Source organism: Triplophysa dalaica, chromosome 23 (assembly GCF_015846415.1).
Source record: "Triplophysa dalaica isolate WHDGS20190420 chromosome 23, ASM1584641v1, whole genome shotgun sequence".
Taxonomy (NCBI): Eukaryota; Metazoa; Chordata; class Actinopteri; order Cypriniformes; family Nemacheilidae; genus Triplophysa; species Triplophysa dalaica.
Window position 1 is genome coordinate 19,593,040 of NC_079564.1, and position 124,713 is coordinate 19,717,752.

Genomic DNA, 124,713 nt, shown 5'->3' on the forward strand with positions numbered 1-124,713 from the left:
AAGAGCAGAACATGGTCTGAGCAGATGAATATGTACACGGCCTGTTTTCTGATTAAACCTCAACCCTGCAGGAGTCATCGAGACGGGATTAAATTTCACTAAATCCAGATGATCTTTAAGCACAAGCAAAATTTGACTGAAGATTGGTGATCTCGCTGGACCATCTGCACAGAGAACAGAAGGTTATCAAAGCCTAATAAAAGCATTTATACCCATCTGACGGGAGAAATTAATCTTTATCACAAAATGTATTTATATCATAAAGCCGGATGTCAGATATCAGATCTCTCGAAGAACAAAGAGGGGAAGGCATATGAACTTCAACACCAGCTCAGTGTATCCCAAATTGAAAAATACTTCTGCATTACAATATAAGATGAAGTCAGCTGTGTACGCTTCAAACTAAACTTTTATATTTTTAAAGCAAATGTGAGTGTTAACAGCTCGTACAAAAAATCTTTGCCATGATGCTAAGGTGGTTTGAGTTGCCAGGGTGGTTGCTAGGCTGTTATGAGAGGTTGCTAAGTGGTCCAATTCCACCCTATAATCTCTATGTTCTGGTCTCTGCATGTGGCTCATTGTAGGTCTTTTTAGATAAAGTGAAAATTAAAAATTGGATCACTAATAAAGGTAACAATCACTCCTCCTGAAGAATTATGATATAAAGAGATAGTTCAGCCAAAAATCTAAATGAAGTAATGATTTATTCTCCCTCATGTATTTGTAAATCTGTACGTGAGTCTTTCTTCTGCGGAACACAAAAGAAGATATTTTGATAAATGGTTTTGTGTTCATATAATGGAAGTCAATGGAGTTCAGTGGTTTTTGATTATTAACAATCTTCAAAATATCTTCTTTTGTGTTCTGAAGAAGAAAGTAACTCACACAGATATGACATGAGGATGAAGAAATGATGAACTTGCTCAATGAAGAGAATAAAAAAAAACCTTAGTATTGCAAAAGATTCTGTAAATCTGCTATGTACATTATGAAAAGCCCAATATACATACTTTGACATGTCAAAGATAGAGATTATAGGCGTGATGTTTTGCAGCGTAGCGTGTCTCAGTATAATTAAAGTTCTCTTCAGGCTAAAGGTTTGCCATCAGAACACATCCAGTCAGGAGAAAGACCACAGACCTGCGTCTCATCATGACATCATTCAAAGGGAATGGGCAGCGCTCACCGGCTCTTGTAATTAGCCGTCGGTCGGCTGGGCCTTGTTGGCAACGAGAGGATGAAGTGTGACACGGCGAGATGTGAAGTGACAGTGAGCCAGAGGAGAGACGGTTGGGTCACATGACTCACATCCCTACAGGCCACGGTTCAAACACATCCACTTGTGAAACAGACACGGACAGACCGTCAACAGGTACTCAGATGAGAATTAAACTAGAACATGAGCTGCTCTTTCCTCTGCTTTCTCAATCCACAAATGTTTGATTGTTGAAATGTTGGGTTAAATACTTCAATTCAGAGGAGCCCAATGAGTAACAACTGGAGCTGCATCAGTGATACTGAACACGGCTCTTTTCTGTCTGTTGGTAGCGTGTATATGAAGGTTGATAATGTTCTCTCTTCAGGCATCTCAAGGATTTCTGATATACAGTGTGTGTGTGTGTGTGTGACTTGATTCTGTCTATATTTTTCTAACAAAGAACAGACGTGTTCTGATCGGGCTCACGTTACCCATGAGCACTCCCCCAACATTCACCCTTCACATTGATTTCTATAAATGGAGTTCTGATTGTGAGTAAAGTTCAGCCAAAACTCCTCCCTGAAAAAAATCTCTTGTAGTGAAACGCACAGCCATGAATTTACAAACACTACGTCTCTCTCTTTATATGTGTGTGTGTGTGTGTGTGTGTCTGTGTGTGTGTTTTCTTGCTCGCTCTCATAAAATATTCAGCTCAAACTCCTCATCCAATTTTATAAGATATATTCATTTATATACATATAAAACATTAAATAACAATCAAACATGTATATAATGGAATATTGATTTTTTTTATTGTGAGTCCTGCGTCCAAACCGTCCAATCAGCAACGAAACGCAGGATCTGATTTTCATCACTTCAGATTAAAGGTAACATTAACTATGACCAGCAGTGCTAGAGAAAGAGAAACGCTTGCTGAAACACAGTGTCTGCATTTACACAATAATCTGACAGTCAGAAGAGAAAAGAAAAGAAGAGAGTCTTTCATCTGTTTCTCTGTGATCCCTCAGTGTTGAAGGGCACGGGATTCTCTGTTCGGCCCACTCTTCCCCCTGTGGTATTAGTTAAGGGGGGAAGAGAATCACCACAAACAAACACTAATTGGAAGCTAATTTTGTTAGCTCTCGCTTGGCCGATTCATTGCCTGCGGGGCTGCTATGAATAATTAACACGCGTGGCACACGGCTCGAGGCCACTGGATTTGTTATGACATAACGCCGGCTATCGTCTGGCCAGTGGGTAGATGACAAGAATAAAATGAGTAAAGATTATTATTATTTTCGGAAGAAAATTTGAGGTGTGAAACTCACTGACTCAATACTAAGCTGGTTGCAGGCTGGTGGTAGTCAAAATAACCCATCCTGAGTCTCGCTCGATGCTCAAACCCCAAAGCACGGAGTTAAATTTGAAAAAAAAGGATGATGTACGGCCGGCCTGTATGAAGCAGGAATGCTTGTGTAGACCGAGGAGATCTCAGAGGGCCGCTTGACATTTGGCTGGTGTGTGTCTGGAGGAGCGGACCGCCTGAAGTCTCTGAATGTCAGATGCTCAGTGTTCACCGCGAGGCCGGACCGAGACTCTGTCCAACAGATCTTCTCCATTTCTACTTGAAGCAACATGAAAGATGACAACACGGGTCAGAAAACCCAAAGCATCACGGTCGTCATGCTGACGTGCCCAACCGAGCCCTTCATGACCATTGAAGTTAGTTTGACATGCTACATATTTCATGAGGACAAATTTGCAAAACAGAACGTTTGTACAAGACCTTTGAATATTTCATGAGCTCTCACACTGCGCTCTCATGATTATGGATTCTATAGGCCAATTATAAGAGCAGAAATAAAGAGCTACAACTGCGTCTTGACTTTTCACAAACACCCGTCAACAGCAGGCGAATACAAATCATTTACTGCCATGAAATTGAACTTTGCATGATTTTTCTTAAAAATTAGTTTTTTACCGCTATGACAACAGAATGATTTAAAGGTAAAGTTGCAGGATAAACCAAACTCGTGTGGCGTGTTCATGTTCATGTTGTTCAGGCGTGGACGGGCGACTGGACCGCATGGTGGACAGATAAAGTGAACGCTTATAGAAATGTAAGCCGTTAAAGGTACAGTGTGTAGCATTTTGAAGGATTTATTTACCAAAATGTAATATATAAAACAAAATTATGTTGTGAGTTGTGAAGAAATACCTTACAAAATGAAGCGAAATATTTATATTACCTTACAATGAGCCATTTTATGTATATATACCGCGGGCACACCCTTACATGTAATTTATCAAATTGCACGGCCATGTTTCTATTGTAGCACTGCACGGACAAACTGAGCGCGTTTCGTAAAACGAAGGATGCACGGGACTATGTTCTTCTTCTTCGGCTGTGTTTTGAGGCAGCTTGCCACGCCACTACATAGAAGGATTAGCAAAAGAAGAGGAAGAACAATAACAAAATTTACTTGTCGTGTTTTTTATTAGAAATAGAAACGGTTATTTGTTGCAGAAAGAAGTGAAATTTGCGCTAATGGCAGACCGCGGTCCACACAAACTCTGCACACGAGCCGACAGAGTGTAAATCTGTGTCGTCAAAAAATAGAAAATACGATGCAGACAAAAATGGCAGAAAACCCGAATAAACATCGCTGTGGTTCTTTTAAAAAAGGAGGGCACTGAAGCAGGAAACAGGTTTGCTAAGCGACGCCGAAGTTGCCAGCTTTCTGCTGGACCGGTAAGTTTTTCTAATTTCCACAATATAAGTGAACTGTTTGTTTGATAGCTTTAGCTAATAGATGAGCTGATCATCAAGTGAAGTAGCATTTTTCCTTGTAAATTTTTAGCATTTTATAATTGTATCATAAGTCCTTGTTGCATGGCCATGTGGAAATCAAGTTAGAAATCATGTTTACAATCATAATTTGCATAAATCGAGTGTAAGTTATATTATGATACTGCTTAGCTTCCACATCCTCTCTTGTGCGGTCCTCCCGGGTAACGTTAGCTCCTCTGCCTCTCCTCGCCCTGCCTGCATCTCCATTACCCCTATCGCTCTGCCCTCTTCCTCTCCCTCTTACTACCAGTGTTTAGTCCTCTGATTGACTCTGTGATGATGAGAAAAACGTCTGCTAAGACTTTCGCAGTTAGATTACACGCCCTTAGCATTAGCAAGCCATTTAAATATGCTGTAAATTACGAACCAAGTTACGTAACTTCAGTCTGTTGTTCGTCTGTGAGACGTAGATTGCAATTATCAACACCACCGATAATGGCCGCTATCATTTACGGAACCATTTTGTCCAGTGACGGCAACCGTAGCTTCTCTAATGGGAGGGAGAGGGGGGTAGAGGAGCTTTAGGTTGCAATTTCCTACATCGCCAATAGTGGCCTCTGAAACTTACACACAGAACCTTTAAATGGCAGCGGGTGCCTAGCGTTGGTGTGCGGACCCTCTGTCTCCTCTGATCTGTCATGGACATGAAGACACAGCACCTCGAGAGACGTCCTGCCACAGCCCAGGGGTAACCTTTACACTGTTTTACCCCCCCTCTCTCACATACCCCGGGGCAATGGAGCTTGTGTCCAGACGGGCTGTCAGAATGGCGGCGGTGTTTCTCTGAGACGCAGTAAAGATCCTGCTGGCAAACTTCAGCGATAACAGACACACAAAAAACCATCACACTCATAATCACCTCCCGGGGCCCTGTTACCATAAACAAGCCGCTTCTGCCTTTAAACACATTCCTTCTGCTTCTCTGATTATTCTGACACATCTTCCATATTTCATGTCGTGGGGCTGGTGATAACAGACGTCATATTGCGTTTAAAAGTCAGATATCTCTGTTGAATCTTACTGATATGTTGGCGGTCATCCTTAAAGCAAACAATTGAAAGTGACATACTTCCTTAGTTAAAAACACAGACGCTTCAACTGTGAATACACCTTATAAAACAAACGGTTATCATCAATAGCGTATAAATAACAATATTGTGTAATACATATGCTAAAGTTTAATGTCCATATGAAACGTCAATGTTTGCGTACACCTCGGTGGAGAACCGCAATTTTCAAACGTACATGAAGAGGAAACACTGAAACACAGAAAAATACTGTTTGGTTTATGGTTTGGGGACAGGTTAATAGGACAGTGCCGTTTAATATGCACACACAGTAAAATTGGCGTATCATATGCACACAAAATTGAACTTTGGTGTTCGTATTACACGATATTGCACTAACTAGGTTTTGATGTAAACACACACGTCATATTTCACTGCAAAACCAGAACAACAAAGTGAAGAAATTAAGTTTTCTTTCGAAGGACAATTTAGTAAATTTCATATTTTTAATGTATTACTGTAGTACTTTAATAAATATGCTTTATGCTTTAATGAAAACAATTCCATTCCCATTCCATTTTCTACCGCTTATCCGAACTACCTCGGGTCACGGGGAGCCTGCGCCTATCTCAGGAGTCATCGGGCATCAAGGCAGGATAATGAAAACAATATTCATGGAAAATCTACAGTTTTAAAAGAGGCTTCTTTTTTCAAAGTCAAAAAAAAAAGATTTTGTGTTGAAATATGACATGGACCTGTAAATCTCCTCCTGACCTCATGCGTCACGCACTGGACCTGATGCCAATCATCCGTCGAGTAAGACATATCATCAACAGAAAGATGGAGATGAAGAGTTCATGTTTAAGAGGATAAGAGTCTTTGTGTTAATCTCAGACCCGGAGAAAGCGTCCCTATAAAAATACTTATAATAAACTTCAATCTGTGCTTTAGTGAATGATATTAATGGAGAGTTTCTTGAAATTGCTTTCTGTCGTGAGATAATACATACAAGCATCCAAACTCAATCTAAGAGCGTCTAATCCTGACCTGCTTTCAATGGGGCTTTTCTTCAGCAGCCGGAGGACGGCAAAATAGCGTCTCATGAATAGCAGATGATTATTAAAAGAGAGAATTTCCATATCATTTCCACTCGGCGTGTACTCTAAACTGGGTAAATTACCATACAAACTCACAAGAGCTTTTAGCGGTGGCACACAAACAACACGGCTTCATGCTTGAATGTGCACTAAAGATCACTGAATTCTGTTGTCTCAATCACATCCCACGCGTTTGAAACAACTGCACTTCTCTAAAGAAAACGAGTGCTGTGCTTTCCAGCGCAAACGCTAAAGCTACTGTGTTGTGGGTGGTTGCCGGGGTGTTGCTATGTCGCTTACACGGCACACGAGTGATGTCTGCGATTTAATGATTTGTTTGGTTATCAACGTTCTTCAACAAATCTTCTTTTGTGTTCTGCAGTAGAAAGAAATGACACGAGGGTGAATAAATGATGAAAACATTCTCATCTCGATTGGAGATATTTTCAAAACGGAAGACAGAAAAAGCAACAACGCTTTCTTAACACCTACACTGAGGGAGAATGTTGTATCATACCTTCATAGAAATGTATGTGGGCAGAAATGTTTCAGTGGTCCAGTTCTGCTGACTTGAGCTTTTCCTCGCTGAGCTTTATTAAAAAGGGATGTGGAGTTAAAGCCAACGTCCCAATGGAGAACGGCCAGCTTGCTCCAAAACACACAGACCCGAAGTCATTCTTCCCAGGAGAAGAAGAGGATATGATGAAATTCTTCAGGCCCGTTGGCTCGTGAGGCCACACAGACGCAGCCGAGGTGAGAGATGTCTGATCAATACGGTGACAAATGAACCTGCACAATTGACTTCAGCTTGTTCATTCATTATTAAAAGCTCCGGCTAAATGACGTTCAATTAACCCAGCAGCCATTTGACAGCCTTAAGCTTCTCATTTAACACTTAACAACCCATCTGAAGCTGAGAAGAACTGAAACACGAAATCTGCACCATTCAGGGCACGAAGAGAAAGAGGACACTGTTTTCCACATCAAAATTGTGAGAAATAATCCAAAAACTGAATTCCAACCGTGATCTCGGACTTGCTGACGTATTTGTGAAATGATAACCGCACATCACACAGTTAAACCAACACAATTAGAAACATACTACTGTTTAACCACATGAATCAGTATGCAACATGACACTAAACAACAGTTCTATACACAGTGTGCTGTATGTTATGGGAAACATTAATGAACAGAACTGTGATGGAAACAGACATAAGTTTCGAGGTGATTCTGAGTGTCTGAATGTTCACGTCGGGACCTTCGGCACCCGAGGATGAGCTCACAGCATGATGGGATCCACTCAGATATTTGTCTACTCTGCCGTCTCTTCGGTCTGTGTCTCCGCACCACCCGGAGAGAGAGGGCTTTATCCCTGCCACTTCCTGTCAAACTGGAAACTCAGAGCAAGAAAGACAGGAAAGAAAGGGAGGGGGCGCAGGAAAAGAGAGAGGTGGCATGCGTCACTCTGAGGCCGTGATGATAAAGCCAGAGCCTCACATATTCATGCGACAGGCCGGGAACCTTAAGCGTCCGTCAGCGAGGGGGGTGAAAACCTTCACAGTTGACGGATCTGAAGGCCTGCAACTGAAAAAGATCAGAAGCCAGGCGGGTGGGGGGGATTCTGAGGGGTCTTGACCCAGAGAAACACACACACCAGGTGGTTTGAAAGCGTGTCACTAACACACACACACCGAGCCAAATGTCTGTGAAAGGTCACAGCTGACACCACCGTCTCCCCTGATGGAGACACAATCCAGTGGAGTGACGGTTCTGCCGGGTTCTGTTGGTGGAGAGATATTCCCACCACACTCATGCTGAGAGAAGGTCACGTCCAGCCCGCAGCACACACACACACAAGTCCTGCGTCTGCTTACCGTCACTCTCAAAGGTCTCATCTCATGTGAATCTGTATCGCTGGCTCGCCTCAAACTATGTTGTCACTGATAAACACACATTCCTGGCTGTGAACAGACTCAACGCTTTTTAAATCTGAGAGTGAGCGATGTAAGAGAAACACATACAAACGTCTTTAAAGAGTCAATTTATCTAAAACACAAAATTCGAATTAACTGTCATAGTGATCATATTTAATCTGTTGTTCATGCGGAAATAATAAGACAAACCTCAATTATTGGACTACATGTTCTCTTATAATAAAGTATCAGTTGTGTGATCATTTCACTGAAGCATCTTCATTTATCTTGAGAAACTCAAGATGTGACAAAACAAATGTTCAAACGAGAGCGGTCAAAAAGTAATCATGATTAAACACATTAATAAAAGTTTGTGTTTACGTAATTTATGTTTGTGTATGGTGCATAATAACTTTGTTTTTATAAACACTTAAACATACTCATACATGTATACATATTTGGAAAATATTTATATTTGTTATTTTAAATTTGTATAAATTTAATTTTTACTTAAAAAAAATCTTAAATATACAGTAAGCATATACAAGTTTTTTTATAAATATAAAATTAATATGAACAGTACACAGACAAATATTATGTAAACACAAACTTCTCTTCTGGATGCCATAGATATGGGATAATGTACAAGCAGCCGGTTGTTATGGCAGAAATAATCCCCGACAGTGTGATCAGGACATGAAGCGAAAGGGTCTTAATCACACTGAAGGGGCTTATTTGGTGTTAACAGCCGGCTGCTTGTACATTATCCCGCATATTACACGTCGGCTACTTGCCACATGAGAATGGACATTAAATGTGAATTTGAAATATTTGATAAAGTCATTTTTACGGAATGCAGACCTTCAGCGAGGAAAAGCCGTTCAGTTTCGGTTTTATGGTAAGAAACGACGTTCAAATGTCACAAACAGGCAATTTAGTTAAATCATTTGTAAATATAAAATCATACATGTTATTTAAAGATATGTTTAGATTTAATTTGTCAAAAAAACCTGTCAAAATGATTTGCTGGATCCGGGTTACAGTGTGTTATTGGTTTTTTCTGAGGTTGTTATCTGGGAATAATCAACTGCAAATGTCGAAACTGGCCAATCAGAATCAAGCATTCCAACGAGATTAATCGTTTGAGCCCTGGTTCAAAGATTTGTCATCTTTTTCTACTCTATTTCACCTGTGACACTAGAAAGAAACACTTTTAATTCTGTCCCAGATTGGGGTTGAACGACCTCCGATTTTTTGAATCACGCATCAATGTGTGTAGAAGCACAGCGCACTGAAATCTATGTAACGTTGGGCTTTACCTGCAAGCTTTTGCGGCTTCAGATCAAATCGTGAATGTTGCGGACGAAAACAGGTCACATTTTGAATGATGAGTGCGGAAGCAGGACCAGAGAACATATTATTGCCGTGAGTTTGCCAGAATCCCGCTGAAGCGGGTGAGAATGACATCCATCCCGCGCGCTGCTCTCTTGGAACAACCTGTTTTTAAAGGTTCAGTGTCAAAATCACATGACATGCGACTAGTCGACATCAAGTTTAAAAGGTTGTATCAGAGCATTAATGTCAACTAGCTCGTTCAACTTCCAGACCTGAAAATCTCCATGTAAAAGTGCTGAGGAGGGGTTTCACCAGCACAAACAGCTGTGTGTGTTCAGGAATCTGTGTCATATGGCCAAACACACACACATATAGAGTCAGCAAAACTACACAGAGAGAGAGAAGCTGTAAATGTCCCACTGTCTTTATAATCACAGTCCTGTCAGCGATATACAGATGGGAAATGAACTCTTGCTCCGCAATGATGAGGGTTCGTCCCTGAACTGTGACATTTTCAACACTAACCGTTGAATTGTGCGTCTGTCAAGGCCGACCCTTTGCAATTTAAGTGTCAGAAGGATGGTGTGTGTGTGAAAACGGATTCCTGCATGACGTTTGTTCCGGCCTCCTCTTTAAATACGGATCGAGCCACAGGAGGAGAACCGGTCCGCTCAACCTGCAGGTCTGGAGAACGGTTGGGTCTCACACTGATGCCAAACTCATGACAGGCCACGCCAAACCCCGTCTACACACACACACACACACGACAGCTTACAGCAATTAGCCGTGTCACAGTTTCATTAAAGCTTCAGCTTAACCCTGTTCTTTGCAGCACACATAATAAGACATCTATCCATTCGCTTACACAACACAACCACTGACATGTTGATCTAATAGACATGAAGAACCAAAGATAAAGGTATTTATCAAGACATCGAGGGGGTGTCTAGATATTTCTAAGAGTCATACTTAATATAGGAGTTTAGAAGGTCTATAAATCTGGATGGTACATTTCAGAACACAATCTTTAAAGGTGATGGGTGTAAATTCTAAAAGAAAAATGGCAGCTCATGGATTAGTATTTGGATTCAGAAGCTCAAATGGGGCGAGTCTGGGACTGGGTCACATGTTTATATGAGCAATAAAAGAACCCTTCCCACAATCCATCTACACACACCCGTAAAAATAACACAAGAAACACCTCCTTCAATTCAGCAAAGACAGATAAATATGTAAACCTGAGATCTAAATGTGTTAAAAATAAATGTAAAAAACTGATAATCTCCTTAACTCAAGAGAACAATATACCACCATCTCAAATGTCCTCACAAGACAACCTGAAGTAAAACTACAATAGAAATTGATATTTAACTTGTTTCCCTCAGTCCATACACTGGGAAGTGTTGTGTGTGGGGTGTAGAGGCATATTAACCCCTGACTAAAGGGTCAATGAGCGCTGAACGTCTGCCGTGTCCAAGCAATCCGGGGCAATTACTGAACTTTTCATTTTGTGTTCATCTCTGTGTGCATGTGTGTTGTGTTAGTTTGTATGCACATGGCTTTGTTCTCTCTCTTTCTCTCTCTCTCTCTTTCTCACAGACGGCGATGTAACTACCCGCTGTTTGCCATTACCGCCCCTCCAGTGACTAAACAGAGGCGGAGGAACAGCCCGTGGCTGGACTCGATTAGCTATAAGAGAGACCTCGCTTTTCAGTTCCACCGAGTAAACCCTCCGCAGGGGCCCGGGGACGCCTCACGCTTGAAAGCAACACTTAAGAATCTGACAACCAACCAAACTGCTTCGATTTAATCCATCTCCCTGGGTGAGAGGAGTTAGAGGTAAACATATGCCCTCATTATTTGCACTGTTGCATCTGTTGAAGTCGGGCTGTGGATATATGCAGACACACGACTGACATCATCAACAGAAGACAGAGCATACAAAAACTGCCATCAGAGTCCTAATTCACTATTGCAATGTCTTTGAGAACATAAATGTTTTATTTATATCAAAACCCCAACTGACTGCGGGGTTATGTTTACCAATAGCCAAATATTTTATCAATATGAAAAAAGTTCTAATACGAGAGATTGTGAATGCCGTTAACGCATGAAGACAAACAGATAGTTCAAGAATTTGGAATATCTGAGCGAGACTGTAATTATCGAGCAAAAGCCAATGACCTAGTTTACTTCTTCATTGATTTGAAGGCAAGTCTTACAAATTAGCCACCCCTCTCAAGAGATGACAGCAAATTAACCATGCTGGGACAAAAGCCCCGGAACACAACACTGTATGAAGAGCAACAACACAATGACTGAATCCAAGAGTTGTCCCACTTATTGCTGAACAAGTAATTGCATTTGCCATTAAATTGCGATGTGGTGAAACGTTATTTTCTGCTCATAGCTGACCAGTACCATCTCAAAAGCTTTTTTTAAAATGCATGGAAAAATGAGCGCCATTTTCCCCAAAGTGCTCGTACAGAAGCTTGCTCTCTCGTGGTGACTTTCTGCGAGTGAAGAGACCGCGTTTCACCTCATTGGCATCGCGGCTGCTTCACTCTCTATTTCAGCTTGCTTGACGTGCGTCTGTATTTAAAGTCATGAATTTGTACGTTGATCTGTGGCATAATGGCCTTAAGCTCGACAGGACATGACACTGTGGAAACTTAAGTGTAAAAGAGCAACAGCATAGTTGTGTGGGACAATTTCGTCCGTGTTGTGTGGATGATGCTGCTCAGTGTCAGGTATTGTGTGTGCTAACGTTACCTCAAGGGGCAAGACTACTAACATCATGCAGCATTTAGACTATTATAAAAGACAATATATAAGATAAAACATATATTAATAGTTCATATTTTAACTTATTTATTTAAAGATTGTGTAGTAAATGCAATCCACATGTTTATCATATGCTTATTACAGCGACTCTTCATTATCAAATCACTGAGTGTGTAAAGCCACGGTTTTGTTTTATATTTATGTAATCTGCACTTTAGTTTCTTTGATTAATGACTTTCATGTTACACCAAGCTTATTTGTCAGTGCTTTATGTCATGATAATTATTATTACATGATTACATGGCTAGAAATGTAACTTATCATCCAATATATTAGTAACATTGGGGTAGTTCCCAAAAAAATCAATTCATGCATCAACTAATGTCATCTTAAGTCTGGCCTATAGTTTATGGTAAATCTGTCTAATATTGCGTTGGTTACCATGTTTTATTGATTTTCTTATTAAATAATACTGATGAAAAGGTGCTTGAAAAATAATAGCATAATAAATCGCAATCGCAATATTGATAAAAATTTGATGATTTTCTAAATCGTTCAGGCCTAGTCCCACTCCAGGAGAATTTATAACCAGAAACTGATGAGAACGTCTCACTTCAGGTTCTCCTGAGAGCTTCTCTACCAGTTCAGAGGCTACTGTGTGAAAATCAGTTTTGAGCTTTAAAACACGTAAGCTTTTCAGTGTTCCAGTGACATAATAAGAGCAGAAGATGTCACAGATCTGGGACTTTATCAGAGAATGATGGGAAAAGGAAGGTTTGTCAACTCGTTGTCTTCATGAAGAGAAAACAAAATGTGTACAAAGTAAACATTCACAACATCAATATCAGTTAGCGTCCACAGGCTGCTGATTAAAACACTGTGGTGGAGTTCAGCTCATAAATATGATCATTCTGACAGAACAGATCGAGAGAGAGAGTGTGTGTGTGTGTGTGTGTGTGTAGCGCTGTGAGGAAGCTTTGGGTCTGTCCCTGTTAATGCAGCGCCTCTGGACTGGCCTACGGCTCTCTGCTCATCCACCGGCCGCTGTGGCTCACATCTTATCTTCCTGCCTGTCCAAATGACCATCCACCAGCCCTCACTAGCTGTCAGCTTTATCTCCTCCTCCACCATCTCGTCTCCTGTCGGTGTTGTCACCGAGCTAAAAAGAGTTTTTCACCTGACAACAATCCAAACCCAACTCTCTTACAAACGCACGCTTACTTCTGAGCTCCTGAAGGGACATTGCAGCTTCCGCCGTGTCTGTGCCACTTCTGTGTCACATCTGCTTGTGTCGAGCAGATGAACAAACAAACGCTTGCTCGCTGTCGTCTGGATCGTGTGAGATATGCTTGGGTTTGGTCTCAGCTCTGAGATGTGGGGTATTAGGGGGAGAAGTTGGAGTAGAAAAGTTGGAAGCAAGGCTTTTCTAGATCGGCCAAGTGATGCCACACAAAATCACTTCTCTTTTCTTCAATGACCTAAACAGGGATTTGCCTAATTTGGCGACGGTTAGATTTGCCTGGTTTATCAACATGGAGAGGTTTATTTCATGGTGGCGAGGTTTTAGAAGCGCTTGGGTCCTGCCATCGGATGTCAGTTGAACGGGATGTGCTAGACTGGTCCTGCGATTCCATTGAGAAAAGTACTACAGTTCATTCCACGGTGCACCGGGACACCAAAACTATCTCGGTTCTGTGCAAATCCAACAAAACCCATACTTCATCCAAAACAACAGCAACACCGGTAATATTGTCAATTCTTCATATGAGAGACAGCAAACAAAATAACATTCCATTCTGTATATTCAATGATCGGATCATATGACGGCTGGTAAATGCGGCTGCACGTCATAAAATGAAGACTTATGTTTGTGAAACACGTGATTCAGTTGTTTGCCGTGCACATTATTTCAATATGCTGTGATAAGGGACACAGGTCAAAAACACACTTGATTTTAGAGGCTGGCGAGTTTAGCGTCCACATCTGATATTTCTCCTCTCGGTGGTTTATTTCACAGCAGAACCTAAAGTCTCAATTTCAGTTTTCTGATAAGCACCGGATGTACAGACCTCTGCAGGTGACCTCCTGTTTCCCTCTGTCACAGCGTTTATATACAGATATCATCTTCTAGCAGAAAACAGGCCCTTCTGCTTCTCCACCGAGGGCTCTTGCCTTCTGCTAACAAGTTTAGCCTGTAAAATGCTCAGCTGTTCTAATTCTGAAGAGTTCTTAACCTCACTTAACTTTACCCACGCCACATGAGACTCCCACTCCACTTCCTTGAAAATGTCCCACCTCGTCGCTCTCGTATAAATGGATGACATACATACAGGGTTTCATCCATCACCAGCAGATGAAATATGAGGTGTTGAGGAGCAGACCATGTCCTGGGGCGCTTCATAAATCCATATATCCTTCCTGCTCCGAGAACAGCCACAGTGACCCAAAAACAGGTACACGGTACAAGTGCCACATGAAAAACATGCTGGAAAATTGAATCTTCCAACTGACAGCAAACTGAAATGTTGCATTTTGTTTTGGGACAGTAAACTATTGCTCTGTTAGTCCAGATATTTATCTGAATATTACACTTGATAAAAGGTTCTTTGTCAACTCAACTTTACACAAACAAATTTTTATCATGCAGTCTGATTCTTCCCCCAAAAAATGTCAAATGAGCCATGAAATATTTACACACATTTGCCTTGGAGCTTTTTTTATATAAAATTCTCTTCCTCTTTGAGCCACCGAGTCAACGACTCTACCCAGCCGAAGAGTAAAGAGACGCTGTGAGCGTTAGTCTGAAGAAACCCTAATGCTGCAGTTTTATTTCGGTTCAATATTAATTTTCCAAATCACACACATATTTTGCATAATGTTTATTAATTATCCGGCTCCCTTTAGCGAGCACCTTTCCAGAGGTTTGGCCCACAGCGAACGCTTGCATCAGCACCACTGCAGATGCCAAACGCTTTAAGAGTCCATGTGCTTCTGAACGTAACTGCAAAGCTCTGCTGCTTCCTTATTTCAAATCTTTGAAAGGAAGATAAGTGATCACAGCCACTTACAATAACACAGAATTACACAAGGCTCTGGAGACGGACTAATATTTAGTATGGAGATCTGATGAGCTCCGGGAGTCAATGTTTTGAGCCGTGTCTCGACATAAACACACAATTCTGTCTGCAAAAAACTGGTGATGTATTTATTTTACACCAGAAATGTAAGAAACAACCATCTGTGATCAGACCACACCAAAGAAGCTGATGTTAAATCACAACACAACCTCTAATGTTCAGACACACACACTGGGGCATCTACACTACACAACATCCAAACATTTTTTCTACCTCACAGCCATGTATCAGGATTTACTTTATCGTCAGAGAGCTGGGGGTATTTACAAGATCTGCACATAAAATCAGTTGTGTTTTTCTAACCTGTTTAGAACACACTAGAATACAGATGGCCTCTGTGCAAATGACTAAAAGCCATATCGCAGTCACTTTAATACAGGCATGCATCATAAAAACTAAATCCCAGCATTTACCGTCTAGATTGCCCCTTTGATTCATGCATTCATCTGAAGATCTTGTGGAAATGAAATTAGAGAGACATCGGAGACAAGACAGGGAGCCGCGCGTCCTCGTGTGCCTCGCTCAGATGTTATTCATTCAAAACAGCGTGCCATTATTCAAATGGAAAAGGCCTCCATTTTGTCTGGTGTTGTTGGTTAAGCGCTGGTATTTTCTGTGTTGTGTTGGAGCGAGAGAGAGGCCGGCGCTCTGAGGGCATGTTCAATGTCAACACTCAATGATTGGATTATTAATGCAATTAAACCTGCACTCTTAGTCTGGACTCAAGCGCTGCGGATGTTCACAGGAGAAAATTACTGTCACGTGTGTGTGTGTGTGTACAAATAATATGAATAAAAATACAGATGACTGTGTTTAACTTGAAGTGCATTCAGTGAATCAGACATCATGAAAACGAAAATCACAAACTTTACACATTACAGCTATTATAGATATAGTTCTTCAGTGCAGGTCATTCTAAGGTCTAAAGATGCTAGTCATTAAAAAAAAAGCTAAAGACAATTTGTGTTAAAAGGCCTCTTCTTAAAAGGCTGATTTTTGGTTCCACAAAGAACCATTCAGTCAAAGGTTCTTTAAAGAACCATCTCTTTCTTACCTTTATATAATCCAAGGAACCTTTTGACAGCTTCTGCGGATGCATTTAAGAAAGAAAGGTTCTGCCATGTCATTGTGAACTACATATGGATAAGGATGCACGATAATTTATCAGCCATATCGATAATTAAATGTTTAGCTTTAAATCATAAATCATTTCCTCAGGTGAAACTGAACCGCACGCGGCTCACAGTTAAAATACAGTACAGTACTGTCTTTCTGTTGTGATCAGTCACTGCTATTAGCAAATCATTGTTGATGTAGGTACAGTATGTAGAGTATTTATGAATGTGTAAATAATAGGAACAAAAGCATATTGTTTAAGCCGTCTGCTGTCTGAATGATTTCTGTCTTGAGACCTGTGAGACATGTGAAATTTAAACTGTGACCCTGATCTGATGACATGATTAACAACATTTGAGATCCATTCAGTTCCCATCCTACAACTATCAAATACATCAAATTAGGAAAATGGTTTGCCGTTTCTGTTTCACGTTGAATGTAAGGGTTTGAATAATTTCCTGCTGACACAGAAACACAAAGGAGCAAATAATCAGACAAAAATAACAAGCTGGTGCTAATGGAGGAGAAACTCTGAAGTCTTCAGCGAACATAAAACACGAACGATTTTAGAGCTCAACCTGAACCATTAACAAATGCTGAAAAACATCTATTCTGAAAGCTCCCTTATGCTCCGCGTGCACAATAAATACCAGCCGAGTGTGCGAAAAATGTGCGAGACACAATTAGAGCATCATTAAAAAAACAATTTGGCACTACATGGTCCTTGCGTACAGCTCAAATATTTACGCCTCCTCTATTTAGCGCCGACATAAATAAATGTGCGGGATTAACGCCGGGCGTCGATGCTTGGCATTAGCAACACTTAAAGATGTCATCGAACGTACGAGACGAACACGCGGCAGCTGGGTTCAGCAGAGCTTCTCAGATAGCCGTGAACGAAGCGTACGGAGGAAACTTCTGCTCTCCCGTGAGGCTTTCGTCTCATGCCTCAGGCAGCCACACATTGCTGAAGTAGGCCAATTTCCTGTCAAAAAACCTGGGAATGTGAAATGCGACTGCTGGGACCGCTTCTACCCTTCAAGAAACAATAACCCCCATCATAATCGGGTCAGGAAAACATTGAAAAGTGCTGCAGTCAAGTTAAACTGGGCCCGGCCAATTGCTAATGACTCAAAAGAGGGCCATTAAAAGTGTGCAGACGAAGGTTGACAGTAATGGAGATATTTGCCTGTGGTCAAACACATGCGTTCACCTGCTCGCACAAACACAACAGAGACTATCAAAAAAGCCTGGATACTAAAAAAGCCTTTGAAATTGGGACAGCGTGGGCCCATTGTGGATTAATTAGCTCCGTTTTCAGCTCGCTCGGGCCGACAGTCATCTTGCTAAACAGAGCCCGTCATTTTATTAGAGTTTAATCACCCGGCGTTCGCTGGTTTACACTCTTTTATGATGCGTGATGGTGGGTTACGTTCTGCCGGCAAGACCTCCTGTCCCCCTCACGCTACCCAGCGGGTCTCTGCTGGCCAAAGCAACTGATTCATTAGCTTTTATGCTTGTTTGTAGCCCACGGAGGAGATGGCAGCGTTCATTTCAACAGCACTGTTTACTCAGCAACTAACCAGGAATCCTGAACACCAGCCCAGACCTGTGACAGCTGCGGGTGAACATGCTATCAGCAGCGCATGTGTGCTGCCTGCACACTTCTTAACGTGTATTTATGTATGCAGGGCTCCAGAATAACATAAAAAATGTGACCATATGGTAAAAAAGGCAATGTTGAAAAAAGGGACATGTCAACATGATACTGGGTTCACAATAATAAATAAAAAATTATAAATAAAAAACAAAACAGAATTTAAATAACAGATTCATTGTCAAAACATGAACAGGTTAATTGAACCTTTAATATGTAAATAATAGAAATTGAATAGGTCTGCAATGAAAAATAAAAATGATTTTAACAAAGAAAAAATGAAGAACGATGATAGAAAACATCTTAAACCAGTGAAAGCACAAAATGACAAAACATTAAAACATAATATATGTTAAAGCAGGTTACATGTTGGCAGCTCAACTAATAGGATTAAACAGACATAATTTCAAGATCACTTATCACGATACATTATTATACCCTGCTAAATAAATATTCCCTGCTGCAGGGACACACAGCATCACAGTAAATGATGTCTGATTCACAAACAATGAACTAAAAGACAATTGCTTCTTTTTAAACGTCCTGATTAGTGTATAGGTGTGTGTGTGTGTGTGTGTGTGTGTGTGTTTGTGTCTGTGTCTGTTAGCGGGGGCACGGGAAGTCTGTTTGCAGAAAAAACAGCCACAACAAATACTAAAAGGCTCTTCTGGAATTCTGCAGAAGGGCACAAAAAATTCTTTAGGCAGACACTGGTGGTAAACTAGCAAGATCTCTCAAAGTACGGCATCTCCAACCTTTCACAAGCGCAGCGAGCCGACCCTCGGAATACAATTCAAACGAGCACGATGGTTTAGATTTTATAATTGGTCTTCCTGATGTAAAATGGAGATCTAGTTTCAAACTCCCACGAGACTTGGAAACACTCGAGGAATATGATTTGTACTAATGAAAGGAAAGTGAAGAACAGAGCCATAAGCCGTGGCACACAGGAGGATGATCAAGCGAAGAACAAATGCAGGTGAAGCCCATCACGATAAATGCATGTCAACAACAAAGTCAAACAAGAACAATATGAATCAAACACAATGCGTCTGGAATAACAAACACTGCACTGAATCCACGGAAGAGGCTGTTAAAGGTTGTGTGGCTCAGGATATCCTCTGCGTCACCATTCGTCCATAATGCCCTGCACCGGTCAACAGGCACAATACTGACCACCACCACAACAACCCCCCCACAAACACACATTTTTAAAAGTCTTTCTTTTTCCAATACGTGCTCAGTAGCTTAAACAACATTTGACTGCAGTTTCTCTCTAAATAGGCATATTTGGTCAATCTACCTTCAAACTCACTTAAGGGGAAAAAATGCAAACATATGTTAATATTATAAACCACTAAATTAACATGCCCTGGTTTGTATACATTAAGTAAAACAGGCCATTATACAGCACAAAAACAGCATCTAGGTCGTTTCAGCTTGTGTGTGAGCTGCTGCCCCCATCAGGACACAAAACATCGTCATGTCTAAACTACAGAATCAACATCTGAAAGAAAAGAGCCTTCAGTTTACTGAGAAACAAATGACAAATATATCAGGCTTATCTTAATCTACTAAAGTCTACAATAAATGACACACGCAGCAGTTTTGACTTATTCTAAGCGTAAAAACGGCATAAATTTAAACATTAAAATAAAACTAATTAAAATGAATAACGAACATTTTAAGAGGATTTTTTTACAACAACGACAAGCCGTTTAGAAAAGCACCTCAAACACACCCACAGTGTCTCCATTAAACACACAGATGCCAAATATAAGATGTGTTCACGATCAAAGAGGAGAAAAGTTACAAAGAAAGAATATACACTGAACAATTCTATTACATCTCTATAATAACCCAACACAACAGAAGACATTCAATAAGAACATAACACATATCAGCAGTGAGTACGTTAACATAAAGATGTTTGACTGTTTTGCATGAAATATTTGGCTGTGTTTTACATACAAATTATAAAAAGCATGGAGATAAATTTAGCTCAGAAATAATGTCTCTCTCCTTCTCTCTCTCTCTCTCTCTCTCTCTCTTTATTTGAGCCTGTTCTCTAATTTAAACACACGGGTTACTGATATCAGACAGACCGATCACTACACAAACTCACGGCTCAGATATTATCTAGGGAAAAGATATATTCTATTCTGATTTTCACTGGTTACCACCGTCATGTACAACAGTATTTACACTGTATTCACTTGGAAAAATGCTACGAATTAATCACATGTCCAAAAAAACATGGTATTATTACCATAGTATCATAAAACATTACAGTAGCAGCGTTTAGTGCGTGACGTCTGAAAGTTGAGCAGCTGTATGAGGAGAATATAATGAACAGCTCAAATCTGGCTGAAGACCAAAGACAAGAAACATTCACACACAAGCTCCATTTAAATTGACTGATCGTTTGTATATTGTAGTTATATTTAATATGAACTGGAGCAATCGATGTTATTATAACTGTTATTTGTTCGGAGCTCTGAAGGAACGGGGATCTGAGGAAAAGTTTGGGGCTGTGGCTCGCCATGCAGAAGAACACTAACATCAACTGGAGGTTCGCCGCGGTAAAATACCGTCATTTAAGTAACTTTGTAAAGTTTGTGTACTGCGTTACAGACGCTGGAGTCAGTGTGGAGGAAATCTGGCGAGGTTCACCGAACCTGAGACGCGTAAAAAGAGACGAACTTTGCCTCAGCTGTAACCAAAACAGACTTACCTTGAAATTCTTGCACCGCCGCTGCCGAGATCAATAAACTAACGGCGGACAAGAGAAAAGCCGTCAAAAGTCTTCGATCCATGGCAGGAGTCTCACGAACGCCGCCGCGCTCCTCTCGCGCTCCGCGCCAAAGCCAAGTTATTCCCGTTTGTTTGAGCGGTGACGCGCCCGGAGCCGTTAAACGCCACTGTGTCTGTACTACTTTAACTGAGTCTGTCCGTCTTCATAAACTGACTTCAGGACCGCCGCCGGAGGACGTGACGTCACTGAGCTCGAGGGGCGTTCGGTACAGTCTCGTGCGGAGGGTCTCCGGTGAAGTTTCAGCCCGTGGTTTCACTGGGTTCGGTGAGAGACATTGAAGCGGAGCAGTGGCGCTGCGGTTTGGCTGAGGAGGAGCGAGCGGAGCGGAACGGAACCGAAGTTTAGATCGTTCGGAAACGCGTGCGCGTCCCTCTGAAAGCTCGTAGAACTGAGTGTCCAACTCAGAGCGCGTCCGGACATCAGCTCGAACGCAGTGTTTGACATACGGACTGTGTGCGCGTGTACAGGTATGCGCGCGAGGGGAAATGTCCATATAATAAAAACACGGGTGGGTAAAAAAACTCAACAGACTGTGGGCAGTAAACACTCATAAATCATTCACATCATGTGTTGCGTTGATTTGAATAATGCCAACAGGTTTGTGAGATATCACTAACAGAACCTGAACACACTCCGTGGATGACTTTACTGATGCTCTGTGCGCGCGCGCGCGTTTGTGTGAGAGAGAGAGAGCTAGATAAAGAGTTAAAATTGAGAGAGAGAGAGAGAGAGAGAGCGCGCATACTATCGCTGGTTAACTTTCAATTGTATAAAATTGAACACAAAACAAGATGAACACAAATAGTGTTTTTACTTTTATGAAATACAGAAATAATATGTGAAGTGGCATATACATATTTTAAATTTAAAGGTTACGTTTTAGCTGTGTGCTTTTAACTTGTAGGCTATATAATAATGATTGATGTTATTTGTTTTACCTGGAGACCGTGGCTATAGTTTACATTTTTTTACGCCAGTGAATATTTTCTCAAGTTTTTTCACTATATGCACAAATCTTTAGAAAATACTGTTGCAAATAAACATGTCATTTGATTTGTGTCACGTGCAGTGATCTAGACCGGCCTGTCCGTCGACTGTTGTTATGTTATGAAAGACTATTTCATATTTTCAGTTAGCAGTTAAAGATTGAAGTGGTGTAGTGTTCAACAGGTTTCGTCATGTAACTCATCTGCTTCTCTTTGTTCTAGCACACAAGTCAGTTCTCAGAGTCACTGCACTGGTCAGGATCCGCTCCATGCTGACACCTACAGGATCATAACTTCAGCAGACCATCTGCACACATGTCCTGTCCTGAGCACGCACGACCCGTCGCACACAGGTGACACAGGCAGCTGCTTAGGACGCAAAATGACAAGAGGGGCGCCGGACGAGAGATGTGAATAGCTTCCTGCATCATGACGCGATTATGATGAGCTATGATTGATAATCTTATCGCATTAATTATGCATGTGTAACGGAGACCAGCAGTGTGGTCTTTAAAGGCAAACTTGAAGCTTCACTCGGCGAGTTGAAGAAATGTCCACATTACTTACGTTAGATTGTGGTAATGTGACCTTGTGGTAAATGCGCATGCTACACATTTAAAGTTCGAATCCCTTGTTTGTGTCCCTAGCATTTGTGCAGAGCTTTACAATTTGTTAAAAAATATTTTCTCCTAGACCTTTATCTTAATAATAATAATCAAATATTCGTTTTATGAGCTACAGTATTATTGAGAAAGTTTTATTTTCAACATTATTTTCAAACAATGAGTACGTAATTAGAAAATGTTTTATTACAAATATTTATTGTTTTATTATTTACTTTCTATTTATGTTGATCACAATTCATGTTAAAATAAATATGAATTTTGCTTTTAAAGAAGTTAATTTTCTGATCTTTTTATTTATGTACTTATTTATTTTGTGTAGTAGGGGGCAACCTAAATGTTCCCTAGGGCACCAACAGAGGCTGGGCCGGCCCTGGTCCTGAGTGACCCAACACATCATGTGCTCACAGACAAAGTCTGAATCCAGACAGACATTTAACTCTATAGATTATTTGTGTTAACATTGCATAAATATAATCTTAAATTGACATCAGGAGGTATTAGTAAAGGCTGCTGTAGTGTGTATTTGTTTAAGTTGCTGAGTTGCATGTTTGCCATCTGTTGACCACAAGCGTCTCATATGTGAATCTTAATCTGTTTTGTTAATAACTCAGAGTAAGAATCTGTCTGTGAAACAGCTTACATGTGAAGTGTTCAGTCTGTCAGAAACACTTCTGCTATTCATTACATTTACAAGATTTCATTCAACGTGACTCACAATGTGATTCATCTACACATTGTGTTAAGTTTGTATGTCCTATAGGGCATCACACCCTTCCTAACAACACTCGACCACTTCAACTACTAGTTGTGACAATCATTTACAGGTGATCTGTTGTATTAGAAAAGTAACACTGGTCAGCGTTTGGTTATTCACACAGACTGACAAACACGTCGCTGGTCTTCGTCTCAGATATTTAGTTCTGTGTGGCTGATGTCATCAAGTTCATTTCCAGCCTCTCCCCTCCTGTCATTGATAGAATGAAGTACAATGTTTATTCTATTGTCTCTGAAGAGTGATTCTTATTAAATCATTGCAGTGAAGCAGTGTCGCAGTATTGAGCATGTCATGTTTTATGAGTGTCCAACAGTCTGATGTGGTTCTTCTCAACTGAGTGAAACACATAAATGTCTCTATGTTTAGTTTTACGCTGAGAATGGAACATTCTGTCGCTGTTAAGTGCCAGCGCTCCTGTACACATGCAATGCAACAAACATCTGCTTTAACACATAATCATTTAGGCCCAAGACCTTGAGGTGAACCAAACAAACAAGACATAAAAATATGGTCTGAAAAGCCATCAACAGTTTGCTGACGGCACAGGTCTCTGAGCACAATTTGGAAAAGTTTTCTGGAAAACAAGCTTATTCAATTGAAGGCTGACATGCTGGCAGGGAGGACTGCACCGCAGTAATTGAATTTCATCTTTATTCTTCATGTCAAGACCCCAGCGATGTTACCGTGGTAGAAATGTAACCTCAGTCCATTCCTCTAACACATCTGTTTGTTGCCATTAGTGAGGATGTTTCGAGCAGAGACGTTTTAAAAACTGCCGTCTGAAAGGCAGTGGTGTATTAAATCAACACACGGAGGTGATGATGTAACAGAGACAGACCGCTGCCTTTCATTTACCTTATAACATCTTTATTTAACAGGGTCAAAAGAGTCAGCGAACTTCACAATGTCAGCGGCAGTGACCTGCAGATGATGTGTTTGTCCACTTGTGTCATTAGAAGTTGTGTAACTCTTTCCTCTGCTCACAGTAGGAATCTACAGATGAATGTATATACTGGATCTATACGTCTAGAGATGTTGAGCAATCAAACTGCTCAAATGTTTTTCTGTGGATCCATATGAATTCCTGTGAGATCACAAAAGAACACATTAACAAAAGTGTGCAAATCTCCCTGATTTGAGTAAAGACTGTTAAGAACCGTGAATGTTTTTAAAACAGACACATATTTCAGCAGTGGTCTAAACTGTGATGTCTGACTCTTTGTTTTATATTCAAATATATTATGCGTTTTGTGTCATTGTGGCAGCTTTAATAGAATTGGTTGGTTAGATGGTTCTTAAACATCCTTTGACTGAATGATTCTTTGTTGGACCAAAAAAGGTTTTCTATGGCATCGCTGTGAACAACCTTTAAAGCATCTTTCTTCTGAAGAGTGTGTAGAGAGGATCTACAAACATCAATAATTGATCAAATTGAACACAGCTGTTTTTCGTTTCGGAAGGCTGTGTCCTCCAGAGGTCTCATTTGAAGGCTGCTACATCATCGAGGCTGTCTCGTTTCTCTGTATGCACCCTTCTTATGCCACCTACTTTCACCAGAATTCGGAGGAAACATGAGCTGTATCCTTCATTGCTAGAGATAACCCACAATTCTTTGCGTCGGCCAACGTCTGTTATTTGAATAAACGCCAACAGCTGCACATTCAATCAAATATGTGTAGTTTAAATGTGAACAGTTTACAATTTTATGTCACGTTTTTTAATCTTAGCAGGCATATATTTTAAATATAGGTTTACAGGTGTAAAGTGATTTTTAAACGTTTTAAAACAGTGTGGCAAAACATTGTACATTGTTAAGAGTAGAAAGTAAGCAGCTTAAATCATGTAGAAATCATTGTTATTAATTTGAGAGGTGTGCGAGTGCAATGTGTTGTCATAGCAATGTGCTACTTCCTGTTTCCTTTTCTGCCAGTATGTCCTACGAAGGACGTCTTGTTTAATTCTAAGTTGAGAACCCTCCATATACTGCATCCTTAGAGGATGAAACCTCTGGAGGAGACAAGGACGCAACCTTGTGAAACGAGACACAGCTAGTGTTTCATTTATTTTGAGATTTTTTTGTATAAGAATGAAACCTGTGAAAACAGTAAAAGATGATTTTTAAATACTGGGTCATAACCTTTGTAAAAGAAAGAAATGCACCTGTGTGTGTCTGTGACATTTTCTAGTGTAGTTCTTCACTGCGGGGGAGACACGTGGACCCTCTCCATGTTCCAGATCAACTCTGACATGATACCTGCAGGAAACATGAGAGAGAAGGTCACTGGACACACATCACAAACATCTGTGGTCACATCACCATCATCATGTTTTATCAGAGCGTTCTTCAGTTTGCTGGATGTTATTGATTAAAATGGTCTTTCACAACACTTGAAACTCCTCAAGGCTGTAGAGCACATCACAACATCTGGAAATGGAATAGTCACATCAAGCCTGCTGTAAAAGCACAAAAAAATAAAAGACATTGATTTATTTCAATAATCGCCCGTGTTATGTCATTCATCTTTTAACATTATAGATGTTTTTTGAATAGATATTCAATGAACAGCCAAATCTTTTCACCTCATCAGTTGGATATATTTTATTGATTTTAATGTCATGTCAATCAAAAGAACAAACAGAGAAGAGGCTCTCAGAGAAATAATGTCTGTCATTTATAAAGCTTTGCTCATATTCACTGGTGGAACAGAACATGGTCACAGTTTTCAACACAAACAGGGATCGGATGTGCTTATGAACCCCTCGACATCTACATCTACACTGCGTAGTTCTTTAAGAAAGCCTTTCTTCAGACCAAAAGTACATGTTTCAATATGTTATAACTCAACTACAATTTCCATTGTTACAAAGCAGCTGTACATGTGACATGTTGACTATAAGCAAAATAATTAAAGTTATATACCTGTAAAAACAAGGAAAAGGTGAAAACACAGAAGACAGACATACCCACATACAAACACTCCACACACACACAATATGCACATGTAGTAACACACAGACAAAAATGCACACACAGACATGCACGCGCGAACACACACAGACAAGCACTCACACACACAGACAAGCACTCACACACACACACAGACACGCACTCACACACACAAACACACGAAAAAACACATTTAAGATAAAGGTTAGAGAAAAACAGGTGAAATATTAAACATACTATAAATTCCTATATGCAATATTAATTATGTAAAACTTTAAAATTCTATACAGTATACAGTGTTTGATATACATTTCTAGATGAATTGAGATGAAGTAATGCCTTAAACCTCACTTACAAAACAATTAATCCATTTATTTAACAGCTTAAGCTTTAAAAGAAGTATACTATAGCACATTAGTATACTTACAAATACGTACATAGAGTATACTTCAAAGTGTATTTTCTAGTATCATACACAAAATAATTTGCTACAAGTATTAAACTAGTGAACTACCAGTGCAAGTATAGTTGCAGTTCAAACAAAATAAACAATTTTTGTCCTTAAGTTCTAATGAAAGCACACTTAAAAGTACACCTTATAAACTAAAAGATCCAGCACTAGAGGGCAGCAGCATCGACAGCATCACACTTTCATCATGATGTCCGATAGTTCACGTGTGTTAGCTTCAAAGCAATCTACCATACCTACTTCTAAAAGCTGACAGAATAACCATCCATCACAATAATCACGGGATGTTTGATAGGGATATGATACAACCCGCACCAAAAAATACAAAAAAGATAAGGTAAAAGAACTGAAAATTTGTTGTGCTTAGAGATACACTTCTACTGAAAATAGAGCTTTTGACGCTCCTTAACAAAATCTTATGACCAGGGGAAACATTACAAGTATTGGCATTTCTCGCTGGTGGATCGTAACCAGGTTGTAAGTTCTGCTTCAAAATGCTAAAACAAGAAACAGGAGCAGAAGAGAAAAAACAGAGAGTATGCAAATTATTGAAAACTTCATTTAAACTGAAACAGTCTGTTCACCAGCGGATCCAAAGTTTAAGACCATAGCCCAAAAAACCCACAACAGACCTAGAAGTGTCAAAAATGTACTCAGTAGTGTGTAGCCCCACCGTTCTTCTTGATCACTTCAAACAGCGGTTTGCTTGATGCGACGCTTTCCAGGAGGCTGCTGTAACATTGCTCCATGTGGTGAAGATGGCTTCCTGAATGTCCTCCACGTTCTGGAACTGACGTCCATTTTAGTAAACATCCCTTACTATCCATGCCCAAACGTTCCCATGAAGAAACTTTTTTGCATTGAAGGAAAAAGCCCCCCAGATCATGATGGAACACTGTGCCGCGTAGAAAACATCTCCAGTGTGATCTCCTCGTCATGCCAATAATGTTGGAAGCTATCGGAACTGTCCAGGTTACATTTTTTATCATTATAGAATAAAACTTTTTCCGCCTGTCAATGTCTCATGTTTGGTGTCACTTGCAAATTCCAATCAGGCAAGTTTGTGGCATGTAAGGATACGTGGCTTTTGAAGCAGTTATTTGTTTTTAAAGCCCTTCCCTCACAGATGGCATCTTATGGTTATTGGGCTGCAGTCAGCATCATTAAGGGCCTTCATTTGGGGTTGAGGATCGGCCTGTGTCTTCATGGACATCCGTTGGATCCTTCGGCTCAGTTCAGGTGACATTTTTTGGGTCTACCACTTGACTTTTTTGTCCTATTACTCTCAGGATATTTTAAGAAATTTCCAATGACTGTCTTACTGCGTCCAAGCTCGGCAGCGATGGTACATTGCGAGAGCCTTTGCTTTTGCAGCTCAACAATCCTGCCCGTTCAAAGACAGAAAGCCTTTTTGCCTTTTCCATCAGGAGATCATTACAGTGTGTCATAATTTTGTGGAGATTTGAAGTTTTTAAGGCAACGGTCTTACATTTTTGATCAGTTGATGAACAGCCTGTTTGAGTTTAAATGAAATTTTCAATAAAATGCCTACTCTCAGTTTTTTGTCTCGTTCTCATGTTTCTTGTTTTGGCATTTTGGAGCAATACTTACAATCTGGTTACGATCCACCAGCAAGAAATGCAAATACTTGTTTCTTCTGGTCGTAAGATTTTGTTCATGACTGTATCTAGAGGGTCCTTCAGATGTTGTCATGGACTATGGGCTTGAGACCCATAACAGCTCCATCCTCTAAACACATGCATCCCTTTCTCATACTGACACGACAACTAAACAAACAAATATGAATACGAGCATTAGAACAAGAGTCACTTGATAGTGTCTGTTTGTTAATTTGAGACGTTTAAATCATACAACCTTAGAGGTAAAGGGATGATGGTTGAACATGTTTACATGTAGTTTGACTCTCTGAAGAGTGTTAACTCTGTCAATGCTTCTAAACTCTTCGCGGGTCACAGCTGAACCTGTTTGAAGACACTCATCATTATTTCTGCCTTACATTAGACGGCACAGAAAAGACATGCTTGACTTTAACATGTATGGAGCTGCTGCAGAGAGGGACAAAGGCAAGCAGATCCCACCGCATCCAACATCCAGAATGAGGCTGACAAAGACAAAGTAGTTTAATCAGCATCCAGGATGAAAGAGAAAAGCAAAATGAAATTGGAGCGAGCCAAAAGCATCTCGTTCTTTCAGATAACTGCCCCATCTGGAGGCAATAACCCAAGAGAAGGTCACTGATTCACATAAACAACCAGCTGAAAGGCACAGGTCCAGAATCTTTCTCTAAGAGCGGTCCATTATAGGGCAGCTGAAGGTAACTGTTATCTACACAAACACACATTCAGTTCTGTGCACGTGTCATTTGTTAAACTGTCACTGCCCGAGCAGATTTCACTGTTTTCCATACACTCACACAGTGTTAGAACACATTCATAGGTAAAAAGTGTAATGAATGCAACAAGCAGCATATCGGTTACCGCGGTTACACAGCAGTTTGATGGACAGCGCTCCTCTGCGGCGGAATGCGCTTTCATGCAAACACAATATCTCCACAGTTTGTCCTGCTCACCTTGAGCGGGTGGACCCGATAAGAGAAGGACACGGAGCGCTGCGGCAGAATGTGTCCAGGCTTGAAGCTTTTGTTTACACGTGAGGTTTGAGCTTGTGATGTGTTTGATTCTCACCGGTGGGCCTGAATTCCCCTGACACGCCGGACGGGTTTGAGCAAGCCTGCTGTGTGAGGTGAATTCATGAGCTGGACCGTCCCAAAACATCAGTCTGCTCCTGACCGAAGACTGGAGCAGAATAAAGAGTCATTTGTGTCAATAGATATGTATAGTACAGTTGTATTAAAATGAGAATGCTTACATTTGAAACATCCAACAAAGACCACGGACATCTCAAACCTTTGATCAGATTTTGGTATCTTGGCAGATCTGAGCACAGATGACTGTGGTCTTGTTTCAGGAGAAACACCTGTGAAACATGTCACATGACATGATTTAAAGGATGTATTTGCTATTTACAGTAAGTGTCAATCGCATTTGTATTTTAAAACAGATGATAGTCTTTGAATATGTGTGAATCAGGTGGCCCAGTATTATTGAGGAAGGCTTTGAGTGACGAGCGAGATGTTTTTAGAGCTTCAGGCTATGACTGAAACATTTGTTTCACAGCACTGTTTTCGTCACTTCATCATACATTACTGTCATGCCTTATCACACATCCACACATCCAAAGAAATAAATCAATATGATGCTAATGATGTCATTTATTCCACAAGGTTTCATTGACTGGATTTTGGAGCTTCATGTGAATGGTTTTTGGAAAGGCAGATCAGTCACACCAGCAAAAGTTCAACGTGTTCAAAATAAATGTCCCGTCAGAGTCCGCCTTATTAGCATTTATATTTGATTTCTCTTTTCAGGACATTTAATAATGATCTTTAAGTGTTCTTAATGAGATTCTCAGAAGTGATATTTATCCTGAGGGGATGTGAGAACATTGACCTTTAAAATAAACAAACCAACACAATCAGCGATCATTAAGACACATGTCTGTCTGTTTCAGAGAAACCATCAAGATACGTTTAAAAACAACTTATGCAGAGAAGTCAACTCAAAAACTTTCACTTGATCTTTCAGATCTCATTTTGCCATTATTTGCCATCATCTGATTCTCAGAGACACCGAAGTAAAAAGTTTTAAGATAAATTGTTTCGTTGATTTCCTCAATTTTGTTGCTTTGGTAAAAGTGTCTCCTAAATGTCAACCTTATAAAGTACAGAAACCTATCAACATCAAAGCACAACAAATAACCAAGACTAAATTAACAAAACAAAATAAATACAAATAAATAAATAGGGCTTCAGCAGTAAAACAACACAATCATTAAAACAAGTCATTTATTCATGCCGCTATACATGTTGAGATATAAATTGCAACACAATATAAACCGATATAGATGCTTCATATAAATACATGTCCATTTAAAGGGTAGATTGTGAGTAATTGGCATTTTAGCATATGGGCATGTGATGACAAACTTCATCTGCTGGACATAATCTAAATCTTGTTTTACAGTGAGGATTTACACAGCAGAAGCTTAATTCCCTCTTGAGAAAGCTGACAGAGCACTTTACACCCTACAAACAGGATTTTGTGCTTAACGTCACACAACAGACAAGAGGAATAAAAAACACACACATTTTCTGAACTACATGCATGTTTCATTTCTTCTTGCATTGGCTAAGAACATTTTCATTTTGTTATTTTAAGGAAAACAAGACAAAGACAAAATATGATTTAAATAAATAAGGTGTGGGTGACCATGACCATGAGTTATAGACTCTATGGTGCTGGCCAGGATTTCAGGTGCGTCCTCCTGAGGTTCTCACATTTCAGTTAAAAAACATTATAAAATTTAACGATTTCTCTTAAGACTTATAATCATTGTAGTTTCATTTTTACATTGAACTATAACGTTTGCTTTTCTGAAATAAACCCTGAAATCATAAACCTTGATGAGGAAAGATATGCGTCGGACTTATGAGACCTCTGGAGGATACATCAGATATCCTGGCCAGGACATGTCCGGGAAAAATGGCAGGTATGGTCACCCTTTCAATTCCAAACATGTACTTTCAGGTGTGTGGTGACAGGGGGCGCTAGAGTAACAAAACTACACATCTCACACAGTCATTGATATGAGAAAGATCTTATTGCTGTAAAACAACAGTGCAACACTAAACAGCAACATAAAGATTAAAAGACATCTCATCATGAAACAATCATCAACATCAGTTCTTCTTCAGACTGTGATTATTTTTACATCTCTGTCCAAAACCAAATCCTTCTCCCTGTTTTACTGTTGTACTAACTATAGTTAATGTGAGGAATGTAGTATTAAACATATAAATAAAAATGTTTTTATAAAAAAATATGCTGTTGACACATGGATGTCATTAACGTTCAAACAACACAACTGTTGAAGTTGTATAAATGATGTCTTTTGAAGTGTTCAAGTAAAGAAATGAGAGTGGTTCCATTTCAAGACTGAACATTGACCTTTATCTCTCTCTCTCTCTCTCTCTCTCTCTCTCCTCTCTGTGTGTGTAATGCTGTGTGTTGGGTTAAAGTGTTTTCTCAAAGGAGTTTTTGAATATGACGTTTTGTTAATGTGTTAAGTGCTAAACACACTCTCAAATCTTAAAGTGAAGACTTTCATATGTGTGACCTCTGACCCTCTCAACACATTCACTGTCTGACACTCCAGGTTTAAAGTCACGTCTCGTCTTCATTTCTAAAGACACAACTCTACAATAGCACTTCACTCACAACCACTGAAGAGCTTCATCCTTAAACAAATTTTTTCAAGTTTCTACTTGTGGTTATGCAAAGTAAACGATAAAAAACTCTACAGGATTACAGGATGATGGTCCAAAACAACAAACTTATAAACTTCTGCTGTCTTAAGTCAGAGATCTCAAACATTTCTCATCTGATCAAATCAAGATGTATTTTTTCAGTTATTTTTGACAACAATTTTACAGTTTTCACTTTACCACTCTTTTGGATGAGTATATATTTAAAATGGGAAAGAAGCCCCATCATAAATAAATGACTTGTATTTTCTCTAAACAAGTGTATAGGGACACTGTAGGTGTCTTCCACTTAAATAGAAAGAAAAAATGACAGACTATTAAGGCCAAAGTAGGGAATGAAAAAAACTTATATTTAACAGTTCAGACGCATTTTAACAAAGAAACTGAATAATGTAGAAACGAAACACTGCTTCTTCACTGTATGAATTAAATAAAACAAAGAAACAGAACTTCTTTAATCAAGAGCGGTTCATGATTTCGTATCAAACATTGATGACAAAAACAGCAGCAGGTTTTGAGTCTATAGGCCTACATAAGGGATAATGAACTTGCTTGTAGCCTTGAGCTGTATGAGAACTAGCGTCTGCATGTGTGCGCACTTCGAGTGAGAAATCCATAGAAGTTTAAATGGGCAAGCGTTTTAAAACGCCTAAAAATAAGAATCTTTTGTGATGACAAACATGCCAAAGACTGTAAAAGAGATTTTGGGGGCATGCATCGCATCGCATGTGAGGACGTGCTTTCGAAACACTCTTGCAGTGGTTTGACGTTGTGTGTTGAAGTTGGAGGCACATCACACCCCAGACAACTGCCTGCGCTGCACCGGCCCTGTCCATGTCAACTGTTGACTTGTTTGTGTCTCAAGCAATTTTACATCTGTGAAAAAGTTGACATTTAATTGATCCTTTCTTGAACTGGCTTAAACTTTGTAACTCTGTACAACACTTATTTACTTTCCTCCATATGATGAATCACTTCATTGTTTTTCTCACAACATTTGCTAAATACCTAAATGTAAAATCATCTTCATCGAGTCCTGTTGGTTATATTTTGTTAGTATTCATGTTCTAATGGCTTTATATGACATGCTATCAAATGTTCTGTCAACCCACAGATTCTACAGACACATGAACTGTGGTTGGTAGAAATAAATAAATACCATTCCTTTACTGTGTTTACGTGAGGTTCAGAATCAAAAACGCATCTCTCAGAGACAGCTGGTAAACAATCCCTCAAGGTTCTTTCAAGATGTGCAAAGTATCACGGAGCCTTCAGATAGTTGTAGAGTTCCTGCAGACCTCCTTCCAGAACATCTTTAATGGGCTTGAGGAGAGGATTGTGCATGATGTGAAGACCTTTATCCAACGGGTGGCATGCCAACCTCTCCAGACCTCTGAGCCTGTGCATCTCTGCAGGAACGTTCTGAATATCATTAAAATCCACATTCAACAGCTCCAGCTTGGTCAGACAGCAGATCATCTTGGGAAGCGAGTGTATGCAGTTTCCCTCCACGATGAGGATTTTTAAATCAACGAGAGCCTGGATCTGATCTGCGATGTTTTCCAGTTTGTTGCAGGCCAGCTGCAGAAACACCAGGTTCTTCATGGTGTAGACACACCCCGGGATGTGTGTTATATGATTGTGACTCAGGTTGAGTTTCTTCAGTCCGCTGAGGGCCGACAGAGATGCCGGGAGTCCTGTCAGCTGGTTGTTGGCCAAACTCAACACCTCCAGTTTGGTGCAGCAGCCCAGTTCTTCAGGAACGTCGCTCAGACGGTTGCGGTACGCAAACAGAACCTTCAAGTTCCTGAGGCGGCCAATTTCAGGAGGCAAGCTGGTCAACTGATTCCCCCATAGATTCAACACCACCAGATTCTGCAGCACAGCCAGAGACGACGGGATGGAGCGCAGGAGGTTGAGCGACAGGTTGAGCTTCTGCAGTTCTGTCAGCTCCCATAATTCCTCCGGAAGTTCCAGCATGCCGTGGCGAGCCAAGATGAGCACCCTGAAGCCGAAGTGTGTGACCGTGTGTTTTCTGATCCGTTCGACCGTCGGAAGATTTTCATCCTGAGCTGCGCTCTTTCTTCCCGATGTCATCGCCTCCTCGTCTGTCACATTCTTTGACTGCGTTCCTCCCATTTCTGCTCTCTTTCCCAGATTCTTCTTCTCATCAAGATCAAGTTTTCTTTACATCCACTTGACTTCTGCTGATGTCTTCAACGGGCAAAGAATCATGGAGTGATCTGCCTGGAAGAGATCTAAAAACACAACACAAGCATGCTGACAGTGGAAGTTCTGAGAGACGATTGGAAACATATCCCATGTCAAACAACATTACTGTAGCAACACTTAACAACCAACCCTGCAGTTGCTCCTGTCATTTAAGTGTGATAAGTGCCCCGAGTGGAGGACGAGGTGAAATATGATGGTGCTGTAACCCCCCCTTCACTGTTCACTCAAAATAAAGTAGAATATGATCAACATGTTTTAACAGAATGAACGTTATCAAGCCCAACAGTGTAAACATTCACATTCTGACTCAACTCCTCATCTATTAATAGATCAAGTGCATTGACTGTTATTGACATGTTGACATTTATATTTCTGCATTTGGCTGATACTTTTATCCAAAGCGACTAACATTGCATTGTGGGATCGAACCCATGACCTTGGCGTTGCTAGCATCAGGCTGTGACCACTGACCCACAGGAAAGCTATAAGGTCTAGGTTTCTGAAAGGAATACAAGAAAACAAACTATAAACAAACTCATTAAATCAATCTTTAAATGTCAATTAGACCTTCAGTTGTACGCTTTCACTTTCTCGCCGTATTAAATAACCAGAGATGTGGAATAAAAGGTTATAAGGCTGGTGTTTGCAAGAGGTTCAATATCAAGTGGCATTTGTGGGCCATCTGGTTCTTGGCCGTGAATTGCGTGTCTCGTTGCCAAATCATCTGAAATCTGTGATATTCCACCCCGAACAGAAACACTCAAGAGAATATATGCTTCACAGTAATGTATGTATGTCGATTATTTTCAAGCCAACTCTCAACACCTGAACTCTATTATTAAACATTAATACCGGTTTAGTTGGTTGTTAAATTTCAGCTGGCATCAGTATAAAATGTGTAAAGCTACAGACAGTCTAAAGTCAAATGAATCATTTAGTCTTCATCAGGCTAAACAGAGATTTTTTGTACCAATATCCTAAAGTGGACTGCCCTTAATTCTTACATTAATACATAATTCTATTAAACTATATCTTTTTTCCACAGCCCTTTCAACAACAGCTCCAAACAAGACAAAGATGAAAACACGTTTTCTAAAAGTATACTGTCAATCTAACAGGGAACATTAAAGAACACAACAAAAGATCACGGCTGAATCCATTAACCAGACAACTACCTAAAAATAAACCAGTGAAGAATCTGACCTGCTCTTTTAAGACCCTCTTGAGTATTCAGAATATACCCATCAATGTTTGACCTCTGACCTTGAAAATGGGAAAGAGAGAGAGAGAAGCCAGGTTTCCATTACTGATTGCGCAAAATTTAAGCGATGTTTTCTAAATGTCACGGAATGACTGCTCTTCCGTTAAATGTTGTAATGCGATTAAAGTGTATTTTGATTCTTCTGGCGATAACTCATTCTGGCCGTACTTCTTCTTCCAGGTTTTATGGCAGGTTGCAAACAAACTTTAGTGCATAGTGCCACCTAGCCTTATAAAAGAGTGAAGAAAAATGTCAATATTTCCTTATATACTTTCATTTTACCACACTGTTCCTAATAAATCTCCATACTGCACTCACTCGTTTTCCTGCATTAGAGTCATCATATAAGATATTACTTCATGTGTATTACTTAGATCCTATCTTTCCAAATATTCTGCCAAAACAGACTTTTTTATACGCCACATGACTTGTAAATACGACTAAAAGTGTTTCCATGGATGTTTTGTGAAATGCGTTTATCGCATTGCCTGAGCTTGAGAACTTTTTTGCGATACATGAGAGTTTTTGCAAAATTGACGTGTTTCCATTGGGCGTATTTTCAATGCACTAATTCAATTTGCGCATTTTGAATGGTGATGGAAACCTGGCTAGTGTAAAGAAGTCAGAATGCATAACATAGCATATACCTCCACTTTAACAGTGTAACGCTGGAGTTGCTAGCATCATTCTACAGCCACTGAGCTGAACAGGAAAGTAATAGTAAACTCTGAGCACAGTTACTGTGTTTCCGATCTCTTGAAAATCATACACTGGATTAATGTATTCCATCACAATTTGACCTTTGAACCCACAGACGTCATTCAGCTGTAAACCCGAGCCAACAAACATAAATAAACTCTGAATATTTAAAGCTGACAGACATACATTCAAACATGATTACAGACACAAAGGCACGTTATGTTGACCTCAAGGGTCATGAAGTAAGCACCCTCATGTGACAACATCTCTTTTGAGTCACGTGCTGTTCCTGTCATCCACCCTGTTAAACTCTTGTTGTAGTTATCTATCCCCCAGGTGAGCTTGGACATTTCTTGGAGGAGTTGGATATGCTTCTATCATCGTTCCCTGTGGATTGTACTCCTCCGGTGGTACTTGGAGACTTTAACATCCACCTTGAAAAACCACAGGCTGCCAACTTCAACAACCTGACTGTATCGTTTGACCTCAAGTGAGTTCCCACTTCAGCAACCCATAAATCTGGTAATCAACTAGATCTTATCTACACACGCTACTGCTCCACTCATCAATCTCAGGTCGCCCGCTGCGTATGTCTGATCATTTCCTCATCACTCTTGATCTTGACCCAACTTCTCCAGACACTACACATGCTTCCCCACTGGATACATTCCGGTGCACCCTACAAACACTCTCTCCCGCCCACTTATCCTCTGCTGTCTCCGACATGCTCCCTCCCTCTGAACAGATCTCTCTCAGTTGAATACTAACAGCATCACAGACACTTTTTGCTCCACACTAACATCCTGCTTAGACAGCTTATGTCCACTTACATCTAGGCCAGCCACATCCCCTTCCGCCCCCTGGTTATCTGATGTTCTCCAGGATCATCGTGCCACGCTCAGGTCTGCTGAGAGAATGTGGCACAAATCCAAAGATCCTACTGACCTCAATCTCTACCAGTCTCTCCTCCCTTCTTTCTCTGCTGATGTCTCCTCTGTGAAAACTCACTACTACCACGTTAAAATCAACAACCCTCGTGACCCTAGTACTCTCTTTGCCCGCCTGCCCCCTCACCTCAATCTGACTTTACAGCTGATGATATTGCATCTTTCTCCGTAAAGAAAACGACCACAATCAGCCGTCAGTTCTCTGCGCTGCCCCCTCTTAAACATGCCCAAATCCCTTACACAAGCTCACTCCTCTCTTCCTCTCTCTTATCTGAAGATGATGTTTACAAGGTAATTTCTTCTAACCATCCGACTACCTGCCCGCTAGATCTCTTCCCCACCCATCTCCTCCAGGCCATCTCTCCAGCTATTGCTCCTGCTCTGACCCACATTATCCACTCGTCTCTCAACATGGGTACATTTCCCACAGTCATCAAAGAGGCCCCTATAACCCCCCTACTGAAGAAACCCACTCTTAATCCTGCACAGTTAGATAATTACAGACCAGAATCTCTCCTCCCCTTCAATGCCAAAACTCTAGAACGTGTTGTATTTAACCAGCTCTCCTTCTTTCTCACACAGAACAACCTCCTGGACAGCACCCAGTCTGGTTTCAAGAGCGGTCATTCCACTGAGACTGCGCTGCTCTCAGTCATTGAAGCCCTGAGACTGGAAAGAGCTTCCTCTAACTCATCTGTACTCATCCTACTGGATCTATCTTCCGCCTTTGACACAGTTAATCACCACATCCTCCTGTCCACCCTCAAGACTATGGGTGTCTCTGGAGTGGTGCTACAATGGTTTAGGTCTTACCTCTCAGGCAGGTCATTTAGAGTATCCTGGTGAGGTCTCTGAGTCCCAACATCTCAATACAGGGGTGCCTCAGGGCTCAGTGCTTTGACCGTTGCTCTTTTCCATGTACTTGACGTCCCTAGGTTCTGTCATTCGGAAACATGTCTTCTCATATCACTGCTTTGTGGATTATACACAGCTTCACCTGCAGCTGATCCCTGCAAAAACAGAACTGCTTGTGATCCCGGCCGACCCAAAGTTCATCACAACTTCTCCATTTAACTAGACTCATCAACCCTCACATCTTCCAGAACGGCCTGAAACCTGGGAGTGGTGATCGATGATCAGCTAAACTTCACGGATAATGTTGCCAGCACCACCCGGTCCTGTAGATGCATCCTCTACAACAGGGTTCCTCAAATCTTACCCTGGAGTGCCGGAGCACTGCAGAGTTTAGCTCCAACCCTGATCAAACTTGCATACCTGTGATTTTCTAGTGATACTGAACAACTTGATTAGCTTGCTCAGGTGTGTTTGATCAGGGCTGGAGCTAAACTCTGCTGTGCTCCGGCCCTCCATGGTAAGATTTGAGGAACCCTGCTCTACAACATTAAGAAAATTAGACCTTTCCTATCCGAGCATACTATGCAAGTCCTAGTCCAGGCTCTTGTTCTGTCCAGACTGGACTACTGTAATCTGCTACTGGCTGGACTTCCAGCATGCACGACCAAACCTCTACAGATGATCCAGAATGCAGCAGCAAGAGTTGTCTTTAATGAACCGAAGAGAGCACACGTCACTCCTCTATTCATTAAGTTACATTGGCTCCCTATAGTCTCTCGCATCAAACTCAAGACTCTGCTCCTGGCCTACAAGACCACCACTGGTTTGCCACCCCCTTATATTCACTCGCTAATACAGACCAGTTTTACTGTGCTTATGCTTTATGTTGTCCTTATGTAGTTCCAATTGCTTCTCTTATTTACCTCATTTGTAAGTCGCTTTGAATAAAAGTGTCTGCTAAATGACTAAATGTAAATGTAAATAACATAAAGCCAAAATGATACAGTTTGATCAAGTTCATGTGAAAGGGTAAAAATTAGTGGTGGGCCGCAGTGAGACTATTATCGCGCGTTAAAAAAAATGTCGCCGTTAATCTATTCTCAAAGTTGGGTTGGCAGCTGGGTCTATACTACGCAAGCTATGATGACTTTCACCTTGATATTTTAGCGCGGATGTATACCAGCTTAACTGCACTGTACGGGGCGAGAACGAGATTTTTCAACTCGCGTGATTCGCGTCATTCGCGGAAGCAGAAGCCGCCTCATCATCTCATAACCAGGGCTTCATTCGCGCGATTCGCGCAGCAAGTAGGTCTATTGGCTCTTTGCATTAACACATAAATCACTCGCGCTTGACACGCCATTCGCGTTTGGTCTGAACACAACATAACGTTACTGTGAAATTACCGCATCAAACGTGACGTGCTTACATGGATGCAGCTATGAAGCCGCCGGGTTTGCTTCAGGGAATATTAATTTTTAAGAAGCTTCCCAATAGAAACATCGACAAGACTAAGGTTGTTTGCACCTTGTGCAATGCGGAATTGGTTTAAAAAAAACACTTTCTCTCAACAGGTAGTGGTCTAACTTTAGTTGAAACCAGTAACTTTGTATTGAGATCTAATGTATTATGGCTCCTGTATGACATATCGCTTGTTGCTCCCTCACTCTTTGTAAGTCGCTTTGGATAAAAGCGTCTGCTAAATGACTAAATGTAAATGTACTGTAGGAGCTCTTCCAGTCTCAAGTACCACCTAAACGCAAATCATCCCTTAGCTAATGCGGAAGTAAACACAAGTTCATCTTATTGAACATAATTTAATTTTAATCACCAATTATCATAGTAGAACAGCTTTCTCAAGCAGTTTGTGATGCATTTTGGAAACAGGAGATGAGCCACTGGTCTAATGCGCCACCTGGCTTGAGAAACCCGTTCTCAAAGACTTACTTTTAGTCATTATTTGGGTAGCACACATATTCTGAATGCCTTCGGCAGAATTCAAATGAGACATTTTAATCTAGATTAATCTAGATTAATTTTGGAATTAATCTAGATTAATCTAGATTAAAAAAATTAATCTATGCCCACCACTAGTAAAAATTCAATCTTAAAGAAAAGTGTGAAGACTTCAACAAGAACATGTTCTGACTGGATTGGTTTCTACAGCAAATAAGTTTAATCATAGGAAACTTTGGTCAAAAACGTTTATTTTGAGAAATATTATGTTGCATACAGCTCTTTAATTTGATGTTAAGCAGAGATGCTCAGCTCTTCTGCAGTGGATGATATGGACATCTGAGAATGAGGGATGATGAAATGAGAGAAATAAAGCAGAGGAGAATGATAGATGTTTGAGGAGGATACACACTATTACACTGTGGAAAGATGTCAGTTATAACGTCTGTGAAATGGGACTGTGGTGGAGGAGTAAAACACAACACCAGCTGAATCAGAAGCTTACGGGCCTATAGAGCAATGCTTGAGGTCTCTGTGAAGAGCTGTGCAGTGTGTGAACCTCTAGCGACAGATAATAGAAGCTGTCATTTTTAACCTTCTTGTTAGAGCACCTGACATGACACCTGTATGCACCCACCCCACTAGAGTTCACACTGGAATCACATATGTTCAGAGTTCAAATGGAGATGTCTACAAATAGTTTGTTTTAAGATGCAAAACATAATGTCTACTACATATGTTGACTATACTATGATTGATGTGTAATGCATCACTTAAATGATCCCTTACATTCTCCTCCTGAAGATCGTTGGCTGTTTTTTTCTACCAGCAGCAAACAGACTGTCTGTTCTGACATTATGACTCAGACACAGGTCCAGCTGGGTGATGTGCTCACTGCTGCCCCGGGCCTTTAGTTGAACTGAGGGAATGTTGCCAGACTGGCACCAGAACCGGCCCAAAACCATCTGAAAATGAGCATCAGCTGTGAAAGAGTCCATCTGCACCATCAGAGTCTTCAGGTTTTAACTGAAGCCACACGGAGCACAACCAGAGACTGATCTGATGAAGACAAACACAGACAAAACTGTCTTTCCTACAGGAACCTCACGAGGAACCAGTACAGAACTTCATACTGAGAGACTCATTTTAGAATCAGACAGACTAAGGTTATAATGATATTTATGGATACAAAACACTGCATTTAAACACGATCAGATTCATAAGGTGAAAAATCTTTGGTTGAGCCACACCTGAAGTCACTTTAATTGAATACATTATGGCCCGGTTTCACAGACAAAGCTTCGCTTAAGTCATGACTATGCCATAAACCTGAAACCGTGTAGGGCTTTTTGATTATGACAAAAATCATCATTACAACTTTTATTGGCAAATATTGAGATCCTGGTTATTTAACACGATTAGTCACTAAGTTTTGAAACAACATAGAAAGAAAAAAACTGGCTTTTAAACCGTGAATTCAACTAAAAAATAACTGTAAAGAAACGGTACAGCTGAACCACTGTAAATGAAAGCTGTGACAGGGCAGTTTAACGCAGAAAAAGAGAAGATCCTTGCCAAATGAAATGCAGCACAATAATAGTTTTACCACCATTATTTTGTTTTGTTATTGTTGAAGGACAAAATTGAAGATTACGATGAATTTTCCATTAATTGCACAGCTCTAGAACCAGGCATATATTATATTATAGATAGTGATACATTTGTGTCCCATCCTGATAATGAATCGATCATCAACATCAGCACAGTTCACCCGTCTGCAGTACAGTAAACTAACAAACCAGACTAACCTGACCTTCTCTTCATAACAAACATTATCAAAATATAAAGCCAGCCCAGCGTCACATCTCCTCACATCACTACTACAAACAGACATTGTGTTAAAATATCAGTAAATGTTGTTCATGTAATGAAAGATAATATACTCCCTCTTATTCTTATTATCTCTCATAGTAATAATAACTGCAGTAGCTTCAGCATTTTGTCAGCAAGATAAAAGCAGAAAGGAAAAGTTCTCCAGTCCAGACAGAGTGCAGAGAGTTTACAAGCCCTTTACTGCCCCCTGCTGGAGAGCTGATGTCACTGACGTCACTGCGCACTCGTGTGAGAGATCAGTAGTGGTAACAAATAAGATACGAAAGTCTATCTAATTGTGTAGATACACATGTGTGAGTCATTATATTACTGAAACACACGGATCATTTTAATGACATTTTTCTCTAATCGCTGATAATAAGAACTGTGATTCAACCTCCTGCATATCAAGTTGGTCTCCAGTAGATGGCAGCAAAGCTCGAACAAACAGCTATTCCACTTCTCCGAAAGCCTTATTAAAACTGAACCATAAAATGAGAAAAGATAACAATAAAATATATATAGAACTCAGTGTCAGTGTTTCCAAAAATGACTAACTAAATTCTTGGCAGGATAACAAACAAATGTTATAATAGTTTACAGTCAAATCCGATAAAGGTATAAACCCAAATATAGAGAAATGAGGAAAAGAGAGCACACTTGAGACTCATCATATGCTAGAGATCATTGCGTCAGCAGCATTATATTATTCTGATAAAACTCTTGAATGCACTGAGTGTAAATCACTTTAAATGAAAGCGTCTGACACGCGCATACATGTACGCATGTTTTATAGATCTTACATACATAGTTGTTTGACCCTCTAACCGCACGTGCACACCAGTCTACAAAAAGCTTCAACAAAAGCGAGGTTGGCGCTGTTTCCCACGTGATCTGTAGCGAGCTCTAAGCGCGGTGATATGTGCTCGGTGGGGGGTGTTTCTCAGAAGGAATGCGGCACCAAACGGCCGGTCAAGAGTAAAACATTACACATTAATTAAAGACTTCTCTGGAAGTTTCCCATATGGTCACAGTGCGTTCCGGGTCAATTTATAAACTCGTCATCCCTTCGTTTCTTTCTGTTTCCGTCTCAGGTCATTTAAATGCAATGTGATGCAGCAGTGAATACGCTGACGAAGCGAAAACTTAAGAACAGACTATAGCAACTTAAAAATAATACTGTATTGTATGAAACTACACACACTACTCAAATCTGTCAAGATTGACGAGTGCACAAAATAGTTACGCAGTTTATGTGCTTTGTTACCTTTAAAGACCTGTTTCTTGTAAATGAGCCCATTACCATGTGGATGTAAACTCCGTAATGTATGTTCTCGACACTTCAGTAGTTTAATCGCATACATTTGAAGATTTGTGACTGGAAAATGAAATGTGGCGGTAACTAGTGATAACGCTTCTGTTAAGATCCGTCACGCGCAGGCCACACCATGCATGCGCTGGGGATTCGCGCCAAAATACTACATGTACGAAATTATTACATATGATTAATTATGATAATGCTTTACATATGAATAAAACACGTCACGGATAAAGAGCAGTACACAACACACGAATACTTTCCTCTTTTAACCCATTTTACCGACCATTGGTACGTTCCAGAACCCCCCGTCGTCGTCCCCCTTAGACTGAACACATGGTTCATTCCGGTCACGGTGGGATACCCTGTAGCTGAGTGAAAGAGAGTAAAGTTTGAATGAGAGACGGACAGAAGAAGAGTTTATGGAATTTCATGTAAAACTCTGTTAATTTCAGGCAGTAGAGTTTTATACTGTAAGTTTATCAGTTATTCTGACGTGACTGAAGACGAGGATGATGATGATGCGGCGGCGGGTGCTCGCGCTTATGTGCGCGACCCTGGTGTGTGTGGAGGGCCAACAGAGAGGTGAGCACACATGTTGCGTTGTTTTATGGGAACTTTTCATAGAAATAATAACCTCTATGCCATACAAACTGTTTATTCTATTCATCACGTCTAAATACAACCGTCACATAAATAATCTGCATTTGCACAAAGTCGTTTTTCCTCATGGGAACCAAAAAATGTCTCTCATTTAAAAGACGTTCTTTCTATATGGGGATATTCTGTCCCACACACACACACACACACACACACACACACAATATAAAACTGATATAAGTTGTGTAAAATGATGTTTTCAATTGAATACATTTATCAGAGGTTTGTGATTGATTCTTGTTTTTGTTGTTGTAACTGTAGATGTTGAAACTGAAAACTATTGATTATATAGTCAGTGTGTGTGTGATTCCAGTCAGTGTTTCACAGAACATCAGATTTAAGAGATGAAACTACATATGTTAATGTCTCTGTATTCTGCTGATTGATGTGACATTCCAAATGAAAACCCTACTGTGGTGTCTGTAAACACTGATCATTATTTATTAGCATCTGACTTGATTAAAAGTACAAATATCTTGCCAGAAAATGACTTTGGTAGAAGTGAAAGTAGCCTTTTAGAATATGACTTGAGAAAAAGTCTTTTTATATGAAATCTACTTAAGTATTTAAAGTAAAGTTGAAGCAAACATGTTTATATTTTTAGCATAAAGATAAAAAATGTTGCTTGCATATAAATGTACAACAGAGAAAAAATTCTGTCTCAAGCTCAGTGTTTTGTCTGGAACAACATGTTGCCAAATTGCTTAACTATCAAAATACAAGTTCAGAAACCACTTTACTTAATAACTTTACAAAAGGATGTAGTTCCCTCCACCCAAATATATCCCTCGAAGAGAACAACTTGGAACAAAATCTGTCTGGCTTTTACTTCTTTCTTTCCTTGCATTTCCCTCACAGTAACAACACAGTCATTTCATCATTCGTTGAAACTGAAAAAATCAGTTTATCTTTGAAAGCAGCAGCACATTAAAAGCTTGTGTTGATATGAATCACAGAGAACACCTTTGTGCACTTGCACATTGAGCTTTAACCAATGATTACTTCAGCATTGTCATGGTGACCGGATCGCAGACTCCTCTATTTCAGTTCTGTTTCTATACTTTTATTTTGTAGTAACATAAATGCTTAGGGGAAGTGTATCCAAGTAAAATAAAGAAATATATATGCACAAATATAAAGACTTATTCAAAAAGTACTTTTACATCATTGCATTACAACACTTATTTTAATTCAACTATCAAAATTCAAATTTCTGCTGTATTTGCACAGACACTATAGCAGAATTGGCACATTGATGTGATTTCTCACCCTCACATTTGTTTAACATGTTTAATGTTGTTGTAGCTGTGACCCATTTGAGTCCTGTGAGGTGAAAGGGAAGTCGACGGGTCATGTGATGTGATCAGTCTTTTGTATTTATTTAGCTGAATGTATATGTGAGATTAAATCTTCTGAAGGTCACGTGAGAGTTCTGCATGTGTTTGATATAAAAGCAGAATCATTTCACACCACAGGAACAAAACATGTTGCCATGTAGTGCAATCCTAGAGAGGAGAAAACTAGTTTTTGTCTTTGCAGACAGCGTGGGTGAAGATCTGTGTCGGAAAGATTTTTCATGTTTTTTGAAGTGCTCCAGAAAGCTGTATGAATGCTCTTTATGTGTGTTTATCTAGAATCAGAGGTTTGGAGCTGAATCAACAGGATCACATTGTCTGGTTGTTATCAGATCCACTTACTGATCTGATGACAGACTCTGTTCACATGTAAATTCTGCAGATCTGTCCTGGAGACTCTTTGATAGGATTAACTAGTTGTCTTCAAATGAGATTTTAATCTCCTCTATTAAATGACGACTCTTTCGCTTCTGTATTCATGAGCTTCTTTAAACTTACAGTGTCCTACATATAACATATAAAGATTTAGGCATCTGCAAAACGAGACTAAATTGAAAGAAAATCTCATTGTTTTGTGTCTTATGTTTTGACAGTCACTCATTCTTTTTGTAGTAATCATCATTACAGAAAAAACATATAAAAAAAAATCAACAACAGTACGATTGAATAAGACCATTTGCAGCTTATCACAATATTCATTGATTTTATAATGTACCGTAGGGATGAAATGATATGTTTACTTGACTGTAAGCTATTTCCAAGCCTACTGAACCGAATGAGCCGTTAAGGGTCCGAGGCGTCAATTATTCCTGACTCTATTGTGTAAAGCTGCAGTAAACACAGACCCCCGCTCCGCTTTCCCACCAAAGCAACCCATAAGCTGCTCTGACGGGGGTCTGATCTTCATTTTGTTTTATAAATGAGTATTTCGTCAGAATGGAGTTCGATCTGGTCTAAAAGGTTGGTGTGGAACCACTGACAAAAGTGTCTGTGTTGATTGATGCTCAGCGAGTGGTTTAAATGCGACGGAGTGCAGTGGTGGACTCTCAGTGTATCAGTGACATGCAAACGCAGGACAGATGTCTCACAGCAGTCTCGTCATCTGTGTGCTGTTTGAAGTCTCTGTGTGTTCAGCATCACTCCAGGGGTCCGTCAAACATACACACACATGACCTGTGGGTGAAGACAAACCTGAGCAATCATTGAAGGTTTTGTGCTTCTCACGTCCCACATCACTATCATCTCATCAACAACACCTGACAATCACATTTCATTAACAATCATCAAGTTTCAAATCATCTTAAATCTCCAACATGGTGACTTTCAGGAGAATGTTGTTGTGCTCTTGAGTTTGGGAGTTTTATGAGTCATACAATTGACCCTGAAGAGAAGACGACCTTCACTGTCTCCCTCTCATGAAGCTGTCAGGAAGGATCAGTCTGGACTCTTCACATTAAAGAGCTGTTCATGAGAATTTAGGGCTGTCTCTGCTTATGTCTGAGATGTGTTAGTTGTGTCATGACTCGCAGACGAGGGGGGGGGGACGGGGTCACTCTTCAAAGAAACTAAATGCTTAAGGACAAATGCACAGATGTATTTTTTGGAAACATTCTCTGTCTGTGCTTCCAGGTCTGTTCCCTGCTATCCTGAACCTTGCCAGCGATGCAGATATCACGACTAACGCCACGTGTGGTGAACCCGTTTCTGAGATGTACTGTAAACTAGTGGAGCATGTTCCTGGAAGACGGATCCGTAACCCTCAGTGTCGCATCTGTGATGCTAGCAGCCAAAATCCTAAAGGTACTGTCAGCTCATCAACCACTTTGAAACACTAGATTTATAAAGAAGCCAAGATTTCATGTGCATTCCTACTTAATTGACAGCTATTTAACGCGTTCTGCTTTATTGTTAACAGAACAACACCCCATCACCAACGCCATCGACGGCACTAACCAATGGTGGCAGAGCCCAAGCATCAAGAACGGTCGTCAGTTTCACTGGGTCACCATTACTCTGGACTTAAGACAGGTACATATAAAGACACGTTGAAAGGCACTCTGTTGTTCTTTGGAAGTCAACGTCTGCTTCAGTGAATGATTGTTTTTGGAGTTTCAATCAACAAGTTTACGTACATACACGGTGTAAAAACACTTTCATTTTCTAATAATAGGCCGTTATTACTACCTTACTTCTTGACTGACTCAAATGATTAGTTCAGCAAGTCTAATGCCCTCCTGTCCTGTCTGATGCAAATCTGACCCAGAACTGAACTGAGAACGACAGATGACTCGTTCGTGTGATTCAGAGTCGACAACTTTTCCCCAAGACAATAACTTTTTTATTAATTTACTTTCGGCTTTGCAGACTGCTCACCGTCACACACAGCAGCATTACACACATGAAATGTCATTTTGAGGACATTGTAATAGTTCCTCTTTAACCATTAGGGATCAGTGTGTAATTTGTTGTGTGCTGGAATGTTGTGGTTTAAGGTTTAGTGTGTCTCTAGACAAACAGAGTGTTGTTGTGCGACGGCCCGAGGTTCTCTAATCTCTTCAGATCTCCTCCATTCAGACACACAGGAAGCCCCCCAGCTAGCACTGCTAGGGTACAATTAGCACAGCTTTCAGTTACACAGTGTGTACGTAATGATGGCAGGGTGAATGTAAAGACAACATTCACAGAGAAACTGAACCACAGCATAACTTTTAATGTAAGCAGAGACGTTTTCTCTAGAACACACACACACACACACACACATTCCTTCTGCAGCTCAACACAAAGACGGTCACTTGATTACGGGTCACTCGTGTGTTCATGTGCAAATTAACCTTCAGCTTTTTGTTTAGTGGAATCTACTGCCACATCCAAACACTGCCAGCGCAGCTCCATTTACTGTTGTGTGTTCAGTTAAATCATGCAAGATTAGAGAAATGTTTCAGAATTATAATTCACACAATAAGATCATGTCAGGATGAAGATGACCCAATCACTGTACTTGGGTACCGTACGCAAGAGGAGGTCATGTTGTTGAAATAATGTAGTTACCTCACAAGAGTTCATTTGGAGAAGATTTGAAACCGTTTATAGAACGTTCCAGTATTTAATGAATGATTTGATTCCTGTCTGGACTGAACCACAAGCCCTGTAGAAACATCACTGAGGTCTTTGATTCATAAGCTCATGTAACTCAGCGTTTCTGTGTAAATCTGCTGATGTGGCACAAGAGGAGAGGTCTGACCACAGGCTGTCTGCAGTAAAGATGAGTCAATCTATTGTCTGTGTCTTTACTGGGGCGGGCGGCGGGGATCATTCAGACGACCCCAGTGACCCTCAGGCTGTGTGTGCAGGATTACACATGCTAATGTCACACACCTGGAGAGAGAGGGGGTGCAGTCGGGTGACTTTAAAAACTCTTTCAACACCTTAAAATCACATCACAGATCTCCTTTCTCAAAGCTTTGACCTCACAAGATCTATACAAAGATATAGTTTCTGTTTATAAGCGTCAATCCTTCAGAGTCAGATCTATAAATCAGACAGACTGGAATTCTCAATATTAAGATGTTAAAGTTACTTTGTGTTTGTCTGACATGCACAAGTAGATCACACCGGAGGTGAAACACAATCATAAAACACTTCTGAAGTCTGAGCAACAAACATCACAGAGCAAACCACATCTTCACAGGTGTGTGTGTTTGTGAGTGTGTGCGTACGTGTGTGTGGGCTGCTGCAGCTGTTGAAGAAGTGTTTGGACATCAGATGTGTGTTTACATTGAGACGAGCGTGAGATGTTTGTGTTGTCTTGTGTGTTTGGACACCATGTGTTTATTAACTAAAGATGCTAATAGTGTTTAGTTCGGAGATGAAGGATGTCATTAATGAGTCAGTGTTTCTCTTCATGTTAATCACACTCTGAGTCTAGTGTGTGTGTATGATTTCTGTCTGTTTGGAAAATCTCAGCAATATTGTGTTTGACAAATCCAGACACCCTTGAGTGTATCTAAACTGACACGACACACTGTTTTATGTCTGTGAGGTCACAGGAAACATGTCATGATTTATTTGGTCTAATGTGTAAAGTTTAGACTGTTGGTAACGTGTAGAATTGGTCTAAACCTCCATCGGTCGCTGGTTTTAATGTCTACATGTTTGTTCTAAGACTGTTCTTCTGTGTTTCAAATCTTTAATCCAGTCTGATATGTTCTTTATAAAGCTCTATCCCAGCACTACTTGGTTTCCCTAGCAACCACCCCATAATTTCGCCATAGACTAGCCTATAATTATCTCAGGTATGTCTCAGTACTTCATCATGTCAGTGATGTTTGGGTGGAAACAGGGGTCTGTAATTGATCATTTCACATTTCCACTCGTTGATGTCTAAAGATGTTCCTTTAAGGATTGTGGGATGGCTTGTGTGCACAGATCAAAGTGTTTATGAACACTCATTACCTGCAGACACACAAGCACATACAGGTGTTTGTTTATTTCTCACTTTTACATTGCTAAGCATCCGGTAAACACAACACTCGACAGATATATTCAGACTGCAGGAGTTGAATGCAGAAGATTGAAATCATCTGCAGTGTGTGTGTTTCATTTAAGACCATAAACTACATTTGAGTTCTGAAGAGAAGATGCACATGTGATGAGCTCAGAGAGGTCTCCATCAGAACTCACAGTGACACACACGGATCACAGACGAAGGGTCATGAGAACGTTAACAGTGTAAATGTTGGATCGATTCTGACTGGAGGAATGAATTCAGAGACGTATGTTTAAAGAGACACCAGACGTGAAGTCAAAGGTCACAGGATCATCAGACTGTTGATGAGCTGAACTTTCAGCTGATGATTGTTAACACTCTTGAGTTGCTTTAGCGCGGTCTCCTCTGTAATAAGTCGCAACAGTGCAGATACTTGAATGAAGCTTGACATGACCAGACGTCTGTTTGTTCTTCCTGCAGGTCTTCCAGGTCGCTTACATCATCATTAAAGCAGCCAACTCTCCACGACCCGGTAACTGGATTCTGGAGCGTTCTCTGGACGGAGTGAACTTCCAGCCGTGGCAGTATTATGCTATCAGCGACACAGAGTGTCTGACCCGATACAACGTCACCCCCCGCCTCGGCCCCCCTACATACAAGAGGGACGATGAGGTCATCTGTACATCCTACTACTCGCGTCTGGTGCCGCTGGAGCACGGCGAGGTGAGCGGTGCATGCTGGGTAACCCGGCTGGGTCACAGCCGTGTTTCTTGTGTGAATGATCATGTGTCAATAAGAAAACAGTTTTAGAAGGTTGAGATGAGTTTGTTTCAGTTGTTATGTGATGTGGAAACAACAGACATTGTCTTCTGAGACAATATTTACACCTCACTGTGTCCAGATGTTAAACAGACGGTGTTTAAAGAACTACAGCAGTTCACAGTCATTCATTTCTCATCTCTGTACAGATCCACACGTCTCTGATAAACGGCCGTCCCAGCGCAGATGATCTGACCCCAGAACTGCTGGATTTCACGTCTGCGCGATACATCCGCCTGCGTCTGCAGAGAATACGCACGCTCAACGCTGACCTCATGACCCTCAGCTACAGAGACCCTAAAGATGTCGATCCCATCGTCACCCGACGGGTATGAAGCACATCTGATCTGCTGCGGTCCTGAGCATTATTACACGAAAATACTCCTGACTTTGAGAAAAACTTCATCTCAGTCTGTCTCTCTTGTTTCCAGTATTATTACTCTATCAAAGATATCTCAGTGGGCGGGATGTGTATCTGCTATGGCCATGCCCAGAGCTGCCCGTGGGATCCTGTTACCAAGGTAACAGTGCACACACTGGAGCAGACGCTGTCAGTCATGTCAAGTTCTTTTCATTCTCACCCCACTGTGTGATGTGTCTCACTGTCTTCTCATTTGTGTGTCCTCAGAAGCTGCTGTGTGTGTGTGAGCACAACACGTGTGGTGAGAGCTGTAATGAGTGTTGTCCTGGATATCATCAGGAGTCGTGGCAGCCCGGAACACTTTCAGTTGGAAACACATGCAAGAGTACGACACACACACACACACAAAACCCTTACTTACTGCGGAGTGTCATTTTTTGTGCAATGTGATGTGATAGGTCACTGTAACAAAGCTCAATAAAATGGAAGGAAGGAGGCGGGAACCGGCAGACATTAAACACAAAATTGTAATATAAATAATAACAGCCGGCGGCCCCTCACGGACGACCGCCGGCGAAATAACATAAACAACAAATATAAATATAAATACAAACGTAAAACAAGTTCGGGCCCGGTCCTCTCTCTTCGACGGTCCGGTCGCTCGTTCCTTTTATATGCTCCCATCTCCTACGTGATTCGAGGCCGGTGTGCGCACAGCTGGCACTAATTCACAATTACTCACCGGACTCGAACCACGGTCTCGCCCCGCCTACTCTACTACAGTCACCCAAACACAAACTAAAGAAACAAACTTTCACCCATCAGAGTGTAACTGTCACAATAAAGCGGACGACTGTTACTACAATCAGACGGTGGCCGATCTGAAGCTCAGTATGAACACACATGGACAGTTTGTGGGAGGAGGTGTGTGTATCAACTGCTCGCACAACACCGCTGGGGTCAACTGCCAAACATGTGCTGACGGATACTACAGACCACACGAGGTACCTGTCCTCTCTCTCTCTCTCTCTCTCTCTCTCTCTGTGTGTGTGTGTTTCTCACTAGACATGTGCTGAGAAGCGTCTGAGCTGAAGTTATGAGATGTTAAGTATCACAGTTGAGACAGTATCTCTGATATTGTTATGTATGACAGGTGTCTCCGCACTCTGATGAGCCGTGTGTTGAGTGTGAGTGTGATATGAGAGGATCCATGAGTCCCGTGTGTGTCAGAGATGATAATCACACAGATCCACACACAGGTCAGATTCAATCGCTCCTATCCAAGCTCACACGCATTCTGTCTTTTGTTGAGTGGAACATCAAAAACATCATTTATTCGAGCACAATATTTCTGTGTGGTGTAGGTTTGTCTGCAGGTCAGTGTTTGTGTAAAGAGGGTTTTGCTGGTGATAAATGTGACCGCTGCGCCTTTGGATACAGAGATTTTCCAATCTGCTCTCGCTGTGAATGTCATCTGGACGGAAGTCTCAACATCGACCCGTGCAGAGAGTGTGTGTGCAAGGTACAGCAACCCCAAAACACACACATCCATCATCCCCACACTTCTAAAGCACCAAAACACATCAAATGCATTTCCTTCTCTTCATCTGTGTGCGCAGGCTCATGTGATGGGCTCCAACTGTGACCTGTGTAAGCAGGGCTTCTATAACCTGCAGGCCAATAATCCTGAAGGATGTACTGAGTGTTTCTGTTTTGGCGTGTCAGACGTGTGTGAGAGCTCAATCTGGTTCTCCGGCTCGGTATATTCACACACACACACACACACACACACACACACACACACACACACACACTCACTGTTTGTTTTGATACATTGCGGGGCTTTCTGTAGACAATGACTTTGGTCAAATGTATTGACTTTATAATAGAACTGTCGTGACATCATCTTTAATATTCAAGTAAAGGACATTTAATGAAGAAAGAATGAATTATTGATGTTTACTGTCAGGTGGAGCACAAAGACGGGTTGCTCCTGCGCTCTCTTCAGACTCCCAGCATCTTCTCACTTCCTGTCTCAGAGGACAACCTCATCGTGTCTAACTCTACAGCGACTGCAGGCGTGCTATCAGTGTGGTCATGGGCCGCTCCAGAGTCCTTCCTCAATAACAAGGTGACCTGCAGTGATAAACCTTCTACACGTGTGTGCAGTTAACACTCTCTCTATCTCTCTGTGTGTGTGTGTGTGTGTGTGTGTGTGTGTGTTTGTGTGTCCGTGCATGATGTTGCTCTGACCAACACACTCATGACAACATTTACAGTTCAGATGCGCCCACAGCGTCTGTCTGTCATAAATTAACCTTCACTACCATCAGAACACTAACACACTGGTTATTCATAATGACCTTTAAGACTGTTAATTAAATATGATATGAGATTGAGTTGTTGTCTATCACGTTTACATGTTCTTGTTGTAGAATATGATGATGTTCTGATATTGAGTCATCAGTCTCTGAATCTTTGTAAACTCATGAACGCTTTGACTTCTCTCTGTGTAGCTGACATCATACGGAAGTTTCTTGAACTACAGCGTCGCCTATGACGTACCCGAGGAGAATGAGGACAAAACGCTTCCTGCACATTTCAATGTTATTATTGAGGTACGTTTTCTTCCATAATCTGATGTAGTTTTGAGTCAAATATGAATATTGAATGATGGCTCGACTTTTCACTGTGTTTTCAGGGTAACGGTCAGACGCTGAGACAGACGCAGTCGACTGGTGTGGTGTTGAGTGCTCACCGTCAGCAGCACGTCTCACTGCAGGTTGTGCCCCACACGTTCACAGACGCTCGCAGCGGACGCAAGGTTCAGAGAGATGAGTTAATGACAGTACTGGCTGATGTGGCTGCGCTCCGGGTTCGAGCTGAGCTGGAGGATAGCGCTGAAGGAGCACTCAGGTGAGACACACAGACACATTACAGCTGTGAAATTACACTTTGGTTTTGGATCAAAGTCTCTCAAAAGCTTATAGTGTTCTCATTTATTTGTTCTTATAGTGTTCAAATAAATCTGCGTTTTCTCCTCTCAGGCTGAGCTCCGTGTCTTTAGGTGTTGGAGAAGAAAGGATCTCTCCAGATGTGGAACAGTGTGAGTGTCCCTGGGGATATTCAGGCTCTTCATGTGAGGTAAGGAAAGAGACTAGAATCATCCACATTCGCTTCTCACGAGTGAATCAGAACAGAATCATCCACATTTGATTCTCATGAACGAATCTGAACAGAATCATCCACATTTGATTCTCATGAACGGATCTGAACAGAATCATACACATGTGATTCTCATAAAAAAATCTGAACAGAACCATCCACATTTGATTCTCCATGAATGAATCTGAACAGAATCATCCACATGTGATTCTCATGAACGAATCTGAACAGATTAGATTCTAATGAGTGAATCACTTAAGAATCATCTACATTTGATTCTCATGAATGATTCAGACTGTTACTCTTTGAGATTTGTATGGTTGTTTTTAACCCAGCTCTCTCTCTCTCTGTCTGTCTCTATCTCTCACGCTCTCTCTCTCTCTCTCTCTCTCTCGCTCGCTCGCTCTCTTCAGTACTGTATTTCTGGATTCTATCGTGTCGGAGGGATTTTGTTTGGAGGAAACTGTCTTCAGTGTGAATGCAATGATCACGCGGCAGAGTGTGACATCAACGGAGAGTGTTTGGTGAGTGTTTGGTGTTGTGCTGGATGTTTTTTGAGGATTGGTTAACGTCAATCACATGATGAATCACACAATATTTAAATATCTTGTGTTGTAACTGTGATTTGTTCATCAGGGATGTGAACACAACACTACAGGAGCTCACTGTGATCACTGCCTGCCAGGTTTCTATGGCGACCCCAGCGAGGGTACGCCGGATGACTGCCAGAGATGTGCGTGCCCGCTGACACTGGCATCTAACAAGTGAGGAACTGAATCATCCGGAACACTTCCCTCGGGAGGAGGGGAGCTCTTTTGTGTGACTGAATGTTTGTGCTGTTTCTCACAGTAACTGAACCGTCTTCATTTGAAAAGCATGAAGATTAAACACACATTCACACACACCAGAAGAAAACCTGATGTGCACTTTTGTGTAATAAAGAGATGTAAAACATTTCCTGTGTAAATTCAGTTAATGACGGGCGACAAAGAGCGTGACATTCTCTCATTTTCCCCGTGCTCAGTTTCAGCCCTACATGCACACTGCAGACCCCCGGAGACTACACATGTGACCAGTGTCAGCTGGGATATTCTGGACACAAGTGTGAGAGGTACAAGATTCATTCGCCTCCTCTAATTATCAATCATCACACGTTTTACAGACATACTAAACCCTCTCGTCTCCTCAGGTGTGCTAACGGTTACTACGGCGACCCGACGGTTCTGGGACAGAGCTGTTCTTTGTGTGAGTGTAATGGAAACGTGGATTCTTCAGAACCGGGTCACTGTGACGGCCTCACAGGAGAGTGCCTCAAATGTTTGAGTTACTCATCGGGTCGGCACTGCGAACGCTGTCAGGACGGTTTCTATGGCGACGCAGTGACGGAGAAAAACTGCCAGCGTGAGTTTAATACCCATTCTGTCTTTGACTCCTACAATGAAACTGTTGTTTCCTTCAGAAAACATGACATGCCTCATGGATCAATGTGGTTTTATCTTCTGTTATTATGGAACACACATTAAAGTCCCTCTGAAGGGGAAGTTGCTTTGTTTTTACTTCTGTATTTTGATGCATTTCCGAGTGAAATGGAATTTCGAATGAGAAAAATAGTGGGCGTTGCTCTCATCTTTCTCTGCGATTTGATTGGATGTATAAAACAGCCGTTGCATTTTGAAATGGAAGTGGCAGCAGACTGACAGTTAAAGGGGAGGAGTTAATGGATGCTCTGCCCAAGCCGTCTAACATACCTCATTTAAGTGCATTTTCACATTTTAACAGACGATTATGAGGGTACATTAATTTAAAAAAGAGAATGACCCACATTGATAAACTATTAGCAATAAACAATGTAATAATTTATGAAAAAATAAGAATTGTCATATTTTTATTTCACTGGGACTTTGATGCTTGCTGTTTCACACCAAAAGTTATTATTTTTTCTCGTTTTATTGTATAATTATGAGTTAGCTCTACACTATCTAGAGGAGAAATGTGACATGAATGCCTTTGAACGAATGCATGTCTATTATCCTATTTGTGTCTCCACAGCTTGCGGTTGTTATGGTAACGGGTCGCTGTCCGCCGTGTGTAACGTGATCACGGGTCAGTGTGACTGTAAGCGTGACGTCTTGGGACAGACATGTGACCGCTGTCAGGTACACCTGCCACCATTCTCTCCCTCAGACAGGGGCTATTGTACTGTACCGCGGTATTACCATGGTGATGTTGTCAGTTTGCTGAGTAAAGAACTTCATGTACATGCGTGTTTCAGGATGGATATCACGGGATCAACAGCAGAGACGGCTGCAGCCCTGTGAATGTGACCAATCAGGGTCGCTGTCTGCGTCATGTGACGAGGAGGGGCGGTGCCAGTGTGTCACCGGAGTGAGGGGTGACAAATGTGAGCGTTGTGACCGCGGATACTACGACTTTAAAGAGAACGGCTGCACACGTAAGAATCATTGACAGTTACCAATCTTACACCTTAAAGCAGACACATATGTCATAAATGTCATGTATGTTTGCGTCTGCTCCAGCATGTGACTGCACACACACACACGGGAACTGTAACGCAGAGACGGGCGAGTGTATCTGTCCCCCTCACACACACGGACCCAAGTGTGAAGAGTGTGAGACAGACCACTGGGGTCATGACACCGTGTCCGGCTGTACGGTACGACCCTCATCCTGTGATGTCATTGATGTACCGTGGTACCACACAGTGTTTTGATGGGAACTCTCTCTCTCTAGGCATGTAACTGCAGTATCGTTGGCTCCAGCGTGTCTCGGTGTGATCTGTTATCAGGTCAGTGTGCGTGTAAACCCCATTTCTCAGGATTAATGTGTGAAGGCTGCGCACTGGGCTACAAAAACTTCCCAGAATGCACGGCATGTAACTGCAATCCCAACGGCACTCTGGAGGAGTTCTGCGATTGGACGATGGGCGTGTGTGGATGTGAAGATCAAGGACAGTGTTCCTGCAAGGTGGCGTAACGAGCGCTGTGAAGCTCAGTTGATGTGCTGATGTGTTCTTGTTTGTGTTGAATGTTTGTTGTTTGTCTCTCAGGAGAATGTGGGCGGTGTCGGATGTGATGAGTGTAAGGGGGGCACGTTCGGTCTGTCACCTCAGAACCCTTCCGGCTGCAGTCCGTGCTTCTGTTTGGGTGTTTCCAGCTTGTGTGAGGAGATGAGCGGTCTGGTGCGAGTGCCGGTGAGCAGCGGCACACTGATATTTTCTCATCCAACTTGAAATGAAATGAACCGCCGGCTGACGTTATCGTAATGTTTTCTTCAGATCACTCTGGGTTCAGATCCGGCTCTTCTGCGTGCGGTGTCTCAGAGTGACCTGCAGGGGACGCTGGAGGGAGTTTATTACACAGATAATGAGATGCTGTTAGACGCGTCTCACCTCCACAGTCTGTCTGTCCTCACCGCTCCATTTTACTGGAGATTGCCCCAACTGTACCACGGTAACAAGGTACAAACCCTCCACACAAACCCTCATGACTGATGCTGAGCATCACTGTGTCTGTCCGTCTGACGTGTTGTCGGTCCTCACAGCTGTTATCATACGGAGGAAAGCTCTCGTACACGGTGGCATTCTTTGCTCTCGAGGGAGTTGGACTGGCCAATCACGAGCCTCAGGTTCTGATGAGAGGCGGACACCTGCGGAAACTGGTCATCTATACAGATCTCCCGCCGCCGGAGAACGGGATCCACAGCAGACAGGAGGTTCCTCTGACAGAGGTGAGGATCTGTGCGACAGATGGTGCGTGTGTGTGTGTGTGAATCCTCTGACTGTGTTTCTCTCATCTGTGAGCAGCACAAGTGGAAATATTTCAACTCTGTGTCTGAGACGGCTGTGAGTCACACCGACTTCATGTCTGTTCTGAGTAACGTGGAATACATAATCATCAAAGCGTCATACGGCACCGGCCTACAGCAGAGCAGGTGTGTGTTTTAATCATTCGATAAAACATGATGCGCTTCATCAAGATTTTATCATTTAAATTAACTTTTGTATTTTAGCTGTAAAACTTCTGCTACAGAGTCCATGTGAAACAAAATGTCCTAAATGTATGATGTTTTATTCAGTGATATTGAATGAGATATTTTTTTTGGATCACAAACTATGGACTGTGATATTATAGTTTTTGTCCAGAAAATTATTATATTGTGATTAAAGATGACTCTAATGTCAAACTTCAACATGTATTAGTACATTTTGATATCTTGTTAACTTGCGTCTGTCTGTAGAATCTCTAACATCTCCATGGAAACGGCAGTGGATGCAGAGGAGTTTGATGGTGGTGAGGTGGCGCGGCTGGTGGAGACGTGCGAGTGTCCGCTGGGATACGCTGGACTCTCCTGTCAGGTGGGGTCTCATATTATTCATTGAGCTGTTCATAAGTGTTGAGTTTACTCGCATGATGAGTGTAATCAATAACTCTTGTACCCATAATGCCGTGTGCTACAGGAGTGTGCTCCGGGATATTACCGTCAGCCCGTGTCAGAGCTGGTTATGAAGGGAAGAAACCGACCCATCATTCAACCCTGCGTCCCGTGTCAGTGTAACAATCACAGTCTGTCATGTGACCTGGACACGGGCAAGTGTTTGGTGAGTTTCATTTTTCATAAGTCAGTGATGTAGAAGACAGAGTTCATCTGACGTTTCATGTAATCTTTCATTCATCTGTTGTGAATCAGGGATGTCAACACAACACCGCAGGAGATCACTGTCATGTGTGCAGCCCAGGGCATTATGGGAAGGTGCAGGGGTCCATCAGCGACTGCTCGCTGTGTGCTTGTCCACTGAGGGGTCAGAGGTCAGAACATACAACACGACATCATGAGCTGTTCTATACCGACAAAATCGTTACAAAATAACAAAACATAGAAGTTGATGTAGTTTATGATACAATGTATCACTCTGAGCTCAGCCAATCAGATTTAACTCTTTCAGCGCCATTGACGAGTTATCTCGTCATTTAAAAAAAAAACGGTTCCCCGCCAAAGACGTGTTATTACGGCAATCAGTGTTTGTACTGTTATACACCAGGTGGCGCTATTACACACCTTTGGGAAAAAGTACAGAATCCCAGAACCTAGAAGGTAAATGTTTTATCTGTTTTTAATGATTGTTCTGAGTGGAATCTGAGCGGAATCTTTGACAAAAAACAATAATTATCTATAATATATTTTAGCATTTTTGAAGAAACCTACCAACATCTACGGAGTGATAAAAAATGAACGAATGAAGATAGAAGAATACTGTTTCTTTTGTTTGAAAGCTGAGACTCTGTTCTTTCATTTGGCAAATTGTTTGTCCATATATTCTTTACAGAAAATTTACTGTAAGCCATTAAAGTTGTGTGAAAATGTTAAAAAACGCGGGCGTAGGCTGGCAACTTTTGTTTAAAAAGGCTGGCGGGGAATGAGTTAAGGGAAAAACAAACTGTTGTGTAAAGTGACAGTATATGTACACCGCACACAAATAAATAATGAACTGTCATAGGACACAATTTTTACATCTACACATTAATGTTTTAAAGATGGACTGATTGATTGTAATGTTGTGTTTTGTGTGTAGTTTCAGCTCGACGTGTGTTTTGGAAGGCGCTGGTGATTTCCGCTGTGATCGCTGTGATGAGGGTTATGAGGGGCGTTACTGTGAGAGGTGAGGTCATGTGACATTAACACACACACACACACACGGATGACAGGTATGTTTCATAAAGTCGAACACACTTTTATAACACACTTACTGTGTCTCTCAGGTGTTCAGTGGGTTACTACGGTATCCCCTCCGCTCCAGGCGGCCGATGCCAGCCGTGTCAGTGCAGCGAGGCAGGGTCTGTTCATGGCTTGTGTGAGGCACACACAGGAAAGTGCGAGTGTAAGGTTGGGGTCAGAGGTCATCTGTGCGACCTGTGTGAGGAGAGACACGTGCTAATGAACGACCAGTGTGTGTGTAAGTGACCTCAGACTACTACTTCCTGTTTGTTTGAGCCACTTCCTGTTTGTACGTTAATGGGCGTGTTTCTTCCATAGCGTGTGACGACGACTGCACCGGTGTTCTGCTGGATGATCTGGAAGCTTTAGAGAGATCCATCACGTCTCTGAACCTGACCGGTGTCGTTCTCGCACCCTACAGTCAACTGTTGACTGTAGAGAACCAGACTAGAGAGGTGAAGGTGTGTGGCAGGACCTGTTTTACCCACTATGTCTTATAATGCACAATTCGGCTCTTGAGTATTTGAAACAGACTTGACAGTTTGCTCTTCTAAATGATCATGATTTTGTTTGTACAAATGAAGTCATAATTCACTGTTTGTGTTTGTCATATAACAGAGTTTGATGTCTTGGGAGCGAACACCAACCTCCCAGCTGACCACAGGAGAGGAAAACCTGAGCAACATCACCATTCACATCACTGAGTTACAGCTGCAGGTACCACTCGCATCCTCACTGTATCCATGACGACAGCCTGATGATGCTGTGATGTCATTCCATGTGTGTGTTTCTTCACGTGCAGGCAGAGAGTGTGTTTGGTCTCAGTGCTGATGTCATGACGACCTCACAGAAGAGACTCGCTCAGGGCAGAGAGATGCTAGGCTTCATCATTGATGTTCACTCACAGATTCAGAGTGAGAATCTCTTCTTTACTCAATGACCTCATTATATCACAGACACACCGGATTGGCTGACTTTCTCTGATTGGTCCAGGTCTGATGGAGGAGGCGGGTTCATTGAACGAGACTGTGGACGAAGTTCTGGATGAGATGAACAGCACATACCTGATGGAGGAGATGAGCAGTACGCTGGAGAAGATGCGAGTGTTTGATCTGACGTCCTGCGGTCTGACAGCACAGAATGAACACAAGTCTGATCAAGTTTCAATTTTTTCAAAGTTTCTTTATTTACAGTATATAGTGCTTTTCATTGTTGCCAAGCAGCTTCATATACATCATAGTTAAAGAATAACGATGAGTATTAATAGCAGCAATGTAATGTTTGTGTGTGTTTATGAGGTGATGATCTGTGTTTCATTCGTGTTTTATCTGTGCAGTTCTGCAGTGGCGGTTCTCCGCAGCGTTCAGGATGAGATATCACAGCCTCAGCGTCACAACCACATCAAACAAGAAAACATCTCCTCAACTCTCTCCAGATATAACCAGCTGCTCCTGGACGCTCGCGAGAGTCTGAACACGGCCACAAGTCACAGCAGCCAAACACATCATCTGCTAAAGGACGTCCAGAGAAACCTCCAAGAGTTCACAGTGAGTCGCACACCAGACATGACAAGATCAACCTGTGAGAGAATCCATCTAAACTCAACTCTTCACGTGTCTCAGGTCTCCAGGAACAATGTGAGTCATGTGAAACAGGAAGTAGAGACACAGACACAGGACGCTCAGGACCTGCTCACGGATGCTCTGGATACAGCAGAGAACATGAGCAACGGAACAGCTGTGAGTGGTGTCTCCATACCTGACCCCTAGTGTCCATTGCTGTTGTGTTTGTGTGTGTGGTTTAGGAATTGTGTGTGTATGTGTGTGCAGAAGCTGGAGGAGATGAAGTCTGATGTAGATCTGTTGAGTCCAGCTCTCAGGAAACATGTGGACACTTTAGTGATGGAGCTGATGGCTCGAGATGCCCTACAGCTGGTGTACAAAGCAGAATATCACGCGCAGACGCTCATCACAGAGGCTCAGAACCTCAACAGGTGTGTGACCTCATTCAGAACCTCACAGACCAACACAGATGCTCGGTTTCACAGACAAGGTTTAAGGCTAGTCCCTGACTAAAACGAATGTGTGACCTGTCTTAACGGAATATAACTTGCCCAGAAATATCTTAAAATATATTAGTGTCATTGTTTTGTCTCAAACTGCACACCTGTAATGTTTATAAAAGCAACTAATACATAGTTCTGGCTTAAGCTAAACTGTGTCTGTGAAACCGGCCATAGTGAGTAAATGAGTGTTCTGATAACAAGACTGGATGTGTTTGTGCTGTCAGTTCTCTGTCTGAGGTGAGATCTGCATCACTGAACATCACCAGCATCACACAGACCAACAACAACATCAGAGCAGATATACAGCTGGCTGAACATCTCGCCCGGGCCGCCAATGAAAGTGCAGGCTCCGCCCTCAATCTGGTAAAACACCCAGTCAAAGTTTGTGTTAGTGAGGTCAGATGTGACCTAAAGCATCATGAAGAGAGTTCAGCTCTTGTGTTTGGTCTGCTCACGTCTCTCTCTCGCGAGATGCGATACTCAAACAGGTTTATTGACATGATTTTTACATTTCCAAAGCACAGAAACATTAACGTTTTTACACACAAAATCTCTATAGACCTCCGAGTCTGAGAACTCACTAACTGTTCACGGACAGACGTCTCTTCTGATGAGCTCAGAGGTTCTGGATGACAGCAGATCTCTGAAGAACCAGACAGAATGTGAGCACACACACACACACACACACACACACACAGGACATTTGAAGGGTGTGTATGATGTGATGTTTGTGTTTGTGTGTTCAGGGCTGATGTTTAAATCCAGTGAAGTGATCAGCAGATTGAATCTCAGCAGACGAAACCTTCAGAACTTCACACAGCTGCTGCCAGACGCCTTCATGACCTTTACAGACCAAACTAACCGTGAGTGAACCGTCTGTCTGCACTCACTGTGATGTGTGATAATGAGATGATCTGTTATAATGGGATTCGGAGAAAAGCCAAAAGAATCATCCATCTCCTCCTCAGACAGCAGAGCTGAAGTTCTAGAAGCCAAAAAGCAGGCGGAGGCAGCCAACACGTCTCTACAGAAAACTCTCCAGCGATTGGAGGATTATAGTGTGAAGCTGAGGGAGGCGTGGTCTGCGGTCAGCTCTGCCAATCACAGCGTCAGGAGCTCCAGTGAGATGCTCAGAGTCTCAGAGGACACCAGTGAGTTTCACAAACAAACTCTTGATCTACTTCACATCATTTATAGCGAGTGATGTTTATGAATTCTCATGTTGTGCACAGATATAAATAATAGAATTACAGTTCATTCATAGCGATGAAACGATATTGAAATCTCGCGGTACGATAATTAGGGATGAGTCACGAATTTCGAATATTCGAATAGTTTATTTAATTATAGAATTTCGAATAGTGTGTGCGATCTTAAAAAATTTGCCGTGTTTTCACGTGTAACGCGTTCATGTAACCAAAGGGTGGCGCTGCCAATAACGACGCACCTAAAACCTAAAGGCTGTCAATCAAGAGTCAATAAAACATTTTCTCACTACAGTTTTTAACGAAGTTACGCACACTGTAGACCCGCGTGGCATAACAGATACGATAAATTAAGACGGTGTCAAAAATGAGTTCTGTGTGGGGTCCTTTAATGATTGAGAATAAAGTGCAGTGCAAACTGTGCAATGTAAAGCTGGTTTATCATGAATCAACAACAACGATGCACAATCATCTGAGGGTGAAGCACTCAGCAGGTCCATCCACAGGTCAGCAGTCAGGTGCTAGTTTATGGTCAGAACATTTGGATGCCAGACGGGCGGAGCAAATAACAGCTTTAATTACTAAGATGATCGCTAATGATATGATTCAGATCGGCTTTGTCGAAGGAGAGGGTTTTAAAAATCTTATGGAGTTTGTTCAGCCCGAGTTTACTGTTCGTCTAAACCATCACTGCCAGACTGGAGAAACTTTTTCATGACAATAGAAACTGAAGCATTTTGAGCTGTTAATGCATGAAATCGCTCCGAACTGTTAATAAATGCCGTCATTCGGTTAATATGTTTTAACACGTGTTAAGTCTTGTCTAAAATCTTTATGGCTTTAATATATTTTCTTTGATCAATCGCACTGTTTTTAGTTGGTATAAATGTGCATGCTCATATCGAACAGGGAAATGTTCTAGCATTATGAGCAGTTGCTGCTGATCGACGTACTGTTAATAAGTGCCGTCATTCGGTTGTTAATATATTAATGTTTCAGCGCGTTATTTTAATGTATTGCTTGATGTAAGATTTCCTATTCCATAATACATAAAGCAGTGTGCGGTTATACGGATTTAAAGCGTAAATGTTCTCTCTCTCTCTCTCTCTCCGTTTGTGTGTGTGTAATACTATAAATGCGTCCATGTGGGGGGGTGCGAATTTCAAATAATTTTCAAATAGTTCTCATCGATCTTCGACTATTATTTGTGCTTTAAATGCCCATCCCTAACGATAATACCTCGGTGTGGTGTTGGTGGTCCAGTATTTATTAGGGTATTTAATAAGACAAATTAAGACTGCCTATTATTGAACATTTTAATGATGAACATATTAGTCGTGTCATATCCTGTCCTCTTTTCTTAAGCCTGTAATCACAACTGTTGTCTTGAGGTATGAGGTACAGTGTGAGATGACTTATAACAGAACAAACTCAACCCGCTGGACCTTGACAGAGGTCATGTTTATTAAATTGTTTAACCTTCTCTATGTTAAAGCCCCAGAAGGCCAAGTGTTTCAAACGGTCATGTGACCACCATGAAATTGAGACAATGCTGCTATTGCGATCTCATGAAATTGATCATGTTGTTACATCCCTATTCAATCATAGTTAGTGTGAATGATTTACTCCCGTCTCGCCCTCAGCCAGTGCAGTCAGATCCACGCTGGACGACGCCCGTCTGCAGGCTGATCGACTCTTGGACCGCCTGAAACCTCTGCAGGCGCTGGGCGAGAATCTGGGCCGAAATCTGTCAGACATCAGAGAGCTGATCAGTCAGGCCCGTAAACAAGCGGCGTCTGTGAGTAACACATCATGATCTCTCTCAAACACACACGCTATCCTCTCTGTACTGTATTATTATTCTATTCTAGATGACTGTATTTCAATGAATAATGTACGTAAATGAAACATACTTTGACTGATCATTTATAGTTTCTGACAATCCACTGACACCAGTGTACATTGCATAGAGAAAAACTTTCAAACACCGCCTCCTGGTATTATTTTGATTACATTTCTTATCATGATGTATGTTAAGCTGCTTGGCAACAAAGAAAATTGTGATAAAGAAAATTGTGAAAAGCGCTGTATAAATATTTTGAATTGAATTGAATTGTAGATTAAAGTGGCCGTGTCTGCCGATCGAGATTGTGTCCGAGCGTACAAACCCGAAATAACCTCCAGCAACTTCAACACGCTCACCCTGACGGTGAAGACAACAGAGCCGGATAATCTGCTCTTCTACATGGGCAGCAGTCTGACCGTAAGTCACCAGACATCCTTTAAGTTAGACTAACACCTTCAGACGAGAGTTTGACACTTCTTCTCTACACATCAGGAGGATTTTATGGCTCTGGAAATGCGTCATGGGAAAGTTTCATTCCTGTGGGACACTGGATCTGGATTCACTAAACTGGAGTATCCAAACGTTGAGATCAACAATGATAAATGGCACCGGATCAACGCCACTCGGTACGACCCTGGCAGCGCTCGTGTTAACACGTTGGTTCTCACTGACTGTAGATGTCTCATGATCTGATCGGATATTTCTGTAGGTTTGGGAGACACGGCACTCTCACCGTTCAGCAGACTGACTCTGAACCCATACCCACCGTGAAGACCACCGCCGCTGGCTCCTCTACCGTCATGGACATGAATAAATCCAGCTGGGTGTTTGTGGGAGGTTTGGGTGGTCAGGTTAAGGTGAGCTGTTCGTCTGCTTTATAATTATAGTTTATAATCCGTGCGGTCTGATTTCATTCTCAGTGTGTGTGTGTGTGTTTCCTCAGAAATCTCCAGCGGTGAAGATGACCGATTTTAAAGGCTGTATGGGAGAAGCATCGCTGAATGAGAATAACATCGGCTTATGGAACTATCGTGAACGAGAGGGAGAGTGTGAAGGATGCTTCATGAGGTGTGAAACACACACACATACACACACACACCAGCTCATACTGATGACATACACACATCTGAATGAACATGTTCTGTGTCACGTGTAGCCTGCGGACAGAAGACACTTCATTTCACTTTGACGGCAGTGGATACTCAGTGGTTGAGAAGTCTCTGCGCTCGATGTCCACCAGCATCGTCATGTTCTTCAAAACGTTCTCTCCAAATGGACTGCTCCTCTATCTTGCCTCCAACGGCACGGTATGATCCTGCAAACTCATCTCAGAAGAGTCATACATGTTTTGGTCATGTTTGTTTCACATAAGTTCCCGTGTATGTGCAGAGAGATTTCTTATCCATCGAGCTGGTGGAAGGAAAAGTTCACTTGACCTTTGAACTTGGTTCTGGAGCTCTCACCCTGACCTCTAACAAAACATACAACACGGGCACCTGGTACCGCATCGCCCTGCAGAGAAACAAACGCAGAGGTGACTTCTGACACCTCTCTAATCTCATGTTTCATGTGTGGAAGGGTTGAGTTTATAATAAAGGTTTGTTCTGCAGGTCATTTATCAGTGATGGCGGCAGAAAATCCTTCTGAGCGAGAGGTCATGGAGGCGGAGTCACCGGGGTCTGCCTCTGACCTCAATCGCTCAGACCTGGACCCCATTTACATTGGTGGCCTTCCCGCCTCTCGACCAATCAGGTAGGCAGGGACACATTTGAAAAACCTCACATCACGTGTTGCCGATGAAACTGAAGGTGTGAATTATTTCGGCAGAAGGCAGGTGGTCGCGCGCTCCTTCGTGGGCTGTATGAAGAATGTTGAGATTGCTCGGACAAACTTTGATCTGCTCAGAGAATCCTATGGAGTGAAGAAAGGATGTGTGCTGAAGGTAAGAACCCGTCAGGACAGCAGGTGGCGTCACAGACGTTCTCATTTTACAGCTGTCGTCACCATATAAATACATCACATATAAATATAAAACAGATATAACATAATATCAAATATAGTTATATATATATATTTTATATATATTTTTTTAAATATGACATAATAATATTATTACACTAATACACAATAATATCAAATATAATTCTCTCTTTATATTATAAACAAGTTTTAGAGACTAGAACAGAAATAAAAAAATGATATGCTATAATATCAAATATATTTTCTTCATATCTACATATTTTTATAATATAATATAATATAAAAATATAAATATATATAATTTATACAACTTTTTTTATAGAATAGAAATATAAAAATAATATGCTATAATATAAAATATTTTTTCGTATATAAATTATACACATTTTTATATTATATAACATAGAATATACAGCTTTTATAGAAAAGAATAGAATATAAATATAGAAATAACATATATTTTTATATCCATTAAATCATTTTTGTATAAAATGTAAAATAAAATACAAATCCATTCCATTTTCTACCGCTTATCCGAACTACCTCGGGTCACGGGGAAAATACAAATCATTTAATTAATTAAATAAATAAAATAAAGATCTTCCTCTGAGAATGTTGTGTTGAGATCTATGTGTTTTAGCGTTGTGAGATGATTAATCTTGTGTGTGTGTATCAGCCCATTCGCAGTGTGTCAGCGTTTGGTGATGGTTTCCTAGAGATGCCTGCTGTCATCATGGGTTCACACACAGAGATCATGACCACATTCTCCACTAAACACGACAGCGGGATCATTCTGGCTGGATTCAGCAGAAGTGAAGGACGCTCACGGGGACCGACACAGCAGCAGGTCAGTTGTGCATCACTCACTGTTATTATGGGATGTCATAATGGAGGTCACCTGCTGTACGAGACAACACATCACCGAGTCTCCGCTTTACATGTTTCTCATTCCGTCTCTCTGTTTCTCCTCAGTCATTCCTGGCCGTGACGCTCGTATCTGGCTCTGTGGAGGTCCGTGTGGGCGTGTCTGAGGGCGGGGCCGTGCACAAAGCTGTGGTCAAATCACGAAACGGCTCGTTCAGCGATGGACAGGAGCATTCTCTCATACTGCAGAAGAATAAACGGTTAGTAGCTCATCCATTATAAATGTTCATCAGTGATGGAGTGCAGAAGATGATGTTTGTTTGTGCATCAGGAGCATCACAGTGTTTGTGGATGAGGAGAATCAGGCATCTGTGAAGTTGGGCTCATCTGCAGATAAATCTCTGACGCTGGGACGTCTCTGTGTCGCTGGTGTTCCTGCAGGAGAGAGCATCACCGCCGGCCTCGACTCGACACAATCATTCTACGGCTGTATCAGAAACATGGCTGTGGACGGAGTGTGAGCAACACACACACACACACACATATATGAGTGTGTTTGACATCTTTTGATAAGGGGGTATATGAATATGACATATAGAATTAAGGTGAGAGGAATGAATGAATGAAATGTGTTACTCAGGTTGTTGGATCTGTCCACTGCTCTGCACTATGAGAATGTGGACATGGACAGCTGTTTACTACACGAGAGACCCAGACATGTTATTCTGCCTGATGATGCGGAGCCGACCCCTGACCCCGCTGCACGACCCCTAACCCCTGATCCAGCAGAGCTGGATGCCGTCGCAGCACACAGCACCAGTGTAAGATAAAGACTGATGTCACCAGTCGTGCAAATCAGTTCAATTCATGAGTAACACTTTCTCATAAAACAGCATCTGTATGCTTGTGAATTGACTCACATCAGATTGTTGTCACCGATCATGTGAAGTCTTTCCTCTGGTGACCTCATGTTTCAGTGAACATCAGTGTCTGACAGTGATTTACACACGTGAACATGTTGTGTCGCATTCTTCACATAGCAAACACGCATCATGTGTTCATCATCTTTAAGCATGATAAGAATGTAAAGCGTGTCTGATGTCCTTAAATGGTCGCTTCCCTTTTCTCAGTGCGTTGCTATGGATGACACAGGCAGCATCCCAGAATCCCACCAGTTTGGCCTGTCCAGACACAGTCACGTGATCATGAGCTTCAAGAATAAGACGGTCAGAACCAGGTGAAGGTTTTAACAAGGGACAGATAGAGGAATCAGAATCAGGGTGACTCTCTGACTGAATCAGTTGACTCACATGTGTTTGTGTGCTCAGTTTTACAGTCAAGATGTCCGTACGCACTTTCTCTCCGAGCGGTCTTCTGTTCTACATGGCTAACGCCAACCAGCAGGATTACGCAGTGCTGCAGGTGCAGAACGGCCGACTGCTGTTCTCTTGTGATCTGGGCAAAGGTCCCGCCAGCGCCACGCTGCCCATCATCACCATCAGTGACGGACACTGGCACAGCGTCAGTATCTCCTGCCTTCAAACAAACATTACCACTGATGAAGAATACTCCTGAATCTGACGTGTGTGTGTGTGTGTGTGTGTGTGTTTGCAGGTCAGGGCTGAATTCAACAAGAGATCTGTGATAGTCAGTGTGGACGGATCAGACTCTGAACACGTCTCTACTAAAGGACACACACTCGACGTGGAGGGGAAGTTGTATGTCGGTGGACTTCCTGCAACATATACAGCCAAGAGAATCGGAAATGTAATGTGTGCTGCTTTTGTTACAACACCAAAACATTATCAGTCGATAGCAATACATTTACATTTACATTTAGTCATTTAGCAGACGCTTTTATCCAAAGCGACTTACAAAGAGTTTAGGAGCAATAAGCGATAGTTCATACAGGAGCCATAATACATTAGGTGCCAATACAAAGTTACTGGTTTCAACAAAAGCTAGACCACTACCTGTTGAGAGAAAGGGTCAGTTAGTTTTTTCTTCTCATTTGTTTGTCAAGTATTCACAGAAGAGATGGGTTTTAAGTAGTTTTTTAAATGTTGTGAGAGATGTGGTTGAACGGACAGAGATAGGAAGAATGTTCCACCAGGAAGGAGTTGTGAATGAGAAAGAGCGGGAGAGCGATCTACTGTCCTTATGAGAAGGCAATACAAGACGCCGCTGGTTTGCTGAACGCAGGGATCTTGATGGGGTGTAGGAGTGCAGGAGAGTGTGGAAGTAAGCCGGTGCAGATCCAGTGATAGTCCTGTAGGCAAGCATTAGTGACTTGAATCTGATACGGGCTTTGAGCGGTAGCCAGTGAAGAGAGATGAAAAGGGGAGTCACATGAGCGTACAATAGATCTTTGCATCATCACCAAAAGGACATCTCATAAACATTGCTTCATTTTATTTTAAACGCAGTGGTTCAATTCGTTCCCTTGAACATGGTCTGAGTGTTAAGAAAGTGTTGGGTTGTTAACAGATGTTTGTGTTGTGTAATTCAGGTGACACACAGTCTGGCGGGTTGTGTGCAGAACGTGATGTTTAACAGCGTCTTGATGAATCTCAGCAGTCCGGTGTCTTCTCATCTGACGGGTTCATGCTTCAGCAGCGTTCAGGACGGGACGTTCTTCAGCGGGAGAGGACACGCCGCTTTCAGTGAGCATTTACACAAACACCTTGACTAACACACACAGAGGAATAGGATGAGTTAGAGGAAATGTTGTGTGTGTGTGTTGTCACAGTGAAGGAGGGGTATAACGTGGGCTCAGACGTGACGGTGACTTTAGAGTTTCGCTCATCATCCCAGGACGGAGTTCTGCTGGGGATCAGCAGTCGTAAGGTGGACGCTATCGGTCTGGAGCTCATCAACGGACAGGTTTGTGCCGCACAGGTTCCTGCAGTGTTACGACACACGACCGCTGGAGTTTGACTTGTATTAGTGTTATTCTCACTCTCACAGGTGGTGTTTAATGTGAATAACGGCGCCGGACGCATCACAGCCACCAGCAGAGCCCGTGGGGTGTTGTGTGACGCCCGCTGGCACACCGTAGTGGCCAAAAAACAGAAACACAGTCTGAGCTTGACCGTAGACGGCGTTACTGTGACAACAGAGAACCCATACTCATCCTCCACCTCAGCCGAGACCAAAAACCCCATCTATGTGGGGGGATATCCAGGTACTGGACCAAGTGACATGGACATACATCACAGTCTGATCTGGGCTTTATTTGACATGTTCAAGAATATAACACGCAAGTAGTGCAAACAAAACAAAACTGTGACTTTTTATTTATGCCACATCAATATATGCAACTTCAAAATGCACAGACAGGCAGTCATTTGTCTTCTGTTTCCATTGAAAAACATCATTTAAAACTGAAATAATCTGGCAGGAGTTTGAGATTCCCACCTGGTCCTTTATGAGCTGACCTTAAGACACATTCTTTTATTATATTCTTTATATTATTCTGATTCATTTATCTCCCTTATCATTAAGATCTGTTGTTAGAGCGAGAATCAATAATGAACCAAGCAAGGTGTTTTTGATCACAATAATAAATGAATGGTATGTTTCAGAGCAGAATGGAATATTGGGATGAGACTGTAAGTTCAGGAAGAGGTGAAGCATGATTTTAAGTGCCGCTGAATGAAACCCAGCGTCAGGACACTTCTGTTTTAAACTAATGTGGAGACGGCGTGAGAATGTTTGGTGCTCAGTGGGATCTGATTGTGTTTTTCTTGTATTTGATCACAGCTGACGTGAAGCAGAACTGTCTGAGCAGCAGAGAATCATTCCACGGCTGTATGAGGAACCTGCGTTTGATGAAGGGTCACGTGACGGATGTTCTAGACTTCAGCTCAGCCTTCACACACACGCATGTGTTTCCTCACGCCTGTCCTGCTGACGCTGCTTAACCTGCAGCCGGCCTGACACACAGAATAATGACACGCACCCAAATGTTGTCATTGTTGTGTTTTAGATTGGATTTTGTAATAAAATGAAGTGGATTTCTTAGTTAAATGAGTTTCTGGTGTTCCTCTTGGTGAAATTTCCACCTCATGGTGAGAGCAACATTCCTTCACTATCTCACACATACCAGAAGATAGCGAGAGATAATGAAACTGCCAACAAGAGTTTAACAACAAGCTTTACAATCGCACATCTCTCTCTCTCTTGTGTAACAGGGATTTACAGTCCTGATGATGATGTCATGGTTTTATCATTTTAATTGGATTAGTGTTTCACAATCTGTTCTTGATCCAAATATTACAACATTCACGAAACCAAAGGTAGTGCTTACACAACAGAGCACCTGCTCTATTCACAACATGATTTTTGTTTAAGAAATAATAATACTCAAAGAGGCGTGACCTTCACATGTTTACAAGTAACTAATCATCCAGCGGTTCAATGATCGGATCATTTCACTTGCTCATCACAAACCAAAAACATTAGGCACAACACAAAATCACTTGGCAATATTGATAACAATGTTTCTGTAAAAAACGAGACTGCTACATGATTCATGCTCATGAATAAATCATGTCTGTCCCCTAATGTCACTGAGCTCCAGAGGCTTCAGATGAGCGTTCAGTGTGTATTTGATGGCTTGTTGACATTAATATTGGCATAGATACAGAAGAGGTAATATATTCATCTGTGGGGCTGAATGTCATGAAAACATCTCTTGAGTGTTTGTTTATAGTTCTCATCACTGTATCTCAGTTAAAGACAGAGCAACAAATACTGCTAGGATATATTGCTGAGTGTTTACCACTGAGTCCTTTTACATTACAGTCATGATGACACTATACAACAGGAATTATGTCACATGCAATAAACATAAAACAAACCTCATCTGCTTTATGCAAAGGTCTAGTGTTTGGACTATGATGGTGACTTTGATTCTCTCATCATATGTTCACATGGCTCTATCAGAAACATGCAACGTGTAGAAACAATAGAAAACTGTCATGATACACTAGTGGATAAATTAACGTTATAAATATGTTTATGTACACATGCTCTTCTGTACACAAACACGCACGCTTCAGGTTTGGCACCACATAAAATCAATGACCAGCATCGATCTTCAGTGCTCGCTTCAGATAAACTATAACACCGTTTCACCTCCAGACACACGTGCTTCACGTCTGGATAACCTCAGCAGCAGAGTTCAGAGGTCCTGACGTGTCGTCTCAGGTGGGCAGCGATTTTAAAACCCATTCACAGTGAGGATTAACACCGTAAACGTCCAGTAAATAAGTGTCTGGGTCCAGACAGCGCTCTCCTGCAGTAAACACAGAGGAATGCAGTCATCATTATGGGATGTATCACCAGTCACACCAACTGCGTAAAGCTGCAGACTCACCGATATTTCCTCCGACCTCGAAGAGAAACTGTTTGTGACGTCGAGCGGCGCTGCGTGATCCTCGTCTGAGGAGAAGAATCATTCATCAACACAAAAACATGTGAAGTCTCTCAACATGAATGAAGGTGGATGTCTGTTCACTCACGAGTTCTCCACGTCAAACCGTGCCATGATGTCTCTCGCCTTCATCTCGCTGTTCAGCTGTATCGCCATGGAAACTTTGGCATGAAGCGGCGCTTGAACTTTAATGACCCCGTCGAGAAGATCCGTGACCTCATTTCTGTCTTTGTCTTTCTCAATGTTCCACCTCCTCAGTAGTTTACGTTTGGTTTTCTCTGACGTCGGCGTTCGCTTGTCTGTGGCGGCTTCGTTCATCTTTCTGACGTGAGAAATCAAGAAACACGGCACCTGAGGACACGAAGAACATCCATAAACTCTCCCGCATTCTGATGTTCTCACGTTCTTCTTGTGTATGTTGTGAAGCGTTTGATGTGTGAATGTTCTCACCGTCCACAGCAGATCCTGATGTTTAATGAGCAGTCGTACGAGATGAGCTGAACCCACGGCTCCCTGCATCTCCTCCTGCCGGGCGTTCTTCCCCCGGAAGATGAAGAGATTCGGTGCTACGATCATAGAAACATTCCACAAACTCATCCTGTTTTTTTCTTCAAACGCCACCACCTTACTGAGAAACTCCAGAAGAGCCTGTGAAGAAACAAACACCTTCTCATGTGCTTTGACTGACAACGCCACTGCAAATCATTTGGAGCATGGCAGTAATGTTATGTCATGAGATGTTGTTGTACAGTCATCTGTGTCCAGCTCTCTGACACGAAACAACTCAAATCACCCATCAAACCACACACACACACACACACTCTCTTCATAATGAGTGACAGCTGTCAATCACAGAGAGTTTGACTCACTGTCCAACAGATTTCTGCTGTTTGTGAAGATTGAACCTTCGTCCTGCTCATCCTCACATCATGACATGAGGTTACTTTTACTGAATAATCCCACGTGAACATCCTGACAACCACAAACCACACACTGATGTGTTTAAAGGAACCTCTAAACAACTGCAAATCAACATCCAGAACATCACAGCATTGTGTAAACAGGCCCTGATGTTTGTCTGTGTTGTTCTTGGAACAAACAAACCTTCAGCGTGTCTCTGTTCGCCTCAGGAAGAAGCATAATGAGAAGATGAAGAGCCTGAATCTGATGTTTAGGTGATGTGATGTCTGAAAGAGAGAGAGAGTCTGGACATCAGATTTTCACTACACCAAAGCATTCCCCATAACAACCACATCACAACAGATACTGATACTGAATGTTTAAAAAAGCAATCAGTTTATCTTCAGTGTTGTTTATTTTGTGTTTTCTCTCTTTTGCTCAGTGAATCACACTTAGGAGTGCAGGGATCTGTAGCCATTGTGACTTCAGACAAAACTTTAAAAGGATGGCGAGTTATTCACAACATTACCACCGTCAATCTTCTAGACGAGTGTATATGAGGAGCAGTGTTGTGTAGTACTGACTCTGAGCAGCGGTGAACGCCGGCAGGTGTTGTTGTGTCAGCAGAGGATACGGCAGCTCACGGATGAACATCTTCAACAGACCCGCAGCATCATTCTGACGAACTTCATCCCAGTCGAATCGATCTTCATAAAACTTCAACTCCAACTCCTGACGCAAGTGCTGTACACAACAGAGAAACACACATTCAACAGCAGTGTGTGTGTGTCTCGTGTGTGTGTGTGTCTCGTGTATGTCTGTGTTTAGTGTGTGAGCTGGAATCACTGGTCCAGGTCAAATGTTTAGCGAATGTGAGTGACACATGCGGCCGATACTCAACTGGTCTTGACCCATCTCACACATACACACGCACGCGCACACACACACACATACACACACACACACACACATACACACACACACACACGTGTGAGTGTGATCAGTGAATCTTTACCTTTACTCTGGCGGCTGACCCGGGAACCCTCAGAATTCCTTCAGTCTGTAAACCCGTCTGCTCTAGTTTAGACAACAACTGCAAACACACACACACATGCATCAGAAACTCAACACACAGCGCATGTTTCCTGCACGTGTGTGTTATTGTGATATTATGAGATATCAGCTGTCACAGATGTCTGTGATGAAACACGATCATGTTCACATGTATGTGTCAGGTGTTACTCCACAGGAATCTGTGACTCAGCAGATGAATCTTTATATAAAACACAGGTGTCAATCACGTGACTCTGCAGGACATCCCGCTGGATTTCCTCACTAAATCTCTTAAAGCGCTCGACGCCTCCGTCGGTCTACTTCAAAGACACCAGCAGACTTCAAGGTTGTGTAAAACAACAGAGTCCTTCTGTCAGCGGTGCGGATAACACACATCTGATCTTTCCACATCTTTATGTGAGATGTTCCACTGTGGACACACACCTTCTTAAAAACAAGAGGAACTCTGGAGCCCGGATATTTCTTTTGGTCGTTCTCCAGCAGCGTGGGGAGAGGAACACCGAATATTCCGCTCTCTGTGAAAACACAACATCAGCGTGTTTACTGTCACTCTTGAGTTCACATGTTGACACACACACACACACACACACCTCGAGCTTTACTCCACCACACGCGGTTCCTCTTCAGCTCGATGCCCAGGACGTCATAGAATGTGGTGAGCTCGATCAGAGAGATGTAGCCGATCTTCTTGATGTCTTCAGAGGACAGATCACTCACTCGAGTCAAACCCTGTCTGGGCTTTATTACCTGAAACCTCTGAACACAGATCACAGAAACTCTGATGTAACACAATTATGAGCACATGTATCACGATAACAACACAATAATATCATCATCAAACAAAGATTCTCAGCATGTGTCGTGTCTGTGATGATTTGAGGTGGAACACACCAGTAAATCATCTTTCTGAAGCCTCCTGCAGTCCTGACACTCACGAGCCCTCCTGTGAGCTCGAGCCGTCTCTGAGTACGCCACATCTACTGATAACAACATGACCTCTGAAGACCCGCTCGACACCTCACGCTCAGAAACAGAACACTGAGACTGAGCTGCTGCTGCTGCTGCTGCTGCTGGAACATACACATCAAACACATTGTTCGCTGTGATGTTTGTGTGTTGACTTTGTGTGTTCGCTGTGATGTTTGTGTGTTGACTTTGTGTGTTCAGTGTGATGTTTGTGTGTTGAGTCAAACCTTTGGGTAGATTCCACTGAGGCAGTTTGTGACTGATCTGTCCGTTTGGAGAAACTGAAGGTGTCAGCTCAGCAGACTGCACAACAACACAACAAACATCTTCACTTACACTCACACACCTCTCATTTTGTTATGTTGTGCACACAACTCTGATTCTTTGTCCAAACACATCTCTCTGTCTGTCTGTCTCTCTCTGTCTGTTATAAATACAGTTGAAAGAAAAAGTATGTGAACCCTTTGGGCTTACTTGGATTTCTTCATAAAATGTGTTCTGATCTTCATCTAAGTCACAACAATAGAGAAACACAGTCTGCTTAAACTAATACCGCACAAACATTATACGTTTTCATGTTTTTATTGAACACAACATGTAAACATTCATAGTGCAGGGTGGAAAAAGTATGTGAAACCCTAGACTAATGACTTCTCCAAGAGCTCATTGGAGCCAGGAGTCAGCCAACCTGGGGTCCAATCAATGTGATGAGATTGGATGTGTTGATTAAAGCTGGCCTTTCCAATAAAAAACGCACACCAGTTTTGAGTTTGCTGTTCTGAAGAAGCGTTGTCTGATGTGAACCATGGCTCGCACAAAAGAGCTCTCAGAAGACCTACCATCAAGAATTGTTGACTTACATAAAGCTGGAAAGGGCTACAAAAGTATATCTAAAAGCCTTGATGTCCATGTGTCCACGGTAAGACAGATTGTCTACAAATGGAGAAAGTTCAGCACTGTTGCTACACTCCCTAGGCGTGGTCGTCCTGTGAAGATGACTGCAAGAGCACAGCGCAGAATGCTCAATGCTAACATTTTTGTTGACAAATCTACAATAAGGAAAACATTAAACAAGAATGGACTTCATGGGAGGACACCACGGAGGAAGCCACTGCTGTCCAAAAAAAACATTGCAGCACGTTTGAAGTTTGCAAAAGAGCACCTGGATGTTCAACAGCACTACTGAAAAAACATTCTGTGGACAGATGAAACCAAAGTTGAGTTGTTTGGAAAGAACACACAACGCTATGTGTGGAGAACAAAAGGCACAGCACACCAACATCAAAACCTCATCCCAACTGTGAAATATGGTGGAGGGGGCATCATGGTTTGGGCCTGCTTTGCTGCCTCAGGCCCTGGACGGATTACTGTCATCGATGGAAAAATGAATTCCAAAGTTTATCAAGACATTGTGCAGGAAAACTTAAGACCATCTGTCCGCCAACTGAAGCTTAACAGAGGATGGACGATGCAACAGGACAACGACCCAAAGCATAGAAGTAAATCAACAACAGAATGGCTTCAACAGAAGAAAATACGCCTTCTGGAGTGGCCCAGTCAGAGTCCTGACCTCAACCCGATTGAGATGCTGTGGCATGACCTCAAGAGAGCGATTCACACCAGACATCCCAAGAATATTGCTGAACTGAAACACTTTTGTAAAGAGGAATGGTCCAAAATTTCTCCTGACCGTTGTGCAGGTCTGATCTGCAACTATAGGAAACGTTTGGTTGAGGTTATTGCTGCCAAAGGAGGGTCAACCAGTTATTAAACCCAAAGGTTCACATACTTTTTCTTTCAACTGTATATATAATCTCAGATCTGTAATGAATCTGCTGCTAACCAGCTCTCATCTGTCAGTGTATTTTGTATGAGTTTGAGTCTGATATTATCTGAGCAGGAATGGTCTTCTGAACATGTTTAAACACATCTGTTGTTCTTCATGAGATACCCGAGCATCAGATATTTAAAGACACACTTAGCAAACGGTCACAGCAGCTGCAGACACAAAGCTGTCTCTCTTTCTATATTCAGAGGCGTGCAATCACATCCCACTGATTCATGACAAACACACAGACGTTCAAACTCACGTCTACACTGATTATTATTTAGATAGAGATGTGAAATACAAGGCTCTTCTGAAATGTACTGTTGGACACACAACAACTTTTATTCATCATAAGCTCATTAGCATAAAACCGCCCACTTTCTCCTGTGTGCTCACCGATGTGTCAGGTGTGGAGAACACGTCTCGCACGTGTCTCATGGGTTGTCTGTTTCTCTTGCGTAGTGTCTGTGTGTAGTTATCCAGATGTTTCTTCACCATAGCGGCCTGTGAGTGTGTGAGCGTGGAGAGCAGAGCATCCGTGGGGCCGTCGCTCTGTGTCCCGGACACCAGCGTGGAGAGCCCCGCCTCCTGAAGCCACTCCTCCTCAAGCTCCGCCTCTTCAAAAATCAAACCCACATTCTGTTCACATCACTCTTACTGTATTCATGACAGAAACTGAATGAGAAAGAAGATCTGATACACACCATCCATGCTCCCTCTCTCCATCATCTCCTCGTGTTGTCCCGGAGCGTCCTCCTTGATGTTCTTCATCTCACTCCAGTAATCCTCCATCACATCCCGGGACATGGGGCGCTCCGAGGCGGTCGCCGCCCCCGCCAAACTCATGCTGGCTATCCTCTGATACTGAGCTACCCTGTCAAACATCAAACACACACATCTGAAATTCATTCATTCAACACATGCTTTTAGAATCATTTATTCATCTTCATGTCATGTCTTCAGAACACAAAAGAAGATATTTGAAGAATGTTGATCGTCAAACAACACTGAAGTCCATTGACATCCTCTGTATGAACATTTCTCAAAATATCTTCTGTTGTGTTTCACTGAAGAAAGACATACAGATTTACAAACACTTGAGAGAGAATAAATGATGATAAAGTTTTCATTTATGGGTTAAGTGTGTAACTCAAGAGACATGAATGATGTTCAGATCATATCAGCAGTATAGGGACACCGGCCAGCAAACAGCTACCTAGCAACCATCCAGAAGAACAGGTCAGAACATTGACATCACGATCTCTTAAACATCAGCAGCATCACAAACTGAACTGAATAATGATCTGTGATTTATTTACCAGAAGCACAAATCCTGAACAAAATCTCCACAGCATGTTTACTGACAAGATGATGTTTTAAAGCGACCTATCAGGCTCTTCATCCATTCTGACTTCTTTACCATGTTAAACGTGCTGGCTTCTCATGCTTAACATGGACAACTTAATAAAATCGAGTGGACGTATGACGTGGTATTTCTGTACTTGATACACACCCACAGCACTCCAACTTGTTTCGGAATGTATTTTTAATTCTGGATCCTTGTGCCGTCAAAGGGAACCTATTTCTTTTATTAGTAAAAAGCACAACAAGGCGAATGCAAAAGAGCCCACAACGAGTCAACTGACGACGACACACCATCAAGGATATCTGCGCTGCGTCAAGATGGGCTGTTACTCATGTGATAGTGAAGTTGAGCTGTGTCTGTTTGTTTACGCCATTTCCGTGATGGAAGTTAGATCGACGTGAAGATGGATTGAAAGTGATAGATGGCGCGGTCCCAGTGCTAAAAGATGCTGGACGTGCAGAGGTGTAAAGAGTACCTGAAAACCACACTTGAGTAAAAGTACAGAGACCTTGCAGTGAAAATGACCCCATTACAAGTTACAAGTCACCAATTCCAAAACGACTCCAGTCTTTGAGTGTCTGATTTGAACAGTACTTGATAATTTGACTCATACTGAATGTGGCTCATAGCAAAACTAGTCCTCAATACTTACTGTAAGAGACATCTCAGTGGAAAAATAGAGAAAGTTGATTCGTGAGGAGAGCAATCGCATCAAACTGAACAACTCAAAACTGCAACAGATCAATGTGGACACCGAAGCCCACATCTACTACAAACACACAAGTCTCAGTTTAGATCAAGTGCTCATAAGGAAACCAAAATCCTTCAAACAGCTCTCTTCAGTAAAACAGATCAAATAATATTAAGTAAAATGACAAAATTCAAAGCCTTCTCACACTGGACCTGCTGGTTTTGGCCTCATCGCCAGCTGCAGTCATGTCTTCTTCCCACATAAAACACCAGTGATGTCATCTACCTGATAATGCACTTACATTTGCATAAAGAACCCATGTTGACAAGTTTCAGAAAGGGCAAAATGCACAAGACAATGCCCTGTGAATGCAAAATATAAATTCTTCTGTTACAGAAAGAAAAACTTCTGCAGAAAAAGTTATGTGCTATGCAGAATATAACGTGTCATTGCATCAGTCATTACAGATGTAGAGGAGTAAAGAGTACAAACACTTATTCAAAAATGTAGTCAAGTAGAGAGTAAAGTTGATAATATCTTTAACACTCTGTACAACTACAAAGTACAGTTACTAATGACATTTACTACAATGCTTGACACCATTGTGGACATGAACTACAAGTCAAGTAAGTCAAACTGAGTCTCACGTCTGTGTTTTGCTGTGTTTCTGTGTTTCCGTCTCACTCTCTCCACTAGTCCCACCTTCAGCTGCTACTGTTTATCCAGAAATAATCCTACAGCTGCATCTGTCTTTATAAAAGTGATCAAACTAAATACTCTTTAAAGATAAACAGACGCAATACTACTGTATAGACACTCAAGATTGATATGAGATTGGCGATCTTTAAATATTTTACTATAACTTAGCACGTCAAATAAAAGTTGTTTCAGGTGTCTTCACATGTGTGACATTTAGAAGACCGTTTAAAGTGAATATGAGACTTTTGATTGTGGTGAATGGTCTCATTTCTCTCTGAGTGCTCCTCACATGTTCTATTGAAATATTGATCAGGTGAAAGGAGCTGATGATGTCAAGAGTGAGAGAGAGAGAGTTATTGATCTCAGCAGAGCATCTGAATCACGTTTGACACAACTTCATTCAACTGACACACATCACAACATCACTGGAAACACTTGACCCTCTGAAGAACCCACAAACATCACCCTGACATCACACATGATCCTTCACACCATTCACTCGCTCGCTCACTCACAATCATTCATTCAGACTGAAGGTGAAACGCCGTAGAGTGTCTTTCTGTGTGTGTGTGTTTCTGTCACAGTGACATCGGTCCACACACTCACTATTGTTTTTATATCAAGTTCATTCTCATAACTTCACACTAACTCACATCTTCACCTGTTTAACATTATCACAAATGAGCACATTACAGCACACCTACAGAACACTTTTACTCTGTGTGTGTGTGTGTATAAACTGATCTTTACACTCATTTGTTATGATACAAATTTTATATGAAAGGATTTGATGGCACTTAGTTTTATGAAAGAGGGTTTTTGGATCACTGTGCTCCTCTTGGTGTCTCCTTTAATCACCGCAGTATATTACAGTACATAAATCAATAGTTAAGTATTATGGTATGTATCCCAGCATTACTTGTGACACTATGTCTGTACGACAGTAACAGTAGGATCAGTTAAAGGCAGATTTCTGACCTCACATAACCTGACAAATTCACATGTGAACATGAAGTGTGACATGTGTCTGATATCACACCGTCTGATCATATCATTGTCAAGAAACCTCCTGAGAAACAAAGCTCATCCACCAGTCTGAACTCTCTCTTCTATTCCAGAATGACACAATATAGATTCAAATGAAATCACACCAATGATGACTCTACACTACAAACCCACACGCAAACTACACAAAAATGTAGAGGTTCTCAATCAGGTTCTCTCTCAGAAGCGACACACACACATGCGTGTTACCTGTCAGCAGTGCAGTGAACTCCAGAACACACGGACAGACATCACACACACACGGATAGAGACTCCAGCAGACAGACGAGACGAGTGAGGATTTCCTTCAGCGAGACTCGTGTGAGATCTCTCATGTCTCCACCCACCGTCCATCCGTCCTGACCGCCCCCCTCACCTCCTCCTCCCTCTCCTCGTGTCATTAAAACATCTATTGTCTTCTCCACTGTCATCTGATCCTCACACTCTCACACACAGAGCAGTAAAACACAATCTCAACACACAAGTCTTCACAACACTATCTGCTCTTCTGTCCTGTCGCTCTGTTAAACATCTTTTCAACATTTTCTTTCAATTGAAAGGAGATATTAAGATGTTGAATGAATGAAAGGTCTTTCTGTTCTTGAACAGATGCTTCTGATGCGAAGTTTTTGTTGCTCTACACTGTTTCAGAGGATTGAGAATGTAATGATTCATTTCTGAAAGGACTTTTCTTCTGATGTCATCCACCAATCAAACAGACACATCATTTCCCCATCCAGTCATTTCTCCGGGAGTAAACTCAAGTCCCGCCCCACATTCCCTCTCTCTCTCTCCCTCTCTCTGAATATCTTGTTTCACTCAGAAATGTGAGTCTCATTACGACACGGCCTGAGAATGCAGCTGACATGAAGAAAACCAGACAAGGATGCAGATTCAGAGCAGATTTTTGCAGATATCCAGCATTGAGTTGATACAGTTCTCTGATCAGTGATTATAATAAATCTGTGGTGCAGTGATGATGATGATAATGACGATGATGGATGTGTGTCCGTGTGGAAGCTCCTGAGAAGACGTCTGAACTCCAAACACAAGCTCATTCCTCAAACAACATAAAGCCACAGCTGAAGAGCAGTCACGTGACCTTCAACTCAAACCTCCATGAACAAACTTCTGAATGTTTTCTAACATACAAAAGCTTTCTTCATCTTTGATGTTGATTAACGTTGGCATGATTGCATCAGATGGACTGTGCCAAACATCAGATCCTGGCATGACCTCATGAAACCCTGGGTTTGAATGTTGGATTTCTCTCATTCACAATCCAGAGACAACATCACCGTCCCTTTCAGATCCTGACTACAGTCAACTCGCTCACTCAGAGAAATGAAATGTTGATCATTTCCTGCAGGTGACATATGACGCAGTGAATCAGGAGTCATGTGATAATCCTCGAACCCTCGACACAGCAGCCGGAGCACTTCACGAGGAGCTAGATTAAATCAACAGGGCCGGTTTTACCCCCTCCCCATCCCCTCCCGCAGGTTTTACAGCAGAAAAGCGCTGTCAGCACATCGCAGCGGCGCTGAGGGTTAAAAGCAGAAGCATTAGAAACAGAACGCGCTGAACAACAGATCAATACAGCGTCTCATATCAGCCGCTGAGAGCTTCACATCCGTCACTTATAGAGCCCTTCATGAGCTAATGGAAGAATCATGACTGACAGTGTCAGATAAAGATCCTCACATGATCAAACACACGCATGACACATGATGACGATGATGATGATGATGAGAGGGAACCACAACTAGACACATCAACTCTTTCATCACATTCTCAATTCATTCAGTTTCTATAAAACATGAACAATCTTGCATTGTTGAAAACAGCTTTACAGGAAATACAGTTTAGGACAAACAGGACAGAGATAAGAAAAAAAAGATTAGCTATAGAATATATGATATTAGAACACGTCCGAAAAATACTCGTGCCATATCTGAGGAGCATGTGGAGTTAGTATGAAACTAGTTTCATTGAAAAGCGGCAGTAAAGTATTGATGTAGGATTTACAGTAATGAGGTTATATCCAGACGTTACGTCCATCAAAAGAACCTGTTTCTGTTAAAGTGATGTGAAAGTTTGTTCAACATCAGATATAATGTTCTATATCACCCACAACAAAAATCAATAAGAAAACAACATTAACCTCCAATTATCCGGACCGAGAAGACGCTCTCAGACAAGAACAACATGTTTATGATGAGAAGAGTTTAAAACCAGCGGCTGACAACCGATTCAATTCAGATTTACTGAAGAAATCATGTCTTTTATCAATATCAGCCCTTAAATCCAGAGCAAAAACTCACAAGAACACGGACGTCACACACACAGTGAAGATACAAACACATGTGTGAATAAAACACAAGAGAAGCATCAGACCACTGCTCATCTGTTCAAAACTGTTTTTCATCTTCCTCCTCATGCTGATAACAACGCTTCACATTTACTATTCAAATCAGCACACACACGCAAAACAACTCCATGTTTCCCTGTCAAGCGCACAACACTTTATTCACTTATCATCACATTCCTCAGCTTGTGAAGATATCTGTAAACTGTGATGAGATCATAAAGACACACACACGCACAAAGAACTTCAATTTCACTTTGTTTACTTACAACAAACAGGTTTAAGTTTTGGTTTGACTCTTAAATGCAGTACTGCTGTAATGTACCTGCACAATAAATATGTTAAGCTGTGTCATTCATCTTTAAATGTTCAAATGAAAGTCAAACATCAGATCAGATAAAACCAACTCAGAGCAGAACCACATCAGATTTTTGTGTTTATATGTTACTCTTCTTCTAACACACATGAGCTTTTGATATTGTACAACAATAAAAGCACAAAAACAAACAATACTCTCCATTATCACCTCTGGGGTCATTTACAACTCTTTTTATTGCACAAAAACACTCTGATTCTCTAATCTGATCACTTGTTTTAAACACAAAAGTACAGTGTGTGTGTGTGTGTGTGTACCTGTGCATGATGGTACGTTCAGTCTTTACTCTCATGACGTCCAGACGTTTCTGACAGGAATTCTGCTGTGTTTATCCGCTCAGGTGGAAAGTTGCTCAGCCTGCTTGACGACATTCTCACAGGTCACCTGAGACTCTCTAAAAACGGAGTGGGCACTAAACACAGAGTGGGCACTAAACATGTAGTGTTCACTAATCACGGAGTGGGCACTAAACATGCAGTGTTCACTAATCACAGAGTGGGCACGAAACACAGAGTGGGCACTAAACATGTAGTGTTCACTAATCACAGAGTGGGCACTAAACACAGAGTGGGCACTAAACATGTAGTGTTCACTAATCACAGAGTGGGCACTAAACACAGAGTGGGCACTAAACATGTAGTGTTCACTAATCACGGAGTGGGCCCTAAACACAGAGTGGGCACTAAACATGTAGTGTTCACTAATCACAGAGTGGGCACTAAACACAGAGTGGGCACTAAACATGTAGTGTTCACTAATCACGGAGTGGGCACTAAACATGGAGTAAGCACTAAACATGCAGTGTTCACTAATCACAGAGTGGGCACGAAACACGGAGTGGGCACTAAACATGTAGTGATCACTAATCACGGAGTCGGCACTAAACATGGAGTAAGCACTAAACATGGAGTAAGCACTAAACATGGAGTAAGCACTAAACATGGAGTGAGCACTCATCACAGAGTGGGCACGAAACACGGAGTGGGCACTAAACATGGAGTGGGCACTAAACATGGAGTGGGCACTAAACATGTAGTGTTCACTAATCACGGAGTGGGCACTAAACACAGAGTGGGCACTAAACATGTAGTGTTCACTAATCACGGAGTGGGCACTAAACATGTAGTGTTCACTAATCACAGAGTGGGCACGAAACACGGAGTGGGCACTAAACATGTAGTGATCACTAATCACGGAGTCGGCACTAAACATGGAGTAAGCACTAAACATGGAGTAAGCACTAAACATGGAGTAAGCACTAAACATGGAGTGAGCACTCATCACAGAGTGGGCACGAAACACGGAGTGGGCACTAAACATGGAGTGGGCACTAAACACCGAGTGGGCACTAAACATGGAGTAAGCACTAAACATGCAGTGTTCACTAATCACAGAGTGGGCACGAAACACGGAGTGGGCACTAAACATGTAGTGATCACTAATCACGGAGTCGGCACTAAACATGGAGTAAGCACTAAACATGGAGTAAGCACTAAACATGGAGTAAGCACTAAACATGGAGTGAGCACTCATCACAGAGTGGGCACGAAACACGGAGTGGGCACTAAACATGGAGTGGGCACTAAACATGGAGTGGGCACTAAACATGTAGTGTTCACTAATCACGGAGTGGGCACTAAACACAGAGTGGGCACTAAACATGTAGTGTTCACTAATCACGGAGTGGGCACTAAACATGTAGTGTTCACTAATCACAGAGTGGGCACGAAACACGGAGTGGGCACTAAACATGTAGTGATCACTAATCACGGAGTGGGCACTAAACATGGAGTAAGCACTAAACATGGAGTGAGCACTCATCACAGAGTGGGCACGAAACACGGAGTGGGCACTAAACATGGAGTGGGCACTTATCACAGAGTGGGCACGAAACACGGAGTGGGCACTAAACATGGAGTGGGCACTAAACATGGAGTGGGCACTAAACATGTAGTGTTCACTAAACAAGGAGTGGGCACTAAACACTGAGTGGGCACTAAACATGGAGTGGGCACTAAACACCGAGTGGGCACTAAACATGGAGTGGGCACTAAACATGTAGTGTTCACTAATCACGGAGTGGGCACTAAACACCGAGTGGGCACTAAACATGGAGTGGGCACTAAACACCGAGTGGGCACTAAACACCGAGTGGGCACTAAACATGGAGTGGGCACTAAACATGTAGTGTTCACTAATCACGGAGTGGGCACTAAACACCGAGTGGGCACTAAACACGGAGTGGGCACTAAACATGGAGTGGGCACTAAACACTGAGTGGGCACTTAACATGGAGTGGGCACTAAACATGTAGTGTTCACTAATCACGGAGTGGGCACTAAACACCGAGTGGGCACTAAACACGGAGTGGGCACTAAACACCGAGTGGGCACTAAACATTGAGTGGGCACTAAACACCGAGTGGGCACTAAACACTGAGTGGGCACTAAACACGGAGTGGGCACTAAAAATGGAGTGGGCACTAAACACTGAGTGGGCACGAAACACGGAGTGGGCACTAAACATGTAGTGTTCACTAAACAAGGAGTGGGCACTAAACACTGAGTGGGCACTAAACACTGAGTGGGCACTAAACACTGAGTGGGCACTAAACACTGAGTGGGCACTAAACACTGAGTGGGCACTAAACACGGAGTGGGCACTAAACATTGAGTGGGCACTAAACACCGAGTGGGCACTAAACACTGAGTGGGCACTAAACACCGAGTGGGCACTAAACACTGAGTGGGCACTAAACACTGAGTGGGCACTAAACACTGAGTGGGCACTAAACATGGAGTGGGCACTAAACATGGAGTTGGCACTAAACACCGAGTGGGCACTAAACACCGAGTGGGCACTAAACACTGAGTGGGCACTAAACATGGAGTTGGCACTAAACACCGAGTGGGCACTAAACACCGAGTGGGCAGTAAACACGGAGTGGGCACTAAACACTGAGTGGGCACTAAACATGGAGTTGGCACTAAACACCGAGTGGGCACTAAACACCGAGTGGGCAGTAAACACGGAGTGTTCACTAATCACGGAGTGGGCACTAAACATGGAGTAAGCACTTAACAAAGAGTGGGCACTAAACATGTAGTGTTCACTAAACACGGAGTGGGCACTAAACATGGAGTGGGCACTAAACATGTAGTGTTCACTAAACACTGAGTGGGCACTAAACACGGAGTGGGCACTAAACACCGAGTGGGCACTAAACATTGAGTGGGCACTAAACACCGAGTGGGCACTAAACACTGAGTGGGCACTAAACACGGAGTGGGCACTAAAAATGGAGTGGGCACTAAACACTGAGTGGGCACGAAACACGGAGTGGGCACTAAACATGTAGTGTTCCCTAAACAAGGAGTGGGCACTAAACACTGAGTGGGCACTAAACACTGAGTGGGCACTAAACACTGAGTGGGCACTAAACACTGAGTGGGCACTAAACACTGAGTGGGCACTAAACACGGAGTGGGCACTAAACATTGAGTGGGCACTAAACACCGAGTGGGCACTAAACACTGAGTGGGCAGTAAACACGGAGTGGGCACTAAACACTGAGTGGGCACTAAACATGGAGTTGGCACTAAACACCGAGTGGGCACTAAACACCGAGTGGGCAGTAAACACGGAGTGTTCACTAATCACGGAGTGGGCACTAAACATGGAGTAAGCACTTAACAAAGAGTGGGCACTAAACATGTAGTGTTCACTAAACACGGAGTGGGCACTAAACATGGAGTGGGCACTAAACATGTAGTGTTCACTAAACACCGAGTGGGCACTAAACACCGAGTGGGCACTAAACACCGAGTGGGCAGTAAACACGGAGTGGGCACTAAACACTGAGTGGGCACTAAACATGGAGTTGGCACTAAACACCGAGTGGGCACTAAACACCGAGTGGGCAGTAAACACGGAGTGTTCACTAATCACGGAGTGGGCACTAAACATGGAGTAAGCACTTAACAAAGAGTGGGCACTAAACATGTAGTGTTCACTAAACACGGAGTGGGCACTAAACATGGAGTGGGCACTAAACATGTAGTGTTCACTAAACACTGAGTGGGCACTAAACACTGAGTGGGCACTAAACACTGAGTGGGCACTAAACACTGAGTGGGCACTAAACACTGAGTGGGCACTAAACACGGAGTGGGCACTAAACACTGAGTGGGCACTAAACACTGAGTGGGCACTAAACATGGAGTTGGCACTAAACACCGAGTGGGCACTAAACACCGAGTGGGCAGTAAACACGGAGTGGGCACTAAACACTGAGTGGGCACTAAACATGGAGTTGGCACTAAACACCGAGTGGGCACTAAACACCGAGTGGGCAGTAAACACGGAGTGTTCACTAATCACGGAGTGGGCACTAAACATGGAGTAAGCACTTAACAAAGAGTGGGCACTAAACATGTAGTGTTCACTAAACACGGAGTGGGCACTAAACATGGAGTGGGCACTAAACATGTAGTGGGCACTAAACACTGAGTGGGCACTAAACACTGAGTGGGCACTAAACATGGAGTGGGCACTAAACATGGAGTTGGCACTAAACACCGAGTGGGCACTAAACACTGAGTGGGCACTAAACACTGAGTGGGCACTAAACATGGAGTGGGCACTAAACACTGAGTGGGCACTAAACACTGAGTGGGCACTAAACACTGAGTGGGCACTAAACATGGAGTGGGCACTAAACACCGAGTGGGCAGTAAACACGGAGTGGGCACTAAACACTGAGTGGCCACTAAACACTGAGTGGGCACTAAACACTGAGTGGGCACTAAACATGGAGTGGGCACTAAACACCGAGTGGGCAGTAAACACGGAGTGGGCACTAAACACTGAGTGGGCACTAAACACTGAGTGGGCACTAAACACTGAGTGGGCACTAAACATGGAGTGGGCACTAAACACCGAGTGGGCAGTAAACACGGAGTGCCCACTACACACTGAATATTACATTGAGTGATTTTAAGCGGTTTGATTTCACTCACTTCTCACTGACACAACATCAGTTCTCTGAAACCTGAAATGATTTGTGTTTCTCGGGTGAACAATGAAAAATCAACATACAATTGAGCATTACTGTGGATGACAGAACAAACTGCTTCCTCACTTACTGTATGTGATTGTGTTTGTGAGAGGGAAGTTTGTGTACATGAATGATGTCACAGATACACAGTGCGAGGATTCATCCAGAACACAATTTATTCGTATGACAGGAGCTGACTGCTGTCCAGAAAACACACACAATCACACAATCATCCCCTAACCATCACACAAACATGTTTTACAGAAAAACATGACGTGACAGATTTATGAGTCATTTATTTAATGAGGAGCAGTAAAATATCCTCACCAGTGGGTTGTAATGAAAGTTCACTGTGTTACTGAGGACAATTGAGCCCTCACAAATACACATAAAGAAGACACACTACAGTTTATTTGACTAGTTTCACATGACAATTCAACTACTAACACAGAGCAGAGATGAAAACAGTCTTGATGTGTTTTTAGTGTGCCGTCTGATATGTGACATGTTTAGAGAACATGAGTGTACAGCTGCGTCTCACAAGAGATCTGCTCACACAAGAGATCTGCTCACAGGCCTGAGATAGACGGACACAAGCGTGTGCTGTCTCTGACTGACACTGACATCATCATCAGATGTTGAGACTCACAAACACCAACACAACAGACTTCAATGAAACACAACAGACTCACTACAGAAATAAACACACAAATGTTAAAAAGCACATTTAAATGATCAAATGTGAAACTACACCTGTTGTTTTACAGCCGTGCATAAATAATGATAAATGATCCATACATGATGTAACTGTCTGACATGACCACACAGATGAAACAATTTCTGCACACGCTAAGAGAAACAAACACACACCATCAACACGTTTATTCATTCAGAGTGGATAGAAGTCTGTCATACGGATGTGTTTCCTCAGCAAATATTTAAATATGAAAATGTCCAACATCAAACATCATTCACATACAAACACATTCAAATACAGCAGAAGATATGCATGTTATATGTGCTGTCATTCTGCTTTATAAAAGAATTACTGTTTTATATGATCAAACACACACACACTCACAGTCAGATAAATACAGATCTGATGGTGTTTTTAAAGAGGCTCGTTGATTTTCTGTCATTAATTCAGACAGATTTGTGTGTGTGAACAAACAATAACTCAACAGGTCATATCAGAAATTGTGCAAGTTTATTAAACAGACACACACAGGAGAACTTCACTTCAGGAGCAAAATACTGATGCAGTTTCACAGCGATGTCAACACACGTGTGTGCGCGCATGTGTGTGTCCGTGCGTGCATGTGTGCGTGTGTGTGTGTGTGTGTGTGTGTCTGACCTGTTGTCCGATGTGTATATCTGCTGATCATCAGTGTGGATGTTGAATGAATGAAACGCTGTTAAAATCACACCGCCAAGATCCGTCCCGTCCATCATGAACACAGATCTGAATTCACGCGTGAAACTGAGTCTGTCTGTCTATCTGTGTGTGTGTGTGTGTGTGTGGGTGTGTGTGTGGGGGGGTGTGTGTGTGTGGGGGGGGGGGGGGTGTGCGTGTGTGTGTGTGTGTGTGTGCGTGTGTGTGTGTGTGTGTGTGTGTGTGTGGGGGGGGGGTGTTTGCGTTCGTGCTTGCGTGCGTTTGTAAATCATCTAGTGACACCCCGGGGCAGGGAACACTCATCCAATCAGAGCGCGAGATTCATGCATAAATGATCTCGTATCACCGTCATCTGTCCACAGAAAAAAATAAAGGAAATCAACATTATAATTTAGCAAATTTGTGTAACTGAGTTGTTATTTGGACATCCACATAATCACTGACATAAAATACACAACAACTAACGTAATGCAAAATCCAATAAATGTTTTATATGAAGTAAATGTCTGGAGATGTTTGACTATTCAAGAATCTGTCCAGATCAGACCATAAAACACAGAAAGTCTGATCTAATGACCAAATGATTTATCAATCACATCTGATTATGTTCTGTTCCTCTTCAGTTCTGATGGATTTATGTTTAAAATCGTTTTACCACACATTGATTTTTTCTCAGACGTTGTATTAATCATCGATCTCTTGCTGTTTATTCACTATATGAAGAATGTTACTGATAGTTGAACTTTGACCTCATAGATCATAACACTTCAATGAACTGACAAACTTTTCCTTGTTGGAAATTAAAACTCAGTCCATGGTTTAGGTGAATATGTTAGTGTAGGCTTATGTGATTTCAATGAACATCACCATATTAGTTTCAGACAAAACCAGAAAGATATAAATCTGTGATGTCATCTGTCAGGTGAAAACAGAAGCAATTTCTTTCATGATAGTAAAAAAAACTCTTTTATTTAACACATGCAGATGGATTTCTGTCAGGAAATCTGATGTCGGCTACTTCCTGTGTCTGAAGGGGGTGGTCTGGGTATTATCAGCTTCCACCCGCCCCCAAACACACACACGCACACACACATATATAGTTTATAAATCATCTTCAGTCTGGATCGAACACTGATACACAACTTCATCTCATTGACAGGACCCAATGATGAAGTGACGTATTAACACTTCTGTTTTTATAATCGACTCTCATATTTCCAGAACTCACCTGACATCTCAATTCATTGTGTGATGCTGAACTGATTCTGATTCTCTAAAGCATTTCTATACAATGAGTAAAATACAAGGAAACTAAATATCATGAAGATAGCAGCAAAAAGACATTCAGCTGCACAATAAAAAATAAAATGTAGAAAACGGAATACACAATTTGATGACTATTATGTAGATTTTGTGTCATATGCTGACAGACGAGTTTAAAGTACTTTCCGTGGTATTTGACATCATGTGATGTCATTGTGTTCTGTAAGAAATATGATAAAAACATTGAAGCACCTTATGAAGACAGTATGAAGGCCCGGTGCTGGAGTCTCAGTTTTGGACGCAGTGATGGAAACAGTGAGCTGACGCAGGTCATCATCTCCTCGCTGCTGCTTCCTGTAGATTCATGACCTCTGACCTATGACCTCAGTCTTTCCCCGGCACAACGCAAGCCTCAGAGCAGATCTGAGTAAACAGACACAACGACCTATACACAAACGCACACGCACACACACACACACACACACACACACACATACTGAAACATTACAGGAGGAGTGACATGATGATAGAGGGAAAACTGAAGGATGTTATCTCTTACAGGAATCAGAATGTCTTGGAATGTTCCAGAATTCTTACTTAAACACCCCCCACACACACACAAACACTCTGAGAGTCTTATTTACTTTCTAAATCCTCTGTTCTTTTTCCTACTGTCTGTCTGTCCCAACTGAAGCCCTTCAGATAGACCGCAACAACACAACATTGTGTGCATCCGTGTGTGCGTGCGTGTGTGTTTTCGTGTGTATTTGTTTGTGTGTAAATGCGTGTGTGTCACGATGAGCTAAATAGGAGGCACATTTTTGATGAATTTTCTAAATGAATCTAGTCAGGCTTTGACTTTCTGTTTGTTTGTTGTCTGTGATTTTCTCAAGCGTTTCTCCTCATTTTCGTATAAGCAGAAAGTCTGAAATGAAACTGAAATGTGAAGCTGGATGTCTGTGGGGTGAGTATCTGGATGCTGTGTTTGTTGTTCGTGTGAAGGAATGTTTATGAGAGTTAAACAAACGCAGTATTTAAAGTATTTATGAACACAATCTCGGACCTTGTTTAAGTGAACTAAGAACTGTTTCACAACTAGTTTAGACCTGAGACATGTTTGATGCATGTTACCATTTACAAACCGGTGTTATCTGAACTCTCACACAATGACATAAATAACTCGAGATAGACTGTTTTGAAATCTTTTTCTTTTTGATGGTCTAAACCACAGAGTGTGTCTGATGTGTTTTGTTTTAAGATTGCTGAAGAAGAAGAGATTAGATTCATGTGAATTATTCATGTTCTGGATGAGGATGTTATAGTGGTCATCATACATGTGAAAATGCTTGTTTGCAGTCCATTAAGTTTCTCTTATAGATCTATATTCTCATGCAGATAAATAAATAAAGAGCTCATACATTAGTGTCCACATTACAGAACACACCTGTGATGAGCTGCATTACACCGTGAGAAGAGCAGTAGACTTTACTGACATCTACTGGTGAACTCTAGACATGCACTCATTGAAAACAATACATTATAATATAGATCAGATAAAGGATTTCATGTGGGTAGACCAGAACAAAGGGAAAATAGATTCTCTAAAAAAGACACAGAGCATAACACAAATATAGAGAATGAAGATGAAGAAACATCAAATCTCTTAAGAATAGAAGCTCATCGGAGATTTGATTTCTTCCCACTGCGGATCTGTTGTCTTTCACACCGTGAGATTGTTGACATTAGCTCAGCCCAGATTTCTGCATAAATCTGTTTCATTATAATGATCCAATAATGACGTCACTACTTCACTTTTCCTTATCAAGACACATTCTCTACGTCTATTACACTTCTGTAATAAATTATTTTTAGACATGTCTGGTTCCTATGCTACCCGATATACAGTATACAATCATCAGTAGTTCCTGTTTTCAGTGATTTCTTTATTATTTTGTTAAGATGCTTTAAAACAATGAAACATTTTTAAAAGTGTTACAAATAAAAGTGGGTTTAACTGAAGGAATCTCTCTCTCTCTCTCTCTCGCTCTCTCAGCCGCTCTTCAACAGCAGCACTCGTGTGTTTTCATTGGTGGAGAAGAGATGGGATGGATCAGTGCAACCAACCAATCACAGAAAAGAGATTAAGACACACACTCCCCCCCTCTCTCTCTCTCGAAGTAAACAGGTCAACAGCATAATTCTAGTATATATTTTGTTACTGTAAATGCAAATTAACTTTTTTGACAGTTTTACATAATATATATATATATATATTCTCTAGTTGTTAAAGTATAAAATGACATCAATATTCTTCTCGTGTGTCTACATTATGATTCTTCATGTGAATCTTCTGCATATCTGCTGTGTTTGTACTAATTTGACATTAAATTCATTACAATATAAAAATGAATAATTTCCCCGCTTTGTGTTTTACTATCACAAATAAGACATCTGTAAGTGCACAATACACTGTTTACTACATATAACCTAAAGTTTATTGTCAATTTACAGAACGGTTACACAACAGTGAAAACTGACCTACATGATGTTAAAAAACCTGAACAAAGAACACATAACTTTGACTTGCTTTTTCTTGATTTGTGAAGTGTGTGTGAGTGCGCGTGTGTGTTTGTGTGTGTGTGTGTGTGGGGGGGGAAGCAGCTTCCTTTTGTTATTTTTTCACCCGCACCTCTTGTTAAAAAGACGTCTGATGTTAAACAGCCACAGTACACAACTGTAACTGTTAATAAATTGATAATGTGTGCAGTTCAATATTTCTCCTGCACATGCAAAAACAAACTGCAGCTAATATTTATCTCCCTTCAAAAATGTATGTTTCTGGCTGTAACACAATAATCGTTAATTATTATTAATTAATTATTTATGGTTGGTTTGATATAATACAAGAGTAAGGAAGCACAAACATATGTTTGCATGATAACAAAGAAAAAAACACAAAAGTTTCTAGTTTTGTGCAGGTTGTAGGTTCGAGTGTGTTGTGTTCTGGTCCATTTGTTACACCTGTTCGGGTTCTCCAGCAGAGGGCTCTGTTGCGCATGCGCAGTCATCAGTGCTGTCACCGCGTCTCGCGCTTCTCTCTGGCGCTGCTGTGTGTGGGTAAGAAATATTCATTTATTTGAGCTTCTGTAGTTTTGTTTCATCTAAGAAACGTTTTAAAGATCAGCGTTTGTGTCGAGCTGTCATGTGTGTCGCGTAAAACGCTTCACAGCTTCACTTCTGTGTGTGTTTGTGAGGTGTTAGTGTGTGTTTAATGATGGCTGTTCGGCTAATCTCTCTCTCGGTGTTGTGTGTGTTTCATGTTTAAATGCGTAAAAATGACGCTTACACGAGTGTGTGTGTTTGAGAGAGAGAAAGTCTCGTATCTCTTCAGCAGTGTGTGTGAATATTACAATGTTTCTCTCTCTCTCTCTGTCTTGTGTGTGTGTGTGTGTGTGTGTGTGAGACGCGAGGCGAATGTTACGTTGTAAAACTCTTCATGTTTCTCTGTCTCACTGTTCCTGCGTGTGTGTTTGTGATATCTCTGATATTCTCATATTATTCTCCGTGTCTCGGTCTGTCTGTCTGATATCTGTCTGATGTCTCTGTGTGTGTACGTGTGTAATGACATTTGTTTGTTTGTGTGGTGTAGTCGCCATTTTCCTGCTCTCATCTTGGATGTTGTGTGTCGTGCGTGTCTTTAGTCTTTCATATCATTTCAGTTATTAATTCATGAAATACAAAACACTAGTCAGCAGTTCCTCTCAGGTCAATGGGAATCTGTTGACGTGTCATGGAGAAATAATCGTGTTTTGTGCACCTGTTGAATTTCAGATTCAGGACATCTAACATTGTACAGTATTTATTGTACAAAAATAAACAACTTTGTCTTTAAAATCAGTAAAGAATAAAAAAAATTTAATGAACCGTGTAATTCTATAAAAGAACACTAAAATAAAAACAGACTTGCAGGGTTTTAGTGTTTGGTTTCTGAAACTGAATTGAAGATAGTGTTGTGCTCCTTACAAACCAAGTGTATCCTCCCTATAAATCCATGTTTACCGTAGTCTGCATCACATCATGTTTCTCTTTTTTCAATGACAACTTTGAAAATGTCACACACATGTTTATAATGTCGTTTTTACAAATTGTAAGATGAAAAACACCTGAATAGACATTTAATATAATAGAATATTATGCTTATGCTCATGTGTATGTTGAGTGTTTCTCTCTGCTGACAGACACCCTGTTAGAATATAGAAACAAACGGCTTCTTTGTGTGTCTGTGGACTTTTATACAATATTAAGGTGTTTGAAATCTTTGAAAATGTTTATAGGATAATCTGTATTTTGACACTTAAATCTGTTTTGTAACAGCTGTAAATTATTTCCTTGTTAATATTCTTGTAAATTTAATCTTAATGAAACTTGTTTACAGTGTTCCGATGATTAAAAAAAAGAGAGAAATAGTTTGTGTAGTCTCTTAATGTAAAGTGCATGCACAATACTAGCACAAGAATTCTGAAGCAGTTGTTTCATAGTTTTATATTGTCACAGTGATGTTAGTTGAGTAAGTGATAATGTACAGGCAGACAGTTGTTATGGCAGAAATAATCCACGACAGTGTGATCAGGACGTGAAGCGGAGGTTCTTGTATCACAGTGAAAGGGATTATTTTGCGATAACAGTCGCCTGCTTTATTGCTACATTATCCCGCTTATTACACGACTAGTTGTCACTTGAGAAAAAACTGGACATTAAAGTAGCAAATTTTTACCAAATGCAGACCTTCTGCAAGGAAAAGCTGTTTACTTTCATTTAAATGTCACAAACAGGCAATTTGGTTTAACCATTTGTAAATATAATGTCATATGTGATTAAAATACATATTTATAATTAATTTGTCAAAAAAACCAGTCAAAATGATCTGCTGCATCTGAGTTAGCATGTGTTATATGTTTTGAGAGGTTGTTATCTGGGAATAACCAACCTGCAAATGTCATAACTGGCCAATCAGAAACAAACATTCCAATGAGCTGTGAAATAAAGCATTTTCACCGATAGGAGAAGAATAGGACTTGTAGTATGTTAAAGGTCCAGTCAGTGAAATCTAGCGGCAAGGTTGTGAATTGCAACCAACCAATCACTCACTCCCCCTCCCGTTCAAACGACTACAACGGCTGACAGAACATGGTGAATTGCATGCAAGGGGACCTGTAGTGTATGATCATAGAAATAGCTCATTCTTAGGTAATAAAATCATAATGATTCACTGTGTAAGCTCTTTATACATATCTGAAAACATAGCTATGTATATTATATTCCATTTCTATTAATAGACATCCCTAAAGTGACACACTGGGCCTTTAATGTTACACAGCTCTGCTGGCACCTGTGAATGTGCAGGTGAGACTCAAGTCTGGTTCTGTTCTGGATCATGAGCTCTCAAAAGGGTTTAATGGATGTTTATTGTTCATGTTGTCTTCTGAAAGCTGCTGTGATGTTTTTCTGTTTCAAGTGTGTCAGTATTGGGTTTACACACACACACACACACACACACACACACACACATAGTGAATGACACTGGTGTCTGATGTTTGTTAGGATTTTAATGTCAGGAAGTTGTTCATTTGTTTCCTGCTGAATGGTGACATGCATCACTTCCTGTTCCTGTGTGTGTGTGTGTGTGTGCAAAAAAAATCATATAATCTTATTATTTTTTTTTTAATCTGAAAACATTTTTCTATGATCTTTAGGTTTAGGGGTATGGGATAAAATAAAAAAATTGTACAGTTCGTGCTTCAAACGAGTGTTTAAATCACATTTGAGAAACTCAACTAATGTAATTTGATTTTATTTCTACACGCTTTTATTCATCCTAACAATAAAAAAGAATACAAATATACGTTTCTTTGTGAGTAAACAATGTTTTTTTGTTTTGTTAGCAAAACTGTAGTTGTTTAGTAAATCAAAATAGGTGTATAAAACATAGTGTTTGGTTTAAATACTTGAGGCCAATATTTGTATAGAAAATACTGTTTAACAGTGATGAAACTGTAATGAGAAACTGAATTGAGATGATTGAGATGAAAAAGAAACAGGATTGATATGTTGTGGAGATTTTACTACAGCTGGTTTCATCATGTGTTTATACAATAAACTCCTTAAGGAGTTTATTAAAGCATATAAGTTTTGTGTAGTTGTGTGTTTCACTAGGGCTGCACAATTAATTGAAAAACCACCCGGGATTACAATTATGGGTAAAACAATAACATAATTGCCGTAAACCTCAATTACAGCTGTCCATTTTCTTTTTTTTCTGTGTGTTTTGGCAGTGTGAGTACAGTAGTGAAACTGTAGTGAAACTTTAAATTAAAACGTTGCCTTGTTGATACTTCATTTTAGATTATTTACTAACAACATAACTCCCCTAATTATATTTATTTACTTTACTTTATTTAGTTTGGGATGTTAAGAGAATATGGAGCTGCTTCGAAGAAAGGAAAAAAATCAAAGATTCAATGTAAAATCTATTTATCGAAAATAATAATAGAAATTACAATATTGAGGTGAATAATTGATAATTATGTTTAAGTCAAGTGTGTGTGCCCTGCGATGGGTTGGCACTCCATCCAGGGTGTATCCTGCCTTGATGCCCGATGACTCCTGAGATAGGCACAGGCTCCCCGTGACCAGAGGTTGTTCGGATAAGCGGTAGAAAATGGAATGGAATGAAATGTTTAAGTCATGATGGTGTATATATTGATCACTGATGTGTAGGGAATGAAGTCAGAGAGGCAGGTTTAAGTTAAGGATTTGATGGAAGCAGTTTTCTGTTCTTTTCTTAAAATCCTGTGGTTGCTCAGAATGTGTGCAGTGCCAAATGATTGACGGGTTTTTAAAGAAGAGATTTTTATATTTTAGTGATGGTGCTTGATTCAATTCAATTCAAGTTTATTTATATAGCGCTTTTCACAATGTGCAATGTTCCAAAGCAGCTTTAGGAAAAACAGAAAAGGTAAAACACAGCACAGTGCATGGTGTTTATAGAACAAGCAAGATCATTCTAATCAAGAAGTTAAAGGCTATTTTCTACACGGGTTTTGAGTTCAGCTCCACAAATGCTCGGTTTTAATGGGCATGCCGAATTGAAGACTTTATAAGTAAACGCCCACTGCCTAGATTGGATAGCAGTTTGTGCAGTTGGAGGCTTCTGTAAATTTGGTTTGAGACGTAATGTTAGGTTACACATTAGCACCATTCACAGTTTTTGCACGGCATTAGTATTATCTGAAAACCTCCTGTGATTTATAAATGACCTCCCCACATCAGTATTTCATCTGATACATTTGCACGGGATGATTTTATTCAAATTTACTGACTTATTTCCCGGATGTGATGGCAAGGCTTTGCGTATAGTTTGTATAGCCTACACTTGTATTGTGTTTAATGATATATGTCTGAACCTGTCAGCATTTGAGACCATTGATCGCAAACCGGACAAAAGATCACTGCGATCGCGGGTCTCAAATGTTACGAGAGTTTCCATGATAAATAAACATACGGGAGACTCCAGGTAATTTATGATGACTAGAGGTAATACTAATCTCATGTGAATACTGCTCAGGGCACATTAAAGAGATCTCTAACAAAGCAATAGTGATGCATAGAAGACATTTTTTTACTCGCATAAGATTGCTGCACCATTCCTATCGGATCCAATGTTGAAGGCACAGCACTGCTTTTTAATTATAGTTATTCAACAAATCCAGTTTCGACCTGCATCTTGTTCACGAAGGAATCCTAAGAGAAATGAAACGAACAAATGCTCCATGTTTTTCCCACATGAGCTGGAACGTCATTAAAAATAAACTTGAACCCCGCATTACTAATATCGGAATATGAAGGAAGGTTATGCAGCGATTGTATTCTTCCACAACCAGGGATGGTACAATATTTACCTATCTTTAACGGCATTTTTGTTTATTGCTTGCTCGCTCTATCTAGTTCCGTGCCACCTGTGTTACTCCAGAATTGTCACGCGTGAACCAGTGGGTGGAGCTAGAGAAGTAGTCATTGATATTTTTCTATGGAGGCGGTGTTCATCCTATCAATGTCGTCATAGATAGGTATATTCCAGAACCTGGCGTTCGCTGGGTCTGGTGTCAATAAAAGATGTAATCTCAGTAACAAGGGCGTTTTCAGTTCTGACACTTACATAATGTTCGTGTGAATACCATTCCCTCAAACAAAAGCTCGGGTTAAAATTGTGATTTTAATTCATGCCTCCGTTAAAAAGCAAAACTCAGTTTATCAGAATTGTCCTGAATACTCTTCTCTGTTTAGTCCTCAGAGATTCAGATGTTTATATTGATTTAAACTTTTCCCCCTAAACGTGTTATTGGAAAGACACAGGTCTTTGTTTTAGAGATTTTCAAGGCTGTAGTATTTCAGTCTCGTTGTGTTATTTGTGTTTTTGTGAGATCACATTTAATTTTAAACTCTTGTTGTTGATTTGTTGCTTATTGAAGAGAGAAGTGGAGATGATGTGATGAAATGAACGTGATTGTGTTTCATCTGTCAGTGATACAGCTGTGTCTGGATTATTATTACCAATAATGCATCTCTCTCTGTTGCTCTGTGCTGGATTTGCTGGGTCAGACGTCTGTCTGAGTAGAAAAGATGGTCAGCTCTCTCTCTCTCTTTATTTTGACAGAAAGGTTGATGTGTTTTGATAAATACTTCTGGTGTTCTGCCGTTGGCTTCTGCTTTATGAAGCTCTGTTCTTTATTTGTGTTAGATTATATCTAAATCAAAGATCTTTACACAATACAGGAGGAAAACTAACAGCTTGTTTTAGAATTTATGGTCATTTACTGTAATTCATGGGTTGTTTATAGTGTATATGAATATTTAGACTGTGGTAAATTCATGTTCTCCTCATAGGGTTAACTTTTGTTTGTTACTTAAAAAAACACATGTGTAGTACAATGCAATGTACGTCGCTTTGTATAAAAGCATCTGCCAAATGCGTAAATGTGTGATGTGTGTGATAGGTTAAGTGTGTCATATTTCGCATGAGAGGAATTACTGTAGGTGTGATGTTTACCGGATAGAATATGATCTCTATGTAGCGACTGACTGCATTATTACAGTTTGAGTACAGTAATCTTCCTCATAACAAGCATGTGATCCACTCTCATTTTCTCTTTCTGTTTGAGTCATAATGTCCTGCATATTCATTTCCCCAGTTTCCCTCAAACTTTTACAGAAATGTATCTAGCCTACATATTCTCATTTCACATTTACATGACACGTTTTATATTTACATGTGCTTCTCTTTCATAGCGCAGGAGAGTTCTCGTATGTTACATTTATCGTTGTTGTTTCTCCTGAAGTTGCTTACAGAAGAAATGAAAGCAGAAACAAACAAGATTGTCACAGATAACACAATAAAGTTACAAAACTTATTTCCATTCTGCTCCTAGGTGTAAAAACATGTAGATTGTAGAAGTAAAATAACAATATAATAATAATAACAGGTAAATACTTTTTTTAATCATTGATTTAAATTGATAAATCATTGGCATGGAAGGGAATAATTAAATTTGCTTATAATGTTTATAATTTAATGTTTATAGGACGTGTATTTATGTAATGTTGGTGCTCTCTCTCATGTCCTGTAGATGTGTTCATTGTGTTTTTGGTTGTAGATGTGGAATGATCCAGGAGAGATGAAGAATGTTTTTGGGTGGGACGTGTTTGCTCTGAACCCCTGACTGAGCCGGCCCACGGGCTGCGGCGGATATCAGGTGGTGAGTTGATTTCACTCCTGTCTGTGTTTTGACACAAAAGTGATTTTATTGTTTTACACTAGCGATGAAATCAGAGATGAGGTTCAGTGTGCGTTCTTATGATGATGTGTGTTTATCTCTGCGGCTCTTCAGAGTCTCTTATGATGCAGACAGACGACCGCAGGAGGAAGAAACACAGTTTAAACTCCAGAAGCGTATCGGAGGAATACTGTCTGCGTGTGAGTACAGAAACCTTCAGACGTCTGACAGACAGGCTCAGCATGACCCCATCATTTCTGTTGTCTCCTCAGGACCGGCCAAAAGAAGACACCACAAAGATGAAGAATAAAGTGTCCACTTCACAAGGTAAGACGAGAAGGGTTCTCGCAATCCTTCAACAGACCACAGAGATCAATCTGTATTTATATCTGTATGTGGTTTGTGTTGTTCATCAGTGAGCAGCAGGAAGAAGCCGTGGTCCTGGGATCAGTATCTGGAGGATGAGAGAGCCGTTGCTGCACCTCTGCAGCTTTTCAATGAGGTAAAAACATCTGATCCAGGATCAGTTCATCTGAACCTGAGGGTTAGATGCAGCGATTGAGATCAATGTGAACACTTTCAAAGTGTTCATCAGACTGGACAGAATAGAACCAAATTGGAACACAAACACATTACACATAAAATCACTGGAGAGTTAAGAGTGTTGGTCTTGAGAGGTTTTCTTTTGAGACTGATGGACTGGGATCCAACAAACATCAATATTCTGACTTAAAATAAATAAGTTTGTGTTTATTGGATCAGTGGAAATAAAAGCAGCACATGTTTTCATTCTCATCTGTTAAGAGAAGAGGCTTAAAGTAACAGAGACATTAAGAACACACTTCTCATGCATTAAACATGACGCATGCTGCATTCTCACAGACTGAAGTGAAGATATGCACAATCAACATCAAATGCAACTCTCTCTGTCTCATTACATAATAATATAAAGTACTATGTATGTAGTGGAAACTTAAAGTGAATTAATAAAATATGAAAAGAATGGAAATAAAGTATAGTTTAATCTGTCTCTCCCTGACACACGCGCATGCACACACACACGCGTGGTCTGCAGGTGTTGCATGTCTGTGGTTCTGATGTTCCTGTGTGATTGTATGTAGAGCTGTTTTGAGTCGCTGTGTGTTGCGAAGACAAATGTGACGAATTTAATGTCAAAGCTCTTTCTGTTGATTGCTATGGTTTTTCAGTCACAGTGTCCGTGTTAGACGTGGGTGAGTAGTGTCGGTGTTATTCTGGGATGTCAGTAACAGTTCTGTGAATAAACAGACGCTAAGATTCTGACGGTAGCAGCTCTCATTGTTTGTGATGATGTGAATCGCTCGTGTCCCGTCAGGCCATTGTGTTCCTTGAAGGATGTGAGGGGACATCTGTTCCTCTCAAAACACAAGAGACGGTTGCCATAGCAACTCAAAAGCCAAAGTGTTTCTCTGCAAAGACGATGAGTGCCTGTGATTGTGTTTGTGCAGTTCCAGACGTTTCCCAGCAGCAGGAATGGATTTAAAGTTGGAATGAGGTTGGAGGGCATCGATCCTTTACATCCGTCCATGTTCTGTGTGCTGTCTGTGGCTGAGGTCAGAAAAACCCACTTCACAACACTTACTTTAACAAAACTCTACTTCAATTGATCCAAAGCATTTCCTTCAGCGAGAAGGCATCCCTGAATGCATTGCAGCAAAAATGGCTAAAGAGAATGTTGTTCATATAGTTTGATTCTGAAAAGTCTTGTTAAATATTAAAGTCTATATTCAGAGCTGTCTCAGAATACATGTGGAGGTTAGTCCTCAGGTCACAAGATTGATGTGTTGTTTTTAAAGGTGATTGGTTTTCGTTTGCGCCTTCACGTTGATGGTTACTCGGAGTGCTATGACTTGTGGGTAAACTCTGACTCTCCCGGCATCAAACCTGCTGGCTGGTGTGAATCGACGGGGCATAAACTTCATCCACCTAAAGGTTTGTTAGTCATTATGATACAGTATATGGATTATTAATAGATATATACTGAGAAAGCTCTTTCTTTCAAGTTTTTTTTACATAAGATGTGATGCTTCTCTCATTGTGTGTTGTCAGGTTATAAGCCGAATGAGTTCAGGTGGGAGAACTATCTGGAGAGTCTAAATGCTCAAGCGGCACCAAAGAATCTGTTCAAAACCCAAAACAGTGTAAGTGTTTCCATGTGATTCATGTGCTTTGAGGATTGACGTAATCTTGATAAATCACCATCATCATCGGTCTGTGCTCAACAGATCAGCGGCTCATCCAGCGCTTTTCAGGTGGGAATGAAGTTAGAAGCGGTGGACCGGAAGAACCCGTGTCTGGTGTGTGTGGCCACGGTGGCTGATATCGTGGATAATCAGTTTCTGGTTCATTTTGACAACTGGGACGACACTTACGATTACTGGTGAGACAAACACAGTCAATCTGAATCAATCATCTGTCAAACATCAATTTTTAGGGAATTATTTTTGTTGAACATACATCTAGATGATAGAACTGACTACAGATAGAACTTTACTACATTTCGTTACACTGTACTTGTATATGTGTAATGACAATAAAGTTGAATCTAATCTAATCTGACAACATTCAAGGATTAATTGATCCTTCTGGATTTAACTAAACAGACCTTTCATTGAAAAATGTCAAAATATATATAGAGAAAAAATATTTAAGAAAAAATATTTTAAGAAAGCTAAATTGAAGGTGTGAATGTTCCTAAAGCAATTAAACAATTAAACATGACAACACATACACATGAAACAGAACTCATGATCATGATGAGTGGTTTGATGTGAATGGATTATTCAGTGTTTTCAGTCTTCTATAGATTCACAGTCTTATGTAACGTGTAGATTGATGTGTGTGTGTGTCAGAGAGAGAGAGAGAGAGAGAGAGAGAGAGAAGCGTCTGTAAATAGATGAGAGTGGTTCAGCACATCCGTGTGTTTCTATGTTATTACTGCATCTGTCCACCAGGAGTCGCCTCACACTTTACAGTGAAGAGAGAAATCATGTTAAAGGGAAAATTCACCCATCATTTACTCGCCCTCAGATTGTTCCAAATCTGTATAAATATCTTTGTTCTGCTTTACACAAAGGAAAAATGTAATAATGTCAGTGACCAAACAGATCAGGAGCAGGTCACACTCAACACACATGAGGAATACACGTGTAGATGTAATTCAGAATCTGAAGAGGAGGAGGAAGATGCTGATGTAAACAATGACAAAACATGACCCAGAACGCACATCAGCACATAGACATTTCACATCTAGAAAAGTCAGCGAAATAAATTGAACCTCAGTGTTTCATTGGATCTTCTGTAGTACTGAAACCTTTCATGTGTGTGTGCGCGTGTTTGTCATGTTAATGTTTAGCAGAGCGGTGATTGTGTATGAAGAAGAGTGTGTGGAGTAAGTTGTGTTGTGTTTTTTGTGTCAGGTGTGATGCGAGCAGTCCTTATATTCATCCTGTTGGCTGGTGTCAGGATCAGGGACGACCTCTAACGGCACCTCAGGGTAACAAATCTCACAACACACATCCATCATTACAAACACTCTTCTCTCTGTGTGCATCATTACAGCACTGAACTCAGATTCACAATTGTTTTCATCCGTCGGGATATTTTGTTTTATGGAATATTGTTGCTCTGTGTTTGTGTAGGACATCCTAATCCAGAGAATTTCATTTGGGAGGAATACATGACAGAGACCTCCACATGCGCTGCTCCCAGTCAAGCGTTCTCTTTGGTGAGCTGTGTGTGTGTGTGTCTCCACAATTCAAACTGAATCATGCTTATTTAAAAAAATGTAAAAGTACACTTGAATAATATCTGTGACAAGTCCCAATAAAACATATGTGTGCATTTTTGTGTGCGTGTGTGTAGAGAGCTGCACACGGGTTTCAGGTGCACATGAAGTTGGAGGCAGTAGACAGAAGGAACCCCATGATGATCCGTGTGGCTACAGTGACAGACACTGAGGATTTCAGAGTGAAAGTTAGTGTTGAGTTGATTTCTCTGGTGTTGAGTTAAACATTCATGTTCATGTTTGAATCAGTGAGTCTTAACCTTCATCCTGCCCGTGTGCTTCACATCATGAGTGCATCATCTGATCAAACTGATCCACTGAAGCGTGGCCTCTGTGATGTGACTCTTTCTCTGTTTAACAGCTGCATTTTGATGGCTGGCATGAGAGGTTTGATTTCTGGGTGGATTCAGATCTGCCAGATCTTCATCCTGTGGGCTGGTGTGCCAGGACGGGTCACCCGCTAGAACCTCCTCCCAGTGAGATATTCAGTGCCAGTTCATGTCTCAGAGTCTGTGTGTGTTCATGTGCATGAATGTTCATCTGTGTGTGTCTGTTATGTGTTCTTGTGTGTGTGTGTGTGTGTGTGTGTCTGTTATGTGTTCTTGTGTGTGTTTGTGTGTGTGTCTGTTATGTGTTCTTGTGTGTGTGTGTGTGTGTGTCTGTTATGTGTTCTTGTGTGTGTGTGTCTGTTATGTGTTCTTGTGTGTGTGTGTGTGTGTTTGTGTGTGTGTCTTTTATATGTTCTTGTGTGTGTGTGTGTGCGTGTGTGTGTGTGTGTCTGTTATGTGTTCTTGTGTGTGTGTGTGTGTGTGTGTGTCTGTAATGTGTTCTTGTGTGTGTGTGTGTGTGTGTGTGTGTGTGTTTGTGTGTGTGTCTGTTATGTGTTCTTGTGTGTGTGTGTGTGTGTGTGTCTGTTATGTGTTCTTGTGTGTGTGTGTGTGTGTGTGTCTGTTATGTGTTCTTGTGTGTGTGTGTGTGTGTGTGTGTGTGTGTGTGAGAGAGAGCTTGTGCTCCCATTATGCCACATGGATGGATCAGATGATGAACCCATTTTACTGGGTTTAATATAATAAATGATGTGTTACCACCGTGTGTGTGTGTGTGTGTGTGTGTGGAAAACCTGCAGAAAGCCATTTTCACTACATGTTCTGTAGAGAACTTTAATCACATCTGTGCATCCAGGACAGTAAATCCAGTAATGGTTGTGTTTTGGCAGCAGACGCTGGTGTCTGTGAGCAGAAGAGTTCTGTTGCTCAGGGTGTGTGTCCCACTCCGGGCTGCAGGGGCATCGGCCACATCAAAGGAGCAAAATACACAGGACACCACAGGTGAGACGCTCAGCTTCTTCACACGTCTCTCTGCAGCTTACGACAAACCAGTGTTTTCATCTCTAATATAAAACCAACACATATGATCTGATGATTTCTTCTTATTCACTTTGATATTTTCGTGAGGTGTCTGAGGTCACAGGTTTAGATGCACGATCTAATCCCAGCATGCCTCTTGTTTATTCTCGTGTATATTGTGCGTTTGACTGTTGAAGCTGGGTGTGTTGATGGGATCTGATGAGAGAGTATCGTGTGACCTCAGTGACGCACACAGAGAGTATGAGACACAAACAGTGTTGGATGTTGTTGTGTGATGAGAGGCAGCCTGAACGTCTGATGATCTCTTCTTCTATTCCTGTAGTTCACCTGTAACATACGTGAAGTCAATGACTCGTCCGTCAATGAAAGCACCTCTGATTACACTGAAGCAGATGGTTTTATACCGCTCTGAAGTCCTTTCTGCCTTATTAAAGCCTCATTTGAATCTCATTTGAATGAATTTCATATCATTACTTGAAACTCGAGAGTCACTCATCAATCGAACCAGTGAAGAACATCTCAGTAATAGCAAACGAGTCCGTCCGGTTTCATTTTCAGGATATAAAAAATGTATGTTTTTGCTCAAAAAATGGTTATTGACCCTGGGACAACATTTCAATCAACCAATTAGATTTCAGAAATAAATTAACAGTTTATTTCATTTAATCCTACAACCAGGATTAGGTGCTTCTAGACCGTTGTTTTTCACTGATCATTTCCCTCTGACTTTAGGGGTAAGTTATGGTTATGGTTTGGGTCTGGTGTGGGTTTAGGTTTTATTTATAAAATGTTGTCCTTAGGTCAACAAAATATGTTGTATGTGTGAACTTTATGCACATGTTTAAATGACGTCAATTATCTCTCTCTCTTTGTCAGTGCCTTCGGTTGCCCATACTCAGACATGAATATGAAGAAAGAGGTGGTGCTGCCTGATCGTCTCGGAGGAGAGAAGCAAATCACCTTCATCCCTGTGCAGTTTGTACAGAAGACCAAACGTCTGTGTCCAGATGAGGAGGAGGAGGAAGATGATGATGAAAAGATTGACAATACTCATGTGGAGAACAGGTTTGAAACAGAAATCACAGATATGTACAGTGAGCACCGTTTGATTCAGAAATCTGTTCAGCCTAAAAACCCTGACTTTATTCAGTAGAAACCACTCGTGGTTCTCTCAGAATATTCCATTAAACATGATCATCAGTTTTATTTTCTCTTTTTACTAAAAGTGTGTCACAATGATACCTTCATCAATAAATGCAGCATTAGTTTTTATTAATATTGTAAAAAGCTCTTCTTGGGACAAGTGTTGCAAATCAGCTTGAGCTATGAGCACGAGAGCACCATTCAAACAGATGGCACGCGCCCTCAGATCTTTGAACAGCAACCTCCAAATGCATCTATTAATCAGTTGCACGATTCTATTGGACGACACTATATCAGTTATGAGCTGTACCCTCATCCTCTTTTTGAGATTTTCGCTGTTTTGATCACGTACAGGAGCTTAACATTTATTATTTCAGTGACAGAAGCAACAGCGCTGTCTAATGATGTCATCAGCGTCTACGCACAGTCGGAAGTTCGTCTCACAAGACTTTCAGACTCGTTCTATGCTTGTATGCGCCGTTGTTTAGGCAAATCAGTTGTCACCCAGTTTCATTTAGACCCCGCGACCAAACGCGGATACGAGAACTGAACCCATGAACTGGGCGTTTGAGTTAAAAGCGGCGCTGCCCAGACCGATCTGTGTATGTCACAAAAGACTGATCCATATGCTTTTAAACGGCCCTTGAGATATGTTGGTGTAGTCTGCGCAGTCGAACACACCTCTTGCCATTTGACATACAGGTAATATCATTTAAAGTGAATTACTTTTCTGTTACAATTAAATTTCAAGGTGCAAAGACTGACAATACTCTAAATTTACTATCAATAATATATAAAATATTTAATATAGATTTGGTAATTCATAGAGCGGTATATTAGTTAAAATAATATATTAAATAATACATAAAGAATTGACATGTATATTAAGAAATTGATGCACTAAAATGATTATATTATGTGTTATACATCACACCCTTTTGTGACAAAATGGAAGGAATTTTGTAATGGATGATAAATCTGTATTAAAGGCAGTCTAACAAAGGGTAACCACTTTGCTTTTACTTTTGTGCTCTATGGTCATTTGTATGCAAACAATGACTCTTTTACTACTATAGCACAAATTGTGTCCTCAAAATACACCAGACCGATGCATTTACCTTAATAATCTACTTTCTTTTTTTTAATGCGAATAAGATTCAAATATCAATCAGATAGTGTTGTGATTTATTTCTCACAATAATTTGTGTTTTGAATACGCTTAAGAGATATTCTCTATAATATTGCTTTAAATGTATGTATTTGTATGTACAGGACATGTTTCTGTGTGTTGTGCACACTGTGCCCCCTTAAAAACAATGTGTGTGTGACACCCCTGATGATCACTGTGATACATGCACTGGAGAACTGTTGTATCAGTTCGGTCTATGTTTATTCTATCTGTCCCTATACAAATCAAAAAGTAAAAATAAAGATCATTTACATCATTGAGACACATTGACAAACCCTAGCTTCCCAGAATTACCCAGAATTCTCAGCACATGCCGCCTCTGACTGATACCTTTATTCAGCACTGAAATGAAAAAAATAACAGACTCTGCTTTCATCCGCATTCAGAAGCGTCGACTCAACACTTTTCATCTGGTTCATTGTGTTATTGAAACACGTGTTTTGTGAAATTGCGTTATGTCAGCGCGAGGAGACCGAGCCTGCAGAGAAATGCGGTCTGTGTTTTTAATCTAGAATAAAATTCCATACACCGCTCAGCATTTCATTTGACCTTTAGAGCTCGGATGCGTTCTGATTTTTAAGACACGAGTTTACAATCCAACAGATTCAACAAATAAAAAATCCCCAAATAGAATGTGTAAATGTTATTTTTCTGATTGCACTTTAACATACTGTAGTATACTTTATTATGCTTATTGATGCTTGTGTAGTATATTGTATAGTTGATAAGATCATTATACTTCATTCTACACAATATTGATGTACACATGAACAAACTCTAGTCTAAAAAACAGGATACTATACTACTAGAGTGAATGACAGTATTTTCATCATGTGTGCACAGACAATTATTTTAAACAGTCATTGTAGACTATCAGATTAAAATGAGTTGAAACGGATCAAATAAATGACATGTTATGTTTTAATAACCTGGAGCCAATTAATCATAAGATTGAGTCATGTTCACTTCCATAAAGTACATCATCATAAAGCTTCACACATGTAATGAATGACACGTATGTTGTGTGTGTCAGGGGGATGTTAGCGGGCTATGAAGGGACTCCTCGTCTGCGGGGTCGACCCCCGATTGTGAAGAGAGAACAGAAGGAAGAGACGTCGACTGAAGGGCTGAACATTCTGTCAGCGCTGGGGAAGAGAAGCCATGTACCCAGCAGGTAACAACACTGAACTCATCATCATCATCATCATCATTGTGTTTCTGAGGTCTGTAGTCTTGTGTTGATGTGTGTCAATGAGGAGAAATCAATGAAAAACCAAAACAGAACACATTAAGTTTCAGTTCTGTGTTTGAAGAGATTTGAAGGTTCACATGATAGAAAGAAACATGAAGAAGTTTTATAAATGATGTGCTCACGATCGTTCTTCTCTTCTTAAATGCATCCTGTTGTTTTATTTCAAACAATTTAATTGTTTTAATTTAATTTCTGCTTTGCTGTTTTTAGGTCAGACGGAAAAACGTTTACTTGGCATTTTCTTGATTCTATGAATCGTTTTTAACTGCTCGTGAGCTTAGTTCCTCCGAGAGAAGTAAAGAACTGTAGATGTAGTGAAAGTTTAGATCATGTCCATTGTGTTGAGTGATTTTCTGAGAGATCGTCCGTGTGTTTTCACAGGAGAACCCTTTTAGTCAAAGTTTTATTCGAGTGATAAATTCACAGGATGCCGTGATGTACTGTGATTTAACCACACATGAGAAACCCCACCGTTGTATACTTTAGTATTTACTATGGTAAACTGTGTGGTAAACTCTCTTTCTTCTGTTGCGTTCAGATTTGCCCAGTCAGCAAAGTATCTGCGTATCAAAGATGAAGAAGAAGACATGGAGGTGGACAGCGTGATTTCAGGTGAGTCTTCCAGTCAAATCTTTTCTGCGGATGGATCATTTCTACAGGTCGTCACATCACATCACATGAGATTGTCTGGACTGGGTTTAATCCTCATCATGATTCACATCAACTTTAGACTTCATGATGTGTTATTGATGTTGTGGTGTTGATATCAGTCATGTGATGTTTGAGAGGACAGCCTCAACAGAAGTGTCTGTAAAGTCTTGCTTGTCTCAGGATTATGACGCTGATTGATGATGTCATTCCTAAAGCATCAAATTATGATTTCAGAAGGCTGTCATTAGTCTGTCTGTGTCCTCTGTGAAGTGATTGGCTCATTTAAACATCACCTGCTCTGAGACTCTGTTTACACCTGAGGACAGAATGTGAAGGCTGTCACTGTTCAGGGCTGTTCTGTGTTGTATTGTGTGTGTGTGTATGACACATTATCATACAGCTGTATTTGAACAGTTTTTCTTTTTTTATGAAGGAAATAATGAATGATTTCACATTGACCGTCAGAGTTTGTTGTCGTCTGCAGCGCTGCTGCTGTATGCGGTTATTACACAACAAAACACAATATCAGCACTTCCATTGATTGACATCATTTTCACCTTGTTTCCATGGAGACACGAGAGTGGTGCGGTCTGGGATATTTCATTACTGTCAGCAGAAGACAGAACCGGATCCTCTGTGTGTGTGTGTGTGTGTGTTCACTCCTATGGGTTCTGCTCTTCCTGATAGAGAGAGACACTATTATTAGCTCTCTCTCTCTCTGCCTGCGTGATGATGTGTGTGTGTGTGTTTTTGTGGTTTGATAAGGGCTGAAGAGGTTCCGTGGGTGTCAACATGACCCATTATCATTATTGACCGCTTGACCACAGACACACACACACAGCATAACATACACACATTATCTAGTGTTTAATAACTCCATGATGACGTGTCAGACAGTAATTGGCTGTGGAGTTGTCACATGACCTCAATGTCCAGTTCTGATTGAAAGGATTATAAAGAAAGTAGTTTTGCCTGCTGTTAAGTCTTCTGTGTGTGTGTGTGTGTGTGGACATGTTTTAATAGGTTTTATATGTTTATAGGGGACCTAAACCTGAATGCACACCAACACATGGGGACTCATGTCATTTTGGGGACCAAAATTGAAGTCCAAATGGGCAAAAAAAGCTTAAAAATTGTCTAAAAATGATCAAATTTCTATGATCTTTAGGTTTAGCGGATAAAATATACAGTTCGTACAGTATAAAAAACATTACGCAGGATTGTCCCGGCTGAGATAGTAAACCAGACATGTGTGTGTGCGTTCAGTTTGACCTTCAGGTAAGAGTCTCATGAGTGATGTTGATGATCTGAAGAGAGAGTCTTCTCTCATCTCAGTAACTCCACAGAACTCATATCAAATGTTTTATTTTTAGAATACTGCAGGATTGTGTTGATGATAAAACTCTGGAGGCGTTTGAGTGACTCAGCGCTTTTATTATACACCTGTTCTTCACTTTTATTCTCCACTCATCTTCTGTCTCTCTGTGCTCAGAGCAGAGCGCTTTAACATCAAACATCACGTATTTCAGTGAAGTCATAGTGTGAGCTGAGACTTTTAATTGTGATGGGGAGTTAAGATGACGGTTTGATGATGTCAGAGGAAAGGAAACAGGCGGAGCAAATTAATATATGAGAGATTACAAAGACAAAATGAGATTGAGCAGAAAGAAAATCATCTTTTAAAGTTTATTTGTGTTTGCTCTCAGCAGGTGATGTTCATGAGTTTAATCTGAGATCCTTCTCCGGGTTTAAATAGTCATGTGTGTCCTCACAACAGTTCTCACACCATCAGCGCTGACGTATGTTGAAGTGTTATGATGTCAAACACATGTCATATATACAGCATCAGATGCACTGCAGTCACATGATGAAGACCATAAAGACGAAGAAGAAGATGATGATGATGATGATGATGATGATGAAGAAGAAGACGATGATGATGATGTTCTGCACTGAACACATCTGACAGATCATCTGAGTGAAGTGTGTCAGTAGACTTATGTCTCAGTCTGTTTTTCAGAGTCTGTTCACAGAAGCATATTTGATCTTCACTTGTGTTGGAGAAACTGTTGATATGACTCAACATAGTCTGCATGTGTTGTGTCATTAGATTTCGAGAGATGACATTGTGAAAGATCTCTGTGGCTCAGACTGATGTGTGATGTGTGGACTGTAGACAGTAAATCTCTAAATATTTGCAGCCCGTGTTGTCTCTTTTCAGAGGAAATAAATATTCGTCATGCGTCAGTGTTGTCCAGCTCCTTCTTCATTCTGGTATATCTCTGTGTTGTCATGGTAACAGTGGAGGATGTTCTTCTTGAACTCAAGTGGCCTACAGTTGTGACGTAGTGTACTTCACTAACTAGTGCTCATCAGCAGGGCTTAAATGTCATCATCATCCTGTTGAGCCTTAATCCCCATAGTTACTGTTGCTAGGTTCATCTTGTGCTTGTTTTACCAAAGAGAGAGAGAGACAAGTATTCAAGTTGAGAGATATCATTAAAGAATGATCAAAGAAAACTTCATGACACATCAAATCATGTCCCTTTGATTGAGAGTCAGATATTTACATTTACAGTTGTGTTCAAAATTATTCAACCCCCAATGCTGTAAATGGTTTTAGGGAATTTAGTGTACATTTGTAATTGTATTCAGAATGAAATCCTACAAGGACTTCTTAAAGAACCATATGCAACTAAAATGACATCAATTAGTTTTGTAATACAGTAGTAAATGATTCTTTTGTGAATTCTTCATTGACATAATTATTCAACCCCTTAAAGACTACCACTCTGAAGAACAGAGGTTCAATGAAGTGTTTTCAATCAGGTATTGAAAACACCTGTGGATATCAGGGAGCAGCAATAAAGCCTAATAAGCACCAATTAGGCAGCTTTAAAATGACTGTGATACTCAGCTCCTTCTAGACATTTACTGGTGTGGTTACAAACATGGTGAGGTCAAGAGAATGGTCCAGGAAGACAAGAGAACAGGTGATTACTCTTCACATGAAGGGCAATGGCTATAAGAAGATTGCAAAGATGTTAAACATACCAAGAGACACCATAGGAAGCATCATTCGCAAATTCAGGGCAAAGGGCACTGTTGAAACGCTACCTGGTCGTGGCAGAAAGAGGATGCTGACTTCGACTGCTGTGCGCTACCTGAAGCGTAGAGTGGAGAAAAGTCCCCGTGTGACTGCTGAGGAACTGAGAAAAGATTTGTCAGATGTGGGTACTGAAGTTTCTGCTCAGACAATACGGCGCACCCTGCGTAATGAAGGCCTCCATGCCAGAACTCCCAGGCGCACCCCCCTGCTGTCCCCAAAGAATAAGAAGAGTCGACTGCAGTATGCCAAAAGTCATGTGGACACACCTTGCCTACTGTGAAGCATGGCGGGGGGTCAATCATGCTTTGGGGCTGTTTTGCTTCTGCAGGTACTGGGAAGCTTCAGCGTGTGCAAGGTACCATGAATTCTCTTCAGTACCAGGAGATATTGGATGACAATGTGATGCAGTCCGTCACAAACCTGAGGCTTGGAAGACGTTGGACCTTTCAACAGGACAATGATCCCAAGCATACCTCCAAGTCCACTAGAGCATGGTTGCAGATTAAAGGCTGGAACATTTTGAAGTGGCCATCGCAGTCACCAGACTTAAATCCGATTGAGAACCTCTGGTGGGACTTAAAGAAAGCAGTTGCAGTGCGCAAGCCTAAGAATGTGACTGAACTGGAGGCTTTTGCCCATGATGAATGGGCGAAGATACCCGTAGATCGCTGCAAGACACTTGTGTCAAGCTATGCTTCACGTTTAAAAGCTGTTATAACTGTAAAAGGATGTTGTACTAAGTACTAAGATTGAATGTCACTTGGGGGTTGAATAAAACTGATAATGATGTGAGCTCAGAAAAGACATTTGTGGTTATTTCATTATAAATGTTATGTTATATTTGTCTGACCTACACGTGCCTCTTTGATTTAATTGTAAGCAGGATGACTGAATGATCATAATCAATGTCAAACCGACCAAAACAATCAATTTCAGTGGGGGTTGAATCATTTTGAACACAACTGTACATTTACATTTAGGCATTTGGCAGACACTTATATCTAAAGCGACTTACATTGCTTTATCCTATACATCTGACATAGGTATTTGCAATCCCCTGGGTTCGAACCCACAACCTTGCCATGTAAAGCAATGCTCTTACCACAGAGCTACAGGAAAGATATGATTTTAAAACTTATTGCTTTTTAAGTGATTTAGTTTTAACATTTTTCATCAAGTCTTTCGACATTTACTGTACCTTCAGACATTTGCTGCATTTCTTCAATAGTTTGGGAATCAGTTTATAAAATGTTTCTCTTTTTTCGTTTGTGAAGTTTATTGTTACCAAGTGACATGTTTAAGAATATTTTTGTTATCAGAGATGACTCAACGAATAAAGAAAGATAAATGATGGAGACATCAGATTGTGTGGTTCCAGTGAACGTACAGAATGACACAGAAGGTGTCGTGTGATCTGATGTGATGTGTGACATGAGCGTCTCGTCTGAAGGTCGCTGGATCTTCATCTGTGATCAGATCAGTGTCGGTGTTTCAGTGATTGATCTGATGAGCAGTAAAGTAAAAAAAAACTTTCCCATGAGACATGAACAGAATGGAACTTCTGTGTAGTGTGGATTCAGAATTTCTCATGTATTTCTGCTTTCTTGTTCATGGGTAACTATATTAGAGACATTGTCTTAATGTTTCTTTATTTCTCAATAGTTATTCACCGATCCGTCCTGCTTCAGAAGAATATGAGACAGACGTATCAGATCCAGTAGATGTTTGTGGTATAGATTCCTTCCTTCTGTCCTGTATGTGTGTTCCTGGAAGTTTGTGTGTTCAGCTCTGATGTTGAGGAGTTCTGAAGGTCACAGGTTTTATGTCATGGGTTTCATCATCATCTGAACGTCCTTCAGCACTCTCTACACTCCTGTCAGTGTGAGCATGTCATCTGACACATGATGAGGCGTGTTTACTGACTTAAAGAGATCATAATAATAAACACAGATGTGTGCTTTATTGTCTGCTGCTCTTTTATTCAACGACTTTGCTCTTTTGTGTTGTTCTAAGAGTTTAATATTTCACGACACATTGTCTGTTCATATCCTCATCTCACCTGGTCATGTGACACAACAGATTGCAGACCATTTCCCAGACGACAATGCATTGTGACAATTGCCTTGGTAACTGCTTGTGTAACCGGACTCAGGTGGTGGTGTGACATCTCGTATACCACGTGAAGTGATCACTTCTGATAGGTTCTGTTCCAGATTCATGAGGTCATGTGTCTGTGTGTTTGTTTGACTCTCTCTCTCTCTGTGAGGCTGTGGAACATGTGTGTGATGATGATGATGAAAATCAGGAGCACATTCAATTATTTAGAAATGAAAGAGTGTTTTCTCTCATCTGTGTGTTGACCTCAGGATAAACATTGTGTTCATCTTGTGTGTCTGAGTAGTTGTGAGGAGAATTAGTGTCATTAGTGTGTGTTTGTGAACATGGATGGGCACACACATACACGCATTTCATCACAGCAGACGTCTCCAGTGGGACAGATTTCACTCCTCATGTGTGTGTGTCGTCTCTTAACAGATCTTTAGTCAGTTCACCGATCCCTCTGGGGCAGAAATGGATCTCTTTGGCTCGAGATGTTTGTGTTCACACCATTCACTCTTTCACCGAAGTGTGTTGTTAATATCTGTGATGATGAGTGACAGAGATGTGAGTGTGCTGATGTGAGATGAAGACATGATGATGTAGTGTGCAGAAACACATGAGGGTATATCTGAAACTCCTCCATCTTTGCACCTGATGTCCATCCAGTGAAGAATGCTTTTATTTTATTTTCTTCTGAACGATGCTCTTCATCTCATGTAAACACAATCATCACTTCATTGAGGTTTGATGTTTATTGAATGATGTATAAATTCACATGTTCGTGTGTGTGTGTGTTTTGTCAGGGGGTAACATGGACAGTCTCCAGCAGGCTCTGCATCAGTCCGTGTTTCTCTCGGCTCTGTCTGCTCACCCGTCTCGTGATCTGCCGCTGTGTTGGGAACAGCACTGTAAACTGCTGCCGGGTGTGGCGGGCGTTCAGGCCAGTCGTGTCGCTCACTGGACCGCAGAGGAGGTGAGACACGTGTGTGTGTGTGTGTGTGTTAAATGGTTTAGTTTCTCATGCTGGGTTGGGATTCAGTATTAAGTTGATCAACTTTATTCAAATGATCTAGAGGAAAAGACCAATAGCTGCGCAGATCCTCCTGATACAGTCGTGCAGGAGTGTCTTCAGAAACACATTTGTGACCCTGGACAACAAAACCAGTCTTAAGGGTCAATTTTTCGGGTAAATTTTTCTAAATATGTTCAGCTTTCAGCATAAGATTTCTATTGATGTATGAGTTGTAAGAATGCAACCGTTTAAAACTCAGGAATCTGAGGCTGCAAAAAAATATTGAGAAAATGGCCTTTAAAGTTGTTCATAAGGGGCACTGTGACAGGACATCCACTCACAAAAATAAAGTTTTAATATATTTAAGGTAGGAAACTTACTAAATATGTTTATGGAACATGATCTTTACTTCATATCCTAATGATTTTTGACATAAAATAAAAATCTATAATTTTGACCCACACAATGTATTTTTGTCTTTTACTAAAAATGTTCCCGTGCTGCTTAAGACTGGTCTTGTGATCCAGGGTCACATTTGTCATGAAAGTGATGGGCTGGTTGCTATAGTAACCAGTTGCAGCACACACTCTGAACACAGGGCCATGATGATTACAGAGTGTGTTGATAAACACAGAGTATGTGTGTGTGCCTGTCTGTGTGTTTTATGTTCACGTCTGACGGATGTTTGTGTGTCAGTGATGAGAGTCATCACAGCGACTTCATACAGTAGTGTTTTTACAGCGGTACAGTGTGTTGTTCAGAGCTGATGTTGTGTGTTTAATGGATGGTGATTTACAGCAGCTCTTGTGTTTAACTTGTGTGCTTTATGATGTGTTGTTGTTGAAGAAATGAATGAGCCATTGTTCAGTAAAAAACATCCCATTTGGGTGCCATCCCAAAAAGGGAAAAAATGTCTCTTGTGTACCTTCTCTGGATCAGTAGATCAGTAGATTCTGTGTCCATGTTTAGGAATGGTCTGAGAACACCGTCAGCACCTCACCCATCACTTCTGACTTCTACTGTATCTCTTTTCTACTCGTTCAAAAAATAAACCTTCTCTCTGTATACTGTAGTGGACTATACTGTATGAGACCAGTTTTACTGCACTTATGCTTTTTGTTGTTCAAAATGCTTCCATTGTTTTCCTCATCTGTAAGTCGCTTTGTGTAAAAGCATCTGCTAAATGACTAAATGTTAAACTAAACCTCCTGCACTGATCTTACAGATGCTCCAGACATCTCACACATCTACATATTTTATGTCTGCTTTATTCTCTTATTAAAACAACAGTACAGTACAGTAACAGTTGAAATCCTACGGCTGTCTAGTGAAAATGATGAAAACTACTATAGAGATAAACACACACACAAACACAGTAGCAGCAGTTCGTTGTTGGAGATTGTGAATTGTTCTCTGGACGTTGTGCAGCTCACGACTGAATCTGATGTGTTCTATGTTCAGTGTTTGTGTGACACGTGAATGATGTGTGTTGAGAATGTGTGATGTCAGAACAGACGGATAGATGATTAAACCCCACAGATTAACACTGAAGGAGTCAAACTCGATCTACTGCCATCTAGAAACCACCCAGAACACTCTCAACTTATTTAATATCATAATACAAATGCATTAAAATGGAGTTTGATTGAATTGTCTTGTGATGTGTGTTTGGTTTCAGGTGTCAGATTTTATTCATTCTTTACCCGGCTGTGAGGAACAAGCCAAGCAGTTCAGAGAGGAGGTACAGTATGAGACGTGTCCATCACATCTTACAGCGTCTCCACATTACATTCACATTCAGACGAGTAGAGGAAGCTTTAGCCACAAATGAGAAACATCAGCAGTCATTTATCACAGCCCAGCTTACAGCCAACCTTATAACAAACATTTGATCTTTATACATATACAGTGAAAGATGCTCTTCTGTTTCACCTGCTGATGATGGAACACTTCACACAATAAAATCTAAATTCTGTCCATGTACAACAGAAGATATTTTGAGAAATGTGGTTTTCTGTTCATATCATAGAAGTCAATGGAGTTCGCTGTTGTTTGATGATCAACATTCTTCAAAAATTTCAAAAAAATAATTGTCCTTTTTTTAAACAGTTTTACTGTAGTAATATTGTAGTAATCCTGTTTTTTGTCTTTTTGGGATTGACTAAAAGTTGTACTACACATACTATGGATAAACGATGCTTTATGTAGCACGAATGACATGTTGAATGTGTTTTATTTGTAGACATGATTTATTTGGTTTTGTTTCTCCTGTTTGATTCATCAACAGCAAATTGACGGTAAAGCCTTTCTGCTGTTGACGCAGCGAGATATCGTGAAGATCATGAGCGTGAAACTCGGCCCCGCCCTCAAGATCTACAACTCCATCCTGATGTTCAAACACGGCGAGGACAACCAATCAGCGAGCAGCGATACTAACACATGAAGCTGGAGCGCTGACAGGTCCTGTATGTATGTGAAACATGGATGTCTACTGTATTGATGCATTCCGACACCTCTCGTGCCCCAAACGCCTTCCGTTACTGCGAGCACATCCTTCAGGTTCCTTCTGCCTTTGACCAGCCATACAGGATGTTCTGCACACGCTTATTCCCGCTCTACAAAGAAACTCAATCACGTGACAATCAGGCCGACACGGCCGTATCAGGGCTCTCTCTCTCTCTCCATCTCTCTCTATCTCTCTCTCTATCTCTCCATCTCACTCTCTCTCTCTCAGTCGCGGTGCTATTTGTACTCAAACAGATGAACAGGGACTCACTTCTCTTGTGTTGAAGGAATAGTTCAACAAAACATGACAGTCATGTCATCAGATACTCGCTCTCTCTTCAAACATCTGTGAAGTCAACAACACGCTCTGATGTGATTTCATATAAAGATCGGTGGAGATTCATGTTTCCTGTGGCTCAGGTTTGAAGCGTGGCGAGTAACTCTTGAGCGTATTTTCATCTTTGCCTGAACGAACCCTTTAAAGTGCTTGACGTTCTGTTACTCCCTCAAATTTTATTCTATTGTGTAAAGTTGTGTATGATTTACTGTATCTACTGAATCATCTTTTATTTATTGTGCAAAACCAAAGGCTGTTTGCACAGAGAAGGATCAATAATATATTGTATATTATCAACTTCCAAATGCCAAAAGGATTTCTTTTAAATTGAAGAGTGTTTATTTTTGTGATGTAGTGCACAGAAACAAGAGAATTAGACGATTCCCCATTTATGTTGAAGAGAATTTTCTGAAAGTATGTGAAATAGTTTTGTGTACATGTGAATGTCACTTTCATCTGCTTGTCTGCTTCAGTGGTCTGAATGAAAGGTCACGCATCATGTGAATGCTCCTTTAGCATCAGGGCATTTTCTAATGGATATTTAAAGCAAACGTTATATATTTGCTACTGTACCTCTGTCTGTTCTGATCTGACTTCATTGGAGAATTTAGATTCATGAAGACGTTTATTTAAATCTAGCCAAACATCATGCAAACGTCAGGAATGTAAATCCCTCTCTCTTCTGTATTTGAATGTTTATTTCCCAGCACATTTTGTTGCTGTATTTCAGTAGATTTAGATGGGATTTGATTTCTTCTGGACATATTTATAAAGCTTCTTTCTTAAACTCACACTTTGTACAACAAAACTTATTCAGACAACATCAGATCACCAATAAACAAATGCACATCTCCCACATTGATCCTTCTGTTTGTGTGTTTACTGATAGATTGTGCATTCAGAAAACTTCATGTTCTCGGTTTTAATTCTATATGTCTAATGTTGTTATATCGTGTACATGGACAGGTCTGTGACAAAGAATCTTTTTCATGTCATTACTTTTCATTGGCTGAAGCTTTTTGAAATCCTATCATCTTGTTTATTTCCAGGTTTAAATCAAAAGTGAGACATATGTGAACAAATTTACATTTAAGTTTTGCGAAAAACAAAAATTGAATATCATGTACTCGGTAAAGCTATTTTGCTTCAGCTTTAGTATTCAAATGCATCTTTGCTTCTGCAAACATGACGGTTGGTTAACTTCTGTGTGTTTCAGATGTGTTAAACACATTCAGCCGTCTGATTTTCATTAGATCTTTAAACACCGTGAAAACTTATACAGGTCCGAGTCTGTGTGTCCCTCGAGACTTCTGTGTGCCAGAGGAAGTCGCTGAGGATTATGGGAGAGTTTGATGACGCAGGTTTTTTTAAGTGCTGTGGGAATAAGCTGGTCTGCAGATGCATTTGAGGGAGATGAGAAGCTTCTGCTGTTCGTCCTGATTCGTCCCCGTGGAGAGATTCAGCTCTGCAGGAGGATCCTGTTTAATGCACTCGGTCATTTGTGAACTCTGCGGGAAACGAGAAGAAAACCTGAAGTCCTAGATTGTGTCTTCAGGCCAGACGTGAGAGAGAGAAACATCAAAGGCCATCGAGGTTTAACATGTGATGAGTGTTTCTCTGCTCTCTCTGCTTTGAGTTTCAACACATCACATTATTTCAGCCGAGAGAGAGAGAGAGAGAGAGAGAGAGAGAGAGAGAGAGAGAGAGAGAGAGAGTTTACTGTTAAAACACACCATCATGTCTTGCCAGACCACTGTTTCATAACTACACTAAAGGTTTAATGTCTTCATACGAGAATGTTATTGTTGAGATTTGATAAAGTTCTCAGTTGTGTTTCATTCAGATGTGTAACTCAGCATCTCAGAATTTGCTCCTAAAGATGTTCATCAGAAATGAGAGTGTAATTGTTCATGTGTAGACCATAGAGGTGAAATCATCTGGATCTGATGAGAAGTGTTTGAGTTGACATTGAGATCTTCAGTAATATTAACCTTTGATTGCACACTCAAACTCACACTCTTCTGACTCTTATCCTCAGGAGAAACATTTCAGATCTTCTGTGTGATGTTTCTGTCTTACAGGTGATATTAGCAAACATGAATAAATAACACTCTATACATCAGACTTTTGTTTGTTTATTTGTGTTATTATTATTTGTGTATTTGTTAGTCACATCTTGTAGAGTCTATTGATCGGTCGGATGACCTCTGACCTCTGTGATGACATTGATCATATAATGATATTAAGTTAACCCTATGATCCTCTTCAACAATCAATTAGCACAATGAGCTCTTCTAGATCTATTCCACACTTCATTGAAAAACACTTGACACAACAATCAGAGAAATATTATGACTCGTGTGACGTCACTTACAGATCTTTCATTCAGAGGAGGACGCTTGTAGAAATGAAGTCCCACATCATGTATAAAAATGTTTTCATTCTCAGAAGCCCACTATGAACAGATGTGTGTGAATAAAGCTTCTGTCTCTAGAAACACTGAGCATGAGCAGCTGCACAGTTCTGTATTGTGTAATATGTTACACAACCACACGGTTTTCACACGGTATTTAACGCATACATTACTGCGCTTTCTTTCAGGATCTGCATGAATGTTGCGTGTGTGACAGTGGAAACAGGAACGTTAGCGTCATAGTCAACGGGGATGACGCGATGCATCGGTGTAGACTGCGTGCGGAGATGCGGGTAAGAGCATCTCTCCCTCTCTCTCTCTCTCTCTCTGTTCTCACATCAGTTCTAAGGGGCTTCAAGTGCGCGTTATTCATCGGGTTAAACAGTTTAGAGATGCAGTTATTCAAATCCTGCAGTATTTCCGCTGGATTCGGGCTGCGGTATCATAGCAACAACGCCCCAAAATCCCCGTAACAGCGTCCGCAACAGTCGAACCCGAAACTCTGGATCAGAGCCCCGGCGCACGCGCGCGCGACACTCCCCAAAGAAGAGCGCGAGGCAAACGAGGGAATATTTGCGACTGGATTTGCTGGAAATAACGAATTTATTCCGTCACATCGCTGCAAAAATGTGTTATTGTGATGAGAGAAAGTTTCCGTTTAATCCCCTAAATGTGAATTTTTCTGTCATATTTCACGGTAAGAGCGCGTTTCTCTTCAGACGCTTCATGCGCTGTATCGATGGAGTCAGTGATGATTGTTAAAATAATGATCAAATAACGAGTTTCTAGACAATATAATATTTGTGTGTTTTTGGCGTGGTTCGTTATATTAAGCGACATTCACGAGCTGTTTCACACGCTATTTTAATCCTGAATGATTCTCCAGTTAATCCGCAGCTTTCCTATTCCAGAGCATTGGATGTTTTACATTTCATTCAGTTTTATAACAGACATACACGATGCTCTTTATCTGAGCTATAATCTCCATTTTCACAATCTGCATTTTGAATTTTAATGGTTGCATTGCACAACGTGAGTGTTTATATCAGCATAACATTTCGACATTTTTAAATGGCTGTTTCGAGATCATAAACGTCAGAGTTTGTGATATAATATCACAGATACTGTAAGATATCAACATTAGGACAGAAACAAAGTGACTGTGTGTTTAAATCTCATCTTTATCAGACATAAAGGACCTGTTTGAAGCCATTAATGCTGATTATTATTGATAATAGAAGATCTGAATGTTGTGTTTTTTGTCATATATGATGTTTAAAAGTGCTGCTTATGTTCTTCTGCCATCCTTGTGTTCAGCGAGGACACAAACATCATTTCATTACTACATGATGAAACCTTTGACAACAGTTCAAATGTGTTTATTTTGTGTGTATGAGAGTTGTGATATGATTGTGGGTTGTTATGTAAGATATTGTCCTGGAAAGAATCTTCTGTATAATTGATGGAGAAATTCACTGGCTGCTGTTTAATATTGAGGCGGATGAATGCTTCACAGTGCACAGAGCGTCCGGTCCCTTCACAAGCACAATAATATCACAGAGAGAGGATCAGACTGGTGTTGTTTTCACATGTGCTGGAGAGACTCTATGTATACAGTAAGATAGTCACCTTACTGACGCCAATACTTCACTGCAATTTGTGAGGGATAGACATGAGTTGTAGAAATAGACTTCATTTTCTGATCATATTTCCTCTGTA

The 124,713-nt window shown here is 41.1% G+C and overlaps 6 protein-coding genes across 33 annotated transcripts in view; 3 read left to right on the top strand and 3 right to left on the bottom strand.

Moving 5' to 3' along the window:
* The window catches only part of ptprma (protein tyrosine phosphatase receptor type Ma), a 176,272-nt gene extending 155,215 nt beyond the window's left edge, over positions 1 to 21,057 (bottom strand). For 6 of the 16 annotated variants that reach the window (XM_056738569.1, XM_056738567.1, XM_056738564.1 and 3 more), the window contains exon 1: positions 20,833 to 21,051. In XM_056738569.1, coding sequence (XP_056594547.1) covers positions 20,833 to 20,914 — 82 coding nt within the window. In that variant the 5' untranslated portion in view covers positions 20,915 to 21,051. Of the gene's footprint in view, positions 1 to 20,832 lie in introns of all 16 variants that reach the window. The other 10 variants (XM_056738557.1, XM_056738556.1, XM_056738553.1 and 7 more) reach the window with 6 other exon arrangements.
* Positions 21,058 to 30,657: 9,600 nt separating this feature from the next.
* On the bottom strand, positions 30,658 to 43,497 carry lrrc30a (leucine rich repeat containing 30a). Of its 4 annotated transcripts, XM_056738613.1 has the most exons (4): positions 43,210 to 43,497; positions 40,860 to 41,129; positions 38,073 to 38,269; positions 30,658 to 34,378 (listed from the first exon to the last, which is right to left on the bottom strand). In XM_056738613.1, the coding sequence occupies exon 4, from the start codon at positions 34,257 to 34,259 to the stop codon at positions 33,381 to 33,383; it is 879 nt and encodes a 292-aa protein (XP_056594591.1). In that variant the 5' UTR covers positions 34,260 to 34,378; positions 38,073 to 38,269; positions 40,860 to 41,129; positions 43,210 to 43,497; the 3' UTR covers positions 30,658 to 33,380. The 4 variants fall into 4 exon arrangements, with proteins under 4 accessions (XP_056594591.1, XP_056594593.1, XP_056594590.1 ...); XM_056738615.1 differs by lacking the exon at positions 40,860 to 41,129 and having other exon boundaries at positions 43,246 to 43,497; XM_056738612.1 differs by lacking the exon at positions 38,073 to 38,269.
* Positions 43,498 to 43,630: 133 nt separating this feature from the next.
* lama1 (laminin, alpha 1) lies at positions 43,631 to 71,828 on the top strand. Its single transcript, XM_056738551.1, is given in 64 exon segments — positions 43,631 to 43,845; positions 46,905 to 47,075; positions 47,191 to 47,303; positions 50,242 to 50,484; positions 50,730 to 50,909; positions 51,012 to 51,101; positions 51,209 to 51,326; positions 51,767 to 51,945; positions 52,095 to 52,200; positions 52,306 to 52,463; positions 52,561 to 52,701; positions 52,911 to 53,072; positions 53,458 to 53,559; positions 53,643 to 53,857; positions 53,989 to 54,085; positions 54,520 to 54,630; positions 54,743 to 54,870; positions 55,131 to 55,217; positions 55,296 to 55,507; positions 56,156 to 56,262; positions 56,379 to 56,415; positions 56,418 to 56,558; positions 56,644 to 56,780; positions 56,858 to 57,091; positions 57,174 to 57,317; positions 57,402 to 57,584; positions 57,668 to 57,853; positions 57,930 to 58,057; positions 58,364 to 58,481; positions 58,584 to 58,724; positions 58,814 to 58,932; positions 59,697 to 59,783; positions 59,884 to 60,077; positions 60,158 to 60,300; positions 60,458 to 60,556; positions 60,642 to 60,753; positions 60,833 to 60,989; positions 61,176 to 61,386; positions 61,462 to 61,578; positions 61,669 to 61,832; positions 62,129 to 62,267; positions 62,464 to 62,566; positions 62,651 to 62,767; positions 62,873 to 63,055; positions 64,753 to 64,907; positions 65,229 to 65,372; positions 65,448 to 65,581; positions 65,665 to 65,812; positions 65,899 to 66,023; positions 66,112 to 66,262; positions 66,345 to 66,489; positions 66,566 to 66,707; positions 66,783 to 66,897; positions 67,612 to 67,782; positions 67,908 to 68,059; positions 68,131 to 68,316; positions 68,440 to 68,620; positions 68,930 to 69,036; positions 69,128 to 69,320; positions 69,414 to 69,566; positions 70,309 to 70,462; positions 70,549 to 70,682; positions 70,767 to 70,983; positions 71,562 to 71,828. Coding segments are annotated over 64 exon segments (9,255 nt in total). The 5' UTR covers positions 43,631 to 43,772; the 3' UTR covers positions 71,723 to 71,828.
* Positions 71,829 to 72,008: 180 nt separating this feature from the next.
* On the bottom strand, positions 72,009 to 91,103 carry arhgap28 (Rho GTPase activating protein 28). Of its 6 annotated transcripts, none has more exons than XM_056738597.1 (14): positions 90,959 to 91,103; positions 78,709 to 78,878; positions 78,401 to 78,621; positions 76,404 to 76,479; positions 76,102 to 76,271; positions 75,801 to 75,966; positions 75,634 to 75,725; positions 75,152 to 75,229; positions 74,721 to 74,880; positions 74,341 to 74,423; positions 73,687 to 73,884; positions 73,325 to 73,587; positions 73,180 to 73,244; positions 72,009 to 73,098 (listed from the first exon to the last, which is right to left on the bottom strand). In XM_056738597.1, the coding sequence occupies exons 1-14, from the start codon at positions 91,054 to 91,056 to the stop codon at positions 73,007 to 73,009; spliced, it is 1,932 nt and encodes a 643-aa protein (XP_056594575.1). In that variant the 5' UTR covers positions 91,057 to 91,103; the 3' UTR covers positions 72,009 to 73,006. The 6 variants fall into 6 exon arrangements, with proteins under 6 accessions (XP_056594575.1, XP_056594574.1, XP_056594573.1 ...); XM_056738596.1 differs by having other exon boundaries at positions 76,102 to 76,274; XM_056738595.1 differs by having other exon boundaries at positions 76,102 to 76,277.
* A 4,217-nt stretch (positions 91,104 to 95,320) lies between these two features.
* On the top strand, positions 95,321 to 121,443 carry LOC130413401 (lethal(3)malignant brain tumor-like protein 4). 4 transcript variants are annotated; one of them, XM_056738590.1, is made up of 20 exons: positions 95,321 to 95,377; positions 101,971 to 102,072; positions 102,205 to 102,290; positions 102,363 to 102,417; positions 102,507 to 102,592; positions 103,578 to 103,682; positions 103,926 to 104,061; positions 104,179 to 104,270; positions 104,355 to 104,509; positions 105,549 to 105,625; positions 105,771 to 105,856; positions 105,994 to 106,104; positions 106,278 to 106,392; positions 107,133 to 107,244; positions 108,160 to 108,348; positions 110,649 to 110,789; positions 111,406 to 111,479; positions 117,531 to 117,700; positions 119,418 to 119,480; positions 120,027 to 121,443. In XM_056738590.1, the coding sequence occupies exons 3-20, from the start codon at positions 102,213 to 102,215 to the stop codon at positions 120,180 to 120,182; spliced, it is 2,001 nt and encodes a 666-aa protein (XP_056594568.1). In that variant the 5' UTR covers positions 95,321 to 95,377; positions 101,971 to 102,072; positions 102,205 to 102,212; the 3' UTR covers positions 120,183 to 121,443. The 4 variants fall into 4 exon arrangements, with proteins under 4 accessions (XP_056594568.1, XP_056594570.1, XP_056594571.1 ...); XM_056738592.1 differs by having other exon boundaries at positions 107,136 to 107,244; XM_056738591.1 differs by having other exon boundaries at positions 95,354 to 95,377; positions 101,944 to 102,072.
* A 1,666-nt stretch (positions 121,444 to 123,109) lies between these two features.
* Positions 123,110 to 124,713, top strand: part of tmem200ca (transmembrane protein 200C, genome duplicate a) — an 8,433-nt gene continuing 6,829 nt past the window's right edge. Inside the window, exon 1 of one of the 2 annotated variants that reach the window (XM_056738609.1) lies at positions 123,110 to 123,287. The gene's annotated coding sequence lies outside the window, so the exon portion shown is untranslated. Of the gene's footprint in view, positions 123,288 to 123,315; positions 123,692 to 124,713 lie in introns of those variants that run through there. The other variant, XM_056738608.1, reaches the window with a different exon arrangement.

Bases quoted from the DNA above. Each gene is read 5' to 3' on its own strand.
- arhgap28 (XM_056738594.1), bottom strand. From the start codon at position 91,056: ATGATGGACGGGACGGATCTTGGCGGTGTGATTTTAACAGCGTTTCAT. The intron at 74,881-75,151 runs GTAAAGATTCAC...TGTTGTGTACAG, and splicing joins GGTCAGCCGCCAGAGTAAAG to CACTTGCGTCAGGAGTTGGA. The intron at 73,885-74,340 runs GTTTGTTTGTTC...GTTTCTTCACAG, and splicing joins CGAACAGAGACACGCTGAAG to GCTCTTCTGGAGTTTCTCAG.
- lrrc30a (XM_056738615.1), bottom strand. From the start codon at position 34,259: ATGGGAGGAACGCAGTCAAAGAATGTGACAGACGAGGAGGCGATGACA.
- LOC130413401 (XM_056738590.1), top strand. From the start codon at position 102,213: ATGATGCAGACAGACGACCGCAGGAGGAAGAAACACAGTTTAAACTCC. The intron at 106,105-106,277 runs GTTAGTGTTGAG...TCTGTTTAACAG, and splicing joins CTGAGGATTTCAGAGTGAAA to CTGCATTTTGATGGCTGGCA. The intron at 119,481-120,026 runs GTACAGTATGAG...ATTCATCAACAG, and splicing joins CCAAGCAGTTCAGAGAGGAG to CAAATTGACGGTAAAGCCTT.